At 36.5% G+C, this 144,179-nt stretch overlaps 4 protein-coding genes across 7 annotated transcripts; 3 read left to right on the top strand and 1 right to left on the bottom strand.

The window, feature by feature from the left end:
* Positions 1–75,167: 75,167 nt before the first annotated feature.
* On the top strand, positions 75,168–79,488 carry LOC114256112 (tubulin alpha-5 chain). The gene is made up of 5 exons (XM_028195689.2): positions 75,168–75,591; positions 76,599–76,813; positions 76,900–77,099; positions 77,979–78,487; positions 78,958–79,488. Exons 1-5 carry the CDS (start codon positions 75,479–75,481, stop codon positions 79,268–79,270), a joined length of 1,350 nt encoding a protein of 449 aa, XP_028051490.2. The 5' UTR covers positions 75,168–75,478; the 3' UTR covers positions 79,271–79,488.
* Positions 79,489–83,833: 4,345 nt separating this feature from the next.
* LOC145814302 (uncharacterized) lies at positions 83,834–121,233 on the top strand. 2 transcript variants are annotated; one of them, XM_082910973.1, is made up of 8 exons: positions 83,834–84,302; positions 94,055–94,147; positions 111,834–112,045; positions 116,772–116,916; positions 117,004–117,076; positions 120,077–120,223; positions 120,325–120,450; positions 120,753–121,233. In XM_082910973.1, the coding sequence occupies exons 1-8, from the start codon at positions 84,037–84,039 to the stop codon at positions 120,843–120,845; spliced, it is 1,155 nt and encodes a 384-aa protein (XP_082767099.1). In that variant the 5' UTR covers positions 83,834–84,036; the 3' UTR covers positions 120,846–121,233. The 2 variants fall into 2 exon arrangements, with proteins under 2 accessions (XP_082767099.1, XP_082767100.1); XM_082910974.1 differs by lacking the exon at positions 94,055–94,147 and having other exon boundaries at positions 83,840–84,302.
* Positions 121,234–128,944: 7,711 nt separating this feature from the next.
* Positions 128,945–132,346, bottom strand: LOC114256114 (uncharacterized). 3 transcript variants are annotated; one of them, XR_003627059.2, is made up of 3 exons: positions 130,349–132,324; positions 129,505–129,650; positions 128,945–129,404 (listed from the first exon to the last, which is right to left on the bottom strand). XR_003627059.2 is itself a non-coding variant. In XM_028195692.2 (2 exons), exon 1 carries the CDS (start codon positions 132,015–132,017, stop codon positions 130,353–130,355), a length of 1,665 nt encoding a protein of 554 aa, XP_028051493.2. In that variant the 5' UTR covers positions 132,018–132,346; the 3' UTR covers positions 128,945–129,404; positions 130,349–130,352. The 3 variants fall into 3 exon arrangements, 2 of the variants coding, with proteins under 2 accessions (XP_028051493.2, XP_082766658.1); XM_028195692.2 differs by lacking the exon at positions 129,505–129,650 and having other exon boundaries at positions 130,349–132,346; XM_082910532.1 differs by lacking the exon at positions 128,945–129,404 and having other exon boundaries at positions 130,349–132,340.
* A 1,836-nt stretch (positions 132,347–134,182) lies between these two features.
* On the top strand, positions 134,183–136,225 carry LOC114256084 (uncharacterized). Its single transcript, XM_082910677.1, has 5 exons — positions 134,183–134,197; positions 134,480–134,695; positions 135,125–135,333; positions 135,749–135,857; positions 135,920–136,225. Exons 1-5 carry the CDS (start codon positions 134,183–134,185, stop codon positions 136,223–136,225), a joined length of 855 nt encoding a protein of 284 aa, XP_082766803.1.
* Positions 136,226–144,179: the final 7,954 nt, after the last annotated feature.

The raw sequence follows: 144,179 nt of genomic DNA, 5'->3' as shown, positions 1-144,179 counted from the left end.
CGTTTTGGTTTAAAGCGTGGATACCAACCACGCTTTTATTATTTTCTTTACAAACATGTTTTCAAATCGCGCTTTCACTTAAAAATGAAAATCTTAATAGGAATAACGTTTTTTTAATTAAAAGCGTGGTTTGTAATTATGTTTTTACGATTTTATCAATTTTCCGCAGCTGGGCCACAAAAAGGATGAAAACGTGATTTGTAATAGCGTTTCAACTTATTTTGAGAATTCTGTTCAAACTAAACCTAATTTAAAAAATAAATTGATATTTTAACTTATTTTGGAAAAAATCCCCGATCGGTTTTCTTCATGGGGCCACATCACTCATGGAATCTAGGTGATGGAATCTTGAATCTAGGTGATGGAATCTAGCCGAAATCTAAAGGAGATGAGTCAATTCGCAATCTTACATACTTTCCGAGAGGGCAACCAGGCTACTCACTAGCCGTATTTGGCAAGTGGGTTTTTAGTTTTTTTTTTTTTGGTTAAAATTTACAAAAAAAAATAAAATAGTTAATAAGATAAAATATCACTATAATTATTTCATTTTTTCTCTCACAAATATCATATCCAACTACAAAAAAAAATTAAATTATCTTTTCAAATATAAAATTTTAACCTAATAAAATTACTTATTAAATTAGCCAACTTTCTAAACAAGAACACCATCTTGCTCGCCTAGCAGGAGAGGAACCGGAGCTTCGAGTATATGGATGGAGACTGTTCCCCTGTCACTTTTGGGCTTAATTACTCGGAGGCTTGTGGAATTGGTTGAGTGTTCAATGCTGCGTTTCGCTTCTTTACCGTAATGAAAATTTCAGCATTTACCCCTCTTTAAAAAAAATCATGAAATTTTTTAGTGTATACAATCTAAAAGGCTAAATTCTATCAAAATTCTCAATGTATGAGACAATACTTATGTTTTTGTTTATGAAAATTTATTTACTTTTAACAATTATAAATATTTTTATTATAAAATTTAAAATATATTAAAATTATTTATAAAAATTTTTGTTCATATTTTAATGAGAAAGATAAAATTAAAAAAATATACTATTATGAATAATTAAAATTTTTCATAACAATTTTTAAAATAAAAAGAAAATATGACTTATTTGTTAATATTAAAATTTGATATAATTCAATAGTAATTTTTAAAACAAAATAAAACTAATTGATATTTTTTTTCGTTGTGATTTATGATTTTTTTAGTACAATATCATAATTTTTACAATATAGAAGATAAGTTGAGAGATAATAGATTGAGATAATTTAGTCATATATAACATAGGCAATAGTGAAAATATGTGATATAGGTCTCATTTGGAAAGTTGACTATTTTAATTTTTTACTATGGCTAAAATAATTGTGTTTGGAAAAAGTGTTGAATTTTTTTTGTAGTTGGATGTAATATTTGTGAAAGAGAAAGTGAAATGATTATGAATTTGATGTGATATTTTGTTTTATTGGCTATTTTAACCAATTTTGCCTTTTTTGTGGATTTTAGCCTCTCACACACACACACACACACACACAAACACAAAAAACCAACTTGCCAAACACCCCCATAGCGATGGTACATAGAAGTGTTAGTGGAAAGGACAGACCTAGAGTGACGTGAGTTAGTATAATAAATAGAAATATGAATTTTCTTAGTTTAACTAACCAAATGGCCGTTGATAGAGTCGAGTGGAAAAGAAAGATTTATGTAGTTGACTTCATTTGATGGGACTTAAGGCTTAATTTAGTTTAGTTTGGTTATCATAATTTTTATAATAAAAAATATAATTTTACTTAGATTAAAAAATTTATGAAATTGTTATTCATATTAAATGAGTTTTCGTTTGGCATGCCAGACTTTTTGATTTTTTGACTATTTTAGCCACAAAAAGACAAAATGCCTTTTTAGCCCAATAAGACAGAACATCATCACATCCAACCTATAATCATTTTATTTTTTCTCTCACAAAAGTTAAAAAAACCAAAAAACTATATCCTAAACAAAGCTTTTTAGCCCCAGGCTAAAATAGCCAAGAAGCCAACCTACATCCTAAATGAACCCGTTAAAATTGGGATAACATATATCATTATGGAGTAATGAATTTTTTGAGAACATTTTATGAAAAATAGGATTTAATTGTCCATATTGAAATTTCATAGGACTCAAAAGTAATCTTAATAGCAAAACAAGACATATTAATAATTTTTCATAGAATTTAGAAAAATGCTATATGTCTCAAATTTTTTATTAAATAAATGATCAAATGTCTTACATACATTTGATCATTTATTTAGTAGAAAATTTGATATCCTTAATACTACCCTAGAGTTATGTTTGTATAACATTACCCTAATTAATGACATAATTATATTTTTATTTGTTAGGAATTAACTCTTCCTAACTAAGATAGGTGAGATACGAAATAACAAACAAAAAAGATAAAACGAATCAAATAAATCTCACACATAAGAACACAAGAATTTATGTGTCTCACCCTAAAATAGGATTATGTCCATAGTTGCTGTAGTTTTCACTGTGATTAAAAAAACAATACAACTTTCTTAACCTAAAAGAAGCAGTCAAATAATGAAAAATAAAGAAACAAGATAAGAAAAACCCACCATTCTCATCATGAAATAAACATGAGAAGATGGTGCTTCTTCGATCATTAAAGATATAAAAGAATCAGGTGATGATCAATAGAAGCAAAATAAATAAGTACACTAAAACAAGAAGCAAATTAAAGAAATAAGTAAGAATCTATATCATCTCTCATGAAAAAAGAAAAAAAGAAAAAAAAGAAAAGCAAATAGATGCTCAAATCTATGTTAAGATTGAATGGAATGAGTAGATTGCAAACTATTTCTAAGTGGAAGTCAAGCTTGGCTTCCAAGAAAGTAGAGAAGAAAATGAGAGAAAATAAAAGAAGACAAAAGAAAATGAAAGTAGAAACTCTTCAATCACCCAATTAACCCTACAAAACAATCACAATAGTTCATCAAAGCATGAACAATGATTGAATCATGAAAATTAAATGTGTTTGGAATATGAGAAAATTGGTGAGAAAATTAGAGAAAATAAGAAGAAAATGAAGAAAAATAAGACAATCACGGAAACAAAACATAGGGTGAGACTAGTACCCTTTATAGTCCATAAGTAATCTAAATAAGCTAAGAAACCTAGAAAATAGAGTGTTTGGGACGTGAGTGTGGGACAATCTTCACTGTAAATAAATTAATTAATTATGTTTCGGTACTAAACGACAAACAAAATATAAAATAGGAAAGGAGAGAGAAAGTTTGATTACAAAAATCAAACCAGAAAACGAATTAAATAAATAAAAATAGATTTTATCTTGTTACAAAAATAAAAATAAAATTTGATTTAAATAAATAATAAAACAGAAAATAAATAAATAACTTACTTGGTTAATATCATGAATATTATTATGATCAAGTCCAATGTTCGACACTGTCTCCTTAAGATAGATTCGTCCTCTCCACGGTGCTATCAGAATATGGGCGTCTATCTCCCAGGATGAAATGATCAATAACAAATATGTAACGCCCTCAAAATAATAAATAAAACCCATCTCATTAGACATGTATTGATACAAAGAAACCAACCACCTTTCCATTAAATCAGAATAGTTCTTACAAAAGTATTATATGTTAACAACAAAAGCAAATGCCCTACGGACTTACAGCTTTCCAAGTTAACACTTGGTTACAAAAAAGAAGAGTGCTAACTCAATACACATTAAGCCCTTGGCTTGAATTTACATGTAATACATCAAAAGAAAGCAAATAACAAGCAGTCAGTCTGCCTCTAGCCTCCCAAGCTATGTCCTTGGAGGTGGCATGCTACCTGTACCTGAAAATGATGTCCCATAAAGGGTGAGCCACAGCCCAGTAGAAATACACTAAACCAGCCATGAACAATGACTAAAAGATTAGCAGTTGATAGATGGTCAACACAGATACATCCACATATATCACATTTCGATTTCATAACATTAAGTCCATATCTTTCCAACTTTGAGTTTGAAAACAAGGCTCAACACTTAGCCAAATAACTTAATGAGATTTAGACTCATCTTTAAAACACTTTCAAAATTCATGAGGGATACACATTTTAATGCTGTATCAATAACACATAAACCATTCCCACACTTCGCGAAAGATACACATTTCGGTGCTGTATCCACATAACATAGAATCACTTCTATACTTTACAATTGATAACGATATACATTTTAGTGCTATATCAAATCAATTCAAATACTTCCATAATCAACACTTGATACACATTGTAGTGCTGTATCAATGTCACACAAAATCCAGTTTAGAGGTCTATCCCCTATCTTCTCCTAAACCGTGGAGTACATCCTCCATCTCCTCCCACACAACACATGTATATAAACATAGATCATATACAATTAATCAATACGTAGAATTAATGTATTATTCCAATTGCTATATTTAATAGTATACTCAATCGATTAGTTTTAGTTTGCCTAATCATCATGCAATGTCTACAACAATCAAAACTATCCTCCACCGATAGCCCAAAGCAGTTATTTATAGATTGAAAATAAATGCACCAAATGGATATATAATCAACATTTCAACTAGGTGAGCGATGAACGAATCAAACTACACCCTTTAATCCCACACACATCCAATTCCAACATTCTCAATTTAATTCTTCTTTTCTTCAAATTAATTATACCAATTAATTTATCAATGTAATTAGAGCATTTCCCATAATTAACATCACAACCCTAAGGTTCCATTTTCACCAATAAACCAATATTGATCTCATTTCTCTATACCAAACATGCATATAAGTTTATATAAACAAAACCCTAACTTTTATAAAATTACACAAAGGTCCAAATTTTCTCAAAATTACCCAACAACCCCCAACTCATCAAAATACTAAAATTCAAAGACAAAACTCATGAGAAGGAGTAGGATATCCCTACCTCAAAGTTAGAGCTCAAATGGGGAAGTTGAAGAAAACCAAAATGCTCCAAACTCAAAGATCCACGGATCAAAATGGAGCCCTCGACGATCCACACACTTTTTACAAAGGTCGGAGGATAGTGAGACACTCTAACTAGATCAAACCCTAGAGAGAAGGGAGTTTCTAGAGAGAGGAGCTCTCAAAACAACTTTTTAGAAAGTAAGAGAGAGAGAGAGAAAATGTAAAAAAAATGATTTTAAAATGCCCAGCTGCCGACTGATATACGACATTCTCGCTTGAGCGGAGAACACAACGCTCGAGCGTCAAGAACAAAAAACTAGGTACGCTCGAGCGCCAAGACACAAGAATAAAGTACATCCGCTCGAGCGCGAAAACCAGTCTGCTCGAGCGTAGATTTCCCCTTCCCAGAACTTACACCAAAAAGTACTATCCGCTCGAGCGCCAGAGTACCCGCTCGAGTGCGACCGCTTGAGCGTAAAGAAACCTGCTAGAGCGTAAAAATCACACCTGCAGAAGTTTTGCAGGGACACGAAATACTGGGAGTGTGCAATCTCCGCTCGAGCGCAACAAGACCCGCTCGAGCGGAACGACAAAAAACATGGCAACAAGATTTCAGACCAAGGTTTGACCCACCTGTTCGAAACATGCCCAACACATCCTAAAACTCAAACAAATGGAATTAAAGGACGACAACAAGATAGATACAACTACCAACTCCACAGAACCGAGTCCAGAATACAACAGAACAGTAAAGGGACAACCGGGATCGCTATAACCTCCCTCCCTTAAAGAATTTCGTTCCCGAAATTAAATACAAGTTTCTTAAAAATAAGATTTTCTCAATTTCCAACATTATCACAATGCGAATTTTAACAACTCGACCCATTACCAGTTATCTCATCTCTTTTCAAGAGGCAGTTTACAACATTTTTCACAACATGCATTATAGTTATGCATTCCCTGAAATTTCACAAATTTCAATACTACATTCCACAATTCTATATCATATTCAGTATGCATGATATATTTCCATTTCTACAATACATCCAACATATGTAATGTTACATTAAACTTCCATTTTGAGGCAAGTTTCAAAATACTTTCATTAAATCAAAACATAAACCATGTTTTACAACCTAAGATATACTCAATACTCTTAAGGTTCAACAATACAACAAAATATACAATACATGCTCAAACATCCATAAATAGATCTGGATATCTCTCTCAGACCTCTAACTCACGTTCCCAAGTGGCTTCCTCCACTCCGTGATGTTTCCACAAGACTTTTACCAATGGAATGGTCTTGCCTCGCAAGACTTGATCCCGCCTATCCAAGACCCGAACTGGTCTCTCCTCATACGAGGCATCCTCATTTACCTCTAAGTCGGTCCAATCTAACACATGGGACGGATCCGGCTCATACTTCCGAAGCATACTCACATGAAACACGTCATGCACTCTGGACAACTGCGGTGGTAAAGCTAAACGATAAGCGACCTCCCCAATCCTCTCAAGGATCTCAAAGGGACCGATAAACCGAGGGGATAACTTTCCACTCTTCCCAAACCTCATCAAACCTCGCCTAGGTGATATTTTCAAGAAGACATAATCACCTACCTCAAGCGCCAAAGGCCTCCTCCTACGATCGGTATAACTTTTTTGGCGACTCTGGGTTGTAACAAGCCTCCTACGGATAAGCTCAACTTTCTCCGTCGTCTCCCTGACCAATTCCGGACCCAACAAAGGTGCATCACCCACCTCAGCCCAACACACTGGAGACTTACACGGTCGGCCATACAAGGCCTCAAACGGTGCCATACCGATGCTAGACTGAAAACTGTTGTTGTAGGCAAACTCCACCAAGGGCAAGTGCCTCTCCCACGTCCCACTAAAGTCAAGGACACAACCTCGAAGCATATCCTCAAGGATCTGAATAGTACGCTCGGACTGCCCGTCAGTCTGAGGATGATAAGCCGTACTAAAGGTCAACTTAGTGCCCAATGCACTCTGCAAACTTTGCCACAACCTAGTAGTAAAACGAGGATCTTTATCTGAGACGATCGTCACTGGGACCCCGTGCAATCTCACTATGTCCCGAACATACAAGTCGGCGAGATGATCTACCGAATCTCTCACGCGCATAAGAATGAAATGCGCCGACTTAGTCAACCGGTCTACAACCACCCAAATGGAATCACTACCCTGTTGAGTCCTCCGAAGACCTACAACGAAGTCCATAATGACATGCTCCCACTTCCACTCGGAAATAGGCAAAGGTTGCAACAAACCTGCTGGCCTCTGATGCTCGGCCTTCACTTGTTGGCAAGTAAGGCACTTCGATACGAAAACAGCCACATCTCTCTTCATACCCCGCCACCAAAACTGGCGACCCAAATCCTGATACATCTTAGTGCCTCTTGGATGCATCGTAAGGTGTGAATGATGGAACTCTCGGAGTACTTCCTCTCGCAAGACTCCGGCACAAACAAACGGTATCGGTATCTCACACTCTGGTCGGGATACACCGTCAAACCCTTCTCAACTTTCCCACTGGAGATCTTCTCTCGGAAGGACTCTACCTCAAGGTCACCTCTTTGTGCCTCTAATACTCGGGTCACAAGTGTAGGCTGTGCAACAACAGAAAATAAGGCCGCAGCCTCAACAGATTCGCCCAGTAGCAAATCGAACTCGCCAAGTGCACCCAACATCTCCCATTCCTAGATGGCTATACAAGCTACATCACTAATGGATTTCCTACGAAGGGCATCGGCCATAACATTGGCCTTTCCCAGGTGATAGTGCAACTCAAAATCATAGTCCTCAATGAACTCCATCCATCTCCTTTGCCTCAAATTCAAGTCTCTCTGTGTAAACAGATATTTCAAACTCTTGTGGTCCGAGAACACCTCGAACCTCTCACCATAAAGGTAATGCCTCCAAATCTTCAAGGCAAAGATCACTGCTGCTAACTGTAGGTCATGTGTAGGGTAATTCTTCTTGTGTATTTTTAACTGACGTGAGCCATAAGCTACCACTTTCCCCTCTTGCATCAACACACAACCCAAACCCTCTCGTGAGGCATCACAATAAACTGCATAACCCAACTCTCTCTCCGGAATAATCAAGACCGGGGCGGTGGTCAATCTAACCTTCAACTCTTGGAACGACTTTTTGCAAGTCTCACTCCACACAAATTTGACCTCTTTTCGCGTCAATCTAGTCAACGGCGAAACTAGCCTGGAGAAATCTTTCACAAACCAACGGTAATACCCAGCTAATCCCAGAAAACTACGGATCTCAAACACACTCTTAGGCTGTGCCCAATCTTGCACTGCCTCTACCTTGGATGTATCAACAGACACCCCTTTCCCGGATACCACATGGCCTAAGAATTTGACCTCTCCTAGCCAGAACTCACACTTCCCAAACTTGGCATAAAGCCTATGGGCTCTAAGCAACTCAAGCACCACTCTCAAGTGTTTCTCGTGCTCTTCCTCTGAAGGCGAATAAATCAGAATGTCGTCCACGAAAATGACTACAAAACGGTCTAAGAATTCCCGGAAGATCCGGTTCATTAATCCATAAAGACTGCCGGTGCATTGGTGAGCCCAAACGGCATCACCAGAAACTCATAATGGCCATACCGCGTACGGAATGCCGTCTTAGGAATATCTTCCTCCCTGTCCCTCAACTGGTGGTAACCCGATCTCAAGTCTATCTTAGAGAAACAACGGGAACCCTTCAACTGGTTAAACAGATCATCTATACGGGGCATAGGGTACTTATTCTTGACCGTAGCCCGATTTAACTTCCGGTAGTCTATACACAGTCTCAAGGCACCATCTTTCATTTTAGAAAAGAGGGCCGGTGCTCCCCACAGCGAAACACTAGGGCGAACAAAACCCTTATCTACCAATTCCTGGAGCTGAATCTTCAACTCACTCAACTTGGCTGGGGCAAAACGATAAGGTGCCATAGAAATCGGCGCTGTGCCGAGCACTAAATCAATAGAGAACTCTATCTCTCGGTGAGGTGGCAAACTAACGAGATCCTAGGAAAAAACATCCGAATACTCACAAACCACCCTCGACAATACAATTTGGGTCTCATCACACTCACCACTCATAAAGCTAGCAAGTAGACCACTAAGCTTATTCCGTCCTCGCGGAACATACATCGGTGGCAACACACTACCAACCCGATCCCCAAGAAATGGAAACACTCCCCGTTCAAGGTACAAACTGTGACCCTCTGGCGGTAGCAATCAATAACAGCCCGGTATGACGATAGCCAGTCCATACCCAAAATGACATCAAAACCCTTCATGGGCATGACAACGAAAGGAAAAGGAAGCTTATGGTCGGCGACCTCTATATCACAACCTCTAACACCTTGTTTCAGGATCAACTCACCACTAACAGGCGATACTACACATATAGGAGATGCTAACTGTGCCAACTCCAATTCCAAAACAGATTCAAATGCAGCAGATACAAAAGAATGAGATGCACCCATATCAGTCAATACACTAGCAACCGAGTTGCAAAACAGAAAGGTACCTCTCACTACTGATGGGGCTGGTAGTAGGTCCTGTGCGGTAACAGCATACACGAGCCCTGTAGGCCCCTGATCCAACTGTTCACCCCTCGGAGCAAACGACTGCTGCACTGACTAGGACGATGAAGCTCCCGGATTGGCCCTCGAAGCCTGCACAGACTGAGCTGGCTGAAAACCCTGCGTTTGCCTAGAACCAGACGCGCCCGAAGTGGCACTAAACTGTGGGCAAAACCTCTTCAGGTGCCCAGGCTGACCACACTGATAACAAGACAAGGGCTGGCTCCTGCCCTGACTCTGGTTCTGCGGTCTAGCTGAAGATGAAGCAGCTCTCTGACCTCCTCCCCTCTGTGGGCAAACTGAAGCCTTGTGGCCCAACTGACCACACTTGTAACAGGTGAATTCCCCCTGATTACCTCTCCCCGAGCCTGCACTCGGCATTGGAAAGGTCGACCTAGTAACACCACCCTAAGACTGCTGAGGGTTAGCGCGGCGTTCCTCGGACGCCACAAGTTCAGGTGCGAACCTGGACAAGCTAGTGAAAGCAGCCTCATACTCGGCTACTGAAGAACTCAACTGCAAAAGCTGACAGAACTGGTCTCTCAGCTTCTCCCTGACTGCTGGAGACAAATATTTCTCCTGAAAAGCCTCCACAAAAGCCTCCCACGTGCCAGCAATACGGCCCCTCATGTATTTCTACCACTGACCCGCACCCCCTTTAAGCTGGAAGGATGCCAAGGTTACTTTCAACGCTCCGTCCTCGATGCCAAGCATCTCAAACGTCTTACTCATTTGCTTTAACCACTCGTCAGCCTTCAGTGGCTCCTTCAGATCCGCAATAAACTCGTCCGGGTTAGACCGAAAGAACTCCCTTTTCAAGAAGGAAGGCCCTGCCTCAACAACTTGGGCCTGAACTGGAGCCTGAACCGGATTCTCAGCTCAAAAAATACCCACAGACTCCCTCAAAGCATCGGCTATCCCTCGGGCTAAAGCGCCCATAGCCTTCTGACCTGCTGACTCGGCCACATTGGCCTGGCCAACCCCCTCCTGCAGTGCTGGAATATCATCCGGTAAAGGCATCTCCTGCCTACCACGTCTGCCACGTCTACCACGTCCTCGTCCTGACATCCTAATAAAAGTAACGAAGAACGTCAGCACATTCATAAGTGTGCCAAAACTAAACACTTGCGTCTTAATACATGGACAACTATAATTCACTCCACGTAAGCACATAAACACATAAGCACTTACGAATTTCATTTCCGGATAATGATAGTCCCGAGGCGTTACTAGAGTTTCGGTTAGAAACAGCATTGATCAAGTGCTTTTCCAACAAGACTCACAGAAACCCAAGGATCCAATCAACATCCTAGAAACTAAATCCCATACCCAAGTAGTCATATAAACATGTTATCAAATAAACACATAATGTCACACATAAGTCTCTAACAAGCGAGACAAACCCATTGTGATACTAATCACTTCCCATGTACCCAAAGTATTCGAACCCGGTACGCTCTGATACCAAGTTGTAATGCCCTCAAAATAATAAATAAAACCCATCTCATTAGACATGCATTGATACAAAGAAACCAACCACCTTTCCATTAAATCAGAATAGTTCTTACAAAAGTATTACATGTTAACAACAAAAGCAAATGCCCTACGGACTTATAGCTTTCCAAGTTAACACTTGGTTACAAAAAGAAGAGTGCTAACTCAATACACATTAAGCCCTTGGCTTGAATTTACATGTAATACATCAAAAGAAAGCAAATAATAAGCAGTCAGTCTGCCTCTAGCCTCCCAAGCTATGTCGTTGGAGGTGGCATGCTACCTGTACCTGAAAATGATGTCCCATAAAGGATGAGCCACAGTCCAGTAGAAATACACTAAACCAGCCATGAACAATGACTAAAAGATTAGCAGTTGATAGATGGTCAACACAGATACATCCACATATATCACATTTCGATTTCATGACATTAAGTCCATGTTTTTCCAACTTTGAGTTTAAAAACAAGGCTCAACACTTAACCAAATAACTTAATGAGATTTACACTCATCTTTAAAACACTTTCAAAATTCATGAGGGATACACATTTTAATGCTGTATCAATAACACATAAACCATTCCCACACTTCGGGAAAGATACACATTTCAGTGTTGTATCCACATAACATAGAATCACTTCTATACTTTACAATTGATAACGATATACATTTTAGTGCTATATCAAATCAATTCAAATACTTCCATAGTCAACACTTGATACACATTGTAGTGCTGTATCAATGTCACACAAAATCCGGTTTAGAAGTCCATCCCCTATCTTCCCCTAAACCATGGAGTACATCCCCCATCTCCTCCCATACAACACATGTATATAAACATAGTTCATATACAATTAATCAATACATAGAATTAATGTATTATTCCAGTTGCTATATTCAATAGCATACTCAATCGATTAGTTTTAGTTTGCCTAATCATCATGCAATGTCTACAACAATCAAGACTATCCTCCACCGATAGCCCAAAACAGTTATTTCTATATTGAAAATAAATGCACCAAATGGATATATAATCAACATTTCAACTAGGTGAGCGATGAACAAATCAAACTACACCCTTTAATCCCACACACATCCAATTCCAACATTCTCAATTTAATTCTTCTTTTCTTCAAATTAATTATACAAATTAATTTATCAATGTAATTAGAGCATTTCCCATAATTAACATCACAACCCTAAGGTTCCATTTTCACCAATAAACCAATATTGATCTCATTTCTCTATGCCAAACATGCATATAAGTTTATATAAACAAAACCCTAACTTTTGTAAAATTACACAAAGGCCCAAGCTTTCTCAAAATTACCCAACAACCCCCAACTCATCAAAATACTAAAATTCAAAGACAAAACTCATGAGAAGGAGTAGGATATCCCTACCTCGAAGTTAGAGCTCAAATGGGGAAGTTAAAGAAAACCAAAATGCTCCAAACTCAAAGATCCACGGATCAAAATGGAGCCCTCGACGATCCACACACTTTTTACAAATGCCGGAGGATAGTGAGACACTCTAACTAGATCAAACCCTAGAGAGAAGAGAGTTTCTAGAGAGAGGAGCTCTCAAAACAACTTTTTAGAAAGTAAAAGGGAGAGAGAGAATGTAAAAAAAGTGATTTTAAAATGCCCAGCTGCCGACTGATATACGACATTTCCGTTCGAGCGGAGAACACAACGCTCGAGCGTCAAGAACAAAAAACTAGGTACGCTCAAGCGCAAGAAGGTCCGCTCGAGCGCCAAGACACAAGAATAAAGTACATCCACTCGAGTGCGAAAACCAGTCCGCTCGAGCGTAGATTTCCCTCTCCCAGAACTTACACCAAAAAGTACTACCCGCTCGAGCGCCAGAGTATCCGCTCGAGCGCGACCGCTTGAGCGTAAAGAAACCCGCTCGAGCGTAAAAATCACACCTGCAGAAGTTTTGCAGGGACACGAAATACTGGGAGTGTGCAATCTCCGCTCGAGCGCAACAAGACCCGCTCGAGCGCAACGACCAAAAACACGGCAGCAAGATTTCAGACCAAGGTTCGACCCACCTGTTCGAAACATGCCCAACACATCCTAAAACTCAAACAAATAGAATTAAAAGGACGACAACAAGATAGATACAACTACCAACTCCACGGAACCGAGTCCGGAATACAACAGAACAGTAAAGGACAACCGGGATCGCTATAAAATAAATGCAGCACTACAATTTATTTGTTCAACGAACACACTAAGTGTTTACACTCTTTCTCACAAAAATTAAATGCAGCAAAATGAAGAATAAATTTGCAGAGGAGAAGTACGAAATTTCTGAATGGAAAACATCAAATGAGGGCTGCCTATTTATAGATGCAGTGGTGGCTATTGATTTTGAATTAAACAGGTGCAAACCTATTTTGAACAGGTATGAAACCTGTTTGGTTTTGAATTAAACAGATTTAAATCTGTTGGGTTTAAAATTCAAACAGATAAAAAAAGGAAGGGACCTGCTTGGGTGTAGAGAAAAATCGGAACAGATTAATTCCGAAATTAATTTGAATTCTAGACAGTTGGACATATTTTATTTCAAAAAATAAAATTAAATCCAAATATTTTTGTCCCAAAAAGATTAGTATTGGGCTGAACAAGCCCAACCCAACCACACACCCACGCCCAAGCCAGCTTGCCCAACCGGACAAACGGCGGCGGCGCGCGCATTTGTGGCGATTTTTTTAGGTCCAATGGGTCTAGCCCATTTTGCCCATAACCTCTTTCTCTACAAAACTTGGATACCCCTTGGGGCACACCCCAAGGTCCAATCTCATGTCTTATAAACCCACTCAAAACTTCCCACCAAATCAATGTAGGACAAGCCATTTTCCAACCTTAAGGAATTTCCACCAAAACTCCATTTCCATGGAGCTCACTTTAGCTTCAATTTTCTATCCACCTGATAATGGTTTTGAGTAACCAAATATATCACGTGAATCACAACGCGGCATAGAACGCGTTACCACTTAGACTTACCAAAATTAACGCACGGGTCCCACCTTAATAATAAACCAAAGTTAGGAAAAAATTCTGTTTTTACCCAGAATTTTTCTACTATTTTCAACAGTGAGAAAATAAGAAAGAAAGTGTAAGAAAACAAGAATTCAAGTAATCCAATCAATTCCTCTAGAGGGGTGGCAAATTCCCTAATTTATCCACATGCCCAATCATATCTTAAACAATAGAATTCAGAAGTATAAAGTGTTTGACAGGAGAGAAAAGAAAAGAAAATAGAAAAGAAATTGATGAGAAAGTTCAAAAGTTTACCTCAAGCAAAGGAGGAAGAGCTCTTTGATTAGCAATCCTTACTTTAGGCACCCTCGGCCTTTTGAAATCTTCCTTGAATCTCCAACATGAAAAGCTTCAATCCCAAGCTTCAATGGAGGTGTATGTAGAGAGAGAGAGAGAGAGAGAGAGAAATTTGATGATTCAAGAGCTTTGAGATCAAGTGGGTGTCTCTATGCTCCTGTAAATCTTTCAAGCCCTAATCCTTTGAAAAGAGAAGTGTATTTATAGGCCAAGAGGTTACTTCATCTGCAATTCTCTCAAAAATTGCGGAGGTGGCAAAAGAAAATGAGAGAATAAAATGAGAGAAAATAAGAGAAGACAAAAGAAAATGAAAGTAGAAACTCTTCAATCACTCAATTAACCCTACAAAATAATCACAATAGTTCATCAAAGCATGAACAATGAGTGAATCATGAAAATTAAATGTGTTTGGAAGATGAGAAAATTGGTGAGAAAATAAGAAGAAAATGAAGGAAAATAAGACAATCACGGAAACAAAACATAGGGTGAGACTAGTACCCTCTATAGTCCATAAGTAATCTTTTTTTTTTTTTTTTTTTTGTTACAGGAAAATCCTCCTACTCTCCCGCAGGTCCAAGGCAGCGCCCCTTTGAGGAGATCACCAGGGTGTCCTGTTGTCCGTTTCGAGTAAGAGACTATAACCTGGAAGCTTGTCCCGACCTCCCAAGGCAAGCTCCGCTTATGTCAGGACTCGCACAGCGGAGGAGAATTAAACCCACACCAAGTAGCTGATAAGGCATCCTTGAGGTCAACCTCCTAACCAACTGTGCTACGCCCAAGAGATTGGCTCAGAGGGGAGTTGAACCCAGGACCTAGGGGCTTAAACCCCAAGCCCTTACCAGGTTGCCACTCACCCCTGGGTTAATCCATAAGTAATCTAAATAAGCTAAGAAACCCAGAAAATAGTGTTTGGGACGTGAGTATGGGACAATCTTCACTGTAAATAAATTAATTAATTCTGTTTCGGTACTAAACGACAAACAAAATATAAAATAGGAAATGAGAGAGAAAGTTTGATTACAAAAATCAAACCAGAAAACGAATTAAATAAATAAAAACAGATTTTATTTTGTTACAAAAACAAAATTAAAATCTGATTTAAATAAATAATAAAACAGAAAATAAATAAATAACTTATTTGATTAATATCATGAATATTATTCTGATCAAGTCCAATGTTCGACATTGTCTCCTTCAGACAGATTCGTCCTTTCCACGGTGCTATCAGAATGTGGACGTCTATCTCCCAGGATGAAATAATCAATAACAAATAAATGTAGCACTACAATTTATTTGTTCAACGAACACACTAAGTGTTTACACTCTTTCTCACAAAAATTAAATGCAGCAAAATGAAGAATAAATTTGCAGAGGAGAAGTACGAAATTTCTGAATGGAAAACATCAAATGAGGGCTGCCTATTTATAGATATAGTGGTGGCTATTGATTTTGAATTAAACAGGTGCAAACCTGTTTTGAACAGGTATGAAACCTGTTTGGTTTTGAATTAAACAGATTTAAATCTGTTGGGTTCAAAATTCAAACAGATAAAAAACGGAAGGGACCTGTTTGGGTGTAGAGAAAAATTGAAGCAGATTAATTCCGGAATTAATTTGAATTCTGGACAGTTGGACATATTTTATTTCAAAAAATAAATTAAATCCAAATGTTTTTGTCCCAAAAAGATTAGTATTGGGCCGAATAAGCCCAACCCAACCACACACTCGCGCTCAAGCCCAGGCCAGCCTGCCCGACCGGACAAATGGCAGCGGCGCACGTGTGTGTGGTGGTTTTTTTGGATCCAATGGGTCTAGCCCATTTTGCCCATAACCTCTCTCTCTACAAAACTTGGGTACCCCTTGGGGCACACCCCAAGGTCCAATCCCATGTCTTATAAACCCACTCAAAACTTCCCATCAAATCAATGTGGGACAAGCCATTTTCCAACCTTAAGGAATTTCCACCAAAACTCCATTTCCATGGAGCTCACTTTGGCTTCAATTTTCTATTCACCCGATAATGGTTTTGAGCAACCAAATATACCACGTAAATCACAACGCGGCATAGAACGGGTTACCACTTAGACCCGCCAAAATTGACGCACGAGTCCCACCTTAATAATAGGCCAAAGTTAGGAAAAAATTCTGTTTTTACCTAGAATTTTTCTACCATTTCCAACAGTGAGAAAATAAGAAAGAAAGTGCAAGAAAATAAGAATTCAAGTAATCCAATCAATTCCTCTAAAGGGGTGGCAAATCCCCTAATCTATCCACATGTCCAATCATATCTTAAACAATAGAATTCAGAAGTATAAAGTGTTTGACAGGAGAGAAAAGAAAAGAAAATAGAAAAGAAATTGATGAGAAAGTTCAAGAGTTTACCTCAGGCGAAGGAGGAAGAACTCTTTGATTAGCAATCCTTACTCTAGGCACCCTCGGACTTCTGAAATCTTCCTTGAATCTCCAACATGAAAAGCTTCAATCCCAAGCTTCAATGGAGGTGTATATATATATATATAGAGAGAGAGAGAGAGAGAGAGAGAGAGAAATTTGATGATTCAAGAGCTTTGAGATCAAGTGGGTGTCTCTATGCTCCTGTAAATCTTTCAAGCCCTAATCCTTTGAAAAGAGAAGTGTATTTATAGACCAAGAGGTTACTTCATCTGCAATTCTCTCAAAAATTGCGGAGGTGGCACCTCCACATGCATGGAGAACCATCTTCTAGAAACTGCTCTATTTATTGACCAAGTTGTTCGGCTAAACAAAACATGTCTGGCCAATACAAAGTTGTACTGCCATACATAAAAGTTGTTCGGCTGGGCTCATTTTGTATAGCTAGGCCAAAAATAAAGTAAAAATAGGGTTTTTTTTTTTTGAAGGATTCTCCTGCTTTCCATTCATTTCTACTTTGTCTTTGCTCGGTTACTGAAAAATACAATATTTTGATTGAAAAGTGAGCTTAAACATCATAGAAATAATTGGATTCTACACGACCAAAAATATTTTGAAAATAGTTTTAATGGTTTAAAATAGTTGGTCAAAATAGGTGTAAGATTTGAATCCGCTTTTAGATGTAGCTTTTTTGCTAGAGAAATCGAAGTCTTGCGCATTCTAATTTTCATCATTGAGTGCCTAAAACGAGGCGTCCAAGTCTTAAAATAAATTAAAATAGGACAATTAAATTGTTTCCTCTTACGATTATTAATTAGTTTAGTTCTAAAAATGACCTTCGATAATCATTATTATTGATTTGTTACAATGTCTAACCTCTAAATACCAGATTCAAATCATGAGAAAAGATGACCGTATTGTATCCAAAATTTTAAAATACTCAACATGAAAATAATTATCTGACTTACCAACTTCACACATTTCTAGAGCAATGAACGAATCTCATCATGTGAAGGCAAACATTTCATAATTGTTAGTTGTAACTAACTACCTTGTTAGTCTAACACCAGCCAACGTAATCATTGAGTACAAAGCATACATGGCCCTACATGGAGTTGGCATATTATTGTTTCATAAACCTTATCTTTTCTCTCTCTCTCTCTCTCTCTCAATGCTACATTTATTTTGTTTGTATTTGCATGTGACATAATGTGGTGAACTTAACAACAGCCTAGCTGCATGAGGGGAATTTAATTGTATATAACATTATTTTGTCAATAATAATAAGAAAGCATACATAGTTAAGGTTGTAAAAAGAAAAGAAAAAAATAATCACAATAATTAACCACTTGCGCATGTGGGGAAGAAATTACAAGTGGACTGATCTTAACATTAAAACAGAAATATAATTTCTAAAGTGAGAGAGAAGATCAGTTGGATTTGATAGTTATTTTTTAGAATTTTATTTATTTATTTTTTGGGTCTCTAGTAAATTTTTTAAAAATGATTTTTCTTTTCAAATCTTTTTACTTTTAGGTCCTACTTTAAGGTCAAACTAGAGTAAATTTCAATTGGGATTAAGAAAAACAGAAGCGTTTTTTATTTATTTATTTATTTAATCTGATGCTAATTCTTGAAAATAAATTTATTGATAAACTTTTTTTAGTGTGTAAACAAAGCATAAGGTATGATTGGTCGAAAATGTGAATTTCATGTTCAAATAATTTATTGACCCTACTTACAATTGTAGACTGTCCCATTTTATATAAATAAAAACATAATATTATTTGAACACAATGAAACTCGTATTTTTCAAATTTAAATAGTTATGAAGCTATTTTTGTAAATTTATTTTGTGATGTCATACTTTGAATGTAGCCGCATTTTTAAAATACTATTCAATTAATTTATTATAAAATATTTAAAATAATGTTTTTAAAAATTTAAATTTAGTTTGAAGTTATTCAGCTACAAAATAAATAAACAAATTAAAAAAAACTTGCTTGGAAAAAACTTTTTTAGAAAAAATCTGGATTTGACAAATAATTCATCATCAAAGAAGCATGATATTCATATCCAGTCCAGTGTTGGTGGTGCAACTCCTTGCAAGTACGCATGTTCCAAGCACATGGACGAGGTTGTCCTTCTTATCAAATTTCCTATTTTACCCTGAATATTTAAATAAAAGGTAAAATTATACTTTGCCTCTTTATGTTGCATAATTTTCTCACTTTAATTCTTAATTAATTAATTATTATTATTTTTTTTTTTGTCATTTTGGCTTCTAACCTTTGTAATTTTTTTAATTTACTCTCACAATTAACTTCCGTCCAATTTTGAATAAAAAATGTCAAGTGGAACTACGTGGCAAAATAAATAAATTACACTTTAACCCTTTAAGTTTTATAAGATTTCCACTTTGACTCTTAAACTCTTTTTTTTTTTTCTTTTTTTAAACTTTGGTCCGTAATGTTTGTAATTTATAATTTTTCTCAATTTACACCCAAAACAAATTTCTATCCAGCTTTTAAATCTAAAACCCAAAACCTAAGCCCCAAAATCCAATCTCAAATTATAACCCCATTTCTTTCTCCTCTTCAAATTTAATTCCAAACTTCCACTGTTCCTTCCCCTCTGCCCCAACCTTCACCACCCCCACTTGTCCCATTCCAAACGCCACTCTATTTCGTTAAGGTTTTATAATTTATTTTCTAAAAAAATTTAAAAATTAGTATGTTAAAAAAAATTTAATTTTTTTTTTTAAAAAAAACACTATATTTTCATATAATTTTCTCTTTTTGGGGTGGCAATATTTTTACAAAATTCAAATATATATTTTTTGTTATGCTGTGTTTGGTTGGGGGATTTGGAGAGGGATTTGGAAAGGGAAAGGGAAAAGGTATGTGAAACTATGTGAAATATAGGTATGATTTATTCACATTTCACCTACCTTTTCCATTTCCCTTTCCAAATCCCTTCCCAAATCCACCAACCAAACACAGCATTAAAGAATATTTTATGTTGACAATTTTTGTAGACAAAATCAGTTTGTAATGGAGTGTTAAAATGTTTTAGAAGTGTGAGGATTTTTTGATAAAAATTTATGTTGACAATTTTTGTAGACAAAATCAGTTTGTAATGGAGTGTTAAAATGTTTTAGAAGTGTGAGGATTTTTTGATAAAAAAAAGTCATACTCAGTTAGCCTAATACACAAGAAATTAATCTTCGCTCTGTTACACTCTCAAGTAAGGTTTGCATATGTTTGTATTGCATTGAAAAAGGTTTTTCTAAACATAGAGTTTAAATGGTGGGAAAAAATATTTTTATGTTGACTTTAATGTAAAATTAAAGTAGATGCCAACCATTGGTTGAGGTGGGATTAAATGAGTTTAGACTTTTTGTGACAAGATCTTTATACCACAAAAAGAATGACAAAAAACCATTGAGAATTGAATGCGAAATTGTCTCATAAAGATGGCCTCATGAATGAGGTATTGAGAATTGTGTATACCAATCCTACATTGATTGTAGAGGAAAGCTTTGATGGATATTTAAACCTCAAGATTTTGATAAGGGTATGAGCCCTTTGGGGCAGTCAAATTTTTCGAAGGAAGGGAGTTATGGATCTTTCAAGGATAGACTTGGGCTAAGACTATGATCCAAGTTGACTATGGAAAAATTGCCACGTGTGCTTCACCGGCTCGGATCGGACCGGGCCAGGTCGGGTCCTGATCCGTGGATCTTGGGCTTGAGGCTTGGGTTAGGTTTGGACTGAGCCGGGTTGATGATCCACCAACCTAAATTTTTCGGGCCAAGTCTGCTGTAGATATATACACTTGTGTATACAAAATATATATATCTCTGTTAGATTAAGTGTGACCACACCATAATGTGGTGTGTCTCTGCATACTTGATTAAATCCAATGGCTGGTGTATTCCTTCCCGCAAGGTAATGGAACAATCTGGTAAGTTAAGTATTTGAATTTGAACACAATGGACACATTGTTTCATGACAATTGTGACTATTAGTTTTTGAATCCAAAGGTTGTGACCTTTGGCAATGGTTGCCATTGTGTTTATAAAAGCAATGGCAGGATGTGTTCTTTATATACAAGTTTTTAGAACCATTGAATAACCTTTGCTTTCGGATTATTGATTCCATCTTGCGTGATAAATACTCTCACGGGAATTCCGATCATTTAGCCATTGTTAAGTTAATCTTACAGTGGTATCAGAGCAAGGTTACACATTATCGCAGATGTCGAAATATAGTCCGGAAGAACAAAAATTTTCCAAACTCTTTTTACCAAAAATTCAGAAAATCATTGATCGTCAATCTTCAGCGTTGGTTAATTCGGTTTGTTTATTTAATCATCACCAACGTGTTGTATTTCCAGAAAACTATCCGAAGAAAATAACTGTTGGTGGTGCTATTGTTCTAAACCTTGCCGAAAGTGAGTCCGAATTACACTGTTGGAAGCAATTTTATAAAATATTTTTCGATTCAAATTGCGTCTCCAAATTGGCACCATCTTGTTCTTCTCAAAATTTTGATCATAACAGAGAAATTCGTTGTGAAAAACGGAGAAAATTTGATCCATAAGATCCAACTTATAGTGTTTGGTCTCCTACTCCCACCGGAGAAGACGATCGGAAAATACAGTGCCAAGAAGAAGACTTTGTTTTGCAAACTAAGAGGTTTGGGTTGAATTCAAAATTAAAAAAAAGGGCCCAAAATAAAGTTTACTGCAAGGAAATCAATTCCTTTGGGCCTAAAAATTAAAAAGAAATTTTTTGGGCCAATCCAGTAATCGGCCCAAGTCTGCCAGGCGGAGCCCAGCAACCCAAAACCTCAAGGATCGCCCAGCCCAGCAGCCCAAAGTCGTGGCCCAGCGTCTCGCGCCCAGACCCGCGCGTTGACCCTTCGCGCTCGGACCCGCGTCCGTCTGCTCCGCATGACCCGCGCACTGATTCGCGCGTTGACCCGTGCATTGACCAGCAGTTCAAGCCAATTCCACCCAAGTTGGCCCAAACCGGTTCAGCCCAGTCCTTGGACTGGTAGCAGTCTAGTCCAAACGGTTTTTTGACTCGTTCTCGCTCATTTCAAGGCCGTTTTCAATCATTCAAAAGCCAGAATTTTTCTGTGGGTACTTGTACTAGATTTTCAAAAGAAAAAATTCATGGAGGTGGCTATCCAAGGGTGTTACCAAGGAAAACATCCACAGAAACATTGTTTAAAAGGCACCATTGTGTTCCTTGGGCTCGTAACTATTATTACAATACTCATAAGCAAAGTGTTGGGTTTAAAAGGCCATTGGGTTTTCATCATTCTTCTTACCCAAGACAACATAACCGTTCGATTCCTTCACATCATCATTACGGGGGCCGATTCAACAACTACAAGGCTTATCCTTATTAAGACCTGTTGTTGTCTTTAATTTTGCTTATTTTTATTTTTTATTTTAGTATTGTAATATTCACATTTGAATTTTCATATTCACATTTGAATTTTCACAGTAACACATTTTGTTTTTAATATGGCTATTAAAAATACCATGGATTCTTCAAGAATCGAGATGCTTAATGGAAAAAATTTTCGAGCATGGAAACGCCATATTTCTTATCTTCTTACACATGAGAAAACATTGCATACTTTATCCACTTCTAAACCAGATGATGATTCTAGTTGGTTCCAAAATAAATAGATAGAAGATGATGCAATGGCAAAGGCAACTATGTTACATAATATGAAAGATAACATTATTCCGCTTTTTGAAGAACATGAAACTGCAAGACAACTAATGGAAGCACTAGAAAGTAAGTATGGAGTTTGATCGGATACTCAAATTCAATTGCTCTTGGACAAATATAATAACACTCGTATGAGTGATAATGATAGTGTTGGTGATCATGTTAATCAAATGGAATTAATTACTAAAGAATTATCCAATGTTGGTCACTCTTTGTCGGACAAGATGCAAGTAACTACCATACTTAATAGTCTTCCATTGTCTTGGGATCATGTTATTACATCTCTAACTCATAGCGGACGAGAGATTTCAATAGTAACATTGCTTGTACTCTTAGTTTTGGAAGAAGAAAGAATGAAGCATAGGCGTAAAAAAGGATTGTCTTTTAACTTGTTGATGGCACAATCTTCACCACAACCACAGAATAATACCCACACACCATTCAACAAGAAAAAGACGACTTCTTTTAAGAAAAAATGGAGGAAGGGTTTTCAGAAAGGATGGAAGAAACTGCAAGAATGGCAAAAACAACAACATCACAAGCATCAGATAGGCCCATGTTACAAGTGCGGTCAAAAAGATCATATCAAAGCCAATTGTCCTTAGAAGAAGCAGAAAAATGATCATAACCCTATTGCCATGACAGTTTCTGAAGCAATGGTGTTTGAACCTTCATCAAATTCATGGTGGATTGATTCTACTGCAACTAGGCATATTGTGCAAAATAAAGACATGTTCGTGGAGTTTACTGAAAAGAAGGTTGGTGAACACAGAATCTACATGGGCAACAACTCCTATAGTGATGTTTTGGGCATCGGCAATTGTTAATTCTCTATTAATGGAACTTCTATTGTGCTTCATGATGTGTTTTATGTACTCAACATTCGGCGAAATTTAATTTCAGTTCCGGTGTTAAGTCAAAAAGGTTTTGAGATTACTTTTAGGTTTAACACAGTATTGATTGAGAAACGAAGTGTATTAGTGAAAGGTGTAAGAGGGAATGACATGTACTCTCTTCCTATTGATAATAAAGTATGTATTTCTGATTATTTGCATGTTTCTACTAGTAATAGTTCTTATTTGTGGCATTTAAGGTTAGGTCACATTAATAAAAATAAAATGTCTCGAATGTTTAAAAATGGTTTATTGCCTAAAGTATGTTCTGATGATTTTGATATATGTGAACCATGTATCAAAGGCAAAATGACTAGCAAGCCATTTTTTAAACATTGGAAATCATCGGAATTACTCGAAATAATTTATTCGGACATTTGTGGCCCTTTAAGAACTAAAACTCATCGAGGCATGGAGTACTTTATTACTTTCACTGATGACTATTCAAGATATGGACATTTCTACCTTCTTAAACACAAATCAGAAGCAATTGACAGTTTAAGGAATATAAATTAGAGGTAGAAAAGCAACTTGGTTGATCCATTAAACACTTGAATAATGATAGAGGTAGCGAATATGAAGCTATGGATTCTTTTTGCAAGGACAATGGCATAAAACATTTGTTTGCAATGCCATACACACCACAACAAAATAGGGTCGCAGAAAGACGAAATTGTACTCTCATGAAAATGACAAGGTCTATGATGGCTCATGCTGATCTTCCTATTCATTTTTTGGAGGAAGCCTTGTCCACCGCTGCGTACATCTTAAATAGAGTCGAAACAAAAGCCAAACCTCTAACTCCTTATGAATGCTGGCATGGAACTAAACCTAATGTTCAGAATCTCAAAGTTTGGGGATGTAAGGCACATGTACTTATTCCCAAACCTTTAAGGGATAAATTGGGAAGCAAAACTTGGGAATGCAAGTTTATTGGTTACGTCAAAAATGGGAGTGGTTATCGTTTTTACCATCCCGAACGTGGATTAATAGAAAGTTAAGATGCTATTTTTCTTAAATCCACTGATCTTGTTACTCCTATTGACCAAATTGAATTGCTCTCTGAAGTATCTCCGGATTCTTCTCTTCCTTCTTTGTCATACAGTCCACATATTCTCCCTAAACCATCGAATAGTGGGAGCAAACGCAAATTACATGACGTTGTTTTACCTACTTCGAATTCTGAGATAAGTGGGAATAAGAAAGCAAGACGTCCATCTACGTTTTTGAAAGATCATTATGTTTTTCAAGTTGAAGAACTTAATTACTTAGTAGATGATCCTACTAGTTATAAAGAAGCAATGAGTAGCAATGATGCTACACAATGGCTTGAGGCAATGAACGAAGAACTTGACTCGATCAAGAAAAATGATGTTTGGGAATTAACTGATCTCCCAAATAGAAGAAAAGCCATTGGTTGCAAATGGGTTCTTAGAAAGAAATTCAAAGTAGATGGAAGTTTGGAGAAATATAAGGCCAGGTTAGTAGCCAAGGGTTTCATTCAACAACCTGGAATAGACTTTGTAGACACATATTCTTCTGTTGCAAAATTTGCCTCAATAAGAATTCTAATGGCGGTGGTTGCCAGGATGGATTTGGAATTGCATCAATTAGATGTTGAAACAGCTTTTTTCAATGGAGAATTAAAAAAGGAAATTTATATGATGCAACCTGATGGTTTCAAGAACCAAGGCAATGAGGATAAAGTCTATAAGTTGAAGAAATCTCTTATGGACTTAAACAATCTTCAAGACAATGGTACTTGAAATTCCACCAAACTATTTTAGAAATGGGCTATGTTGTGAGTCTGTTAGATCACTGTGTTTATATCTGGAAAAATGATGACAAGTTAACAATATTGTCTTTATATGTGGATGACATATTATTAGCAGGAAATTGTCTTGATATGATTATAAAAACCAAAACTTTCTTGGCATCTAGATTTGAAATGAAAGACATGGGTCTTGCAACCTATATTCTAGGAATTAGAATTTCAAGAGATAGAAATTCAAAATTATTATATCTAGATCAAGAGAAATATCTAGATAAGGTGCTCAAAAGATTTAATATGGATAACTGTAATTCTTTAAGCACGCCTGTTTGCAAGGGACAAAGTCTTAGTAAAAATACGAGTCCTCAAACTAAGTCTGACGTTGAGGAAATGAAAAATATTTCGTATGCTCAGGCAGTAGGTAGCCTAATGCATGCTAGGACAAGCACAAGACCTGACATCTATCATGCAGTCGAATTGGTAAGTCGATTTCAATCCAATCCAGGTAAGGAACATTGGCAAGCAGTTAAAAGAATATTCAGATATTTAAAGGGCACTAAAAATTTGAAATTTTGTTTTGGTTTGTGTGATTTAGACATAAAAGGATACACTGAAGCAGATTTTGCAGGAGATATAGATGATAGAAAATCTACTATGGTCATGTGTTCTTGTTTGGTGGAACAATAGTTTCTGGTTAAGTAAGAAACAGAGTTGTGTTGCCAAATACACTATGGAAGCTGAATACATAGCTTGCAGCACAGCCGTTAGTAATGCGGTCAGGATAAAATGATTTGTTGACAGTTTACAATTAGGTATACCGGCCAGACCTGTCAATATGTTTTGTGACAATCGGTCCGCCATCTCATTACTAAAAAGTGGAGCAAATAACTCTAAGGGAAAACATATTGATGTAAGTTAGCATTATATTCAGGACATAGTGGAGAGAGGTGAAATTAAAGTCAGTTATATACCCTCAGAAGAGATAGTGGCTAACCCTATAACCAAAGGGTTGTCTCTGGAAAAATTCAGAGAACATGTAGCTAATATGGGATTGAAAAATGCCTAGCTAAGTGGTTTAGCTACTTATATAAGAGCATAGTCGGATGACTTTGGGGATGCCTAGATAACCGATGTTTTGCGACTCTATCTTGCATGGAAACATGTGTTTGGTCAAGTAACAAGATAGAGGAACTGACAAGTTACGGATATCATAATTAGCAAGAGGTGTAAAGTCCATAATATGCAACGTGCAAACTAGATGATATTGTCTGCTTGATCAGCAAAAAGTCATTGATAAGGTGTGTTAAGGAAAACCTTCAGGAATGGGTCTTAAAGGAAGTACTTAACAATAATTTCAGTGCAGGTTGACACATGAAAATGTATGCGGCTGAAGTCATCAATGGTGATTGGGTATGGACTATGAACCCAACACTGAAAATTGATGTCGTTCATTTGAAATATAGTGAATTGAAGTCATCTGGAATGTGTTGTCAGTGGGAGAACACATTCGTACGAGTGCGGTCAGATTGGTGGCAAAAACGTGCGCATGTATGGCCAAGTCACGATCAAACATCGATCTATGAGGTAATTTCATAGATGAAAGATTGGCATGAGGCAAAATTTTGGTACCAAGGTAAATATGCCAAACTTAGGTTTATCACCTCATTATGATGTGATGAAGTGGGAGATGTTAGATTAAGTGTGACCACACCATAATGTGGTGTGTCTCTGCATACTTGATTAAATCCAATGGCTGGTGTATTCCTTCCCGCAAGGTAATGGAACAATTTGGTAAGTTAAGTATTTGAATTTGAACACAATGGACACATTGTTTCATGACAATTGTGACTGCTAGTTTTTGAATCCAAAGGTTGTGACCTTTGGCAATGGTTGCCTTTGTGTTTATAAAAGCAATGGCAGGATGTGTTCTTTATATACAAGTTTTTAGAACCATTGAATAACCTTTGCTTCTGGATTATTGATTCCATCTTGTGTGATAAATACCCTCATGGGAATTCCGATCATTTAACTATGAAAACACGGTACTTTTTCTTAAAATTATATATTTGATCTTCTTGTATATATATATATATATATTGGCACATGGAAGAGTGGCACCCAAATTTAATTGGAGGGAAAGGAAAGTAAAAGAAAAGAAAAGAAAAGAAAATAATAATAAATTCTTCCTAAATTCCTTGATTTAAGGGTGGATGTCTTTTTGTCTATAAATAAAAAGAAGAAAGAAAGAGGGAGAAAAGGAAAAAGAAAGAATGAGGGGGAAAAAATGGTGTATTTTTGTAGGTGTGAGGTGTGTTAAACTAGTAGATCATATGACGAATTATTGGCGGATTGTTATGAAATTTTGTTATGGCGTTGATAATAATGAGATCTAATCATCTTGTGGTCATGATCCTGATTGAGGCAATTCGGTAGTATACAATATGCTTTTTGTACGAGTACGAAATTATTCTCCTCGTATAATCCTGTTGATCAAGTGTGCGCTCCTCTAAACGTCGTCGCTTTACTCCCTGAAAACACAAACATGAGCTAGCCGGTGAGTGTGTGCCGGATACCTCTCCGATGCCTAAGTCAGCAAAATAGACAAAAGCTCTATGTATTCAGGAATCAAAGTTGTGTTACTTGTACATAGGTTATGTTGTGAGCTTTTATAGTTTCTTTGTGGCACAATCCTAGTAGGACTCTTATTCCTCCCTGTAGAGTCCTCTTAGGAATTACACTCCTGAAAGATAATGCTTATCCTTCAACACCCCCCTCACTGCTTAAACCAAGTGAGATGGTTTTACCACGGTTGGATGACAGTATGACCGAGCTAACACTAGCCTTTTGTCATACTTAGTCCAGTGCCTTCCCAACTATATGACGTAGCTCGGCTCTCCTCACATTTGCACCTCGGATTGGTCTGTTGAGACCGAGCTAACCGCAGTAAGCTTTGACCAAGCTAATGTGAGCACGGTCCACCATAAGAAGCCCAAATACCTCGGTTCTGAATACCATGACTGAGCTAATTATCACCATACCGACCGTGGTAACCACAACCACAATTGGACCGAGCTAACTACAAGGTCCTTTCACTCAGCCCTTTTTACCGCGGCCCACAGAACGGCCCATTACCACGCCTTGGTCTAGCTCGGCCCTAATGCACATAAAAACTCCCTCTCACTTTTTATAAGTTTCTTTGTAAAAAGTTTTATTTTAATTAATTCCAATTTGTATTTCGTATACTGGTTATTTGATCAATTCTCTGAAATTATTATGTATTGATACGTTTGATTACTCTGGTCATTTGATAAATTCAACGAAGTTATTCAGTATTGGTAGTGCTGATTTGTCTAAGTATCATGAAATTGCTTCGTACATGGATCAAGTGGACCCTGCCAATATTGTTTGTACCAATAAGTCCGGATAAGTGGTTGTGTTTGGGTGAGGTGGGTGAGGTCGGTAAGTAGTCATGCACCGAGGAGAATCGGGTATTTGGTTCTGTGCAAATTATCATATGTTAAGTTGATTTTTATTTGTGCAGTTTGATAAATTGCTTGATAACCTCGAATCGAATTGCTTGTGTAATGTCGTAAATTGTTGGATCACTGTTGATTTATTCTCTATTTAAGCCTTATTATTCCTTTCATATTGTATACTTCCTGAGTTAATTTATTTTTCATATGCAGAGCAAATTTAATGGCGATTGAAGTTGAAGCATAAGGAATTAATTGAGTTAGAGAGGTTGTGCACACCATTGTGATATTATTTTTGGAGACATTTGTATATATTATTTTTTTTAGACGATTTGTCTATTTGAAATTATTAGGTATTTGAAATTATAAATTTGAGATTTATTTAATTTATTACCGGTCCAGAAATTGAGGCATTAAAAATTAGGTGATGAATCTAAACTTTTAATTGATTAGCCTATTTACCTGCCTCTAGGTACATAATATTCAAACTCCAATATTTCATTTTTTTATATTTATTGTTATCAAACTTGTTTCTGATTATTCACAAAAGATAAAATAAAATAAATTATGAAAATTCAACCAAATTTTAATATAATTTATTTGGATAAATTATACTTACCTTTCTTGAGGTTTGAGAAAAATATGATCAGCCCCTCACTTTTAACATAATTATACTGATTTCCCTTTTAGTAAGGCTAAAGTGATCAAATCTAATATAGATGATAAACAATTACTAAAATATCAAAGATAAATATATATTTTAGTAAGAAAAAAAGATAACATAATTTTTTGGGTAAATTATAATTTAACCCCCTATGGTTTGTCTCAAAAACACGGAGCCCCTCTATAGTTTCATTTGTAACACTTAAACCCCATATACTTCATACCAGAGTGCAAAATCCAACGGACGTAACAGAAGTTGTAAAAAGTCATAAATACCCCTAAATATTTTACATCCCTCAGTCGTTTCGTTTCAGTTGACTAACACCAGTATTCGCATCTCTATCTTCTATTTCTTTCTCTCTCTCTCTCTCTCTCTATCTATCTTCTCTCTCACCGTGGTTGATTAGATTGAACTAGGGTTTCATCATCAATTTCACCATCATATTGCGAACGCCATTGCTAGTTGAGGTGTGTGTTGTTTATCCTAATTTATTTTGATCGTTAGATGTTGATTTTCCCTAATTTTGATTCATAACTGAGTGTGTGTTGACTTCGATTTACAAAATTTGTAATGTTTTAGGCATGGTATGCCCGTATTGCTTTAATTTTGGGGATTGTGGTTAAAGTGGGGCGGGGTGGGGTATAGAGCTTCATAAATAATGGGGATTTTTTTTCATGATGTTAGCTTTGAGTATTTTTTATTCATAGATTTGTTTTTGTATACTTTAGTATTCATGCCTTTTATTACTTTATTTTTTTGGGATGTTGGTTAAAGTGGGGCGGGGTGGAGTGGAGTGGAGTGGAGCAGGGTGGGGTGGGGTGGGGTATAGAGGTTCATAAACAACAAGTATTTTTTTATGATATTAACTTTGGGTTTTTTTTTTTTTTTTTTATGATGTTGACTTTTTAGATGGGGTATTCTATAGTTGTATTTATATATTCCATTTATATATTCTGATATGTGGTCCAAGGATTATGATTGTTATTATGTGGTCCTAATGAGTTTGAGTTTTGTAATGTAATATTGTGAAGTTTTGTTGTTTTTTGCAGTGAGGTAAAAAAAAAAGATTTTTTAGATCAATTATAATGGGTACTTCAGTAAGCCTCATAATATTGGTTATAAACAAGGGAAAGTGGAATATATATATATATATATAATGTTGATCCTGACAAACTGTCTTTTATTGAGATTCATACTATCTTGAGGGAGATGAAAATAGATGTCTATAGTACTTCTGCTTTGTGGTATAGGAAATCTGGAAAAACTTTGGATGATGAGTTGACAATAATTGAAGAAGATGTTGATGTATATACCATGATATGTGATTATGAAGATTTAGATGTGATTCAATTATATGTGGAGAAGGGTCAGGAGCCATTAAAAGTGGTAAGTCCAAAATGAAAACATTTGGTACCCCTAAGAGTACCAGTTAGTGCTAAGCAGGCACTAACTTGGCATGACATGGAAAATATAAGTGAAGAAGAGATGGATTGTAAAGATGGAATACAAGATGTAGGTGATGAGGAAATGCATAATGGAGATGAGGATGAAGGAGCAATAGATGAAGATGTCAGAGATGAGGAAATGGCTAATAGAGCTTGGGATGAAGAAGATAGTGATGATCCTGATTACATGGATGATGGGAATGTTGATAGTGGTTTAGAAGATGAAGACTATGAAAGTGATGAACCTGGTTGGTTGAATGAGAGTTTAGAGGGGCCAGAAGATGATGATATTTTCTCATTAAGGGAGACTGTAAAGAAAAGAAAGAGGTAACCTCCTTCATGTGATCAAGAGGCAGATAAAGGATAGTATTCTGATCCTGAGGATGAAGATTTACATAGTGTACATAACTCATTAGATGAGGAATGTGAAGATAAATATCCTGAGTTCATTGAGGAAGTAGATATAAAGAAGCCACAACTCAAACTTGGAATGAAGTTTGCCACCCCTCAAATTTTTAGAAAGGCAGTGAAAGAGTGGAATATCTAGCATGGTTATGACATAAAGTACATAAGGAATGACAACTCTAGGATTACTGTAGCGTGCAAGCATAGATGTGGATGGAGATTGCATGCTTTTCCCATGCAAGGTGAGAGATCTTTTCAAATAAAATCATTCCAGCCAAAGCATGCATGTGGAAGGTCATAAAATAATCACTTGGTGAACTCAACTTGGCACACAAGTATATGGACAAGTTAAGGGATGACCCTAACATCAAAGTTGGGCCTATACAGAAGACAGTTTGGAGGGAGTTAATGGTTGATGTTAGTAGGCCTCAATTGTATAGGGCTAAAAAAAAAAGCAAGAGAAGTTATTGAAGGGGATCAAAGGGACCAATATGCAAAGGTGTATGATTACTGTGAAACAGTGTAATGCAAGTAGTGGTGGATAGGCCCAATAAAGACATGCTTAGGCCCAACTTAGAATTGCCCCCAGTTTTCCAGAGGTTATATGTTGGGTTTGCAGCCCTTAGAACAGGATTTGTTGGAGGATGCAGGCCCATTATAGGATTGGATGGGTGTCATTTGAAAGGAATCTATGGTGGACAATTATTATGTGCACTTGGAAGGGATGAGAACAACAACTATTTTCCAATTTCATGGGCAATTGTTGAGGCAGAAAGTAAAGATTCTTGGGTGTGGTTTTTAAGGCAACTCATGGATGATATTGGTAGTGCTGATAACATGTGATGGGTCTTCATTTCTGACAGACAGAAGGGGTTTGTACTTTCACTTGAAGAGATAATGCCAAGTGTGGAACATAGGTTCTGTATGAGGCATATTTACTCCAATTTCAGAACAAAGTTCAAAGGGATTGAATTGAGGGACCTATTGTGGAAGGCAGCTATAGCTGGGATTGTGAGGGAATTTGAATTTCACATGAACAAGTTGAAGGAGATGGATCCAGAAGAGAAAGCATACAAGTGGCTAAGGAAGATAGATCCTACTTTATGGACTAGGTCCCATTTCAGCTCAAGAAGTAGGTATGATACATTGGTCAACAACATGTGTGATTCATTTAATAACAACATCTTGGAAGCTAGGGACAAACCCATAATCAACATGTTTGAATGGATTAGAAAGAGGGTAATGCACAGGATCCAAATCAAGAAGGAAGGGATGGAAAAATACACTTGTGAAATTGTCCCAACATTGTCAAAGATTTGGAAGCACTGAAAGTGAAAACTAGGAATTGTTTTGCAACCTATTGTGGTGATAGAAAATTTGAAGTAGATTGTGGTGATACCACACATATTGTTGATTTGGAGGAAAAGAAATGTAGTTATAGGATGTGGGACTTGACTGGAATACCTTGTAAATATGCAATAAGTTCCATATTTGTTCAAAGAGAGAAGCCATAGGACTATGTGCATCCTTATTACAGTAAGCAACATTATCTTGTAGCCTATAACTCAATGATGCACCCTGTTCCAGGCCAACATGATTAGGTTGAAACAGGACTGCAAGTAGTGGTTCCTCCATTGTATAGAAAGCAGCCTGGAAGACCACCAAAAATGAGAAAGAAGGGTATAGATGAGCCAAGAAACCCTGTCAGAGTGTCAAGGTAGAATAGGTTCATTGTTTGTGCTAGATGCCTTCAGAAAGGTCACAACCAGAGGTCTTGTAAGGGTCCTGTCCATTCCAAGTCCAAGCTTTTTAAGCCAACAAGAAGTAACCGGAAACAACCACTTTCAGCAGCAACAACAACAACAACAACTACTTCATCAACACCAGCAATAGCAACAGTAACAGTAACAACAACAACATATCAAGTAACCTGAACCTCTAATTTCATTTCATTTTGCAATACATTCCACAACAATGACTTAATATAGATATAAATCATTGCAGCCCAAAAGGAAGCTCCTTAGTAGGAGGGCCAACACATCCTTATCTCAAGCAAGATATGTCCACTTTGCATACTTGTTACATCATTGTAGCCCAGTTCTATTGTTGATTTGCATACTTGTTACATCATTGCAGCCCACTAGAGTTGGCCACACATTTGAAGAATTTCCAAGTATGACAGGCAACACATCAGCATCTCAGGTAAGCTTTCTCTCCTATGGGTGTCATTAGGTTTTTGACATAGTTGACAACATATAATTGCTTACTTGGACCATTATCATTGCAGCCCAGTAGAGTTCAATACAGTTCTCTAGAATTTGATTACTCATCATCTCAGGTATACTCAAATTTCATTTGCAAGTTCATTTGCTTTTTACATAACTCACAACTTTATTTGCTCTTATAGTATTTCACAAAATGTAATTAGATACATGTGCGTGTTACAGCCCACTAGTAATGGCAGAGGAAGGGGTGAACCAGTTAGAGGTGGCAGGGTTATGTCCAGATCTGCATTGGGAGGTAGCTTCATTACAAGAGGTAGAGAAGGAGGTGGGTCTGCAAAAGCTACAACTCAGAGGCAAACTGACAAAGGCAAAGGAAAAGCATGATGGACTAGGCATCTATTTTTCTATTTTCAGTCAGCTTTTGTTGTGTTTTGAGTACTTTTTAACTTGTTAAACCATTAAGTGGCTTGAACCAATTTGTTTTTGAATTTGAAACTGGCTAGTAAACAATAGTATCTTAGGTTACTATGTTTTGAGAAGCCCAATGGGTTGAATTATGGCTTGTATTAAAGTAATGTGAATTGAATTATACAATTCTAAGTTGATATTTATACATTGTTTGTGTTGTTTGTCCACAGGTTTACTTGTTTAAATAGTATTGTGTACCTTATTGTTTGTTGTTTGTGTACCTTATTGTTTGTTTTGTGTACCTTTATTAATACACAGGTTTACTTGTTGAAATTGTTTTGTATGAAGCAAATGAAGCATGTTTCAAATAGGGGAACAATGGGAACCAATATGTTTTAATTCTTTAATGTTCTTGAAAGATGTAATGAACAAAACATTCTTTCATTACAATTTCTTTGGTTCATCAGATGCATACATTTCATGACCAAAACATTCTTTCATTACAATTGCTTCACAGACCATTGTACACCTTCATTTTCTACCTTGACTATATTTTTCATCTCTCAAACTTTATGGCCCAATAACAACCCATTTTTCTTCACTCCAGCAAACTTCACCCAGAACATTGTCATGATAAAAAAAAAAACCCATGTCCTAAACAGAGCTTTGCAAAACATTTTCTCCCTTCTACGACTTCTTGCTAGTTCCTTCTCTAACTGGTTCATCTTTGCAACCATCTTTGGCAACACCTCCTGTGACAACCCTCATCACTGATTAGTGCTAATCTATGATTAAGCATGCTAAGTGACTAATTGACTGGAATTCAGAACTAATTGATTGCAAATCTATCTATTTGACTACGAAATGATCTGTTCATGTTTTATGTTTTAAACTGCAAATTGAAGGCCTTATCGGCGGCCGAATCTGACATTGATTAGTGTTTTATGCTAATTAGAATTTATGTGATTTTATGGCATGTTTAATTGAAATTTGATTTGGTATGATTAAAATTGGATTAAATAGTGTTGAATTACAATAGTTGGACTTATTTACCTTAGTGCCATGGTAGTGGGCCACTTATCCATTCATGTTTGAAGCCTATTACATATTTGATGCATCAATTGTTCTCTATTTTCTGAGCCTAAACTGACTAGAGAGAGAGAGAGAGAGTTAGAAGAAAACTTGAGTTCATCAAATTGCTTGGAGACTTAAGAGAAATTGAAGGAGTCTTGCATAATTGAGCTTCTACACTTAAAATTCAAGGTCTAAGGTAGGAGAACCATCTTCTTGAGCTTGTATTTGAGTTATATCTTGCATGATTCATGGAAGTTTAGTAAGTTGAGTCTAGAATTGGCTTAATGAGTTGAATTGAGGCTTAAATCATGCATGCATGTGCATATCTTGAAGTTTAGAGCTGTTTTCATGGAAATTATTGCATGTATGTCCATATTATTGTTATAATCCGTGAATTCACCATGTTTTTGGAAGGATTGGCTCATTTGATCTTGTGTTTGAAGCTTTAAGTTCATATAAGCTCATGCATGTTACATTTGAGTCTTGTTCTTGAAGTTTATTGAAATTGTGTTCAAATGGAACTACATTTGGGCTTTGATTTCTCAAATTGATCTTTGAAACATGTCAAATTATGAGTTTACAAGTGTTTTCCAGAAAATTAGCCCAAAAGGATCGAATTTGGTATATTTAAAGTTGATTTTGAGTTTGAAGGTTCAATCTGAAATTTCCAGAATTTGGACTCACGCTCGAGCGAGGAACTCCACGCTCGAGCGTACACTCTGGGTTCATGCAGTCCACTCGAGCGAGTAAAGTGACGCTTGAGCATGAAATGCGTGTAACCAGTACTTTGCATGTGTTTACAGCCCGCTTGAGCGAGGGAATGCACGCTCGAGCGAGGACTTGTGTCTCACGCTCGAGCAGGGGTCGAGCGCCCGTCGAGTGTGAATTTCACCCATCCAGTACTTTTGCAGTCCGCTCGAGCGAGGAAAGTCACGCTCGAGCGGAGCTCCTTTGTCTACATGTCCGCTCGAGCGTAGAAAGCCACGCTCGAGCGAGACCCCTGTTTTCTGAAAATTTTGAAAAGTATTTTTACATGCATCTTTGCATCCTCATTTCATCCTAGGTATTCTTAGGCCTAGTTTAAGGCATCTTAATGAGGATATTGATGTAAAACCACACCAAGGCAAATTAGGGATTAAGTTATTATTTCCCAACTGTGTAGTTTAGTGTGTGTTCGTTCTGTAATTGTGTAGGGTTGGCATCCGAGGACGCTCTAGCTGCTTATAGCCCAGTGCTCTGTGAGTAACAATGTTGTAAAGATATGTTCAATCATGAATATTTTCTGAATGAACAACTGTACTACTTTCTGAAATGATATTTCTTACTGAATGAATGTTTGTCCTATTTGTGAACTGTATTCGTGGCATCCATAGCAATTTACTGTTACTGTACTGTACTGCTACTGTCACAGAGATCTCTGTCGGTTCTATGTTTGGAACCGCTACTGTTTACTGATATGATGGCCATCAACTGACTGTTCAGTCTATTAAGACCTACTGTACTGTTTTGCTATTGGATGTACCACATATGACTATTATAGTTTCTGAATGACTGTTATGGCATGAAATATGAGCCTCAAACTGAATGACTGATATACTGATAAATGACTATTTTTAATACTGAAAGGACATTCATTCTTAACCTCTTTACGTATATGTTATTCACTGGGCTTTAGCTCACTGCTCATATATATATGTAGGTGCAGGCACTGGATCGTTGGTAGGAGCATCAGGCTAAGCTTTTGTTTTGTCAAGCCAACCTCTGTGCCTCACTGAGAGGTTCCAAGTCCTTCAAGCTAAGGCTGCTTTTGGGGTGTCTCAGATTCACTCTATCTATCTCTGTTATGTATAGACTGAATGATATTTGTACTGTACTATTATGGTGGGGATTTGGTCCCTAACCTGAATGTCTGTAAATGATGTATGTATATACTGTTTTTGTTCTGAATGTGAATATGTTATGAAAAGTCTTTTTGCATACAGACTGTCACAGCTCATTGGACATCTTTTGTTTACTGTTTTGGCTTCCGCCAGCCCCTGTACTATGTATTACTGTTTTACTGTTAAGTAGGCCTTCGGTAATCTCGGATTACTGGCCGGTTACGGTGCTAAACCCATAGGGGCAGGTTTGGGTCGTGACAGAGTGGTATTAAAGTGATATTAAACCACGAGTTATACCGCACACACGTGTCCAAATGAGCTATAGGATGTCCTAAAAAAGTAATTAAGACATTACATGAGCATGAAAAGTGTGTGTGGCCATGACATGAATATACGTGTCAACGTGTTTAAGTATGCAACTGCCTATGTTTATTATTGTCATAATTGCCTATAGTGAAATGGATAACGCAAGAACTACTGATGAAACTGAATCATCTGACACCAGAATGGAGAGATTGGAAAGAACAGTTGAAATGTTGACTAAGGCCTTAAGACTACAACAGAACCAACAACCCTCACCTCCTCCGGTACAGCCGGAACCGAATATGAATGATGATATAATTGCTCTAACGCAGAAGTTCAGTAAGATGAAATCACCATCCTTTCAAGGAGGCCTTGAACCGTTAAAAGCCGAAGCATGGGTGCTAGAAACAGAGAAATTGTTCGAGGTATTTCCGTGTTCTGAAGCACATAAGGTGCTATTGGCTATCTTTACTTTGTAAGAGGAAGCTAGACGGTGGTAGATGCTTGTCCGTGACACTGACACTATCATGACTTGGGCTCAATTTAAGAGAGCCTTCTTTGAGAAATACTTCCCTCAGTGTGTCAGGAATCGAAAGGTAACTGAATTTGAACAGTTAAAACAAGGCACTATGTCCGTAGCTGAGTACGAATCGAAGTTCACTGAACTTGCCCGACATGCACCACACATGGTGGACACTGACTACAAGAAGGCTAGGAAGTTTGAAGGGGCCTTAATGTTGAAATACTTGACAGGATCAATGTTCTGAAACTACTGAAGTATGTGGATGTTCTTGACCGAGCAATCATGGCTGAGTCGAACATCGAGGCACTGAAACAGACTGAAACACCAGCGTCTGAATGGCGTGGTAAGAGACGGGGTTTTAAATTTAAGAAAGGCCGGAACAGTTCGTTGAACAAAAAACAAAATACAGGATCAACAACCAGTTCCAATCAGGGAAGTGGTTCCATACCGCCATGTTCTGAATGTGGTAAGAAACATAAAGGGGTTTGCTATAAAATTTCAGGTGCTTGTTACAGGTGTGGCAAGGTGGGCCACATGGTCAAAGATTGCCCTTTTGCTCCTCAGGGCAATAGTAAAGCTGCACCAAGCGCAGCAGCATCAGCTGTCGCACCGAAACCCAATCCCAAAGCTACCGTAAAAGAGCCTATGAGGCAAGGCCGAGTGTTCGCACTTGTACTGGGAGACGTACAGAATACCGAGACCGTTGTGTCAGGTACACTCTTAATTTGTGCTCAAAATGCGTATGTTTTGAATGATTCGAGGTCTACACATTCATATGTATCGCATGCTTTTTCGCGAAAATTGAATAGACCATTGGAACCCATGAACTATCTGTTAGCTATATCTTCACCTGTTGGGGGATCCATAACTTGTGCTTATATATACCTTGCATGTGAAATTATTGTTGAGGATGTTCATTTGTACATTGATTTACTGCCATTGAATATTGATCATTTTGATGTGATATTGGGAATGGATTGGTTAACGAAATATCATGCTACCATAGACTGTGTAACAAAACAAGTTGTTTTCCATCCACCCGGACTGCCTGAATTTGTGTTTAACGGAGTTGGAGTAGTACCTCCCCCGTATCTGATTTCATCCATGAGAGCTTTCAAACTGATTAGAAAGGGGTGTAAAGGGTATCTATGTTCTGTATTGACTGTACCTACTGATGATAAAACTAATGTGGACAGTATTCCTATAGTCAGAGAATTCCCAGATGTTTTTCCAAGTGATCTGTCAGGGGATTTGATTGATAGGGAGATTGAGTTCACCATTGATGTGATTTCGGGTACACAACCTGTATCTAAAGCTCCGTACAGAATGACACCTACCGAATTGAAAGAGTTGAAAGTTCAGCTGCAAGAACTGTTAGATAAGAAGTTCATCAGGCCCAGTACTTCACCGTGGGGCGCTCTAGTTTTATTTGTAAAGAAGAAAGACGGCTCACTGAGACTCTGCATTGACTACCGTGAATTGAACAAGGTAACAGTGAAAAATAAATATCCATTACCTCGTATTGATGATTTATTTGACTAGTTACAGGGTGCCCAAGTGTTCTCCAAAATTGACCTTAGATCTGGATGCCACCAGTTGAGAGTCAAGACAGGGGACATTGGAAAGACTACCTTTTGAACGAGGTACGGACATTATGAATTCTTAGTTATGCCTTTCGGAGTTACCAATGCACCTGCTGCATTTATGGACCTTATAAACAGAATTTTCAAACCATACCTTGATGAATTTATAGTTGTTTTCATAGATGACATTTTGATTTATTTCAAAAGCACGGAAGAACACGAACATCATTTGAGAATTGCCCTACAGACCCTAAGAGAACAGAAACTATATGCTAAACTGACAAAATGTGAATTTTGGCTAGACAGTGTGATGTTTTTGGGACATGTGATCAGTAAGGATGGTATTACAGTTGACCCACAGAAAATTAAAGCAGTAGTGAACTGGCCTAGACTGACAAATGTTACCGAAGTCTGAAGTTTTCTAGGCTTAGCTGGGTATTACAGAAGGTTTATCAAAGATTTCTCCAAAATTGCCCTACCACTGACACAGCTGACTCAAAAGGGGATATCATTTGACTGGACCGATCAGAGGGAATCAGCTTTTCAAGAGTTGAAAACTCGACTAGTGACTGCACCGATTCTCACCTTACCCTCCGGTACGGATGGTTATACTGTATATAGTGATGCTTCTTATAAGGGTTTGGGATGTGTTTTAATGCAGAATGGTAAAGTTATTGCATATGTTTCCCGACAACTGAGACCGCATGAAAAGAACTACCCGACCCATGATTTAGAACTTGCTGTAGTAGTGTTTGCACTGAAAATTTAGCGTCACTACCTTTATGGGGCAACATGTGAGATGTATACAGACCACAAGAGTTTGAAATACTTCTTCACACAGAAAGAACTGAACATGAGGCAGCGGAGATGGTTAGAACTGATAAAAGACTATGACCTGCAAATTTTGTACCATCCAGGAAAAGCTAACACCGTTGCTGATGCACTGAGTCAGAAATCGATTGGAAATTTAGCCTGTTTACTCACTAGCCAGAAAGAATTGCTATGTGACCTTGAAAGACTTAAAATTGAGATTGTTTTGCGTGAAGAAGGTGGAACAATAGCCGTTATTTCTGTTCAACCGGCGATGATTGAAGAGATTAAAGAGAAACAGCAACATGATGACTTCTTGAGGAAGATCATCGAAGAACGGGAATCCAAACCGAGACCGGATTTCAAATTTGAGAATAATGTGTTGAAATTTTAGGGAAGATTATGTGTACCGAGTGATTCTGAACTGAAAAGAAGAATTTTGCAAGAAGGCCACAATTCAAAATTGTCTATCCATCCAGGAAATACAAAAATGTACCAAGACTTGAAACTGAATTTTTGGTGGCCGGGAATGAAGAAAGAGATTGCTGATTTTGTGTCGAAATGTCTTCATTGCCAACAAGTTAAAGCCAAACATCAACGACCCGTAGGTTTACTGCAACCCTTACCGATATCGGAGTGGAAATGGGAACTTATCGCTATGGATTTCATTGTTGGTTTACCTCGCTTCAGTAAAGGTATGGACTCAATTTGGGTTATTGTTGATAGACTGACTAAATCTGCTCACTTCTTACCTGTTAAAACAATTTATAATGCGGACAAATTGGCAATAATCTATATTGATGAGATTGTTAGATTGCATGGAGTGCCTGTGTCCATTGTTTCTGATAGGGACTCGAAGTTTACATCGAGATTTTGGCAAAGCCTACAAACAGCATTGGGTACTGAACTGAGACTGAGTAGTGCATACCATCCTTAGACAAATGGCCAGTCAGAAAGAACCATCTAGACTCTGGAGGATTTACTAAGAATGTGTGTCCTTGATTTTCAGGGAAATTAGGAAAGCCACTTACCGTTGGCTGAATTCGCCTATAACAACAGTTTTCATTCGAGCATTGGTATGGCGCCTTTCAAGGCTTTGTATGGCAGAAAATGTCGATCTCTGATTTGCTGGGCAGAAGTTGGAGATGGGCCTTTGCTTGGGCCCAAGATTGTACAAGAAACTACCAAAAAAGTGAAACTGATCCAACAGAGACTGAAAACAGCACAAAGCCGACAGAAAAGTTATACGGATGTCCGAAGGCGAGACAGAGAGTATGAAATGGGTGATCATGTTTTTGTTAAAGTGACACCGATGAAAAGCCAGACTCGTTTTGGAGTCAAGGGTAAACTAGCGCCGAGATATGTCGGACCGTATGAGATTATTGAAAAGACTAATCTGGTGGCGTATCAAGTAGCGCTTCCTCCTGAAATGGAGCATATACATAACGTGTTCCACATTTCGATGTTGAGGGATTACCTTCGGGATCCCTTCCATGTGATTGAGCCTACCCGTGTAGTGCTAAGTGATGACTACACTTACGAAGAACAGCCTATTCAGATTGTGAACAGACGGAACAAGAAGTTAAGGAATAAAGAAATTCCGTTAGTGAAAGTTGACTGGCAAAACCATGGTGGCGTGTATGCCACTTGGGAAAGGGAAGACAATATGATCAAGAGATATCCTGAACTGTTCCCACTGAATCCTATTTTCTTCCAGAATGAAGGTAACTCGATGTAGACGTCCCCGAACGCCCCGGGAGGATGAGTCCCGTTCTGTTCATATTGGGCTCACTACAGTTCAGGACTCTCAAATTGTCATGGTTCTTAATCTGAACCAAAGAGTCCAAATCCGGCAAATTGTTTTGGAAAACAGATTTTTAGAAAAGAAGTGCTAAACATGGACTGTTTTTCCAGATACAAAGTCGCCACCTAAATATTTTATTTTGGGAAATTTAGGAAACCCTGACTCGGTGCCAAAGGCCACGTGTCCGTCATCACCAAAGTTGCCTCGGCTCGGGAACTTGGGTACGATTGGGGAAGGTCAGCTATGAGCACCCCCTCTCGCCCGATCGAAGATCGGTCTCTACTAACCGTGATTCTTGTTTTGAAAGCATTATGTGTTCCTATTCCGGTTATTAGCCTAGAATTACTATGTTATGCGCACAGCAAACAAGTATAGATCAAATCGCCTAATTTGGAACAAAACATTGCATGCTTGTTTTGAAAATGGTTTGCTACTCGTAAGTAGGCTAAAATGCAGGTTTTGCCACCCTCGGGTGGGCTTAGAAAACATGGTTTTGCCACCATCTAGTGGGCTTAAAACTCACAGTTTTAATGAATTATTCCAATTTAGGTAATTTAACCTCCATCCACAAGCATTCAAGCAGTTATATCACACAAGCAAATAGCCTCATGGTAAGCATGCTGTCATGGCAACACTCACACGCATGCAAAGATGCTAAAGCATAAGAACTTACCGAGTACTTCGAGCCAAAACAGAAACTAGTTAGTAATCACATGCATGATCCTAGTTCATGTTAAGATGGCTAATGCAACACATGCGAAATGCAACTAAGATAGGCTCGGCTAATCTACAATGACATGTGAAATGCTACAATTAGCACGTATTCAATTTGGATTTGAAATACAAATGCAGTTAGAATGATGGGCCGAGCCTGGTGTATGCAAAACGAATGAATAGATGCAAACATGCTATCATACTGTACGCTAATTGAAACATGCCCTAGACTAACCAACGAAAGTTAGTAAATAAAAGGGAAGGAAGACGTGGGGTTGGGAGACATACACCCACTCACGCATACTTATTACACAATTACCCTCACTCGGAGGGTCTGAATAAATATTACACAACCAAATGAATACCGCTAAATTAATTATTACAGAATTCTTAACTAATTAACAAATTACATGCAGAAGAAGGGTGGCCGCAGCCCTGCCTCGGAATGTGTGAATGATGCATGCTTGACTCGTCTCGTCCGGAAACTCGCTACCATAGCACTGCTGCCTCTATTTTCACTGCCTTGCTCTTTTGAAAATTCTGAAAGTCTCTAGACCCCTTTTGGATCATCCTCTGAGTGCTCTGGGATGTCACCGGCTAGAACTAAAGTTCACCGGCCATGGTAATGGGATTATCAGCCAACTTTTGTACCACCGGCCAGCCACTGATGGTCGGTCGGCACTGTAGGTGGGCCGGCCATTGCTTCCTGCAGAATCCTGCAGTTGACAACAGCAGAGGGCAAGCAGTGTATGGCATGGAATTTTCAAGCAAATGTGAGCATGGCCACACTCCCTATCATACAATGGACTCAAGGGAGCATGGCCCTCGACCCTCGAGCCATCAACTACGCAATTCGAGGCATGATGGCCTAAGAAGCCAAGTTAGCAACTTAATGTAGATGCGTGCAACAAACAAATGAGTGCTAACACCCTATCATGTTGAGATCAAGGGTATTGGCGACCGAGAGTTGAGACGTGTTTCGCCACTTTGGGTACGAACACACCTCTCCCCTCATGCTTGGTTTGACACCCCAAACTAAGCGATGCAATGCATGTATGCCATATACAATGCAAATTGATGCAACTCATGCAAGGCTACACTAATGCAATATGAACATGTCAAGCATACAACAAGACTATTTAATGCAATTCAGTTAAGTAACGTGCAAACATGCGAACATGATGCAATGTAAGCATGCAACCAATGCAATGTAACATGTCAAACATGCAAAGTGTGCAAGGATGGGCTCATACTGAAATCAGAAGGCCTCAACCCACCTTAAAACAGTGGCCAAAAGAGTCAAAAAAAAGGCACAACTTATGCATGCAAGCATACACACACCAAGGCCTATCATCTAAGCATGAAAGGGGATAACTCTAAGCATACTTAAGGGCAATATGTTTGGACATTAAACACTCATGTTAAACTCTGAGAAGTATGCAAAAGATGACACCAAGATATGCTAGGGAATGGATGCAAAATAAAAGGTATTCAAGGCCACAAAAGAAAGCATTGCTCAACACCTACCCCAAGCAAACATGGTATGAGCTAAGCAACCCAAAACAGAGTTTTTATGCATCAAAATATGCCCCAAAACACATTGATATGGCAGCCCAAATGACTTAAACAAAGAGGCATGCGCACAAGCCCAAACATGGAGCATAAGACCACAACTCTTCAAGGCATTAAAAGGGTAACAAATGCAAGCATGTAGGCATAAAACATAAACTGAAATGGCATGACAGATGATTCCAAATCACTGAAATAGACCAAATGAGGCATGCTAGCAACTCACACACCCGAAGCCAACAAGTTAGAATACAAAGAGGCTATATAAAGCATGGCAAGCATGGCTCCAAAGACTCAAGACAGACCTTAAGCATGTTAGAACATGACCAAGAACTTCACAAAGCTAAGCCATAGCATGCAAACATGATGGTCCAAAGTCAATATGTATTTCTAGGCAAAATGGAGGAATACAAGGCAAGTGTATTATGCATGTAAGAGGTCAACAAACTGACATAGGACAAAGGTAAAACATGCTAAATAAATACCAAATAACCTCTGAAATGAAGCCAAACAAAGTTAGGTATACATGCTACCCTTATGAGCCAAAGATGCAAACAAAAGAGAGACAAAGGGAGAGGGGTGTCCCTCCCCTATGCAAGACCTCAAACCCTCTTCATCACCACTGAAAATCCACTAGATTTCAGTGGTGAGAAGGCCAAAACATGATAGTATTCAAAGCTTAACAAAGAGAGCACAAAAAGAGCCAAACAAGACCTAAGAGGGGGAGGTCGTCCCCAAACAACAAAACAACCTTAATGAAGTATCTTAAGAATGAAAATACAAGACTTTTTTTAGTTATACACAAAGTCTAAATCAATAAGAAAGATAGGTCAAAAGCTAATGCAAGATTGGGGAATCTAAAGCAAAAGTGTTACCCTTGAAGAACACCTCAAGAACAGCAAGTCCAGCCACCCTCTTCTGATCAAAACCAGCTCAAAACCTCAAGAATAAACCCTCAAGACCTCCCAAGTCGAAGTATGGTGTAATGGTGTGTGTCTTAGTGCAAAACTAAGAAGAAAACACACCTTTAGGCTCTCAAACCCACACAAATGAGGAGAGAGAGGGAGATATAGAGAGAGAAAGTGTATATCAGATATATATATGTATTTTTCTCTGGTTTTTGCTGAACCTCACAAAGGAGAGGGTTGGGGCTCTTTTATAGACAATGCAAAGACTAAGCTTCCAAGGGAAGCTATTCAAAAAGTGTCAAGTCTTCCTAAAGAAGCCAAGGCAAAGCGGCCAAGGCTTCCTTAGGAAGCTGGGACAGGTAAGCTAAGACAAAGGTCCAAGCTTCCTCAAGAAGCTAGACCAAAAAGGTGCAAAAAGGGCAAAACAGCCACACTCGTGCATGGGGAGGAGGGTCCGTGCATTCCAGCTGGCACAGCTGGCATGCATTATGCCTGTAAAAGGCAAAAAGGTGGTACCGGCCAGAAAAGGAGGCCATCGGCCAAACAGGTGGTCGGCCGGCCACATAAAATGCCGACCGGTCAATGAACTATTTCACCAATGGCCGGTAGCCTCAAAACATGGCCGGTGGCCTCAAGCCATGGCTGGTGGGTATCGGGGGTAGCTAGCAAGCTACTCTCTACCCTCAGGTGCAAAACAAACAAGTCCTTAGGGTAAAACCAAGCATAGAACAAGCAAGTTGAGAGATTCTGAGGCAAGGCGCGTAGCCAAGACCTCCGGGAACTCAAAACAAACACGAACATGGATGATCACCGAGTGTTCAAGCGGTGACGTCCTAGTCTTGAGGACGGCCAAAAATGGGGTGTCTACAGTTGCCCCTTTTTGACAGAACTCGAAAGCCATAACAATGACGGGAGTGAGTGTCAAAGCCCAGAGACGACCCATTTTTGACAAGGCCGAAGACTTAGACAAACATACAAGCTACAGATAAGATATGCGCCCGAAGGCGGGGGCAAAATGCAACTGACAATGCAAGAAGCCGAACATAACTTATGATCATGCAAACAAAGTTATAACAAAGCATAACATGCACTAGTTTTAAGCAATCAACACAAATCCAACTACATTACAATACAGAAAGGATGTAAGAGAATCATGTAATTCTCGCTACGTTTCACGCGGAGAATACAATACTTGTGCGGTTCGTCTGGTTGCACCAGCTTCAAATGAACCGTACATACAATATCGCGCCTGAAAGAGAAAGAAAACTTAACAGGTACAATATTGTTAGCAGTATGCAATCAATGCAATTGAAAGTGCGTGACAACGCAAGTCGAGTAGGACGCATAACAATGCAATTTGGGGCAAGCATAACAATGCTATGAAGGCACAAACACATATAAGTAAAGAACACGTGACAACGTGTACAATGTGTATAAAAAGGAACTTGAATACATGTAAGTAAAGCATAATGCGACAACGCATGCAGTGTGTATAGAAAGAAACTTGAACACATGTAAGTAAAGCATAACGCGACAACGTATACAATGTGTATAGAAAGAAACTTGAACACATGTAAGTAAAGCATAACGTGACAATGTATGCAATGTGTATAGAAAGAAACTTGAACATATGTAAGTAAAGCATAACGCGACAACGCATGCAATGTGTATAGAAAGAAACTTGAACACATGTAAGTAAAGTATAACGCGACAACGCATGCAATGTGTATAGAAAGAAACTTGAACACATGTAAGTAAAGCATAACGTGACAACGCATGCAATGTGTATAGAAAGAAACTTGAACACATGTAAGTAAAGCATAACGCGACAACGCATGCAATGTGTAACCACCTGAGAATACGTATACATATGTAAGTAAAGCATGCAATAATACAGACAATGTGTATGGCAGGAATGAACACGTTTTCAGCATAAGTATAGTAAAGGCATGCTACTCGCATTTGTTGAGATGCAACCAAATCAAGACGAGGCATTTGTTGAAAGCAAGGCGCGTAACGAGTGTGGGGAAAGGATGCTCCTTGCATGCACCGAACATCGCACATAGAAGACATGGCTCAAGGTCAACCACGAAGACCAGTTAACATTCCAAAGCGCACTTTCTTGCACTATCTCGAGTAATGAAGGTGCCAAACCGTATAATTGACCTGAACAAGGGCGCAGGAGGTGCATCGACCGCAAGAGGAGGTTACCGGTATCAATCCCGATACTCTGCTGCCCTGCTCTCCTTTTGCTTTACTTTCCTTTTCTACTGTTAGTTTGTAGCATATTGCACTGCCTCAGGCAGGTTTTACCTTTTTCAAAAGGCATGATGGAAATGAAACAGCTATTTTGTTCAAAAATGAGTTACATTTGTTGTTCTATGCATCACATCGCGCGGTATCACATAACAATGTGAATGAAATTGAAATTTGTTTGAAAATTAAACACTTGCATCGTAATAATCAGGTAGTGAACCGACCTACAACTCGATAAGCAAAACAAAGAAACTCGATTAGCTAGCCAAGAGCGAGTACAACTCGATAAGCAACACAAAGACTTAAGGAATGTGAAATACAACTCGATCAGCAAATTTACAACAACTCGATAAGCAAATGGGCGTGACGCCGCAAAAGTCATCATCGGAGGGCATTGGAAGTGGTGGTATTCTGCAAACCCTCAGCATGTTCAATATGTAAACAGCTCAGAGAGCGAGAAGGAATACCACCGGCCACAAGGGAAAACCATCGGCCTCAAAAAGTGGCCATCGGCCAGCATCTTTGATAATCGGCCAAAAGTTGTGGTCGGTCGGCACTATACTTGGCTGGCCGGCCATAAATGGTAGAGACCAGCAGAATGCTGACATCTGTCCTCCACTCAACCTTATCCCCTACAAAAGGCTTCAGCTTCGTAGTTTTTCTTAATTCCACACTAATTTGCTCCAAATGGAAGAGTTTCTTGTCCAAAATCTCACAGCTTGGATTGCCAACTTGGACGGCTCGGAAAAGCTGACCTTCTGGGGTTTCGGCATGAATGCACTATTCACGCTAAGTCGCACTCCGCTGCACTTTCCGTTTCTCCATGCCGCGGCAAGGTTTTGGAATCCGGTAACACATGTCTTTAGCTTTGGCAGGCAAGAGGTGTGTTCTACCTTCGAAGACTTTCAAGCTTTGATGGAATCCGAGCGCGATGAGGAAATCTTGCCTCAGCTTCGCTTTGGCCACGACCAAGCCTTAGGGCGAATGTGTGGACTTACTATGCACGACGTTCGATCTTTGATTTGTGACAGAATGTTGGATATTCCGAGTTTGATTTGTCGGTTTTCTGATGCCGGCGATCGTAGTGACCATCATTGGCAAGGCTTTCGGTGACATGCCCTTTGTTTGTGCATGTTATCTCATTTCCTGTTTGTCTCGGGCTTGGGAGGATCTAATGTCCGGTTGATCGAGATTGCCCAAGGCTTGAAGGAGGGCAAGAGCTGCGTTGCCATGACTCTAGCTGAGACATTGATGGGCTTAGACGCCTTCTATCGCCGAGAGACGACCAGATTTGCGGGGAGTCCACTACTGTTGCAGGTAATGTTTCCCACCCAATCTCATATATGTGTTGCTCACATCACTCGGCCCTCAGGCTCGGTTTTTCTCACAAAACCCTTTTCTCACTTTTCTCTCATCGTACGTCTCTCTATTCTTTATTCTCTCATTTTTCATCCCTTCCCAGGTATAGTTGATGGATAAGCTGCAGGTCGTGGACTCTTGCTCAGCATACTCAGCTCGCGGTTACTTCTTCCGACAACGTCTAGTCGATGCCCTTGATGAAGGCTGGTGGTTCGACTGGATGTGCAGTTTGTCTGCAGATCGCATTGCTTGGCGGTGCCCTTGGCTTAACCTACCGGCGATGGGTTACAGCATGTCCCGACAGACTGGGATTTAGTTGATTGGCTTAACTCACTGCGTGTTCTACTTTCCGTTCCGGTTCCAGCACCAGTTCGGCCATGATCAGATTTGCCCGTCGGAGGGAATAGAGTACCCAGCTGCGTTCCTAGCCCGAGGTGCGCAGCTTGCTCGGCAGGCCGCAGCATGGAGGACTAGAAAGCTCCTGGCCCCGCTCTCACTTTCAGTTGCACTTTGTCTGACGAGTGCGTAGATTGGCTCAATGAAGAGGCACAGATTGGGCCCAGCTTGGCATCGGAGGCTTCAACCAGCTCTGGAAGGAGGCGCAGGAATACCTGACTTATCTATGCCCCGGATTTATTGCTTTATTAGTACTTTCAAGTTTTCTTTATGATTGTAATAAAAAGCAACTTCACTTTGTATGCAAGAGCAGGAGAACTCTGTATTGAAATCAAAGAAATTAAAGGTTGTGAGTACTGAAAATTTTCCACTTTCGTCCAAAAATGGTCTAAGTTGTAAAAAGATTAATTTGAACAAAGTCAACTTTTATCAAAACTTTTCAAAACCATTTTTGATATGGATCAGAACTGGACACGCCTAAGATTTGTCACTGAGATGCACAACCTTGGATCCTAGCAACTGGAAAGTTGTCCCTAGTCTGAATAGTACCGCGGCACTGCATGGCAACGGAAAGTTGCCCCTAGTCTGAAAAGCACTTTACCAGAGATCATAACCGAACTCTTGAATGCTGAATGGACAAAGATGGCCGAGATGATCAAATGGAATAAGTTGATCGGGGAAAAGTTTATGGCTGAACTTCAGGATGAAGTTGCCTACGTATCCCAAAGATGGGAATCAAGCCTTATGTAGTTCAGGCTTGGGTTCACTCGAGTATTTTTACTCTCCTTTTACGCTCTAACTTTTGCCAAGGCCGTCCTTTGCGGGTTTTCAACCTTGCGAGCTCAGTTTTTATATTTTCCAATTTTCTATGCTCTAACTTTTGCCTAGGTCGCCCTTTTGGGTTTTCGGCCTAGCGAGCCTCTCAGGGGTAATATTTCTTCAACTTGTCCATGTTGATCGGTTGTGAGAACTCTAGGCTATCTAGATCCATCAGAACCACAGCCCCACCTGACCAGATCGACTTAATGATGTAAGGACCAGTCCAATTGGGCCTGAACTTGCACCTTAGGTCATGGATGGGAGCTCGGTTGTCCTTGAGCACCAAATCTCCTTCTTTTAGATTCCTGGACTTAACTTTCTTGTTGAAAGCCCGGGCAATTCTACACTGATAACCTTAAACATGGTACAGTGCTTTCAGTCTTCTCTCATCAAAGAGCATGAGTTCTTCAAATCTGTTCTGCTGCCAATCTACCTCGGCTATCTGGCATTCAGCCAGCACTCTCAAAGATAGAACCTCAATTTCAATGGGTAGAACGGCCTCCATCCTATAAACCAATGAATACGGAGTCGCCCCAGTAGAAGTTCTGATTGAAGTCCGGTAACCCCACAGAGCAAACGACAGCTTATCTGGCCAGTCCCGGTAGGTTTCCACCATCTTCTGCAGTATGTGTTTGATATTTTTGTTGGCGGCCTCAACCGCTCCATTGGCTTGTGGCCGGCATGTGGATGACTTATGAAAAGCCACGTTGTATTTTTCCAACAAGTCAATCACTTCCTTCTTGAAGTGGGAACCATTGTCTGAAATGATCTCGTTCGGGACCCTGTAGCGACAGATGATGTTATTTCTGATGAACTTTGCAACATGCGACGCCTTCAACACCGCATAAGATTGGGCCTTAACCCACTTTGTGAAATAATCTATCGCAACCAGGATGAACTCATGCCCATTTGCCCCCTTCGGAGTAACAGCTTCGATCACATCAATTCCCCAAATCGAAAATGGCCATGGCGAAGTCATATTGTACAGCTTCAACGGCAGAATGTTCATGCGGTTTGCATGGATCTGACATTTGTGGCATTGCCGAACAAAGCCGATACAATCCTCCTCCATGGTGGACAAGTAGTAACCCTGTCTGAGGATCTTCCTGGCTAGCATTACCCCGTTCATATGTGCACCACATTCCCCTCCATAGATGGCCTCCATCAGGCGTTTTGATTCTTCAACTTCAAAGCACAGCTTATGCATTCCAAGATGACCTCTTTTATACAATTTACCTCCGCAAATGATGAATTGAACGGCTATTCTTCTGATTGCTCTTTTATCCTTAGCATTCGCCACTGGTGGATACGCCTCTTTCTCCAAGAAATACCAAATATCGTAATACCAGGGTTCTCGTCCTAAACCTTATCTATGGCAGCAATTGATTCATATGCCGGCGTAAATTTTTGGTCAATGATGATCGAATGCATCCGTACTCCAAACGGGATGTCTATCATGGAAGAGAGAGTTACTAGTGAATCTGCGAACCTATTGTTCTCTCTTACTAGATGAGCAAAGTTTAACTTCTTAAACCGAGGAATCAACAAGTCCAAGGTCTGGTGGTACATTATCATCTTTTTTTCTTTGACTTTCCAATCTCTTTTTGCTTGAGACACAACAAGGTTCAAGTCCCCGATGACGTCCAACCGTTTTGCCCCTAGTTCCAGGGCTGCTTCTAAACCGACAATGCACGCCTCATATTCTGCTTTGTTGTTTGAGACTTTGAATCGGAGTTTGAAGGCTAAAGGGATACGGGAATTGTCGGGTGCTATTAGCAACACCCCTATCCCATACCCGTACTGATTTGACGCTCTGTCAAAGTACATCGTCCAAGTTTCATCTTCGATATGTAAAATGGTCTCATCTGGGAATAAGTACTCGACTGCTTCACCCCCTTCCACCGGATGATCAGCTAAAAATTCTGCCACTGCTCTTCCCTTGACTGACTTGCGCGTCACATATTTCAGATCGAATTCGGAGAGTAACAGCAACCAATGAGTCAGCCTACCCGTAAGCGCCGGTTTCTCGAAAAGATATTTGATGGGATCCAGTCGTGAAACCAACATTACGGAGTGAGCTAACAGGTAGTGCTGCAGCTTCCTGGTAGCCCATACCAAAGCTAGGCAAGCTTTCTCCAATGGCGTGTAACGAGTCTCATACTCTAGCATCTTCTTGCTCAGATAGTAGATGGCTCTTTCCACTTTCTCCTCTGATTCTTGCGCGAGCATACAACCCATTGTAGCTTTAGTTACTGAAAGATATAGAATCAACGGCTTCTCCGGCTCAAGCGGTGACAGCACAGGTGGGTTCTGTAAGTATTCCTTGATCTGTTCAAAAGCAGCTTGGCATCGACCGTCCCACTAGAATTTCTTTCCTTTCTTCAGGAGGCCAAAAATTGGATCACAAGGCAAGGTTAATTTCGAGATAAACCGTCTTATGAATTGCACTTTACCCAGAAATCCTCGCACCTCCTTTTCAGTCCTTGGTGGTGGCATTTCTAAGATGGCCTTGATTTTGGAAGGGTCGACTTCGATACCTCTCTGTGTAATCAGAAACCCCAGCATCTTTTCTGTTGTAACACCAAACGTATACTTCTGAGTATTTAGCCGCAACTGAAATTCTCTGATCCTTTGAAAGAACTTTTACAAGGCGGTGTAGTGGCCCTCTCTTTCTTTGGATTTGACGATCATGTCGTCCACGTACACCTCAACCTCTTTGTGGATCATGCCATGCAATATTGTGGTCGCAGCCCGTTGATATGTAGCTCCAGCATTCTTCAACCCAAACGGCATTACTCTGTAGCAGTATCTCCCCCACGGGGTGGTGAATGCAGTCTTTTCCCGGTCTTCAGGTGCCATCACTATCTGATTATAGCCTGAGAAGCCATCCATGAACGAAAACAAAGCATGCCCTGCTGTGAAGTCTACCAACTCATCAATATGGGACAAGGGAAAGTCGTCCTTCAGACTGGCTCTGTTCAAGTCCCTGAAATCCACGCATACCCGGATCCTGCCATCCTTCTTCGGCACTGGAACAATGTTGGCCAACTAAGTCGGATATTCGGACACCAGCAGGAAGCCTGCGTCAATTTTCTTGGTGACCTCTTCCTTAATCTTGATGGCCCAGTCGGGGCGGATCCTTCTGAGTTTTTGCTTGACGGGTCGGGCCTCGGGGTCAAGAGGGATCCGGTGCTGTACAATCTCAGGATCGATTCCAGGAATATCTTCGTAGGACCACGCAAAAACATCTTTGAAATCTTTTAATAAAGCGACTAAGCGTTTGCGTTCCTCTGAAGACAATGTGGACCCGATCTGGACCAGTCGTGGGTCCTTCTTAGTACCAATATTCACAGTAGTGATTTCATCAACTAGAGGTTTAACAAACCTTTCCTGCTCTTGATCAATTAATCGTTGCAAAATCGGAGGAATTTCTTCCTCATCGTTTTTGTCAAAATTTTGAAAGTCCTGATTCAAGCAATAAATCAAAGGCACAGAAAAGTACTCAGAAACCACATCCACATTATTCTCATTAAGTACTTCCAAACCGTCCGATCCTTCTGTTACATCAGACTCAAAAGAGAAAGAAAAAGACGACCTGGATAGGACTGTGGCATCCGGGTTGTCACCCCCAGGAATACCGAACTCAGACTCAGTCGAGCTGGAACCTGATTCCGACTCACAAGACTCGGTAGAAAGCCACACTCGAGCAAGACCCCTGTTTTTTGAAAATTTTGAAAAGTGTTTTTACATGCATCTTTGTATCCTCATTCCATCCTAGGTATTCTTAGGCCTAGTTTAAGGCATGTTAATGAGGATATTGATGTAGAACCACATCGAGGCAAATTAGGGATTAAGTTATTATTTCCCAACTGTGTAGCTTAGTGTGTGTTCGTTCTGTAACTGTGTAGGGTTGGCATCTGAGGACGCTCTAGCTGCTTATAGCCCAGTGCTCTGTGAGTAACAATGTTGTAAAGATATGTTCAATCATGAATATTTTCTGAATAAACAACTGTACTGCTTTCTGAAATGATATTTCTTACTGAATGAATGTTTGTCCTATTTGTGAACTGTGTTCGTGGCATCCATAGCAATTTACTGTTACTGTATTGTACTGCTACTATCACAGAGATCTCTGTCGGTTTCCATGTTTGGAACCACTACTGTTTACTGATATGATGGCCATCAACTGACTGTTCGGTCTGTTAAGACCTACTGTACTATTTTGCTATTGGACGTACCACATATGACTATTATAGTTTTTGAATGACTATTATGGCATGAAATATGAGCCTCAAACTGAATGACTGATATACTGATAAATGACTGTTTTCAATACTGAAAGGACATTCATTCTTAACCTCTTTACGCATATGTTATTCACTGGGCTTTAGCTCACTGCTCATATATATATGTAGGTGCAGGCACCGGACCGTTGCTAGAAGCGTCAGGCTAAGCTTTTGTTTTGTCAAGCCAACCTCTGTACCTCACTGAGAGGTTCCAAGTCCTTCAAGCTAAGGTTGCTTTTGGGGTGTCTCAGATTCACCCTATCTGTCTCTGTTTTGTATAAACCGAATGATATTTGTACTATACTGTTATGGTGGGGATTTGGTCCCTAACTTGAATGCCTGTAAATAATGTATGTATATACTGTTTTTGTTCTGAATGTAAATATGTTATGAAAAGTCTTTTTGCATATAAACTGTCACAGCTCATTGGACATCTTTTATTTACTGTTTTGGCTTCCGCCAGCCCTTGTACTCTGTATTACTGTTTTACTGTTAAGCAGGCCTTCGGTAATCTCGGATTACTGGCCGGTTACGGTGCTAAACCCATAGGGGTAGGTTTGGGTCGTGACACCTCCCTCTTACGTATGGGTGGATTAACCCATTCAAAATAGCCAGAAGTTGCATCAACCTATAATAAAAAAATATGAATCCACAAATTCCTTTTCAAACAAAATTCTATCTTTTTTTCCAAAAAAAAAAAAAAATGTTTTGCTTACCATAAAACCTTCTACCCATATTTCTAGATGTCATTGAAGTCTTCACAGGGGATCTCTCTCCACAATAGCATAGTCTTGGGGCATTTGTCCTTGACTGTCCACTTTCGGAAGCAAATAAAAAAGCCATCCAACAATAATCTTCAACTTTGGGAAAATCTGGGCAGCTTTCGGACAATTTGGGAAAATTTCAATTTAGGGTTCTATGTTGTTTGGGTCTTGATTTGTGTATATATATGGCAATAAGGGTGTTTTGGTCATTTGTCATATGTTTTTGGGTGGGAAAATGTGCTCCACTCACCAGTTATGGTCGTGCAATACACGCACTGTTTAAACAAACAATTTCGTTGGATTTTGCACTCTGGTATGAAGTATAGGGGGTTTATGTGTTACAAATGAAACTATAGGGGGGCTCCGTGTTTTTTAGGCAAACCACAAGGGGTTAAATTATAACTTACCATAATTTTTTATTTATACGACTAATGAATTATTGATGAAAAATGACCTAATTATTATGTGAATTAAAATCTCAAAGGAGACTAATATAATTATGTCAAAAGTATGAATTGAGGGAGGTGATTATAATTTACCCAATATAGTTAGTGCAACAGAACTATCTTTTTTTTATACTTCAGAATGAAAATTACAACTAAGATATTACACTACACCCTTTTTATATCATATCAGCCACCAACAAGCTTCATAGCTTAGCTGGTGGCTCATTTACTACAAGAAGTTCATTTGTGGCTTTGCCCCGAGTTTTGCAAGTGCATCTACACATGCATTGCCTTCGTGAAGAATGTGCTGGATTGAATAATCACAGCCCCGAAGAATAAATTCTTGCATCTTCGATTAGCTTGACAACTTGCGCTGCATCAATCTTAATCGTAACCTTGGACATTCCACGTTGGAGAATTATTGTCAGGCCTTTATATACTGCCTGCACCTGTGTTTCCAAACTAGAGCAATTTTCTATTCTTCTGTAAAAGCCACTTATCCAATTGCCTGCTTCATCACGAAAGAGACCCCATATCCTCCAAATCCAAAACACTACACAATTTAGACTTTTGGCGACCAAGATTGGCTACAAAAAAAAATTTAGTCGCCAAAAGTCATACAATAGGCAACTAAAACTTAAATTAGTCGACGTTGTCTCAAGTTTTAGCTACTAAATTTTTTTAGTCACCGTATATTATTTATTGGTAACTATCAAATAATTTAGTCGCTAAATATGGCACAATAGGTGACTAAATTTTTTTTTAGTCGGCATTAGTTCATGTTTTAGGCTACTAAAGTTTGTTTTAGTCGTGGTATACCAGTTTTTATCTACTAAAATAAATTTAGTCGCCAAATAGGTAACATAATGTTTGCTATTAATCTTTGGCGACCAAATTTTTGGTCGGCAAATATTCATTTTCAGTGATCAAAATGATTTTAGTCACTGTATAGTAATTTTTGCCTACTAAAATAATTTAGTCACTAAATGAAAAGCATAAATTTTAGTTTTTATCTTTGGTGACCAAAAATTTGGTAGGTGCATATTTTTTTTCAGTGACCAAAATATCTTTAGTCACTACAAGTTCTATAATAGACGACTAAATTTACCCTCGTCAACAATGGTATCAAATGTTTTGGTGGGAACTTTTTCAAATATGGAGGCAATTATATTTTGTCAATTTTTTTTTTCCATACAGTATTTGTTTTTATCAGTCTCTAGAACAAGATGACTCTTGCTCTTCCTTTCTCTCTCACGGACTCACCGTTGATCTTCCATCATCGCGAATCATTGATCTTCTACCGTTTCACATCGCCACCGCCACCGCCACCGCTCGCTCGCTCACCTCGTAGCTCCTTGCCTCACCTCGTCTCGCATCACATCGCTTCCACATTGAGGTTTTTCTCTTTCTCTCTCTTTTCTCTTCCTCTCTTTATCTCTCTCCTGATTTTCTATCTCCCTTTCTCTATTTCCCCATCATTTTAGCTCTAGGGTTTTCTTTTTTATGGTGTAGGGTTTTGATTTATATAAAATCAATGAACCAATGATTGAAATGGGTTTCTATAAAATGATTGAAGGAACATGTAATTTATTGGGGTTTTTTATAGCCAGAATCAAGATTTCCCCATTTCTCCATTTCACTATAGTTTCAAATTCAAGATTTAGCCAGATTTGAGATCCCATTTGCAAATGCAGCTAGAGAGTCAGTCTCCCTCGTTGTCCACTAACCCAAATTGTGGATCTTCACATTTGCCCTTCTACATTGGCTTCGTTGTCCACTAAACTAGTGTCCTACATTGGCCTCGTCATAATCTCCATTGTCTCCCTCGTTGGCTTCCTCATGGCAATGCTCTAATGGAGAATTTGCAAAGAATGCTAAATTTAATGGATATATAATTTAATGGTTTTGTAGTTTAATGAGTTAACTCATGAAGTTCACTGCAAGGAATTAGTGAATTAGAGACTAATATTTAGGGACCAATTGAATTTGGTCTCTAAAAATCATCATTTAGGGACAAAAATAAACTTTCATGGTTCCAATGCAGATTTGAGTTCTTTCGCTTCAATCCAAAGTTAAATCAATAACTTTCATGGTTGTTGAGTTTTTCATCTTCACGCACACACATTCTTATATATATATATATATATAGTAGATATCTACAAATTTTCTAAGATCTTCTATCATTTTTTCTGAGCTTCACACACACACACCTGATAATTACTGGCATGGTATATATATTATCTTTTGTCGTGGTACAGATTACGATGGTAATTTGTATCACGACAGATGGCCATTTGGCATGGTAGTACATATATTTTTTGTAGATAGAAGGCTTGATATTTGTAACTTGTTATGTTTTGTATGGAATTATTATTTTAGTTTGGACTATGGTTTGTATAGAATTTTACATTTAAAGTTATTCATTTTTGGATGGTTGGAAGTAAAATGGATGTAGATCTATTGTGGAATGATTGATAATATATGTATTATTTTGTTCATATACATAGTATAGGTTGCACGAAATACATACAAGTTATGGACAAATTAGAATTGAAGAAAAAAAACAAAACATCATGTTTTTGGCGACTGCACAATTCGTAGGCAAAAATGAAGTATATATTTTAGCGACTAAATAGTTAGTAGCTAAAAAAAATTGGAAAAAAAAAAAAATAATTTGGCAACTAAAAGTTTAGTAGCCAAAAAACAATAAGACTTTAGGTAACTAAAATGTTTAGTAGCTAAAACATTGCAAAAAAACAAACAAAAATATTTTGGTGACTAAAGGTTTAGTAGGCAAAAACAAGTCAGACTTTAGGCTACTAAAAGTTTAGTAGCCGAAAAAAAATCAAACATTAAGTGACTACAATATTTAGTAGCTAAACAAAAATAAGATGAAAAATAAAACATTTTTGGCGACTAAAGGGCAAAAATAAATCAGACTTTAGGCAACTAAAAGCTTAGTAGCAAAAAAAAAAAAATCAAACTTTAGGCAACTAAAATATTTAGTAGCTAAAAAAAAAAAGGTGAAATTAAAAAATTATTTGACGACTAAAATTTTAGTCGTTAAAAACAATTGAAAGTTTTCGTGACAACAAGTTTTAGTCGCTGAAAATGTTATATTTAATTTTACTTTAATGCTTTTGGTGACTTAAAAAAATGGTCGCCAATAACCTGGCAACCAAAACTTTTAGTCGCTAAAAACCTTCGGCGACTAAAACTTGACTTTTGGCAACCAAAAATTTAGTCTCCAAAAATACCATTTGTTGTAGTGAAATCTGCTGCCAGTGCTTCCATCAGTGTTCAATTTGATGTTACCCGCAATAGGAGGATGCCACTTAATTAAATGATGTAAAGGAATTAAGTTGGAAATAGATATGTTAAACGCTTGTTAGATTTCTCTAGCATTATCGAAAATGAATTTCAAACTCTTATGCACATTAACATCTTTGTTTTCAAAGCATTTTAAGTTGCATTTTTTCCAAATTTTCCAAAGTGTGACTGAAAAGGTTGTGCAACAAGATTTTCTTTTTTAATTTTTCTTTGGTCCAATCTAACAAGGGTTTCTTAAGCTTATCCAGATACCAATTTGTATTAAAGACCGAAGTCCAAATAACTTCAGCAGAGGTGCATTCTCTAAGAATATGATTAATATCTTCTATTCCTAGGCAGCTAGGACAACCACGATCATGTGTGAGCCCTCTCTTAACCCTCATGCAATTGGTAAGGAGTTTTTCATGCTGGAAAATGGCTTTGCAAAATCCTTATTTTTTGCTAACTTTGAGCATTAATTAAGGTGGGACCCAAGCGTTATTTTAAACGTTTTTCATTGGGTTTATGTTTAATGCCGCGTAGTGAAAAAAATCGTGTATTTGGTCGCTCAAAACCATTTCCGGATGAATGAGAATTCAACGCACGTTTTCAGATTCGTGGAATGGCTTTAGGTGGATTTCCTACACATTTGTGAAATGTGCTTGTCCCATATTAGAAAGGCTTATGGATTTGTGTTGGTTTATATACTCTAGCTTGAGATACTTGGGATGGGCCCCAAGGGGTACCCAAGTTTGTGGAAATGGGAGGTTATGGCTAAAGTGGGCTAGACCCATTGGACCTAAAACAAAAACCATGTGCGCTGCCGTCCATCCAGTCGGGCGGGCTGGGCCTGGGCGAAAGTGCGTGCTGTGAGGTCGGATTGGGCTTGTCCGGCCTAATACTTATCTTTTTGGGCCAAAAACATTTGTAATTTATTTATTTATTTTTAATTTTGGTTTCAAAATTCAAAATAAATTGGTCTAGATTTTTTCTTCACCCAAACAGATCCCTAACGGGTTCAGACCCACCTGAACAGGTTCGTTCAAAATAGGTTCACACCTATTGAATTCAAACTGAATTTGTCCGAACAGTTGCCTATCTATTGACACTTGTTCGAATAGCCACCATTCCTCCTATAAATAGTCGGCGATCCAGCATTCATTTCCATCGAATTTTTTGGAGAGCTTTTTTTCTTTCTTCTTCTCTCTTCATCCTCCTGTTTCTGCATCTATTCTACATTTTAGTTTAGGAAGAAAAAGAAAGAGTCACAACATAGTTTTGGTTCTCCAAGCTTGATTTTGTAGTGCTACAAATTTAAGTGTTAGTCGTTGCATCCTAGGAAGAAGACGCTGGTTAAAACTCGAAGCACCAGAGCGAGGACGAAATCTACTTTAAGGAGATTGTGTCCAACACAAGCCTCAACTTAAAATTTCTGTAAGTATTTAATTCAACATTTAATTTATTAAATTATTTTCTGAATTATTCATTTATATCCTTGTTGTTTATTTTAGTTATACATTTAATTTACACACATACACCGCTGGGTGTAACAATCTTAAAGTAGATTTCCGTTTTTATTTATTTCTGTGTTAGACAGACGAATATTTTGTTTCAAAAAATTAAATAGTAGTCATATACTGTTTAATGATTTCTTTGATAACATAGTAGTGATATACTGTTTATCATTAGAATTTTGTTACAAAATATTATTCTATATATTTTGTGTGTAAATTCTTTTCTGTATAAATTTGTGATTGGTGTATTATTATTTCGTCAGAATGATGACAACTGAAATAAACAGTACTAAGACTATTATCACTCAAACCCCCACACCTGTTGTATTAGTGATGACTCTGGCAGTACCGGTAAATCATGGGAAGAGGCCAAAAAAATTTAATGGAAATGATTTTAAAAGATGGTAACAAAAGATGATATTTTATCTTACCACATTGAATTTGGCTCGCTTCACTCATGAAAAAGCTCTGGCACTACACAAAGGAGAAACTGACTGGCAAGTGGTTGCCCTAGTCAATGCATGGAAACATTGTGATTTTCTGTGTCGGAATTATATCCTCAATGGGTTGGACAACACATTGTACAATGTGTATAATGTCAAAAGCATTACTAAAGAACTGTGGGAATCTCTAGATCATAAATATAAGATAGAGGATGTCGGTACAAAGAAATTTGTTGTCGGCCATTTTTCAAATTTTAAAATGATAAATTCTGAGACAGCTATTAGCCAGGTTCAAGATATCCAATTAATTCTCCATGACATACATGTGAAAGGGATGGTTCTCAATGAATCTTTCCAAGTAGTGGCAATCATTGAAAATTTTCCATAATCCTAGAAAGAATTCAAGAATTATCTGAAGCATAAGCGCAAGGAGATGAAATTGGAGGAACTGATAGTGCAGCTCAGAATTGAGGAGGACAACCGTGGTTTTGATAAGAAGTCAAGAAACCATGTCATGTAGGCTAAAACAAATGTTGTGGAACATGGATAAGGGTCAAAGTTCAATAACAAAAAGCGGAAGCATGATGACAATGGTCCCAAACAAGGATCCACTAGTAAGATCAACAACGGATTCAACAAGAGGTTCAAAGGCAAGTGTTTTATGTGCGGCAAAGATGGACATCGTGCTAAGGAGTGTCACATTCGCAAGGACGAAGGGAGTTCAAGCAAAAAGCTAGCACAAGCTAACATAGCCGAAGATTTTTATCTTTCCGATGGAGTGGCAGACATCAATCTTGCTACAGTAGTCTTTGAAGCAAATTTGGTAGGCAATCCCAATGAGTGATAGGTGGATACTGAAACAACTTGCCATATCTGTGTAGATAAGAAAATGTTCACAACCTACAAAGTGGTGGAAAGTGGGGAATAACTTTTTATGGGAAACTCCTCCACTTCAACTGTGGAAGGATAAGGAAAGATCGTGCTGAAAATGACCATGGGGAAAGAACTCATGCTCAACAATGTACTCTATGTGCCAAGAATACGCAAAAATTTTATTTTTGGGTCATTGTTGATCAAGAATGGGTTTAAATTAGTCTTTGAATCTAACAAGGATGTACTCTCAAAGAGTGGCATGTATGTGGTGCGAGGTTATATGAGTGATGGGCTTTTTCAGCTCAACGTAAATACTGTTGTACCAAATTTGGTTATTAATAATAAGAACACATCTTCTGTTTATATTACTGAATCTTCTTTTTTATGGCATGGTAGATTAGGACATGTTAATTTTAATTCTTTGTGTAGACTTGTTGCTTTAGAATGTTTACCAAACTTAGAGTTTGATCCTAATCATAAATGTGAGATTTATGTTGAGGCAAAACTCACTAAGGCATCATTTGATAAAGTAGAAAGAAGTACTGAACCTCTAAGTTTAATTCACATAGATATCTGTGATTTAAAATTTGTTCAAACTAGAGGAGGTAAGAAGTATTTTATTACTTTTATTGATGATTGTACTCGATATTGTTATGTTTACTTATTAAGAAGTAAAGATAAAGCCTTAGAAGCTTTTAAGCAATATAAACTTGAGGTTGAAAATCAACTTGGCAAAACTATTAAGATAGTGAGGAGTGACAGAGGTAGTGAGTATAATGCACTATTTGAGGAATTTTATTCTGAACATGGTATTATTCACCAAACCACTACACCATATTCTCCTCAGTTAAATAGAGTTACTGAGTGAAATAATCGAACTCTTAAAGAGATGATGAATGCCATGTTGATTAGTTTAGGGTTACCTCAGAACTTGTGTGAGGGGAGACGATTTTATCTGCTAACTTTATCCTTAACAGGGTACCTCACAAGAAAATTAATCAAATACCTTATGAATTATGAAAAGGTCGATGACCTACCTACAATTATCTCAAAGTGTGGGGGTGTTTGTCCAAGGTGGCAGTCCCTAGTCCCAAAACGACTAAGATAAGACCAAAAACCGTTGATTGTGTGTTCATTGGTTGTGCAAATAATAGTAGTGCATACAGATTTTTAGTTCATAGATCTGAAAATCTTGATATGCATGTAAACATGATTATTGAGTCAAGGAATGCGTCATTTTTTGAACACATTTTTCCATGCAAGGAAACTAAAGAGAAAAGTTCAAATAAAAGAACTTTTGATACTGCTATGGATAGCAGTGAAAACCACAATGATAATGAAACAGAAGAACCTAGACGTAGCAAGAAGGCTAGGATCTCTAAATCATTTGGTCTAGATTTTTTGATATACCTATTAGAAAATGAACCTCAAAACTTCAAGGAAGCAATGTCAAGTCCTAAAACTCCATTGTGGAGAGAGGCTGTGAATAGTGAAATTGAATCAATTTTACAAAATCATACTTAGGAACTAGTGGATCTTCCGCCAAGGTGTAAACCTTTTGGATATAAGTGGATATTCAAGAGAAAAATGAAAGCAGATGGTTCAATAGATAAATACAACACTAGACTTGTTGTTAAGGGATTCAGGCAGAAGGAAGACCTTGATTATTTTGACACCTATTCACCAGTGACAAGAATAACATCTATTCGCATGTTGATTGCGATAGCAACTTTGTATAATCTGAAAATACATCAAATGGATGTTAAAACAGCTTTTTTGAATGGTGAGTTAGATGAAGAAATCTATATGGAACGACCGGAAGGGTTTCAAGTTCCCGGCCAAGAGAAAAAGGTTTATAAACTTGTCAAATCCCTTTATGGATTAAAACAAGCTCCGAAACAATAGCATGAAAAATTTGATCACGCTATGCTTTCGGATGGTTTTAAAACAAACGAATGTGACAAATGCATCTATGTTAAAAGCACAGAAAAAGGCTATGTCATAAATTGTCTTTATGTGGATGACATGCTCATTATTGGAAGCAATAATGACATGATTAAATCCACAAAAAAATTGTTGAACAAAAAGTTTGACATGAAATATTTAGGAGTAGCATATGTAATTCAAGGAACAAAAATTACTAGAACATCTGAAGGATATGCTTTATCTCAGTCTCACTATGTTGAGAAAATTCTAGAGAAATTTGGAAAGCATGATGACCGTCCTGCTAAAACACCTATTGACATTAGTCTTCATTTGTCAAAAAATACAAGTGCAAGCATATCACAATTAGAGTACTCTCGGATAATCGGAAGCTTGATGTACTTAACGAATTGTACTAGGCTAGATATAGCCTATGTTGTAAGCAAATAGAGTAGGTACACAAGTAATCCAGAGTCGGATTATTGGAAAACAATAATTAGGGTCCTTAGGTATCTAAGACATACCCAAAATTATGACTTACATTATACCAAATATCCAGCAGTACTCGAGGGGTACAGTGATACAAATTGGATATCGAATACTAAAGACTCAAAATCTACTAGTGGATACGTCTTTACCCTGGGAGGTGCTGTAGTGTCTTGGAAATCCTCTAAGCAGACATGTATAGCAAGGTCGACAATGGAATCTAAGTTTATCGCATTAGATAAAACAGGAGAAGAAACAGAATGGCTTCGTAATTTCTTAGAAGACATTCCAATGTGGCCTAAACCTGTGCCAGCTATATACATTCACTGTGATAGTGAAGCAGCAATAAGACGGGCGCATAATCATATGTATAACGGTAAGTCTCGACACATTGGTTGAAGACATAATATCGTTAGGCATTTGCTCTCACATGGAATAATTTTCATAGAATATGTAAAGTCAAAGGAGAATATTGCAGATCCATTAACTAAAGGTTAGCCAGAGAGCAAGTGTACCATTTATCGAGGGGAATGGGATTAAACCCTATTACTTACAAAGTCACCATAATGACAACTCAACCTAATTGACTGGAGATCCCAAGATCTAGGTTTAAAGGGACAACCGAATTATAGATGACTTTACATATCACTAACGATTTACTCTTACCCATTTTTATGATAAGAAGAGTGATACCTACAGCGTTAGTAGGATAAGCTTTGCTTTTAATAATTCTTATAGCTTGGACATCCAAGTGGGGTATAGCATGATACTCTTAATAAGAAGTCACCTATATGAGTGTGAACTGGGCCAGTTTTGTGAGAATTGAAAATGTTAAATTCTCTAGAGCAATCATAAATTACCAAGTGTTGTTCAGTGCCAAAATGAACACAAGCGTAAGAACCAAACTATGTCTGCGGATACACTATGCGTAGTTTATTGTCTTGGCTTACACAAATAGCTGAACAGTTCAAGACATCACGTCCACTGGCTAGCCAGTTAGTCCGATAGGCTTTCACTAGAGGAGGTTCAAAGCCAAAAGCTATTTATCTCAATGTGGTGTATCTTCTTAATGTACTCTTTCTTTGTCTGCATCTTGTTATATGTCCGTTATTGTGAATTCCATTCATGTGGGGGATTATTGGAAAATGGCTTTGCAAAATCCTTATTTTTTGCTAACTTAGAGCATTAATTAAGGTGGGACCCAAGCGTTATTTTAAAATTTTTTCATTGGGTTCATGTTTAATGCCGCGTAGTGAATAAAATCGTGTATTTGGTCGATCAAAATCATTTCCGGATGAATGAGAATTTAATATGCATTTTCGGGTTCGTAGAATGGCTTTAGGTGGGTTTCCTACACATTTGTGAAATGTGTTTGTCCCACATTGGAAAGGCTTATGGATTTGTGTGGGTTTATATACTCTAGCTTGGGATACTTTGGATGGGCCCCAAGAGATAACTAAGTTTGTGGAAGGGTGAGGTTATTGGTAAAGTATGCTAGACCCATTGGACTCAAAACAAAAACCACATGGGCACGCCGCCGCCCATCCGTCCGATCGGGCGAGCTGGGCTGGGCCTAGGCTTAGGTGCGGGTGCATAGTGTGAGGTTAGATTGGGTTTGTCCAGCCCAATACTTATCTTTTAGGCCAAAAACATTTGTAATTTATTTATTTATTTTAATTTTGGTTTCAAAATTTAAAAGAAATTGGTCCAGATTTTTCCTTCACCCAAACAGATCCCTAACGGGTTTAGACCCACACAAACAGGTTCAAAGGGTTCAAAAGCAGTTCATACCTGTTGAATTCAAACTGAATCTGTCCAAATTGTTATTGAATCTGTCTGAACAGTTGCCTATCTGTTGGCACTTGTTTGAATAGCCATCATTCCTCCTATAAATAGTCGGCCATCCAGCATTCATTTCCATCAAATTTTTTGGAGAGCTTTTCTTCTTTCTTCTTCCTCTCTTCGTCCTCTTGTTTCTGCATCTGTTCTGTATTTTAGTTTAGGAAGAAAAAGAAAGAGTTACAACAGAGTTTTGGTTCGCCAAACTTGATTTTGTAGTGCTGCAAATTTAAGTGTTAGTCGTTACATTCTAGGAAGTAGACGCTGGTTAAAACTCGAAGCACCGGAGCGAGGGTAAAATCTACTTTAAGGAAATTGTATCCAATACAAGCCTCGACTTAAAATTTCTATAAACATTTAATTTAGAATTTAATTTATTAAATTATTTTCTGAATTATTCATTTATATCTTTGTTGTTTATTTTAATTATATATTTAATTTACACACACACCGCTGAGTGTAACATGCATGACAATCCACAAAAATCCTTTTAATTTTTGAGGGATTTTCATTTTCCACATCCATTGCCAATTAATATCTTGGTTGTGGATACCAGTAAGCTGCAGCCGATGAGAATTCTCTCTTTGGACTGCCTTTCCACACTGGTTGGTCAAGTGTGGAAGGAAATTTTGGAAGAGTGATTCTCAAAACCCAGTAACAATATTAGGAGGAAAAAAGTATTCAACTCTGTTCGAGGCAATAAAGCTCCCAACATGAATTCATGCTCGAGGCAATAAAGCTCCCAACATGGATTCCCTACCTGAATACCTCCCTCACAATCAAAGAAATGATTCACAGTGGTATCATAAAAGGATGGTGGGATTGACTTCCCATTTCAAGGGGTTTGTTTCTACGCCACTAATCTTTTCATAATCTCACTTTATTTCCAGTTCCAATTTTCCAGAAAGTTCCCTTAGCCAGAGTCTTTCTAGTACTCATTATACTCCTCTACACATGAGAGGCTTTCCTTCTATTTTTCTATTGGTGTATGCCATTTTTCTTTAAGTGTTTAGCTTTTAGAACCTCAGTATCAAAGTGGCATTTTTCTTCCAAAATTGAATGACAGTTTGTTTTACAAGTAAATTGAGAAAAATTACAAACATTAAGGCGACGTTTGGTAACGTTTACATTTTCATTTATAAAAAAATTGTAAACTAGTTTTTGTTTATTTTTAGAAAAATAAAAACTAAAAATACGTTTGATTTGAATAAAATATTTGAAAATTTTTATAAATTGAGAAGTTAGGGGTATGGACCTGGCATTGCAAGATGACCACACCTAAATGAAATATCTAAGGCGTATCCTAGAAATACCAGTTTCCCTGGATAAGTCTGTTCTCAAGGTCAGAACTTCCTTGCTTTGAGAGGAAGCTTTCATAAAAAAAGCTTTTGTGGTTCAAAATGTTGGAACAATCTTCTGTGTAAATAAAATAACTTGAAATAAATTCAAACAAAATAGATAAATAACATACCAGATTTATTTATCGAACCGAAATAAAATTAAGGCCAAGTCGAGTGTGTGACACTCTGTCCTTAAGACAGATTCGCCCCGCTACGGTACTTACGATTGAGTGGCGTCTATCTCCCAGGATACAATGCTCTACACAGATAGACGCCACTCAACCGTAAGTACCGTAGCGGGGCGAATCTGTCTTAAGGACAGAGTGTCACACACTCGACTTGGTCTTAATTTTATTTCGGTTCGATAAATAAATCTGGTATGTTATTTGTCTATTTTGTTTGAATTTATTTCAAGTTATTTTATTTACACAGAAGATTGTTCCAACAATCTTAAGACAGATTCGAATTATTCTGTTTACAGAATTTTTCGTTTGTTTTCCTTTTTCGTTCTTCGTAAATAATTTCGGAAGAAAATTATTTTCTGTGGATTTACAAAATAATATTCTGGTTGGAAAAACAAATAGTGATTATATGCTATTTGACAGATAGTAGTAATAAACTGTCTCTTTTCTTTGACAACTACTAGTAGTACGATACTGGTGTCATTAACAATTCAGAATATATTTTTGTGGAATTTTTTCAGAAATTAATTTTGGGTTTTAGAAATTATTTTCTGAGTTTTCATTAATTAAAATTCTGTTTCAGTATTTTAATTATTGAAGTGTTACTGAAATTAATTTTCTTGTGTGGAATTAATTTGGTTAAATAAAATTTTATTTTATTTCCAAATTAATTGAAAAATAAAAGTTTTAGTTTTATTTCTTTTATTTTACAGAATTTAATTTTCTGTGTGAAATTAATTTGTTTAAATAAAATTTTATTTTATTTTCAAGTTAATTGGAAAATAAAAGTTACATTCTTGTTTCTTTTATTTTTTACAGAATTTAATTATGTGAATTTGGTTTAATTTTCTGTGTAGTGTAAATTCTAATTATAATTTTGTTTTATATATTAGAATTGATGGCTACTGAAACTAATGCCCAAACAAGTACTACTGTGGTGGCTGCAATGACGCTAACCCCCTCTCCTGTTGTAACAGTACCGGTAAATCACGGTGAAAAGCCAGAGAAGTTCTTAGGAACTAGGGGTGGGCAACGGTTTATCCGAACCGCTCGAACCGCCCAATCCGCCCAACCCGCATATAAATGGGCGGTTTCGCAAACATAATGCGGGCGGATGCGGTTTGAAATATGACAAATTTGCGGGTTGCGGGCGGGTCGCGGTTTAAACCCGCAACCCGCAAAAACCGCCCGCACTTTAATTATTATTATTATTATTATTATTATTATTATTATTATTATTCTTTATATACCAACTTATACTTTGTAGCTTTTACAAGAGTACTATTATATTCTCTATGACACTAGGATCCTTATTTTTAAGTATTTCTCAACTTTCTTAATGCCGTAGAATTATAAAGTCCTAAACTTGGTTTCTTATATGATTTTCATTGGTGATTCATTCACTTTTTTCTAATAAAATTTTCCTTCTAATGGTCGATGGAACTTATAGTTTGATTATTGATTACTAAACTGGCAATTCTAATTGAGTACAACCTTTAATGCATTGGTATACATTTTTTTCATGGCAAAAATGCTAGTGTAGGGTCTCTTTGTTTTGGGTACTTTCATTTAATGCATTGATATTCAATTTTTATTTGTAAACTCATCAAAAAATTGTTATCACAAATATATAAAATGAATCTGATACCTAAATCCGCTGAGAAAAAAAAACTCGAAAATTAACTTTTAAAGAAAAAGGTGTAAACCGCAAACCGCCCGCAACCGCCCGCACATTTGCAAACCCTATCCGCACAAACCGCAAACCGCACTGCGGGCGGTTGCGGGTTGACTTTTTCCCAAACCGCATAGATGCGGGCGGGTCAAAACCGAACCACAAACCGCACAAAACCGATCCGCGAACACCCCTATTAGGAACTGACTTTAAAAGATGGTAACAGAAAATGTTTTTCTATCTTACAACTCTGAACCTGGCTCGTTTCCTCCGTGAAGATGCTCCTATCCTGAAAGAGGATGAAACCGACCGGCAAGTGGTTGCTGCGGTTGATGCCTAGAAACATGCCGATTTCCTTTGCCGGAATTACGTCTTGAACGGACTTGACAACACATTATACAACGTCTACAGTCCAATCAAGACAGCAAAGGAACTTTGGGAATCGTTGGAGAAAAAGTACAAAACGGAAGATGCCGGCTCAAAGAAATTTGTGGTTGGCAGATTCTTGGATTTTGTAATGGTTAATTCAAAAACTGTGATCAGCCAAGCTCAAGATTTCCAACTCATTCTGCATGACATTCACGCAGAAAGTATGTCTCTCAGTGAATCCTTTCAAGTTGCAGCCTTAATTGAAAAATTACCAAAAGGCTGGAAGGAATTCAAGAACTACCTCAAACACAAGCGCAAAGAAATTTCTATGGATAAGTTAATTGTGCGTTTGAGGATTGAGGAGGACAACCGCAATTCTGAAAAGCGGGCTCGTAAGCTTCCTATGGAGTCTAAGGCAAATGTGGTGGAACATGCTTCAAAAACCAAGAAACGAAAGTCTTCTGGAGAAAGTTCATCACAAGGCTCTAAAGGGAGAGAAAATAAAAAGTACAAGTTTAATGGCAAATGTTACATCTGTGACAAAGAGGGACATCGGGCCAAAGATTGCCGTAGCAAAGGCAAAAGCAAAAGAAGAACAAGCAAGAAGCCTGCTCAAGCCCACATGACTGAAGTGGACAATATTTCCAATGGTGTCAATGACATCAATCTTTCTGCAATGGTTTCCGAGGCAAATCTTGTCGGAAATCCTAAAGAATGGTGGGTGGACACTGGTGTTACTCGTCATATTTGTGCCGATAAAAAGATGTTCACATCTTATTCTTCAGTGGACAATGGTGAACAACTTTTTATGGGCAACTCCTCAACTTCCAAAGTTGAAGGACAAGGAAAGATTGTACTCAAGATGACATCTGGAAAGGAACTCACTCTCAACAATGTGCTGCATGTACCGGACATTCGCAAGAATCTTGTTTCCGGATCTTTGTTGAGTAAGAATGGATTTAGGCTAGTTTTTGAAAGTGACAAGTTTGTACTTATCAAAAACGGGATGTATGTAGGAAAAGGTTACATGTCTGATGGCCTTTTCAAATTAAATGTAATGACCGTTGTACCCTCAGTTATTAATAATACATCTTCTTCTTACTTGCTTGAGCCTTCAAATTTATGGCATGGTAGACTAGGACATGTTAATTATGGATCTTTGCGTAGATTAATTAATATGGAATGTTTACCTAAATTTAGCATTGATTCAAATCATAAATGTGAAATTTGTGTTGAGGCAAAATTATCTAAAAACTCCTTTTCATTCAATTGAAAGAAGTACGGAACCACTTGAATTAATTCATAGTGACATTTGTGATTTTAAATCAATTCAAACCAGAGGTGGGAAAAAGTATGTAATCACTTTTATAGATGACTATACTAGATATAGTTATATTTATTTAATTCGAACCAAGGATGAAGCTTTGGAAACTTTCATTCAATATAAGAATGAAGTTGAAAATCAACTTGGTAAGAAAATCAAGAAACTTAGAAGTGATAGAGGTGGTGAATATGAATCACCTTTTGGTGAGTTTTGTAAAGAACATGGAATAATTCATCAAACCACCGCTCCTTACTCACCTTAGCAAAATGGAATTGCTGAAACGAAAAATAGGACTTTAAAAGAAATGATGAATGCCATGTTAATCAGTTCTGGATTTCCTCAGAACTTGTGGGGGGAAGCAATACTTTCTGTTAATTATATTTTACATAAAGTACCCCGAAAGAAAGTGAATCAAACACCTTATGAAATGTGGCATGGTAGAGTACCATCCTACAAATACTTAAAAGTATGGGGGTGTTTGGCTAAAGTGGCTATTCCTAGTCCTAAAAAGACTAAGATAGGTCCTAAGGCCATTGATTGCATTTTCATTGGTTATGCCAAGAATAGTACTGCATATCGGTTTTTGATTCATAAATCAGAACATTCCGAAATGCATGTAAATACTATTATTGAATCTCGGAATGCATCTTTCTTTGAACATGTATTTCCGAATAAGATTGGACAAGAGACTAGTAATAAGAAAAGATCTTTTGATGCTATTACTAGTAATGATCAAGAACATGATCAAGAACAAGAGTTAGATCAAAATGAAGAAGAGGAACCTAGGCGTAGTAAACGTGCTAGAACCTCAAAATCTTTTGGTCCAGATTTTCTAACATATATGGTAGAAAATGAGCCTTTAACTTTTAAAGAGGCTATGTCCAGTCCTGAAGCTCCTTTATGGAAAGAAGCTGTCAACAGTGAAGTTGAATCCATCTTGCAAAATCACACTTGGGAATTAGTGGACTTGCCACCAGGTTGTAAACCTCTTGGGTACAAATGGATTTTCAAAAGAAAATTGAAAGCGGATGGATCAAAAGATAAATACAAGGCAAGACTTGAAGTCAAAGGATTTAGACAAAAAGAAGGTCTTGATTATTTTGACACGTACTCACCGGTTACTAGAATAACATCCATTAGAATGCTAATTGCCATTGCATCTCTATACAATCTAGAAATTCATCAAATGGATGTTAAAACCGCTTTCTTAAATGGTGAGTTAAATGAAGAAATTTACATGGAACAACCAGAAGGGTTTTCTGTTCTAGGGAAAGAAAAGAAAGTGTGTAAATTGGTTAAATCATTATATGGTTTAAAACAAGCACCAAAGCAATGGCATGAGAAATTTGACAAGGCAATGATGTCAAATGGATTTAAAATTAATGAGTGTGACAAATGTGTTTATATTAAAAACACAGATAAAGGTTATGTCATTGTATGTCTTTATATAGATGATATGCTCATCATAGGTAATAATAATGATATGATTAAAACTACCAAGAAAATGTTGAATAAACATTTTGACATGAAGGACATGGGCATTGCTGATGTAATTCTTGGTATGAAAATTACCAAAACATCAGAAGGATATACTTTGTCACAATCTCATTACATTGAGAAAATACTTGACAAATTCAGCAAAGATGATGATCATCTAGCTAGAACACCTGTAGATGTTAATTTGTATTTTTCTAAAAATGTACAGGAAAGTATTTCTCAATTAGAGTATGCCCAAATTATTGGAAGCTTAATGTACTTGATGAACTGCACTCGCCCAAATATAGCTTATGCAGTAAGTAAATTAAGTAGATATACGAGTAATCCGGGAGTAGAACACTGGAAAACAATTATAAGGGTTCTAAGATATCTCCGATTTACTCGTAACATTGGGCTGAATTATACTAGATATCCAGCAGTACTTGAAGGATACTGTGATGCAAATTGGATATCGGATACTAGAGACTCGAAGTCCACCAGTGGGTATGTCTTTACTCTTGGTGGGGCGGCTGTATCTTGGAAATCTTCCAAACAGACTTGTATTGCTAGGTCTACTATGGAATCTGAATTCATAGCTTTAGACAAAGCAGGGGAAGAGGCAGAATGGCTTCGCCACTTCCTTGAAGATATTCCAATATGGCCAAAATCGGTGCCTGCTATATGCATACATTGCGATAGTCAATCAGCTATAGGTAGAGCACAGAGTCATATGTATAACGGTAAGTCACGACATATTCGTCGTCGACATAACACCGTGAGACAACTACTCTCTAATGGAATTATTTCCATAGAATATGTTAAATCTAAAGATAACATAGCGGATCCACTAACCAAAGGGTTAGCAAGAGAGTTAGTTGAGAATTCATCGAGGGGAATGGGACTTAAGCCTATTAAATAAGAGTTACCACAACGGCAACCCAACCTAGTTGACTGGAGATCCCAAGATCTAGGTTCAAAGGGACAACCGAGTTGTGAATGACTCAGAAGGATCACTGTGGAGTCCAACTCCTACCCATTTCTATGATAAAATAAGTGATGTCTGCAGCGTTTGAGGTTAAGTAAAATTTTAATGATTCTTATATCTAGGTAAACCTAGTGGAGTATGGCAGGATACTTTTCATAAGAATCACCTATGTGAGTGTGAACTGGGCCGGTTTTATAAGATTTGTGAAGGGCTACAAGTCTTTAGAGCACTCATGAAAGACCAGGTTGTTCAGGGCCAAAATGAACACAATAGTGAGAACTAAACTGTGTCTGGGAATATACTGTGTGAGTTCTATTGTCTTGGTTTACACAAACGGCTGAACAGTTCAAGACATCATGTTCACTAGTTAGCTAGTAAATCCGATAGTGTCTCACAAGGGAAGGTTCAAAGCCAAAAGCTACCTATCCTTTGCAGAATATTTCTAATTTCTATACTCTCTGATTAGATCATGTTGTTGCATTTTCTCTCCGTCAAATTCCATTCATGTGGGGGATTGTTGGAAAAATGGTTTAAATAGGCATATTTTTTAGCCCAAAAACTGAGTGGGTCCGAAGAGGTGACGTGTTCCTTGCCGCGTGGCAAGTCACACGGTGAAGACGGAACATCAAAACCATTTATGAGTGAATGGGAAGTTGATGTCGTTTTCAGGTTTAACATTAATTTCTTTGATAAAAAATTCTTTTGAATTTTTTCAATAAAAAATTATTGTGGGAATTTAATTTAATTCTAAATTCAAATTTTGGGTTCCTGAGTGGTTTCCTAAAGTTTGTAATTGTGGAAATTTAATTTAATTCTAAATTCAAATTTTGGGTTCCTAAGTGGTTTCTTAAAATTTATACCTCTTACTTTATTTATTAAACTATTCAATTTGTTTAATATATATTTATATTCAATAGTTTAATTAATATAAGTTACAAACAGTTTGAAACAGTTCCTAACGGTCAACTTTTCAAATTGTTTGACCATTGGTTTTCTTTGTGCCAACGGTCTGACAAATGGCTTGAAATAATTAGTGCATCTGTTCACTTGGGATTGCACCTTTTCGAGGCTAAGGATTTTTGCCTATATCTACTGCCATGATTCCAGCAATCAAGGGTCGGGAAAAAAATCAGTCTAAGAAAATTTCTTTTGTTGTTCGGTTTTTTTTTTAGTGCATTATTCTTCATTTATATTTTTAGGACTAATAAAAGAGAGTATTAGAACACAAGGTTTGGTTCGCCGAACAAATTGTTTGGAGTACTACTACAATTTGTGTAGATCATTGTATCCCGGGAGATAGACGCCACTCAACCGTAAGTACCGTAGCGGAGCGAATCTGTCTTAAGGACAGAGTGTCACACACTTGACTTGGTTTTAATTTTATTTCGGTTCGATAAATAACTCTGGTATGTTATTTTTCTATTTTGTTTGAATTTATTTCAAGTTATTTTATTTACACAGAAGATTGTTCCAACACAAAAAATGTTGCTCTCATGATTCGAATAACTGATCTTGTGCAACACAACACAACACAACACAAGGTCCTCCGCGTTCCTCCTGCATTGCTTCCATGTTGCTTATGTATTTTTCTTTAGTTTTTAAAACTTTTGTAAACACGTTTTTTCAATTTATGTTTTTAACTTAGTTTTTAATTTAAGAGAACTGTTTATAAACTCAAAAAAATTTACTAAATAAGTTTATATGACATTTTTTAAATTTTATAAATATAAATAGAAAATTGAAAACAAAATAGTTACCAAACAAGAATTAATGAGAAGAAAAAATATTTTAAAAGCTAAAATGAAAAAAAAATATGAAACTTACAGGAAGCAAAATGTAATTAATTAATTTTTATGTTTATGTTACATCTCTGTTAACTAGTATTTTTTCATTCAAAATTAAACATAAATTAATTTTGGAAGTATATAAGAAAAAAATTTCAAACGGCATTAAAAGGGTAAAACTAAAAGAAAAAATTATGGAGTAAAGTGAAAAATATCTGAAATTTAAAGGGGACAAAATGTGAATAATCTTTTTAAGTAAATCCTGTTTACAATGTGCAATGTGATTGATAACAAAGAAGAGAACGGGGTAGGATGGTAAATAGAATGAAGCCAACATAGGAAGAGGATTGCGGTTGGGCGGGCCCGGGGAAAGGCTGGCGCCAAATGGCGGGCCTCTTTTCGGATTCCAAACATCTTTTTAATGGCATTAATTTTTAAGTCTGTTTTTTGCTTCAAAATAGAGAGAGCCAGTAGGTAGCTTAATTACCTACATATAGAAAGAAAGAAATACAGAAAGATCGAGCGAGAGAGTGGGAGATCTGAGTTGTGTCTGGTGGATTTGTGTGGTATTTGAGATCAGAGAGAAGAGGGATGAGAGAAATCATAAGCATACACATAGGGCAAGCAGGTATTCAGGTAGGGAATTCATGTTGGGAGCTTTATTGCCTCGAACATGAAATTCAGCCCGATGGTATGATGCCCAGGTATTATTTTTGTTGATTTTATTGTAATTTTGTGCTTTCAATTCATATATTTTACTTTATCATGGAAATTCGTATTCTCAATTTATAATCCTTTTTTTTCCTTGTATTTCTGCTTGATCTCCCAACTGTTTGATTTATTTCTCATTTTTTCTTTCTTGAATAATTTTTCTGTTTATTTTATTCATTTTTCTGTTTTCTTTTCTCGTGGTTTGGTTGTGTTGGATGTTATTGAAATGAATTGGATTGAAATTATTTGTGACGGTTTTCATGCATCTGGAATTGGTGTTATAGTGTTTATTCTAGAAAGAGTTAGTTTTGTCTTAGTCTCTCTCTCTCTCTCTCTGCTTGATTCTTTCTCATTAATTTGCTTGTTGGATCATCAATGAATTATTGTTTGTTTGTCATATTAACGAGAGAATCAATCTCATTAACTAAAAAATAAATAAATAACTAAATAAAAATAAAATTAATGGTAGGTAGACTAAAATCTTCTTAAAACGAAACTTAAAAGTGAAGTAAAGAGCCCCATGGTTCTAGTACATTTAACTAGAATTTGTAGCATAGCCCTTGAAATAATAGGACAGTAAATGTAGGTTTTTGTTTGTTTTTCCTCTTAAGAGGTCACCCAATTAAAGAGACTCAAGCTTAGGTTATTCAAATAATGGAGCAAAGTACGAGGCATCATTATTCAGGTTGCCTCATCCAAAAGGGAAAAAAAAAAAAATAAATAGTGGTTTTTGTTTTAAATCAAAAGGATAAGTGTTGTGCCACATGATTCTAAATCAGTATTTATGCATTGCTCAACTTAAACATAATTTGGTGATGTGTAAATTTAGCTGGTACCTTCCATTTTCTGCATTCAGATCTCATTCATTCAGGATTTATTTGTTTTCTGTTTGGTATTGCTGGTTTGCATATGCTTTTGTATATTTGTTCATTATTTTAGAGTCTTTGTTTAGGTCTAGATTTTTTATGAGTTCCTTACAAACTTTATGATGTTTTTGTAGTGACACATCAGTGGGCGTTGCGCACGATGCTTTTAATACCTTCTTTAGCGAGACCGGTGCAGGCAAACATGTGCCCAGAGCTATATTTGTTGACTTGGAACCTACCGTTATCGACGAGGTCCGGACAGGGACTTACCGCCAGCTTTTCCATCCTGAACAGCTTATTTCTGGGAAGGAAGATGCTGCTAACAATTTTGCAAGAGGGCATTATACTGGTAAACTTCATTGTTCACAAAATTGGGTAACCTTCACTTGGACATGTCTTTTTGTGGACTGAACATGATTTTGTGATGTTTTGCAGTGGGGAAGGAGATTGTTGATCTATGCCTTGATCGAGTGAGGAAGTTAGCTGATAACTGCACTGGTTTGCAAGGGTTTTTGGTTTTTAATGCCGTTGGTGGTGGCACTGGTTCTGGTTTGGGGTCCTTGTTGTTGGAACGCTTGTCCTTAGATTATGGAAAGAAGTCTAAGCTTGGATTTACCATCTATCCTTCTCCTCAGGTACCTATAGTTGTTAACTTATTAATGATAGATCCTCAATCTCCGAGACAAGCTATGAAGTACCAACCCTGCAAAATAAGTGTCGTAACCATGTTGGACATAGACATGTGGGAACACTTATGGTACACGCCATATGGTTTGTCCATTTTTTAAAATTTTTTCATGGGACACGGCAAGGACACAGTGAAGTCTTATTTTAGTTTGCCAAAGCTAATTTTGGGGCTCATTATAATATCTGGAAATATAAGGGTTGGATTTAAAATATATAATATATATATTTATACATAACTCATATCAAACTATCAACAAAGCAAAACAAATCTAACCATAGTTATGAAGTTGAGAGACTGGGTTCTAATGATGTGTGGAGCGTAATGCAACATAGATTTAATATCTGGCTAATTTAAATTTAGTTTTTTAGTTATTTTTTATAATGTGAAGATAGTGTTAGTTTTCATTATATTAATTGTTTATGGATGTAATATTTAAATACATAGAAAATTAAAATATATAAAAAATATATTTTTTTTGCGGTATCCCAGTTGTGTCCATCTCCTTGTCCATGCTTCCTAGTATACAAATCTCACATGGAATTATTGGTTTTAGTAATGGTGTATTAGCATTATTTTTTTTTAAGCAACAAGGTTTAGAGCATTAATCAATGAACCAACATAAAAATGTAATAATACTGGTTAACATAAGGTCAAAAATATCGGTTATCTTTAATTGAATTTATTAGTAAAAATCCAAACATGTATCCTATCTGTTAAAAGATGGCATATATTTGTCCAATATACATCAAAATTTGTGACTAAATGCATATTCATCCTATTTGTGGTTCAGTTGATATGTGTTCAGCTAATTTCTTGTTTATTGCAGGTCTCAACTGCAGTTGTGGAGCCTTATAACAGTGTTCTTTCTACACACTCCCTCCTTGAGCATACAGATGTGGCTGTGCTTTTGGACAATGAAGCTATTTATGACATCTGCCGCAGATCCCTAGATATTGAGAGGCCAACTTATACCAATTTGAATCGATTGATTTCCCAGATAATATCATCTTTGACCACTTCCTTAAGGTTTGATGGGGCCATTAATGTGGATGTTACTGAGTTTCAGACTAACCTTGTGCCATATCCCCGTATACATTTCATGCTTTCCTCATATGCCCCTGTAATTTCAGCTGAGAAAGCATACCATGAGCAGCTGTCTGTACCTGAGATCACAAATGCAGTGTTTGATCCCTCAAGCATGATGGCAAAATGTGATCCAAGGCACGGCAAATATATGGCCTGCTGCTTGATGTACCGTGGTGATGTTGTCCCAAAGGATGTTAATGCTGCCGTTGCCACTATCAAGACAAAACGCACTGTGCAGTTTGTTGACTGGTGAGAAAAATGCATATCAATGAACGAATAATTGTAGTTAATTTGAGTATGACGGATAGAATATGCTACTATGTTTCATATAGTTCATGAAACATCTTCTGAGATGTTTTCAAAGTTGGAAAATTTAAACATCATCTTCAAGATAATTAGTTAACTGTTAGGAATTTAAAGTAAAAGCTCTCTAGATTAGCTATAGGTAAAGTACTTCCTTGCTACATGCTGAGTTCAATTATCAGAAGTTTGTCGTTGAAAATTTATTTAGGGACACTCTTTTGAAGGTTCTATTGAAACATATTGCTACTATTATCTATGAAGTTTGTAGTCAAACAAGTTCTCATTGTTTGGCTTGTTCTTCTGGGTGGGAAGCAGATATTATGACCCTTATTTATACTCCCAGATTCCTGATCTTTAGTGTAGAATTTGTCCCTAACTGAAATATTGCTTTTTTTTCTTTTTTGGTTTTTGGACAGGTGCCCGACTGGATTCAAATGTGGTATCAATTACCAGCCTCCAACAGTTGTACCAGGAGGTGATCTTGCCAAGGTGCAGCGAGCTGTGTGCATGATCAGCAACAACACAGCAGTGGCAGAGGTGTTTTCTCGCATTGATCACAAATTCGATCTTATGTATGCCAAGAGGGCATTTGTTCACTGGTATGTTGGTGAAGGCATGGAAGAAGGGGAGTTCTCTGAGGCCCGTGAAGATTTGGCTGCTCTCGAGAGAGATTATGAAGAAGTTGGTGCTGAAGCTGTGGAGGATGAAGACGAGGGTGAAGATTATTGAGGTAGTTGTGTGAGGGATATGTTTCGGTGATTGATTAATTTGAGCATTGCTCATCTCCATGTCGTTGTCTCTATCTCTATCTCTATCTCTATCTCTCTGCTGTTCCATTTCTCATGTATTATCATTCTCTCTTCATGTTATGAAATTGTTAGAAAGTTGTGTTTGCATTGTTTCTGATCAAGTGTTTTGTATGCTATGAAAGAAATTATTTTCTAGAATCATGAGTTGCTCTCACATATCAATTTTATGATGATTTTCTTTGTTTTCTTCGTATCTTTTTCTTCTCACTACCCTTGTAAGCTCCAAGCGTTTTAATTTTAGAGTTAAGTTGGGTGGGATTGTTAGTGTGATGAGTGTTAGTATAGAAATTTGTAGTGAGGTAACTAAAAAAAATTGTTTGTTTAATGACCACCGGATTATTAAAAATTCATATTTGTTTTGTTAACCTATGATGGAATTAATTATATGAAATTTTATAAATACTCTTGGTGTTTTGATATATTTTAATACTAGCGGCATACTCGTGTTATGCACAGTATAAAATATATATTTATTAAGAATAAATTTTTCTTAGAATTGCCTTTTGGAAGTCGAAATGTAATTTTAAATTAAAAATGTTAGAAAATCACATCCATGTGAATATTATGTAGAAAATTTGATAATTTTTTTGAAGTCTCTAGTATTGCTCTTTTATATTTTACACTTAAAAATGACTTACTCTAAGGTGGTGTTTGATAATCTAATTTAGCATTTAAAATTGAATATAATAAGTGATAATCAATTAAGTCTGTTTGATAATTACAATTGATATCCCTTAAAACTTAAGTAGCTCTTAAAATGTAACCCAAAAGTTAATAAAATTTTAAGTGATATAAAACTTATTTAATTATAACTGAATTTATAAATATTAAACATAAAGTAGCGACATATTCAAATATATATATATATATATCGATATATACTATTATAAATTCACTACAACCGTCACTGCCGCCATTATTGCTATCACTACATTCATTACCAATGTCATTGTTGTCATAAGTACCACTATCATTTCACTACAACTATCATATCATCACCACAATCGCCACTGCCATTACTATCACCACTATAACAACCACTACAACTCTTCACTTACACAATTATTGTCACTGTTGTCACAACCACTACCATCATTCTGACATCGTCGCTAACCTTTTTTTTTTTTTTTTTTTCTCTCTCTTTCTATAATATATACCCTTTTACCACCACCACAATCATTATCCATTAATTTCTACTACTATTGACATTAGCGTCATATCTAATGCCGTAATTGCGTCATATCTAATTTTGAAAACTAGCATATCTAATTCGCCATCTAATGCCGTTATTGCGTCATTTCTACTACTATTCTGCTATCTAATGCCGTCATTGCGTCATATCTAATTTTGAAAACTAACATGGATAGGTATATGTATTGCATGTATTGACATCATGTTTGCCATTATAGTAAACAAATAAAATTTGAAGAAATTTGTTTTTCATATCAATGCTATGAAAGGAGAATAATTATTGAATTTGAAAGGTAGTAATTAAGGAATTTGATATATATTATTACAATAATGAAAGATTCAATAATTATAATTAAAATGAAAGGGCCAATGATTTCATGACACATGTAAATTTGTATTTTTTTTCATTCAAAAATCCAAAAAAAATAAGTTAGGAGTGTTGAGTTCATAGACCTAAAACGTTGCTGCTTATATTATATACTTAAAAAATTATATTTTTGTGTTATATTATTTTATGTTGATATATTTATATTTTTTGTATTAATATATTATTATACTATTTCATTTTAATATTAAATTACTTTTGTAAAATGAGAGACAAAATAATCATTTCAACTCTAATCTCATAGGATTGGATTTAATTACCACCTTCCTATGGGATTGTTATGAGATATTTGAAATGTTCTAAATAAGTGTATTTTTTAATTTTTTTTATAAAAAATTATGTAAAAAAATAGTAAAAGTAGATGGAAAAATAGAAAATAGATGCTGATAGATATTAATTAATGTAACTCAAATATATATATATATATATCTATACAAAAAAATATTTTTTTTTAATACATGCCAAACAAACACTTAGGCCTCGTTTGGAAACAGGCTAATTCAGTAACTTTTTGCCTATTTGGCTAAAATATGAGCTAAAAAAAACTAGTATGTTTGGGATGACTTTTTGACTTTTTACGAAAAATTATGCAAAAAGTAATGAGAAAAGAGAATCTTTAACTTTTTTGTATGAATTATTGACTTTTTAACTAATTTAATAACTTTTTAACTGTTTAATTAAAAAATTCGATTACCAAACGAGGCCTTAGTCTTCTCATTAGAGGGGTTTCATAGCTATTAATCCTCATTGTAAATTTTCAAAATAAACATGACATTTGTTGGTCTCTCCCAACTGTTAGTCAAATCTTACGTTCCATCTCTGAAACAAGCAGATCCTTAAATGTAAGTTAATTTTGACTAGACCCTACACTTGGGTCAAGTTGTAGTTAATTTTTTTTGTAAGCTGTTATTCGATTGGTTGATGAAAAATGTCCACGTCACAGGAGAGTATCATATGGAAAAATTATATTGTAATTCAAGTGCAATACGTGGCTTTGTTCCTAATTAATCGCAATTCATCAATTTTTTTTGGAAAAATTATTGAAATATGTGTACATTATTTAATTCAATAACTTTTTGAGTAGACCTAAAAGTCCTACTTTTCCTCTCTCTCTCTCTCTGTTTTTTGCTTCACTCTTTACGTTTCCCCCTCTCTTTTTTTTTTCTGTATTTTTCTCTCATTTTTTTTGTCATGGATGACGACCGATGACCAACGACCACCATTGATGGGGGTTCACCGGTAACCACCAACCATCGAAATAAACTCGTGACTTCACCCTCAACGACGGCGAAGAAGATATATTTCCGACGAAGAAGATGAGTAGATCTACTTAGATCTAATGTAAATCTACATCAGATCTGAGTAGATCTATATCAGATTTGGCTAGATCTAAACAAAAAATAGTTGTCGAAGTACAATCCTCTCTCTATATCCGCCTTTCTCATTCGATCTCTTATTTTTTTTCTATATTTTCTTTGGTACACACTTCTCTTTTTCTGTTCTAATGAATAAAATTTTCAAGTTCTGAACAAGTAGTTTTCGAGTTTTAGTTACAGGCGGTGAAAATTGTAAAATTTTACAGTTTCAAATTTTTTTGGTGCTTGAATGAATCATGGTATAAAACTGTAAAAATTTGTAGTTTCATAACATTATTTAGAATTATAAAATTTTACAATTTCATAACATGTTTTTCAGTTTGATTAATAAGGATAAATACTTAATAAATTTTTGCTTTGAAACTATAACATTTTACAGTCTCAAATTGGAGCTTATTTGCTTAAACCTTACAAAAATTAAAAAATAGCATATGTTTTTCCCACTGCTGCTGTTTTTTGTCGTGTCATTTTTTTTTTCTTTTAGTTTATTAATATTTAGCACATTTTGCTATCTTTTTGCTCCAATTTCTCCATTTAGTCTTTTTTTTTTTTTTTTTTTTTTTTTTTTTTTTTCCGGCAATATTCTAGACATTCCAGTAAGTCTCCAGTGATGTTCTTAACGTCCAGTGAACGTTCTGAACATTCCGGCGACTTCTATTAACGTTCTTAACACTTCGGTGAACTTCCGGCGACTTCCCGGCAATACTCTGACGACTTCTGATGATGTTGAACATTCCGACGAGTCTCCAGTGATTGTTTGACGGAAGTTCAACAGTAGTAAGATATAACAGTGTCTGTAAATAAAAAAAAAAAATTAGAATTTTTTGGTAACAATTAAAAATATATAGTACTAATTGGTGCAAGTGTTTTGTTTGAAAATTAAATGGGTCTTGAACTTTGTATATGAAACTTATTGGTAAGTTCCTCCTTTTTTTTTTTTTTGCGTCTCAATCATCCCACATACTCTCAAATCTGATTATGGATAAAATGATTGGAGATAATTTTTGAGTTCTTTTTCATTAAATTAAAATAAAATTGAAGCTCAAAAATTGAATTTTTGATAATTGTGCTATTTCAAAAATTAAATTTACTTTTCAAATTAAATGACATGACAATGTATTAAAAAATTTAAATAAAATATTTCTCTCATATCTTCTCTAAATCCACCAATAATTTTATTTACATATAATTGGATCTAAGAAATGTTAGAGGAGTGGACTCATTTCAACGCTTCAAATGAACAGAACTTATTATGAATAGATTGAAATTCAGCTCGATAAAGGTATTTTTTGGTAATGATTGGGCTAAAGCCAAAAATGAAAGATTATAACTTAATAATCTTAAAGGAATTAAACGTTTCTTAATTTATTAAATTTTTATTAAAAATATTAAGAATTTTAAAAAATTTATTAAAATTTTTATTAAATACCTTAAATGAGTGTGAGACACACGAACTTACATGTGGATCCCACGTCATTTAGTAAAGGTAAATTACTCAATTTTTATTGAATTTTAAATACCCAAAAATCTATATTAAGGACGAGTTCGATTCGGTTGCACCCCAGACTCATCGTTTGATAGAGGAGGAATAGTGAGCGACGTGGCAAAATCTTTCACTCTAATTGCATCTGCCACTAAACCAACAACAGCAACAAACAATAATGCCCCCAAATACTCTCTCTGTGGGACTCCATTTCAGGCTTGAGTCGAGTCTCCACCACCTCTTGAGTGGAAATGCAAATGGCGGCGAGCGCAAGTTGTTGTTCTACCTTCCGATTCGACTTCCCCTCTGCTTTCTACTCACAAACAATAAGAAAGAAGCCTTCTGCTCCATTCCATCTTTCTACTTCTTATTCCTTTCTTTCTCACTCAACTTGTAAAATTTCTTCTATTTTTCGTTCCCATCATGTGTATCCTCCTATTGTTTCTCGTTTGAATGACCCTGTAATTGATGATCCAACCAAACACAACAACATCCCTCAACTTCAAATTAAAACCTGGTAATTCGTCTTTGCTCAAAATCTTTTTAATTTATTTTCATTCCCTTTTTGGGTTTTCTTGTCATAACATAGTGATTTCAATCAATACTCTTGTAATTCATTTACTTTTGAATTGTCTTGTTAGAATTAACAAAACCAAAACTACAAGCATGATTTTACTCTTTTATTTTATTTTCTTCAATTTCTTTACTGTGTTTGGGATTATAGGGAGAAAAGAAAAGAAATGATTACTCAAGTAATAAGAGAAAAAAAAAGAAAAGAAAAGAAAAGAAAAAAAAATGATTGTGATTTCTCTAATTTTTGTTTGGATAAGAAAGAAAGAAATAAAAGAAAGAAATAATTATGATTTCTCTCATTTTTGTTTGGTTAGATTTTATTAAGAGAAAAGAAAAGAAATTATTTTATGTTATATTACCAAAATAATTTTTTTATATTTTCAATCATTTTATTTCTTTTATTTTTATAGGGACAAAATTGGTATTATGAAAATAGTGGTTTCCTTTCTCTCCCAATCTCTCTACTCTTGGAAAGATTAAAAATGAGACTTATAAGAGAAATGAGTTTCTCTCCATTTCTCTCAATTTCTTTTTATTTCTCTTCACTTAGGTTATCTAAATAAGTACATATCTCTCCATTTCTTTTCTTTTCTCTCCAAATCACTCAATCCAAACATGGTGTTATAGGGGTGAAATTTTATGTGTGTTATTTAAAAAAGAAAAAAATGTATTTTATTTGATTCTTTGTTAAATATTTTAGTGGTGCAGGTACCTTGTAGGATCATGGTTTAGTAGGTTGTGGTCTTTTTGTATAGAAACAATATCTATTAATAAGGGAGGAAAAAATATTGTCAGATCAGAACTCTTCAATTGTGAAGAACATGAGTCCCGGTTCTCGTCAATGTGAATCAATTGGAGGTCTTCCCAGTTTGTAAATCAATCACACTGTCTACACATTCATTAACCCTCGTTGAATTTGATCCGACACCTACCTAGTTTTTGATTGTTTACATTCCATCATTGCACAATTGCTAGCCGGGTTCTCTAGGATGAAACTTTAAACCAATAAAATGAATGTTAGCAAAACATACTTTCCATGGATCTTGTATTGAGTGTTGCAATGATTATTGTGGTATTAAACTTATAATCATACAAACAAGGATGAATTTATGTAAGGTCTGGGGGGTCATGTGCCCCCCTCACTTTTTGATATATATATATGATTTTTTTTTTTTGCAATTAACTAGATTTGTTAGAGAGTAAGCATTGGTTCATTGATTAAAACTTTGGTCGACTAATCTTTAGATTATGGGTTCAAATCTAAGAATAGTCAGTTTGTATATTTATGCCAAAGGTTATTTTTTTAATTTACTTGATTTGTGTTAAAACTAGAGATTTGATTTATTGTGATTTGTGCTAAAATTAAGAATTTTGATTACAAATTTTAATTTTTTAAGTTTTACGCAATCATAGATAATTATTTTATTTTATTTTTAACAATGAATATTATGAATGATTAGTTGTTGAGTCGAATGAATGATAACTTAGTTGTATATATATAGAAATAGACATTTTTTATGGCATTGATAAAAATACTATTATGCAAAACTTTCAAACATGAAAACTCACTGGGGTTAATTGTAAAAGTTTACATTAAAAAATTTTGTAATTAATATTGAAGTTTTTGTGCGTACCGAATACTGCACTAGATGATTGTAGATCGGAGCTCCGCACCTGATTGAACTATTCAGAAGCTGAGACCCTGCAACAATGAGCACCGTTAGAGCTTCCCGGCCAAAGTTGGCCGGATAGCCCCTCCTGTGTGGGAGTAAGTGATCGGAGAAGATGGAAGATGCTCGCTAAGTGTAGAGAGTTGTGTTTAAGTGAGTGTGGTTCAACTCAACTTAGTTACCTTCAATGTGAAGTGAGTGTAGTTTATATAGAACTCCTTGCTTGTTGCCCAAGATGGTTTCATTGAGTTTTGGTGCTGCTAAGTTCCCTTTAGCATTGCTCAAGGTAGGGGACCATCAGGTAGTTGACAAGGGATGTATATACTTATTGTTGTCATGCTGATAACAAACCACATTCCCTTGATTAACCATTTTCGTAATTCTAGGTGAATGAGACCAGCTGAGGTGGCAGCTTGCACATGCATGCATTCACAGTTTCCATGTTTCCCTGAGAGGTTCCTTCAGCTTGGTACCGTGGCTCGGCCCTCCGCGAGATTGCTTGTAGAGATGGGCTAGCCCAGTAGGATATTTTTGTATAGGCTCAGCCCATTTTGGTTTGGTCCAAGGATCAGGTCCTGCAGCTTGGCCCAGCCCAACATCATGGCTGGACTAACCTTTCCACTGTGGGTTGGGCCTAAGTGCTTGAGGACTTGGGTGGATTTGTTGATCATGGAACTGGGCTGAATTGGCTCACCGAAATGTTCACCTGACTCATTTGGTCTTGGGTTTAGTGGATTGGGCCGGCCTAAGGCTTGGATCCGACCCGTTTCATATTTAGTCCTTTCATTTGCCCCTTAGCTTGCGCTAAGGTTCTCCTTGGGGGGAGTTACTGCTCAATACCCGAAGCGTCTCGTTTCTTCGGATTTGCTTCAGTTCAGCCTTGGTGATGGTTCAATCTTGACACACGCCTTCTGCATGTGTCTTCCCATGGTGACACGTGGTGGCACGGTACTAGTGCACAGAGATAGTGCGCTGATTCCATACAGACGGGCATGATTTGTGTACCTTCGCGCCGGTTGGGTGCAATAAATGTTCTAGGGTTGTCAATTCAAACCCCTTCGTCTTTCTTCAAACTTCAGAGAGTCCAAAACCCTTTCCGTTCCTCTGTTTTGGTTCCGACTAAGCTCTGCCCAGACGCTTCGCTGCCATTGCTGCTGCCATTCTCATTCCTGTCCCAAGGCTCTCCGCTTGTCGTTGCTGTTTAATCTCTATAAGTTCCCCTGAAATCTATCTTTTCTTCTAGTTTTCTATCTTGATCGCCCTCTTTGGCCCTCGCGCCATTGTTTCCAGCGACTAATTCCATTTCTTGCTTAGTTAAGTTTTGTCTTTGCCCTGCTTAGGTCTAGATAATGGGCAAATTTCGGGCGTTGGTGGATACTCCCGAGGCAATGGCCTTGTTTCGCCGTGACTACGATATTTCCGATGATGTGACCTTTTCGCTGGCGAGAGTCGACGCTAAGCGCATGGGTACCAAAAACATTGTTGCCTTCCCCATCGCTGCCATTGTCGAAGGAGGGGTCCGGTTTCCCCTCGATCCCTTAGTACGCCGTTTTCTGCACCAAGTTCAACTTACCCCTATGCAAGTGTCAGTAAATCTGTTCCGAGTTGTCTGTGGCGGTTGAGTCTGAACATGGACATCTGGGATATTCTGGGTTGTTATACTCTGTCGCACAATAAGGATCATAGCACCTATTATCTCCGTGTCTGCTTGGCTGACTGTCATCTTGTAACCGGCTTACCCAATTTGGATAAACACAACGATGATTTTTTGCAAGTCGGTGGTAATTGGGAATTTCATGCTAGGGCTGAGTTCCAATTCGAACGGATGCCCCAAAAGGATGGCTATCCAAGTCTGAGTTTTGTACCCTAGTACTTCTGTACTTCTGCTTGTTTGCTTGAATGTTATGCTAATGTTGTTCCCCCTTTCTTTGCAGAGGCTTCCCGTTATCAATGTAGATCGAACCACAAGAATACTGAGGCGATTAAAGCCGTTTTGAGATATAAGAAGAGATCCGCCCCCGAACTATTGGATTATTGAGCAACCTACCGTACCACAATCCAGAAAAAAGGCAAGGCTAGCTGCATCTCTCCTTGACCCTGATACTGAAACCGACTCTCCACCTGCTCCTCTGGTTACGAACCGCCGGCCTGGTCGAAGCTTATCTGTTGAGAGGACCCCTTATCCTACCCCTAGCTTCACAGGGGGAGGATCCATGGCAAAGAGATGGGTACTAGTGGACCTTGAGGCGGAAGCTTTTGGCTTCTCTTCAGCTCTGGAGACTTCTTTGGTCAAGGCCGAACCGAAGAGTCTTATGGGTGTGAAGCTTGAGATAGGAGCCTCTGGTTCTTCTGCTGCGACTGCTAATCCTGCTACTTCAATTGCTGAGAGGGCGAAGAAGAGAATAAGGGAGATTGGCAAGGCCATTGTTGGTGAGGTTTTTGGGGATCCCGTTAAGGATGAGTCATTTGAGAAGTGGGAACCGCCTATGCTGCATCAAGGCAGACCCATTTCTATCTCTGATTCGGTTGTTGCTTCTGGGGACTTTGCTTTCGATTTGACTAAAACCCTGTTGATGCTAGTAGATATGGCAGATCATAACGGACCTCGGGACATTCCAATCTTGAAGGGAACCCTTCAAATGATGATTGCTGTAAGTGCTACTCCATTTCTTTTTTGTGTTCTTTACTGATTTGTATTGTTTCCTTTCCTTTAGTACCTGTTTGTTTGCTGCAGTGTATCCAGAGGATGCATTTGTTCATCACCTGAGTTGAGGAACTAGAAAAGGCCATACTGGAGGCCGCCATGACTGCTGAGAGGTTGACAACAAGTGTGGAAGCTGAGAAGGAGGGGCGCAGGACTGCTGAGAGGGAGGTATTTTCGTTTGAGCAAGGTTATCACCTCGACTGAGAAGTCCAAGGAAGCTGTTATTGGGGTCCAGGCCCAACTTGAGGGGAAAATGGCCGAGCTGGAGGCAATTATTGCGGTGATGGCCATTGAACGTTCGGCTTTGGAAGCTAAGCACTGGCAGCAAGGTTGGGGCGAGGCTGGAGCCGCTTACAAAGAAGAGGTGCTGGTATTGTGAGACAAGCTTTTTCTGAAGGGTTGGACAAGTGCTCTGACCGTTGCTCAAATTCCTGAAGGGTCTCCTTTGTTTCTAGATATTCCTATTCCCTCAATGCCCTTGGGTCTGAAGGCTACTGCTACCCCTGCTACTACTCCAGCTAAGATTTCTTCAAGAACTGATTCTGCAAACAAGACTTTGGAGAGCGATACTGCCAATGAAACGGTGAATGTTGAAGGGGGTGGAAACTGAAGCTGTGGGAGATGTGGTTAAGGAGGCTTCTGCTTTCCAGGAAGTTGGAGCTATCTCTACTTTTCCTCCCCAGGATGGCCCGGATAAGATTGTGGATGCTACTCCTGAAATTCCTCCTGCTGATGAAAGTTGAAGTGACCTTTGGAACGATTTGAAGTTTTTCTTTTTACATTTTACTTTTTCTCATTTTTTACTTTTCTGCTGTATTAGAGCTCGGTCTTTCTGACGAGTTGCCCCCTTAAGTTGGTCAAGACAATTTTCTTTCTTCTTGCTGCTGTTTTGCGAGGCTAGCTATGCCTTTGGTAGAATTTTCCTTCTGATATTGCAATCTGATATGTTTTGCTTTCATACCTGCGTTGTTCAGACTATTTGGCCCCGGTCGAGCACTGTTGAGACCACAGGGTCGAATAGATGCTCGGTCTGCATGGTTGTATTGATCTTTTTAATTGAATGAGAGTAACTTACTCAGGTCCAGGTTGATTTTAAGAAAAACAATTGTTTGGCCCCTCCTGGAGCTAAGTAAGATTGGTATTGAAGAACTAGCTCTCTGGGAGAGTTGCTTAAGTTGATGTTGATTTTGATAGCATAAGTGCCATTGAATGGGACAAAAGATTCAAAGGGTAGATGTCATACTCAGGTTCAGGTTGGTTCCGAGAAACAGTTGTTTGTCCCCGCCTGGTGCTGAGTAAGATTGCTGTTGAAAGTTTGGTCTTGAAAGAATTGTCCAAGTCTGTTCCAACTTTGTTTGGATGCAACAGTACTGAAGTGTTGATGTGATGATCCTTAAGAAATTCTGTGATTTCCAAGAAAATGAATTGGGCATCAAAAAATTCGTTAGGGCGGTTTCCACCAAGCAGTTCCACTTGGCTAAAATCCATTTTGGTGGCCAAACATAACTCCACCAAGCAATCCCACTTGGCATGTTTGAGTGCAGACCAAAACTAAATTCCGTTCGGTCGTTCTGAAACTTTTTCCGTTTAGTTAAAACCAAAGCTAAATCTGGTTAGTAAACACTAAAGCTAATTCCGCTTGGTAAACACCAAAGCTAATTCCGTTTGGTAAACACCAAAGCTAATTCCGTTTGGTAAACATCAAAGCTAAGTATGTTTATTTTGAAATATGCCCCTAGGGCTTGGATTATAAAGTTCAAGTTAAGCAATAATCTGCTCTAACCACAAAGCTGTATAGGTGCTTGGAAACAAAAGTTCAAAGAAATAGGGAGGCATTTTCATTAAGCAAAAGATAAATGCTTTTATACTTGATAGATAATTGTCGAGCCGAGGTATGGCCTTACCCTTGATATCCTCCAAGTAGTATGCTCCATTTCCAGCAACGACTGTAACCTTGTATGAACCTTCCCAATTAGGTCCTAATTTTCCTTCACCAGGCACTCTTTTCTGATCCATGACTTTCCTCAAAACCAATTCCCCAGGTGTGAATTGCCTTGGGAAAACTTTTTGGTTGAAACCCTTGATGAGCTGCTGCTGATAGGTTACAAGTCTGATCAGTGTTGCTTCTCTTCGGCCCTCTGCCATATCCAGTGCTTGTGCAATAGCTTCCTTATTACTTGCATCTTTAAACAGTTCCGATCGGAGGGTTGGGAGACCAACTTCAAGTGGAATAACAGCCTCCATTCTGTAAGTTAGGGAGTAGGGTGTTTCCCCCGTTGAGCGCTGTGCCGTGGTTCAGTAGGCCCATAACACGTGGGGTAACTCTTCAACCCATTTCCTTTTTGCACTTTCGAGCCACTTCTTTACTTCGTTGATGATGGTTTTGTTTGACGCCTCTGCCTGCCTATTACTCTGTGGGTAGCCCAGAGAGGAGTTCCGATATTCGATCCTGAGGTCGGCACAAAATTTCCTGAAGATCTTTCTGTCAAACTGTGTTCCATTGTCTGCAATCAGTACCCGCGGGATGCCGAAATGGACCATGACATTCTTCATGACAAATCGCTTTATGTCTGCTTCTTTGATGCTTGCCAGTGCTTCAACTTCAACCCACTTGGTGAAATAGTCGGTTGTAGCGATGAAGAATCGTCTATTCCCAGTGCCCCATGCCAAAGGTCCAACGATATCCAGACCCTACTGGGCAAAAGGCCACGGGCTAATAAGTGGAGTAAGAGTTTTGACTGGTTGATGAATTAGTGGAGCGAACCTCAGACACTTGTCACACTTTTGAACATATTGCTGTGCATCCTGTTGCTTCCGTGGCCACCAGTACCCATGAGTGAGGGTTCGGTGTGCTAATGACCTTCCACCAACGTGGCATCCACAAATCCCGTCGTGAATTTCGTAAAGACCATTTTCGACCAGATTTGGATGCAAACATAACAGATAAGGACCGAGATAAGAGCGTCGGTATAGCTTCCCAGATGGTGAGATCCAAAACCGAGCTGATTTGTGTCGAACTTTGTTGGCTTCCTTCTTGTCTTCAGGGAGAGTGCTGGATTTTAGAAAAACAAGTATTGGATTCATCCAGCTCGGCTCTAGGTTAGTGCAGAGGACTGGAGATGTAATGCTTGGTTCTGGCACAAACTTAACCCACACTTTTCTAGCATCATTGGCATCTACTGATGAGCCGAGGTAGGCCAAAGCATCAGCGTGACTGTTTCTGTCCCGATTGATTCGTTCCACTCGTATGGATTGGAATTTTTTAAGTAAATCCCTTGCCTTGTCTGCATATATGGCCATTCTTTTATCTTGTGCTTCATAGACCCCAGTGAGTTGGTTGACAACCAACTGAGAATCGCTGAAAACCAGGAGTTGTTTTTCACTGAAGTGTTCGGCACTGCGTAAACCAGTTAACAGTGCTTCATATTCTGCTTCATTGTTAGAGGCCTTCCAACCAAGCCTAAGAGCATGCTCCCAGATAAATCCTTTTGGGGATATAAGTACTACCCTTGCCCCCGAGCCTTAGTTATTGGATGATCCGCCAACGTAGAGCTGCCAGATGTCACCAATGAAGAGTTTCGATGCTTCTGAAGCGCATTACTTTCCCAATTCGGTGGTGCGCGACACCTATATCGAGCTGGAGTTTTGATGTTCGGTGCTCTGGGTGGGAGCGAATTTAGCGACGAAATCCGCCAAGACCTAGGCCTTGATTGTTGTCCTGGGTTGATACTGAATGTCAAACTCACCAAGCTCAACCGCCCATTTCGCTGTTCGGCCGGAGAAATCGGCTCGGCTGAAGACAGATCTGAGGGGGAATTTAGTGAGGACATTGATGGTGTGACCTTGAAAGTAATGTTGTAGCTTCCTTGAGGCAATAAGTAGTGCGTAAGCCAGCTTCTCCAAGGGTAGGTACCGTGTCTCGGCATCTAGGAGAGTCTTGCTAACGTATTACACCGGCCTCTATTCCTTTTCAACTTCGCGAATCAGTACTACGCTTACGGCGTGATCTGAAACTGCCAGATACAGTTACAGTTACAGTTCTTCCCCCGGTTTTGGAGTGGACAGGAGAGGTGGTGTACTGAGATACTTCTTGAGGCCTTGCAGTGCTTTAGTACATTCAGGACCCCATTCGAATGTAACCTTTTTCCTTAGTAGCTGAAAGAAAGGCTTCATTCGATCTGAAGACTTGCTAATGAACCGATTTAGGGCGGTTGCCATTCCGGCCAGCATCTGTAGTTCCTTAGGCCTCGTTTGGGGACTTACTTTTTTAGCCAATTAGCTAAAAAGTTACTAAATTAGCCAAAAAGCCAACAACTCATACCAAAAAGTCAAAGATTCTCTTTTCTCTCTACTTTTTGCACATCTTTTTGTAATTAGCCAAAAAGTCATCCCAAACATACAAGTTTTTTTTACCTACCTTTTTAGCCAAATAGCCAAAAAGTTACTAAATTAGCCTGTTCTCAAACGAGGCCTTACCCTTGTTGGTATTTCGAGCTCTTGTATTGCTTTGATTTGATTCGGATTTGCCTCGATTTCTCTGTGAGTCACCATGTACCCTAAGAATTTCCCTGTTCCTACCCCGAAAGCGCATTTCGAGGCATTGAGGCAAAGCTTATGGTTTTTCAGGATATTGAAAACTTCTCTCAGTCGTGTTGGACATTGACAACTTCGGACAGTCCTAAATGCATGTCCAACACTTTTTCAACGTGTCTTAATTAAAAAATCAAATGCATAATATCTGGCTCTTTATCGACCCATCGTGGATACTTTGATTACTTCTTGAACTCTTTGAATACGTCCTATGTGATGAATACCTTTATAATAACAATGGTTTGCATTCTTTTATGCACTCTAAATATGTTTTGAAATATCATTAAAATGAATACATCTTGCGTATTTCAATGTTGTGTAAGAATATAATTGTTACGTGAATGATATCTTAATGTTTAAGTTCTGAAATATATAGCTTTTTAATGTAATTAGTGTTGCCCTATATATTTTTCATTATATTTGAATAAATTATTCATATATAAGACATAATAAATTTGTAAAAATATAAAAATTTAACGTGTCCCTAGTATGTCATGTCTTGCATTTTTTGACAATTGACATGTCGGCGTTTCAGTTTCGTGTCCGTGTCTGTGCTACTTAGCTTGGGAGAGCTACTGTATATTCGATTCTTCATTTATTTTTATAGTTTTTGAAAATCAATTTGTATTTATGCTTGGCCATTCAAGGATGATTTTGAGTATTTTCAAAATAGATTGTAATATTTTGGCTTTCTGATTATTTCATGCAACAATTTTTTTGTGTGTCTTGCAGTAGTTGGAACTGGAGGGGCTATTCCATTCGCTATCAGTATTCTGGGAACAATGGCCCTGTATTAGTTTTAGTTCACGGCTTTGGAGCAAACAGGTCCTCATCGTTCATATTTTGCTTGTCATCTACTAATTGATATAGGTATTAAACTGGACAAACTGCTCGGCACAAAAAATTATCTATCTTCATGCTTTTTGTTGCTTCTATGATTTGAAATGTCAAAATTGGTTTATACGAGGATTTTATGTGAATGGTTTGAGTTCTCAAAGGTTAGGCTAAACTTACACACACAGTTTATGGAGCTTTAAAAATGTACTGGTATAATCTAGTTGTAATAATGAGATAAGGGAGGTCTTTCCTATCAGCTAGAGCTATTTTTGGTCTTGTAATGTTTACAAATTAACCTATCATGAGCGACACTTTCCTTTCTTTCATCTCAAGATTCACAACACCTTAATAAAGATGGGCACATTTTATATTGTGAAATTAAAAGAAAAAAAAACAAAAAAACACAAAGTTCATTCTCGTCATGGGTAAAAAGCTCAAGAAAAATTAAAATTAAAGAACTTGCAAAAATTGGAATTGACAAATAAATTCAAGGTGGGGCAAATTGAAACCATGTGCAATCAAGTTTTCAGCCTTAATAGTGTCTTATTTTATGATTATTTATGTTAGATTTAAACCTAGTTTGGCTTTTGTCTGTTTTCTAATGGTTTTACAGAGGGTATTTTGCCAATTTCAATATTTTTTGGACATGATCACATGTGTTGTAAGGTTGCCTATGGTTCTGCTTTTGAGTGAAATATGCTATTGGTCATAACACATGATTTTAGTAGGATTAAATAGGTTTTGGAAGGCGAGGCCTTATTTTATAAATTTAGGAGTCAGGTCTTATTAGAATTAGGAGTTCTTAGAAGGCTATTTAAAGTTATGGAATGTTTCAAATTCAATTGAGAATATGTTTTAGAGAATTTTTGGAGCTTTTTGGAGCTTCTTTTGGATCGTGTGATGTATCCCATACCTAGATGTGATGCCTAGATTTTCCTCTTCCTTCCTTATTCTTTTTCCTTGTGTTGTTGCAATTTTAATAATTTCAATCTCAAACTGGATTTGTTTAGCCACCCTTCTCGTACCATTAAACCTTATTTCACAAGCCTATGTGTCATGGGGCGAGGTTTCAAACACAAGCACACCTCGTGTGGCGCTTACCAAGTCCCATTAGGTAAGCCAAGCAAGCTCAAATCTTCGATGGAAGCAAATTACAAGCAAGCAACCAAAGCAGATACAAGCAAAAGTATGACAAATGGAAGCAACAAACTAGGAGCGAAATAACAATAATTCCATTAACAAAAGAGTGAAATTACAATGCCACTACAATGCACAAATGTGCTGCAAAATTGCCCTAGCCCTTGCCTGAGTTGGGGTACATTAAAGGCACAAGTGGTCTGGTTCATCACGTGGGTACCCCCTCCTTATAATAGCTTCTTAGGCCTTTTCAGAGTGGCAGGAGGAAACATTGGGTATGCTTGAGGAGTCATAATGACTATTACAAAATTAATAATAATTACAAAAAAAGGAAATAGGCAACATGCCTTGTATTACATCAAAGTATATATTCTATATTAGTCACACACCCTTGGATGTGCAGCAAAAAGTGGCTAGATTATCCCATATGTGCGAAGGTGGTTGCTGTGGGCCAAAGGTTGGCTCTAGGCTTGCTTGGTATGTGGCTTGCCATGGGGCTGCTTGGGCAACGCTTGACCCATGTCTTGGGCATCTCTTGGGCAATGTTTGGCTCTTTGCTTGGGCACCTCTTGGCACTCGTGGGACATCAAAGGGCTCTTTGGGGCAGCCCGTGGCACGATGTCACGAGTTAACAATTTGACTTGAGCTCGCAATGCTTGCAAGTGGCGTGTTGGCCCCAAGTAGTCCAATGCATGCCCAATGACTTTGCACACCAGCCTGCCCATGGATGCACGCTGGTGGGTGTCAAGCAAGTCTTGATGGCAAATGGGCAACCTTTAGGTGACCAAAGGGCGGGCCTCTGACATACTATTGAGAGTTGTCATTGGTCTCCATGTAGGTATGGAAACCCCATGGATAGTGTCATCGAGGGGCATGAGTGCCGACACTACTTGTCATATCCTAGCAGGAGGTTTACATACGCACTCGCTGTTCCGCGCATTGTAGTATTTTGTGGTGTCATCTTAGATTGAGCGGATTGGCTTATTGAGGCGCTATCATTAAGACCTCGTGTGCTAACTCGTGAACATTGGCTTGGGTTCAACCGTGAACGTGAGGGTCCTGTAGCCTAGCTAGCGATTTGGTGACAATGCTATGCTTGTGATCATTTGAATGGCATGAAGCATTGCCATCATGCAAGGCACATTGTGCAAACTTGTGGGAAGGCGGAATGCTAATTGAGGGCTATGGACATACGTTGTCCTGCTCATGCTACAGGCTAGTGCAATGCCTCGAGTGCGCAATGGCCCTTGGTGGATGGTTTAGCATGTGAGTGTGTGTATCATCAATTCTTGACAATGGAGAGTTGTCAATAGTCAATGCATAACCTCAAGGTTCCATCTTTCTTCTTGGCGAACAATGCTAGTGCTCCTGATGGAAATGTACTAGGTTTGATGAACTTTTTATCTAGTAATTCCTATAACAGCGTCTTCAATTCTTGAAGGTTTGCTATCGATATTGGTGAAGTCCCATATTGCAGTTCAATCGTAAAATCTAACTCATGCTTTGGAGGTAATCCTGGTAGTTCATCAGGAAACACATCTGCGTACTCGCCTACCACACGAGGGAGTCCCATATCCTTTCGATCTTCGTCCTCCAAAATCAGGCTCGCTAGCTCCTTTAAATCGGAAACGAGTCGTCACTGTTTTACAGTGACAATCTATCTCCCTTCTAGTTCACAAGATTTACATACTAGATTCACTTGGATTTGACAGCCTAAGGGTGAAGCAACACTCATAGTTGTTTCTAATGTTTCCAGTTCTAAACCCCAGCTATTACACTTGAATTTTAATTTTTAATAGTTATTGGGAAAAATCTGAGGCTCCGTTTGGTGGAGCTCTCAAACTTTAGTTCTATGCTTTATTTTGAACGTGATGTTTGTTTACAACTTTCAAAAATTAATTCTACACTTATTTTTGAAAACTCTGTCGAAGGCGGGAAAATTTGGGTTAATTGGTTGTCCCCCGGACATCCGATCGGTTGACTGGAACAATGCACATTTTTTTTTTAAACAATCGTCACCTTTTATTTTTTATATTTTAAATAAAAAAAATTCGGAATATTTTAATTTTTTTTATGAGCTTTGAATAGAATTTTAAGTTGTGTATTTGGTTATGAGTTGTAAGTTTTTGTATCAAATATCATATGTCACATCAAAAATTCTCCACTCAATTCAAAACTCTTTTCAAAACTCATTTACCAAACAAATTTTCCATACTCAAATCATAATTCCAAAACTCACAAACTCAAAATACAACTTTATTCTCAAATCATATTTAGAAAACTCTACCAAACGCTACCTGAGTTTTTAATAGCGATGATGGAAATATTGTTTAATTTTATTGCTTTATCCAGACCCTTGAAAGATTTGCTTGGAGTCGCCACCTAAGATAGAGTTTGTGTGTGTTAGGGCATTTGGAAAATAGATTTCTAATGAGCCAATACGTCTATATTTTATGATTGTTAATGTGGGGTCTGTTGTGTTTTAATGACTTTCATTAATGGTATGTTTTCCCTATATATACTGAAACCTGTTGGGAGTGCATGAACTTTGGTTTTTGCAATGATTGGTATACCAATTTGTTAATTTTGTTGCTTATGGAGATGAAAATGTGTTGATTGTGAAGTTTATTAGTCTGCTCGTGGGCTTGGTGGTGAGTGGATGGTTATTGGTATTAATATACTACTGCTTGGATTTTTGACAAACTAACTACTAACTTATATATATGATAATATGATTATACTTAATTACCCATACGTAAAACTGGACAAGCATGCAGTGGATATAAAAGCATGCAAAGCCCCAGAGTCAAACAATACTCTGAAGCTTGGGTAACCAGCTTAGGGTATGATGAGATATCACCCCTTATTTATAAATGAAGATTTAGGGTTTACAAAGAAGACAATTACAAGATGATCCCTGAGTGCGTAAAAATGATTACAGATCTTAGAGACTTTCGGCTAATATAATATGCTAAGTGCCTTTCGGTGATTATAATATGTCAACACTCCCCCTCAAGCTGGTGCGAAGATATCTTTCATGCCCAGCTTGCCTAATATGTCATGAAACGGTTTATTCCCAATTCCCTTGGTGAGAATGTCAGCAAGTTGTTCACCAGACTGAACAAAAGGAGTACAAATGGTACCACTAGTGAGTTTCTCCTTAATGAAGTGGCGATCAATCTCAACATGTTTTGTCCTGTCATGTTGAACGGGATTGTGAGCAATGTTGATGGCGGCCTTATTATCACAGTATAACCGCATGGAGTCCGTCTGAGCAATTCCTAGATCACTCAACCATAATTTGATCCATAAAAGTTCACACACACCTTGTGCCATAGCTCTAAACTCAGCTTCTGCACTTGACCTGGCAACCACATTCTGTTTTTTACTCCTCCAAGTAACTAGGTTGCCGCCGACAAATGTGCAATACCCTGAAGTTGATCTCCTATCAGTTACTGACCCAGCCCAGTCAGCATCTGTATAGGCTTCTACACGAAGATGATCATACTTTGAAAAAAATAGACCCTTACCAGGAGCAGACTTCAAATACCTCAAGATTCTCATGACAGCCTCAAAGTGAATCTGATGAGGAGCATGCATAAACTGACTAACTACACTGACAGCAACAGCAATATCAGGACGAGAGTGAGATAGGTAAATGAGCTTACCAACTAAACGTTGATAGCTCCCCCTATCCACAACTTCTCCTCCTTCATCATCCCCCAATTTCTGATTGGGTTCCAGTGGGGTGGCACATGCCTTGCAGCCAAGCATCCCAGTTTCCTTCAACAGGTCAAGCACATATTTTCTCTGTGAGATAAATATCCCATCCTTAGAGCGAGCAACTTCAATTCCCAAAAAATACTTCAAGCTTCCCAAGTCTTTGATTTCAAACTCTTTGGCTAAATATTTCTTCAACAGAGGTATTTCCCCATTATCATTGCCTGTAAGAACTATGTCATCTACATAAACAATAAGTGCTGTAGTCTTACCGCATGAGGAATGTTTCACAAATAATGTGTGATCTGCCTGACTTTGTTTGAAGCCATATTTAAACATAGCCTGAGTGAATCTCTCAAACCAAGCCCTTGGAGACTGTTTGAGACCATATAATGACTTCCGAAGTTTGCATACTTTCCCTTCTGTTTGATGATTCTCAAAACCCGGAGGAATGTCCATATATACTTCTTCTTCGAGGTCACCATGGAGAAAAGCATTCTTGACATCAAACTGATAAAGCGGCCAATCTAGATTAGCTGTTAGAGAAAGAAGTACTCTGACTGAATTCATTTTAGCCACGGGTGCGAAGGTCTCCTGATAATCGATGCCATATGTCTGGGTGAATCCTTTTGCCACAAGTCTTGCCTTGTAACGCTCAATAGACCCATCTGCTTTGTGTTTCACAGTATATACCCATTTACAGCCCACAGGTCGTTTGCCCGTAGGTAACTCAGTCAATTCCTAAGTGCCATTCTTCCTAAGTGCTTTCATTTCCTCAATCATGGCTAGTTTCCACTCAGAGATAGCAAGAGCATCCTGAAAATGGTTAGGAATGCTAACAGAGGAAATATTGGACACAAATGCTCTATATGAGGATGACAAATGAGAGTATGATACAAACTGTGAGATAGGATGTTGAGTACAAGATCTCACACCCTTTCTTTTGGCAATAGGAACATCAAGATCAATGGACTCACGAGATTCAAAATTACCTAGACTCTCATCAGAAGCAGGAGATGGCAGTGGAGTAGCAGAAACGGTCCCGTGTATCCAGTTAACTTGTTTTCTATCGATGTCCCGGATATAAACATGTCCATCCTTATTCTTGGTGACAGTGGGTTCTATAGTTCCAGTAGAAGAGGGTGGTGCAAGAACAACTGGTTCTATCATAGGAGGCACAGGACTCACTTCTACCATAGGAGGCACAGGACTCACTTCTACCATAGGAGGCACAGGACTCACTTCATACCAAGGCTCCCCCGGAAGTGAGGACGGGGACACCGGAGAGGACAAGTGTAAAAATTTATGTATTTATTGATTGTTGTTCTTTATTACAATTACAAGGATTCCTATTATATAGGAGTGTGTTTGGGAGTAGGTGGAGAGTAGGTGAAGTGGAGGTGGTAGTGGTGTAGTGGGTTAGGTTTAGTGGAGTAGGTGAGGTGGTAGTGGTGGTAGGTTTATGGTAAATTCTAACAGCCCCCCGCAAACTCAAGGAGGATAGAAACTAACCAACTTGAGTTTGAAGAGAGGAACAAAACAAGAACAATACATAAAAATAAAAAAAAGGATAGGAGACACTGTATGGTCGTGTCAGACCGTTGGTGAAGACACTGAAAGGTGGTGCCATAACGTTGTAGAGGACACTGGATGGTGGTGTCATAACGTTGTAGAGGACACTGTATGGGGGTGTCATAACGGTGTAGAAGACAGTTTATGGGGTCATGTCGGACCGTTGTAGAAGACAGTTTATGGGGTCATGTCGGACCGTTGTAGCAGACAATGTTGTGACAGTTGTTGTGACAGTTTACGGAGTCTTGCTGGACCCTTGTAGAAACTAACCGGAATCAATGTCGGGACAGTTTACAGAGTCTTGTCGGACCCTTGTAGAAACTAACCGGAATCAATGTCGGGACAGTTTACAGAGTCTTGTCGGACCCATAAAGGAGCTAACCGGAATCAATGTCGGGACAGTTTACAGAGTCTTGTCGGACCCTTGAAGGAGCTAACCGGAATCAATGTCGGGACAGTTTACAGAGTCTTGTCGGACCCTTGAAGGAGCTAACTGGAATCAATGTCGGGACAGTTTACAGAGTCTTGTCGGACCCATAAAGGAACTAACCGAAATTAATGTCGGGACAGTTTACAGAGTCTTGTCGGACCCATAAAGGAGCTAACCGGAATCAATGTCGGGACAGTTTACAGAGTCTTGTCGGACCCATAAAGGAACTAACCGAAATTAATGTCGGGACAGTTTACAGAGTCTTGTCGGACCCATAAAGGAGCTAACCGGAATCAATGTCGGGACAGTTTACAGAGTCTTGTCGGACCCTTGTAAAAGCTAACCGGAATCAAATGTCGGGACAGTTTATGGGGTCTTGTCGGACCGTTGTAGAAGTTGCACCCTCAAAAGGTGTGCCCAATTTTTCAAAAGGCGTGCCATCAAAAGGTGAGCCGGACATGATGGCGAGGCACGTGAGCGCCTTGGCTTGCGCGCCCGTTTTGTCGGCTAGTGGTAAGAGGCGTGCGATGCGCGTGGCTGCCTCGGCTATTTAACGGAGGCTGAGGCCGAGGCAAAAGGCTGAGACAAAAACTTGCGAGAGATATTCTGAGAGAGATTTCTGAGAGAGATAGTCTGTAACACTCTGTTGTCTGAGAGAGATTTCTGAGAGAGATACTCTGTAATACTCTGTGGCCCAGAAAATGGCGTCATCTTCCCGGAGTCTGCTCACTCTCTTTCCCGACCTCAACGAGTCAACAAGAGAGACAACTGGTGCGGTGGCACTGGAACCTCAACCAAGCGCCCTGGAGTTTACTCCGTTGAACTTTCCGATGCGGTCTGTGGAGCAAAGAATGGCAGTGCAGTCGGATGTGGAGGCCAATCAGTATACTTTGAAGGCATGTGTGGAAAGCATGACGGCGGTTACAAACTTGTCGAACCGGCTGCAGAGTAGGACAAATGAGGTGCAGCATTTAAACGCCCAACTGGCTCTGCTCCAACGCATGTATAAGGATGCGCGAGCAGAGATAAGTGTGCTGAAAGCAGAAAACAAGGAGCTGAAGCGGAAGGCCACCGTCATGTTTCGATTTGGAGGTCCGCCATATGCTGCAGTGGAGGAGTATGGGGGAGTGAACGTGCTCGGTAGACAAGGAAACACGGAGGCAACACCGTCAAGGGCCGTCCAGGACGGAGGCAAGAAGAAGAGACCTGCAGCAGAGTAGAGAAGAAAAACCCCGCCTGTGGATGAGGTTGTTTGTTTTGTTTTGTTTTGTTTGTTTTGTTTTTTTTTTTTTTTTTTTTTTTTTTTATGTAAAAAATGTGATCGGGGTTGATCCCTGAGATGAATAAAATATGGTTTGTTGTGCAAATTTGTAAATTATTTGTTTTTTTTTTTTTTTTTTTTTTTAATTGGAAAAATTATGTGTCAAAATAATATATTATAACAAACATATATATATAGTAAAATAAAAGAAAGTGCGCTGGATTATGGCTCCAGGCCTCTTTTTGGTGAAAAGAATCAGAATATATATATATATATATATATGATTATGTTTGTATGAAAAAAAAATAAAATAAGGAAAAGGCTGAAAATGTTAAAAAAAAATTGTGGGTGTGCTGGAGTGGGTTCAAAAGTGGACTGATAATGAGTACGAAATAAAAAAGAAAAGGAAAGTGGGGAACAAGCACCAATAAGCTTTATAATAAAAAAATTTTGGGCGGTGCGTGCATGTGGACTGTGAATGATGATTTTGGGGTGGAGCTCTAGGTGACACTGATGGCTCCTCTCCGCAATAGTCCAGCTCAGTCTGCAGGTAGGTGAGTATGTCAACAGTGTTTACTCTGGATCCTCCCTCTTGTTGTCTCAAAATCCACTGATAGAGTTTTTTCAGTCCATGGCGTTCACCAGTTTGAAAGCTGAGTTTTTGCTGGTTCATGGCCTGGGTGTAGAGCTGAGAGAGCGAGTTCGCAGCGCTACAAAACGTCGAATACATCGTTCGATCAACCTCGTCGAGGCTCGTCGCCACAGACTTCCTCTTCTTCCCCATCAAGAATCTACAAACCCCCCTTACTTTTCGATTCGATCTCCGCCAAAATCACAAAATCAAATACATGAAATTCAATTCGATAAAATCACGATTCGAATACAGATTTTGCTCTGGCAATCGGTGGGGCTGAAATCGAACTACCTAGAGGGAAACGTTTTGGAGGACAAGGAATTGGAATCCCGGTTCTGTTGTTGCACAAAGTTGGGTTCGTTGTTCCTAAATCCTTGTGCAATATGATAGTTCTGGAGGCTCCTACGAACGGGACTTGATAGAGAACGATGAGGAAGAGAACGATGCTGCTGCGGCTGCCGTTGCCGACTTGGACGACGCCGATGGAGGTGATGATTTACAGAGTGAGGTTGCAGAGACCAAGGTGAAAGGAGAGGAGGTATGTGTTGGGGTCCGGCGGGCGGTGAAGGCAAGGTTGCCGCCCGCCGGAAGGTGAAGATCACCTAGAGCTAACCTATTGCTCTGATACCATGTAAAAATTTATGTATTTATTGATTGTTGTTCTTTATTACAATTACAAGGATTCCTATTATATAGGAGTGTGTTTGGGAGTAGGTGGAGAGTAGGTGAAGTGGAGGTGGTAGTGGTGTAGTGGGTTAGGTTTAGTGGAGTAGGTGAGGTGGTAGTGGTGGTAGGTTTATGGTAAATTCTAACAACAAGAAATAGGACTGGGACTCAAAGAAAGTGACATCCATGGACACAAACCACTTACGAGAAGAAGGGTGGTAACATTTATACCCCTTTTGAGTAGGAGAATAACCAAGGAAAACACACTTGAGGGAGCGAGGGTCCAACTTACCACGAGAGGGAGAGTGATTATGAACAAAACAGACACAACCAAATATTTTGGGAGGAATAGAAAACAAGGACTGAGAACCGAGGAGGACGTGAAGCGGAGCCTGTTTGTCCAAAACCTGGGTAGGGAGACGATTAATAAGATAGGCAGCGGTGAGAACGGCGTCGCCCCAATAGGGTCGAGGTACGTTCATAAAAAAACACATGCACCGAGCCATGTCAAGAAGATGCCGATTCTTGCGTTCGGCCACCCCATTTTGTTGAGGGGTATTGGTACAAGAGGTCTGATGGATAATGCCATGAGTAGAGAAATATTGTCCTAACCCAGAATCTATGTATTCCCCGCCATTATCAGAACGAAATATTTTGATAGTGGCCCCAAACTGAGTACAAATCATCTTATGAAAAGTGCGAAACACAGAGAAAACTTCACTCTTATCTTTCATGAGATACACCCAAGTAGCACGAGAAAAATCATCAATAAATGTAACAAACCAGCGATGACCTTTTACAGACAGAACACGAGAGGGACCCCAAACATCAGAGTTTATTAATGAAAAAGGAACTAAACTTTTATTCAAACTGGGAGCAAAAGAAGCTCTATGTTGTTTTCCAAGTTGACAAGACTCACAAAGAAAGTCAGACACATGATGACTCGCGAAACTAGAAGGAAATAAATGCTTAAGTAAATGAAAGGAGGGATGCCCAAGACGCCGATGCCACAGCCAGACATCAGCGGGTGTAGGAGAAGACGGGGTGGAAGAATAAGCAAGTTTGTCCGGTTGATCTAGGAAGTAGAGACCATTTTCTGCACTACCACTGCCAATCGTCCTCCCCGTGACAAGGTCCTGAAAAAGACAATGATCAGGAAAAAACGTCACACAACAATTCAAATCCTGGGTAAGACGACTTAAGGATAACAGATTAACAGAAAACTTGGGAACATGGAGAACAGAAGATAGATGCATGGTAGGAGTGACTTGGACTAAACCTTTTCCAGAAATAGAAGAAACAGTTCCATCGGCAATCCTAACTTTGTCCTGACCTGAAGAAGGCTTATAGGCAGAGAAAAGATCAGAGGAGCCAGACATATGATCTGAGGCACCAGAATCAATAATCCAAGGCAAAGATGTATGACACAGGAAAGCACAAGGAGAAGGTACGAAGTTACCTGAGCGGGCAAAGGACGAGGAAGCGGGACTGAGAGCAGTAGAAGATCTGCGGTCCAACAATTGGCGCAAAGCATCCTCCAGCTCAGTATCAGAAGCGTGGGTAGCAGAAGTGGAATTAGAATCAAGAGTATCAACGGCACTAGACTGATGAGCCCGGGAATAGGAACCACGTCCTCGAGAGTGGCCTGACCGACCTCCTCGAGAACCCGACCGATCACTTCGACCCCCAGATGGAGTCCCATGAAGCTTCCAACATGTCTCACGAGTATGCCGCGGCTTTTTGCAATAATCACAGAATACAGACTCCTTAGCAGCAGACGGAGGAGGCAGGCTGAGGCTATCTCGAGGAGTAGACAGTAATGCGGAACGGTCAGTAGAGACAGGGGACATCATAGCAGACCGACGACTCTCCTCATTTTGGACATAGGCAAATGCCTCTTGCAGTGAAGGAAGAGTGTCCATACTCAGAACTCGACCCCTAACTGGATCATACTCCATATTTAGGCCAGCCAAAAATTTAAAGACCCGTTCCCGTGCGATGAACTTCTTGTACCCGATAGAATCAGTAGGGCAAACGGGCTTATAGTCTTCCAGGTGGTCAAGGCGTTTCCAGCCGTTGGTGAGGAAAGTGAAGTACTGAAGAACAGTCTGCTCCCCCTGAAGTGTGCTCTCAATAGAGCGACGCAACTCAAATGCCTGTGAAAAATTTCCTTTGCGGGAATAGGTAACAGCCACAGCCTCCCAAATGTCCTGGGCAGTCTCCATAGACAAGTAGCCCTCACCAAGTTCTGGAACCATCGAATGGATAAGCCAACTCATAATCAAAGAGTTGGTAATCTCCCATTGGTCATAACCTGAGTCAGTGGTACTAGGTGCCTGTATCCTGCCATCAACATACCCCATCTTCCCTCTGCTCTTTAAAAACAAAGTCAAACTTTGAGACCATGCTAGGTAGTTCTGACCATTAAATAGAGAGGTGGTGATTTTCAGACTAGGGTTGGGGTTCTCAGTCATGGTAGTAGGTAGAATGAGACTCTCACTTTTTGGTGTTTGAGACGAAGGGGACACACTAGTGGAATTTGTCATGGATACAATACTACCAAACCCGCAACAAATTAGTGGAAATCACAAACCCGGAAGGCGGTAGTGAGATAACAGGCACAATGATCACTATAAAGACATACAAAATACAAAATTAAGAAACCATTTTTTTTTTTTTTTTTTTTTTTTTTTTTTTTTTTTTTTGTTTTGTTTTGTTTTTTTTTGTTTTTTTTTGTTTTTTTATGTTGAGTTATTTATATATACATGTATTTATATATAAATATATATATCAGGCTATAGTTATATATATATCAGGATATATATATATATATTATATGTACCTTGGTTGAGATCTGAGGACGACGAGGACGAGGGCTGAGACGAGCGACGAACTGCGGGAGAAGATTGACGAGCGACGAACTGCGATGAAGATCGACGAACTGCGATTGATGAAGACGAGCGACGAACTGCGGGAGAAGATCGACGGGCTGAGACGAAGACGAAGCAGATGAAGACGAGGGCTGAAGAAGCGGAATGATGATGATGGCAGAGACGAAGAAGAAGCGGAATGATGATGATGGCAGAAGATCGATTCAGCAGATGATCCAACTAGGTATGCGTTGAACCCTAGCCTTGGAGGTGATGCTCTGATACCATGAAGCTTGGGTAACCAGCTTAGGGTATGATGAGATATCACCCCTTATTTATAAATGAAGATTTAGGGTTTACAAAGAAGACAATTACAAGATGATCCGTGAGTGCGTAAAAATGATTACAGATCTTAGAGACTTTCGGCTAATATAATATGCTAAGTGCCTTTCGGTGATTATAATATATCAACATACTCGAACCCAAGAATTCATGAGGATCAACATACCTTGAATCACTAATGGGTTACCAACATCTTCCTAAGAGCGTACATCCTTCTTGTTGCATGTTGGTTAGATCTACATGGCTTCTTTCCATCTCCAGTTCCTTGTGGTTGTGTCCTTGGTTGGCCTACATTCCTGGAGGTTTGTGGCTGTCCCTTTTTGGTTTGAACATTCTGGGTAGGCTTGGAATCTTGTCCTAGTTGGCATTTGTTATATTGTTGTGCCCCTCGTTGATACATAAAATACTCTTTGCCTTGACGACACTCATTTCGATGATGTCCTGGTTGACCACATCTAAAGCACCTTCCCTGAAATTCATTTGCAGGATTTCCTCCTTGTTGGTTTCCTCGGTTTTGTCTGTGCTGTGGTTGCAATCCTCCAAGCATAAGGCGCAAGTGCGAATTGATTCCTATTGTTCTGTACTAGGGCTCCTCTTTGTGGGTGGTTGTTATTTTTTGATCGAGAGTGGTTGTTATTTCTTGATCGCTGATCTCGAATGTGCTCGGCATCTGCCAATTCATGTTCTACAATCAAAGTTCGATCCACCATCTAGCCATAGGTGGAAAGTTGTACTGCGATCAACTGTCCCCTAATATCCATAGCCAAACGATAAACATAAAATACTTAAGTAGCTAGGACACTAATATGGTAAAAACTATGCGGCTCTAGTCAAGACTTCAAGTCAACCAAGACTCCACAATATCATTAACTTTGTTTTCAGCTTCCATCTCTTCCTTGGCAAAACTTGGCATCAAACGCCATGAGCTGCAAAGCCCAGAAAGAAAACACCACAAACCTACCTTTCTTCTCAATAAAATGATAGATCTATGAACATAATAATCATAACTTAATAGTATACATGCAACATAAAGTTACAAGGATTTATTACAATTTCTAGTTTAATTTACCAAGTGACACTTATAACCTTGCTGTGGAGACTCACTTAACCAACTGCTAAGCCATGTCCATGGATGATTTGAAACCCCACTTGATCAAATATTTAGATGTACAAACTATAACTACCAAGGATGCCTACGTCCAGGGTTACGTACCCAAGTATCGGTATCTGTAGTCTATCCCAAGGGAACGGTTTGCTAAGAGTATTCTCCCTGTTGTGCCACCCGTACATCCACCCTTATTACAAAAGCGAAATACCGATAAGGGTTCGAATACATCTCGCGCCATCTTAGCGTTTCGCGACACGACCTGCTTAAGACATCTCAAAACTAAGGTTTACCCAGAACAACTAGTAATAAACCGTCAATCGCTAATTTCATAAAGCCGTTTTTCCATTTAATCAGTTACTATGATAATCACTATCGTTTACATATTTAAGTCATAACCTGCACTGTACCATTTTTATTGCAATTTATTACAAGAATTACTAATACATGCGCTCTAAAATTTTGAATTGAAGATAACTATTATCGTGGACCATTATATATTAATAAATTAAATCAAGTCTTAACATTACGTAAAAATTTAAGTAATTACATTATGCATGCATATACTAACATGGCACAATTTAGATAATAATACTAGCACAAACACTGATGTAGGGATTAATTTCCATAAATAACTAAAGTTTGCACTTTTGGACCCTTTTTCTTTTATTTTCCAGAATTCCAGATTCAGTGTTCTAGAAATAAAATTACAAATATAATGTTTAGAAAACTCTAAAATTCATGAGATTTTTAACAGTGGTCAATAAATATGTTATAGTTATTTTACAAAAAGAATTTCCGGAAAACAATTTATGCAAAATTCTAAAAAATTGCAAGAAGACACAGAACACAGATCTGACACATTTTCTTAAAATAATTCCACACTAAATTCTACAAGTCGAAACCATGATCCAAAAATTATTGGTGAAACTAGACTTCTCAAACTTCATTTTTCACTTAGAAAACACTAGATTTGGTTCAGAATAGAATATTTGGTGACTTTTGAAGACAAGGAAGAAATTGTCCCCAAACACAGGTTTAGAATATTTTGAATATAAATTTGTATGAAACTTTAAAAATTATACCAAAATTTATGGGTGTTCTAGACATCATTATTTACAACTTCTTAGAAGAAAGAAACCATCTCAAAAATTTGATTTTTAAAATGTCTAAAAATTCGTGCAAGAGTTTGGACATATTTAAGAAATGTAAGACCAAATCAAGGATAAGTCTTCAAACATCTAGTACATGCCATAAATCACACATGCAACCTTCAAAATAGTACTATATCATGATTTAAATACTATCAACACATAAATATTTTGATGTTTAAAGGGAAGAATGAGAAGGTTTGAGGGTTTTCTTAATAGCCATAAAAGAAAGGAATGAGATAGTGAATGAGTGATGAACTCTAGCCTTCTCTTCTTCTCCTCTCCTTCTTCCTTACTCTATTTCTCTGTACTACAAACTTTCAGCTGAGCAAATAAAAGAGGGCCCCTCATACATATATATAGGCATAATATAACTACACTTAAACACTAAATTTCTACTGAACTAACCTAATTAATTTCCTACTCTAATTAAAGTTTGCATGGGAGACATCCCATCAAATCTACACTACAAATATTTTCCATCATTCTCCTGTAGAAGATCCCTCTAGACTTCCATGCAAAGCAACAAGTGGTGGGTGTGACTTCCCCCATCCGGCCACCTATTTTCTCTCTCTCTTTTTTTTTTGGAAGAATAAGAACTTATGTTTGTGTATAAATATGTATGTGTGTGGGTTCCTTAGAAATCAATTGAACAAGGTTTTTAACCAAAATAAGTAGGAAAGGTGATTTTTAAGTTGAATCTCTATCAGAAATAGTTACAAACAGAAATATTAAATATTCACAAAATAATTAATTTTAGTAATTTTTTTATTAGTGGCTAAATTTGAATAGTTTTCAACTAATTTATATAATAAAATATTTATTAAAATAGTCTTCACATAAAGAAATTTTATTAGACATAATTTATAATGCACTTCAAATTGCTTGTTCAATACTAGTGGCTCAAAAATGCTTTGCCTTCCATGTTGTAAAAATGGCCCATCTAGTGGCCTGAAAGTACTTTTTCTTTTCATGGCTTAAAAATAACCCATCCAATTAAAATTGTATGCCTATCATGGTGTAAAAATTCAGGTTTCTTAAGGCTCAAGTTAAAGCCTTCAGGTCCAAAATTTTTTTACCAAATTCTAATTTCTACAAAAACTTGATTCTGGTCGAAGTTGTTTCCGATTCCATTTGGACTTGTTGACGTGGATACATGGGCAACTGATTCCATTGGGTGCAATAACAAACTTGATTCTTGTTGAACTCGTTTCTGATTCCATTCGGACTTGTTGACCAAATACATAGGCAACCATTCTGTTGGGTGCAGTCACAAAACCAAATAATTTTCAAATCAAATTTCAAAACAAGAATCATGGTTGAGTTGATTCTGGTCGAATTTGTTTTTAGTTCCATTTGGATTTGCTGACACGGATACATAGGCAACCCATTCTATTGGGTGCAGTCACAAAATCATATAATTTTCAAAAGAAATTTTAAAATAATAACTACGGTTGACTTGATTATGGTCAAACTTGTTTACGGTTCTATTCGGACTTGTTGACACACATATGTAAGCAAACAAATCTATTGGAAACAGTCACAAAACCAAATAAATAAAATCAAATGAAAACTTAAATTTTAATTCTGTGAACTATGTTTGCCTTGATTCCGATTCAAACTTATTCCCCAGTTTGGATTCTTGGGCAAACTACATAAATAATCTGGGTTCAGTCCCTAAATTTTTTTTAAAAAAAACAAATAATTTACCCTGCTCTTTGTCTAGATGGGAGTTTTGATATTAAGAAGTTGGAATAAAAGGTATTTTTCTTGAAACAAGGGATTGTATTTAAGGGATACGACATATCCTGAATAGGTCCGACCTACATAATTAAAGCTCATTTGACATATTGTCATGTGAGTAAAATTGTGTTGAGTAAAATAAATTCAAAATTTTGATTAACATGATGGATGGTGTTAGGGGTTTTATTCATACTAATAACCATAAGGACAACAGTTTTATATGAAGTACTATGGAATGTAAGTTTAAGTTTAAACTCTATGCCTTTGGATGCTTCTTAATCGGATCAATCATTGTGAAGTTCATTCCAAAAAGAAGTAGCAAAGTGATGGCAGACAAATATTTTTTTTTTACCATTCAAATGGCAAGTTCCTCTTGTTCATTTGATGGTAATGGTGGAGATTATTGTAACGTATGGTTTGGAGGTAGTAGTAGTAGTGTAGGAGCCGAGAAGGTTGCCACGAGAGTGTATGGTGATTTGTTTTGGGAAGGCAAAATAGAGAAACCAAAATTTGACTTGATATCATTTTTTACTAGGAAATTCATGAATTTCTTTGAGTAAGTGGCACAAGATATTTCTTTTACAATTGTGGACTTTTCCGTTATTAACAAAAAGTGAGTCTCCTTTACTGTATGCTTAAGAATGGCATCAACATTGTGGATGATGAAATATTTTCAAGTATACAAGAAACACATGATTGCAGTCGTGTATAATGTGATTAAATATTTGTCGGCAATCAACATTATCACGTTGTTGAAGGTTTTCCCAAGCCTGAGGGACACTCGCAGAACCAGCTTCTTGCTTTCCTTCTTTCTTTCTTTTTATTGGGTTTTGTTGGGACTTGGAAGCTTGAACTTTTTGACCTTTCCTATTGCTTTCACATCTTGTTCTTTCAAGTATGCATGCTAAATGTGTAAGTTGGATATATTGTTTCACAATATATTAGCAATTAATTATCAAAAGGTTTTTTCCCTTGACATTTTTAAATTGGTTTACCTATTGTGTATTGGTCAGTAATTATGACTCACTTGTCTCTTTTAACAGTGACCATTGGAGGAAAAATATTCCAGTGCTTGCATGTTCCCATAGGGTGTTCTCAATCGATCTTATTGGTTATGGTTATTCAGACAAACCAAATCCTAGTGACTTTGAAGCTAACTCCTTCTATACATTTGAGACATGGGCTGCCCAGTTAAATGATTTCTGTATTGATGTGGTCAAAGACAAAGCATTTTTTATATGCAATTCTATTGGAGGTGACCATCTTTTACTTATCTGATTTCTCTGAGTTTAATCCCTGGTCATCCATATTGATGCTTAATTGATCTTCTCCTTGATTATTTGATTGCAAATAATTGATTGAAGGTACAATATTTATGTATTTTATTTCCTCATCGAGGATACACACTTGCTTATTTTTTGGAAAGAATTTAGGAAAATGTTTTTTTTGATTGGAATCGGGGTGTTTGGATCAAAGCCCGACTAATCCCCAAGGTGCATAGGCCCTTGGTAACGAGTTTCCCACAAGTGTACCACAGTTAATTCAAGGGTTTTCTCCCTGTCCGATGGCTCCAAGGAATTGTTAGCACCTAAGAAGTTTCGTTCTCTGAACCTTGGAGGGAGCACACTGCCAAGACCCAAGGCCTTACCACCAAGTCAACCCTTGGGGTTATGAAGAATCTAGGCAATTTAATGTTATGGTCTTCCATTTTTGTTGTTACTGTGGAAATTATCCTAGTACATCATGGAAATGACTTCATTTTTCAAACTATTCCACTCATTTTAAATAGTGCGATGAAGTTTTTATTTTATTTTATTTAGTATTTGGGTAAATTATAGTTATCTCCCTTGAGGTTTTGCATAATTGCAAGGACCTCCCAATGATTTTTGAAATTGCATTGACCTCCCTTACTTTTTTTGACATTGTCAAGGTTCCCCCATCTCGTTAATTTGGCCCAACCAATGTTAACTTCGCTGTGTAAATAACCATAATACCCTTTAAACACTATTCATAGCCTCATGGGATATAGTGTAATTTTCCCTATTATATATATATATATGAAATTATCATTTTATTTCTTTCAAAAATTTAAAAATGTAATTGTAAATCCCTAACTATGCATTATTTTTTTCCGCTATAAGTTTTTCAACTTTTATAAATAAAAAATAAATAAAAAATCAACCATTAAAAAAGGTGAAAGAATATCCATGTTTCTTGTTTGAACTAATTTTAAGATTTAATTAAATAAAAAATAGTTTAAATGCGAGAAATAAAGATGGAGATATAGATTTAAGGTGCAACAAATGACAAATTATTTGAGTATTTTATTATTCTCAAATAATTTCTTCGTTCAAGTAAAGTTCAATTTTAATTTTAGGTGTAGAAAATGATAAATTGTTTGATTGGTTTATTATTCTCAAATAAGTTCTTGATCCTTTATTCCCTATCAAATAATTTTAATTTATTGTAATAGGATTAGATTTTTTTTTTTATACTTTATATTTATTTTTAAAAATTTTGTTAATTAGGTGAGAAATATTGACCTGCATTTTTTTAATATGCATCAACTAGAAATTGAAGGACTTAGATAAAAATTAAAATTTGAGAATAATATAGGATTGTGATAATATAAAAATGATATTTTTTCTATATATGTATAAATAAGTAGTGCAAATTGTTGAAAAAAGAAGTTTAAAAAAAGCAACACGATATTTATGAGGTAGTATTTGGTAATATTTATGGGTTCGTTTTTATATAAATATGAAATGTTATTATGTTTATTTTTCTTAAAAAATATTTAATACACATATATGTTTACAAGACAAAAGAATATACATGTTTCGTACGTTGGTGTGGTATTGGGTGATACAGGCTAGCAGTGATGAAGGAGAAAAAAAGAAAGAAAATGGAGGAAGGAGCATGAGGGAAGATCACCAATTTTTTTTTTTTTTTTTTTATGTGGCACTACTATTGGTTGCAGTAGCACCATAAAAAAAAATGAAGGAGAGAATAAATAGAAAGAAGAGTGAAAAAAACAGAGGAAAGAAAATGGATAAAGAGGGATGTAGTGCAAATTGATTTTTTTTTTTTTATAGAGACGGAGATGGTGAACTTTTTTTTTTTTTGTAGAGATAGAAAGTGGGTCATGATTGCACAAAAAGGGAAAAAAAAAAGAAAATGATTAAAAAAATGTGAGAAAAATAAAGAAAAATGAATTAGAAACAATATAGAGATAAAGTTAGTTTATGAGAGGAAGAAGATGATATGGATTGAGATTTTATGTTGTTGAACCTTTTGGTATAATACATAAGGGAGGTCTCTGCAATTATATAAAACTTGAAGGGAGGTTAGTGTAATTTACCCTTTAATCTTTGCATTCCTAGAAAGAGATGAACAGGGGCAATTTTGACATTCTAATAGTTAAAGTTGCTGACATCACCTCATTACGTCAGACATTTTAACATATAGATAATAGAAGGGGGAATCTTGACATCACCTCATTATGTTAGTTTATTTTTCTTGGTGTGATTTATTCTCTTCTTCATTCTCTCGTGTCCTACATCAACCACCTTAGTGTTTAGGGGAACTTTTTAGTGTTAAGATCAATCCTAAATTAGTATCCAAAAGTCATCTCATCCATACTTACGATCCCCACCCTTTTATATCCCCAGCACAATGATGATGTGCATGGAAAGTGTAACTGTATATTTTGACTTGACAATTTTTATGTATAAAACTGGGTTGTAATGGAGTGTTTTAATTGTGAGGACTCTTTGGTCATTTGTCATACCAAGCCTGTCACACCGAAATTGAAAGCTTCGTTCTGTTACCCTTTTAGATAAGGTTTACATATATGGTTCAATTGTATTGAAAAAGGTTTTTCAGAAAAAGAGTTCGAAAAATATACAAAAACCTTCCTTGAAAAACAAGTGCAAAATAACCCTAGTTAAGTAGGGGATCACCTGAAATGATTTTCAAATAGTATCGATCGGTTCAAAAATATTTTTGGTCTAGTAGCTAGCGATTGACAGGCAATTGACCGCATTTTGGGCGCTATCGATCGTAGCTTTGGTTTTCATTTAGCCTTTTCCAATTTCGTTTTTGATACTTTCTATCTAAACACCTCCAGAACTCATATTTCAGGATCTTAACCATTGTGTTTTCACAGCCAAAACACCTTAATCTCTAGAAAAGTTCCGAGCATATATTCTGATCATTGTGAGAGAATTTTTATGAGTTATTTTCAAAATTCCTCAAAACCTTGCATATCTTTGCATTGTTTTTTATACACCTAGGGCCGGTTGGGTAATTAGAGTCGTTCAAGAACGGAAAACGAGACTGCTGCTCCGTGGTGTCTAGAAGATCAAGAAGGCTGATTGTGCTCATGGAGTAATTACTAGTCATCGGGGTTAGGTAAACCTAGGTCTACAGTTGTAAGTCCTCTTGACTGTGTTTTCTATTCTTTGATCTCATAGTGGATTTCTATTTGGTGTTGGGACCGTGATTTTTCCCTCTTGGTTTTTTCACTTAATATTTGGGTGTTATTGTGTTATTTCTTTTCAGTGTGTTAATTGGATTAAAGGCCAAAATTGAGTAAATAACTATAAATTTTAATTGATTAGCCTATTCACTCCTCAATATTTTAGACTCGAATATTTCAGAACGGAAAACGACAAATATGGAATTTCACAAGGAGCACATCTAGGGTTTTACATAAATAATGTTTAGGGTTAGTTCGAGTCTTATTTAATATTGTTTATAGATTAGAATGCTACTAGACAGATTTAATGTATTATTTAGTTTTAGTAGTTAGGGATACTCAGCTTATAAGTATGCATGTAATCTTTCTTTTCAAATAGAGAGTTGGGTTACGAGAATTTGAGATTGTTTTTATATGAATCTTGCTAATTGTTGCGAGGGTGAAGCATCTATTTCCTTCTCTTCTAAGACTTAATCTTCTCCTCCTTTGCACAAATTACTTGAGTCTTGTTATTAGGTTACTATTTATTCGTAATCCTCAAAAAGTGCACTTTTAAATCCCAAAATCCTATAATGATGCCCCAAACCCTTTCGTACATATTGGCCATCAAGTTAACCATTAGGTTCTCAAATAGTCTTTGCTTTGGAAATCCAACAATCTGCCATTTTTGAAAATGAAACCAAATCAAAAATTTTTCCATCTAGAATTCTTAAAAGCCATCTTCTACTTCTTTGAACCTTAACCCTAGCAAATTTTCATGCCAAAATCTCACATTTTTCATCTAGAATTCTTGAAAGCCTTCTTCTACCGCTTTGAACTTTAACCCTAGCAAAATTTAATTCCAAAATTTACTGTAATTCCAATTGTGTAGGCAATCTTGGGCTAAGTGTCCCTATAGTTTTCATACATGACACAAACTCTAATAACCATATATTTTTCATAATCTTTTATAAGGTAATTATGACATCACGGTTTTATTCCGGTTGAACCAGTGACCCTTGACCAGGTCGTTTTCCTGGTTTGATCAATGGTCTGGGTTTTAGAACATTGCCTAAGATGTAACTTTGATACCATGTTAGAAATTTTGGAAGCATCCAACCCGAAACCAAATTTCTTATTGTTTTTATTTTAGGAGTGGCTTGTTTTTATATTTTGTCTAAAACTTTGGGGGACCCTTGGGAGAAGGGCTGCACCCTCCATACTGTCCTGTGCCTTGCTCAACTTTTTCAAAGATATTGTCTTAATATACAAGGCATCTTCCCTTGGGAGAAAATGGCAAATACATACTCCAGTTTCATTTTATGTTTGATTTGTGATATGACTCTTCTTATCACACTACATATCTCATTCAACAGAATTGATGCATTCTTTTGCTGCCTTTATTTTTTATTGATTATTGAAACAAACAGTGCCATAGATTATTTGCATTCCTTTGAATTTTGCAAAGATAAGATTAACATGATGCGTGCCTAAGAAAAGAGTCATCATTGCCTTGCCGTAGGAGTTGTTGGTCTTCAGGCAGCAGTCAGGGAGCCTGAAGTCTGCACGGGCATTATCCTTTTAAATCTATCTCTTCGTATGCTTCATATTAAGAAGCAACCATGGTATGGAAGACCTCTAATCAGATCATTTCAGAGTTTGTTGAGGTAATTGGATATAAAATTGTTTTTCTTACATATTCTAGAGTATTAAACTTGGCAATTAGGGTTTAAAATAATTGCACTTCTTGTCAGGAATACTGCACTTGGCAAATTTTTTTATAAATCTGTTGCCACACCAGAGTCAGTGAGGAGTATTCTTTGTCAGGTATTCCTATATGACACCATGGATATATAGTCACACCATTGTTTGGTAATAATGCTTATAATGTCAAGGGCTACGGATAGAAGAAGCATAGAGAATGTTATGATCAAGGTTTTAAAAAGCGGCCGCAACCGTTACGTAACGGTTGTGGTGGTTATCACCACCTGTTACAGCCACTATAGCGGTGTGACGGAAATTCACATGTGTACGGCTGTTTCGGTGTTACGTAATGGCCATAGTGGTACCGTAACGGTCCGTTAGACACTGTTACACTCTTTTATAATATTCTGAATAGCTTCATTTTCCAAAAAAAAAGAAGCAAAAAGTTACAAAAAAAGAACAAATACTCAAGTGATCCAAACCCAAAGAAAAAATCTTATATGAATTTTTCTTCTTTATAATTTTTAAAAAAAAATTTATGGCATAATTTTTATTTTATAATCCTTTCATTTAATAATTGTGAATATTTTTTATTTAGTTAGTTCAGGTATTGGTAAAAAATTATTTGTAGACATTTAAATCAATTATTCTTAAAATAATTAACTATTGAAATAAAATGTAAAAAGCTCATTTTATAGTGATTTAAAAATATGAAATATATTGGATCATACTTAAAATTAATAAAAATTGATCAAAATTTATTTTAAACCCCAATAAATGTGATTTTGAAAAAAATAATAATATGCGTATCAGTAAGTTTTCTTCAAATTGTGCGGAAAAAAAAAAAAAAATCACGGTTCCAATTATCGCAACCGCAACGCTACGGCCTTTACACCCCGCAACTGCTACCATGTCACCGCATCGTTCCGGCGACCGCAACCACTTTTCAAAACCTTGGTTATGATTGAATATGGAAATTATGACTGACATGGATCCATATGAGTAGCTATCAACATTATTATGTAAAAATTCCCCAAAATTTTGAAGCTTAAGAATATGGTTTTGCTATGTTGTACTATATTGCATAATTTGTGCACAACTATCACTAGCATTATGCTTGATGTGATGGATCCATTCCTCTGAAGGTGCACTAATGGTGATCTATTTAGTGAGAGTTTAATTCACTAATTGGGGCCATAGGGGGACATACTTTGAGAAAAGGTACAAGATTATTATAGTCTATGAAGCATGGGTATTTCAACAAAATGTCGCACTAGTACTGGATACTTACCTGGTATTGGTACTTTGTACCGTACTTCTGCATACATATCTAGATGCACTGAACACGTACCATTCATTTTCTTCTTAATTTTTATTGTACCCTAAAAGTATCTAGTATATACTCGAGCTACACCTCAACTAGAATAATGTTTTGTCCGATGTAGAGGTGAAGTTAGTTTTATTGGACTTTTTCTTTAGGCTTAGCATGATTTTGAAATTAAGTTTTGGTTTATAAGTTATTTAATATAATGACATTTCATTTTGGTTCATAAATTTTTTTTTAAACGTTAAATGTGAAACCAAAAAAACCATTTAACTAACTTTTGTATTACTCTAAATTAAAAATAAATATTTTTTTTACAAACATATCCAGCTGTACTTGTACTTTACTTTTTTTAGATTTTACTGTATCAACGTACGTGTACCTGTTCCCGTACCCGTACCCGTACCCGTACCGTACCCGTGCTTCATAGGATACAATCATCAACTCCCTGTGGGGTATTTACAGACTTGTTACATTTTGTTCTCTCTCAAGATTCTCCCATGTAGCTTTTATAAGAAAAACACCTTATATCCTTGTGTCATTACTTTCTGTAGAAATATAAGATATTTGTTTGTACATTATATGAGGAATAAAACCTAGCATTTCTAGATATTTCTACTTGCTTTTCGTAATCGTCAAGATTTATTTGCTTTCCAAAAACTTCTAATGAAGTGTATTACCATTACATCTTCCTTCATGCACTTTTTCAGTACTATTAGCATGTTAGTACTTGAAATTGTTCCCTGAGTAGTCCCTTTGGGGTGATGTTTATTATATGCTCCTTGTACTTGCAAGTTGCAACAGTTGAATTCCATTGTTGAACAAGTTGCTACCTCTCATTGGTAGTGTTACTTGATTGTAATATGAATTACGTCTTTTGCTGTTCGTTGTGTCATTGAGTATTCTTCTTAGCCATATAGGTTGACATGCTGAACCAGTTGCAGCAGCATACTCAAAGCTCCTCCTAGATCCCTGATTTTGAAATTGCCTACTAGTTTCTCAATTTTGAAGTAGAAGCATTTCTGAACTTTAGATGCCCATAAATCTGAAATCTTGTTAGTGATTTCTAATGATGTGTAGGGCTTCCAAAACATCTTCACGCATATCTGTATCGTGGTAGGACAAAACATATAGCAATCAAGCATCACTTAATAGGAGAAAGAGCAACCAATGGAGACATCGAGTTTTAAGTATTGCAAGTTTAAGGAGCAAATAGAAAACATTTCCACAAAAGTGTTACCAAGACGAAATTTTCAACTATTTTGTAGACTGCTAGGATTTTCAGAAAAGTTTGCACTTTCATCTGTAAAGTTTTATCTAAAACAACTGTTGGAAAATTTTAGATTACCTCATGTTATTCCTAGGATAATGAACAAACAGATATCTGGTACTTCTAGAGGAAAGAATCTACAGAATGACACTACAGTGTTAGTTTAAACAAACTTAGAAGGCAATTTCAATATATCTATAGGTGCCATGATTCGCTCTGAAATTACTTGGCAAAATTTAGTAGATCAGCTACCAATCAGTAGCTCTTTAACCCCAAACTTCTTGGGTTTTAATGTCTGATATTGAGTGACTGTAAAATTTTGAATTGGAAGCAACAGTTTCAAGATTATTTTCAAAAAAATTATAAGGGATGATGGTGATAAGACCTGCCATAGATACCATTTGCACCAGATCTTAATTTTGGAGGTATACTGGAACTTTTCCCTTGCCAAGTAATTTTGACTAGAAGACCCAGTCCAGTTATGTCCTTGTCTTCGTGGAATAATTCTAATGAACTGCGCTTCTTTCAGTGTTACCATGACACATCCCAGGTGACAGATGAATTAGTTGAGGCTATCCTTCTTCCAGGACTTGAGCCTGGTGCTGCTGATGTGTTTCTGGAGTTCATTTGTTATTCGGGAGGTCCTCTTCCAGAGGAATTACTGCCTCAAGTCAAGGTCATATTTTTAAACTGATCCCTACGATTACATGTTGCTGATTATATTTTGGTTTTGATGATACAAATTTGTCACTCTCCCTTTCTTCCTCTTCTTCGCAGTGCCCTGTTTTGATAGCATGGGGTGACAAGGATCCATGGGAACCCATTGAGCTTGGAAGAGCTTATGACAAATTTGATTCTGTAGAGGATTTTATTGTCCTCCCTAACGTCGGCCATTGCCCTCAGGTTCTCTCTCTCTCTCTTTCTCTCTCTCGTGCGCATGCACAAGCACACAGAGAGCATGTACAGGGATTGTGATTTGTAGTTTAATCTGGTTTACTTTCTCATATAAAATTTGCTTTGAAAGGCTATTTTTTATATCAGAATGGGACCCTTGACTTCTGGTCAGCTTGAAATGCAAACTTTGCAGTCAAAACATCATTTGGCAAAAATGGCTGATCTAAGTGATTCCTTTTAAATTTTTATGAATATTTTGGGATGATGATAACTTCCGAATTCTAACTGCATCATTGTTGATATGTACTAAGGATGAGGCACCTCATCTCGTCAACCCAATTGTTGAGTCATTTGTGGCACGACATGCAACACCTCAAGTTAGTCTGTCCACAAAAGCTACGTAATCCATTTCCAGGTTAGTTTGTTGCTGCTGCTTGGTGCACTGAGGATATCTTCAAACACTACCTTTTCTGTAGAGAGCACATGGGATTGCAACTGTTTACTTCATGAGGAATGCTGCCTATAGTTCAAGCTGAGTTCTTTCTGAACCTTAAAAAGTCTGGGAGCCACACTGAAACAGTTATGTATGAGACATGATTTGGTAATCTGTAAAAAGGGTTTATTACACCTGTTCATCTAGAGAAGATTTTTATCGATTCTTTCCTTGCTCACTTAAAATTATGTACAGAGCTTCATTTCAAAATTAAAGTAATTAACATGTATAAAAACCAATGCTTTGTTTGATTCATTGCAATAAAGTGGAATATAATGATCATTTCATTGGGAGGTTAAGGAATAGTTATTCTATTATATTCTATTTCATTCTAGTGATTCAAATATTACACAATTACCATGTGAAGATACTATATGTTTTTATTCCCATTGTTTTGTGGTAGTCAAAATTTTTTTGGGTGAGTTTGGTTTTGGGTGAGGTGGTTTTTTTTTTTGGTAAATTACATTGACCACCTTTGAGATTTGGAGAAAATACAATAGGTTCCTTGAAGGTTTTAATTCATGTAATATTTGATGAAAACTTTATTAGAATTTCGTTGTCGTATGAATAAAAAAAAATGACATTATCTACTTTTTTACATTGAAATGTACATTTTTAAGTTGTGTATTGTTGTGTCTTCATGGCATCTATATTAGTTTTGGTCTCTTTAATCTTACTAAAAAACGGTTCGCGTAATTATATCAAAATTGTGGTTTTTTTTGTATTTTTTGTGAACTTCAAGGGAGGTCATTGTAATTTATCTCTTTTTGGAACTAGTTTTGGATGAGGTTAGTTAGGATGACAGAGAAGCAAAGTGCAAGAGGGGGGAAAAAAATTACAGGTTTATTACACTTTGTCAAATTGTCTACTTAGTCATTAAATTATTGATTGAGTTTACTAAGTCCCTAAAGTATATATAAATCAAAATCTATCTAGTTCTTAAACTATTGATTTAATCAATTAAGTACCTAAGGTATTGAACTCAAACATATTTAGTTCTTGAAAAAATTATAAAAATAAAATATAAGTATATAAGCATTATAAATTAGTAACAATATCCTACTTTGTTAAAATTTTATTTTAAAAAAAATTAATTTTTATTTTATTTTTAAAAAATAAGTGTCAGTTCTTCCGTTGAATTTCTTTATATAAAGGTAAGCGTAATTATTTATAACTTTTGTCTTACTTATCATTTAATATAGCTACTTATTTATTTTTATCTAGTATTATATATTGGATTTCATTAGAAATTTTCTAATTGATTGTCTTTAAGTTTTTTCGTTAAGTTCTTTTTATAACTTAATTATTGTATTATTTCGTTTTATTATTACTTGTAATGAAGTGTTATTATTTAAATTATACTTCTTCAATATATTTAATGCTTATATCATTTTATTGGCAATGTTAAGAAATCAGGTTCTGATATTAATTTAAACACACAATGAAACTAAATATTTTTTAAAGACATAATAGAAATTTAAGCATTTTTAGAATGAAATCTTAACTATGCAGTATTTTTAACTGATTTATATACTCATGAGCGTATATTTAATTTTTGTAATTGTTTTAGGAATTAAATAGGTTTAAGTTAAATATTTTAGAGATTTAATTGATTCAATCAATAGTTCAAAAATTAAATACATTTTGATTTATATATTTAGAGATTTAGTAGACATAATTAATAATTTAGGAACTAAATAAATAATTTAACAATAGTTTAGTTTAACACAATTTTTTCTATGTTTGTATGAGAGGTGAAAAGTGGAACAGAGTTCAAGTTTTCTTTTTTTTTTTTTTTTTTTTTTTTTTTTTTTTTTTTTTTTTTTTTTCAACTTTGTCTAAAAAATTCATGTCAACCAAAAACATATATAAGAAGATAAATTTAATTCTATTTTATTATCTGTCAATTTAACTTCTCATGATATTTCTGCGCTCTAATAAAAATATACTCTTTTATGTGATTTACCTGTATAATTGCAAAAAATGAATTAGTGCAAAGGTGCTTAGCCTAGCTTACTTTTTACTTCCATTGTTGTATTGCCCATGTTGACCTTCTGATCTTAGAAAGACCTAAAAATGAATTGAGCCTCTTTGATGGTGTGTGTCTATTATTATGTTTTGGAATTGAGTAGTGTGGCTTTGTAAACAAACATTCCCTTAATATTTTACACAAATTAGAGCATGATATATGGGTGCCTCTATTTATACATCACTTTTTCTCTCAAGGTACACTGTTAATTGGTTTAATTTTTATTACAATATTAATCTTATGTAAATGACTACAAAGAACAAAGGGTTATGATATACACTTTTTGTAAAATATCATAAAGGACAATAATGAATACCACACACATCAAGTATCTCACATGTTACTTACGTATCTTCTTCTCTCTCAAGAATTCAAAAATCTCGAGACAAAAACCAAAAACCCTCATCACCCTGACCTCTACCCTGACCTCGACCCTGACCCCAATCCCGATCCTGACCTCGACCTTGACCTTGAACTTGGCCACGAGCAGGATTTGTTAATGCACGACGTCGTCTCTCTGAGACAGTGGTTGGAATATGCAAATGGTCATCTATTTCTAAAAATAAAACAGAAAACAGTGAAAGATAAACCTGTTCGAAAGTACAGAGCTAGACTATTCAATTTTGTTCGACACTCAATTTTCGAACATATTGAACTTGTTCGGCAGACTAAGTTCAAATAGTTTACTTAAGTTCGACACTAAAATGTCGAACATATTGAATTTGTTCAACAAAAACATTCCGGACAAAAGGTTAATGTTCGACAGACTAGTGTTGAACGGTTCGCAAAATCAAACTTTCATATACCATGCCACTAGTTCACAAAACCAAACATTCATATACAATACTCATGGCAATGGAAAAGCGTACATAAAACCCTCAAATCTAAGCAAAATGAGAATTCTCACCTACTGTATCTCCAACGTGGAGTTGTTTCCACCGGCATTTTTGATGAAACAGAGAATGGAGGAGAATAGGTCTTCACCACTGGCGTTGTTGATGAAATAGAGAATTGAGGGAGAGATGGAAGATCATGGGTGGGGTGTGTGAGTAAGGGTAAAGATGGAAGATGTGGGTGGGGTGTGTGAATAAGGGTGAAGATGGAAGATGTGGATGAGGTGTGTGAGTAAGAGTAAAGATGGAAGATTGTGGTGTGTATTGAGCAAATTTTATATTTTTCAAATTACTAAAGGTATGCCTTAAATAGTGGTGTGCCTTGAGATAAAAGGTGGTGTGTAAATAGAGACACCCCATGATATATATCTATCTATATAAGAAGTGAAATTCTATTTACACAACATATTTATCTCTTTATATCCTCAATTTGTGATGGTTTTTTTCCCCTAATTTTACTCATGTATGAAATTAGCTTTAAGGATAAAAGATAAAAATTAAATAGATTTGATTATCTCTTTACACCCATTACACTTCAATCCCTACATCTTTTCTTCCTTTCTCATTTCTTCTTCTCTACTATACATCTACTTTCAAAAAGTGAGAATCATAGTGTTTTGATCTTAAAAGAAAGCAATGGACGAAGAATTGGTGGTGATAGACCAACAAAAAAGTGAAATTGAGAGTTTTTTTTTCTCTGTTTTTACGTTTTTATTTCGTGTTTTAAGAGGGTTGTTTGACTTTTATTTAGTGTAGTAAAATCGAACAAAATCAAATAGCTTGAAATCACACTATCAAATAAAAAATATATATCCAGTAACCTACTGTCGAACAAAAAATATATGTCTGGTAATTCATTGCCAAACATTTTTAGTTTATTTTTCTGACGTTTTTATTTTTTTCGCTTTGAAGAATTATTCTTTTACTCATCGCAGCGAGGCAAGTAATGTATTGTTAATGGACTACAATTATAAATTCATTACAGGCAAGGTTTGTTAGATTTATTTGCTTCCTGATCATCTACTACCTCAGATAACAAGTAATTGGGTTCGCTTTCATCACCCGTGTGCTAATAGATGGAGAAAGTATATACTATCCGTATTGATCAATTCTGTATGCTTGTCAGTCTTGATGTAGTAACTATCGACATAGATGAATTGTGATAACATCTCAGTGTGATTTTCCCTAAATCGTAACTGATTTTTTGGCATTTCATTTTTGTTTTTGTTGTTTGTAGTTTGTTTGGCATGGTCTTGTTTTTATTTTCATTTGTATGTTGTTTGTTTTATTTAAATATAATTGCTTTTCATGTTCCTAAAAAAAAAAAAGATTTGAAGATATTTGTATTGACAGATGTTTTAAGAAAAGTGAATATGTAAATGTGCGGCAATAGATAGTTAGACAAATCTATTTTATCAGCAACATGGCACCGGAACAATCCAAATTGTTTGACAATGTATAACCAAACAAGTCCATCATAATTTATTTATTTTTTTAAAAATGATGTTTTATGAAAAATGAATCTATAAACGTCCAGTAACAGATGAGTAGACAAGTATAGTTTGTTCGGTAACATGATATCAGAGTAATTCAAAAAGAATATGTGTCATAAGAAAAATCAGTAAGGCTTTTGAAAAGGGTTTAATTGAGGATTAGTTTTGATATTATAAAAGGCGCAATGAAAATTTCAATTTTTTTTAATGGTATAATGAGAAAATATGTGCAAAGAGGTAAAATTATGATGTAAATAGAATTTTTCATATAAGAATTGCTCCACTAATTGCCAAAAGGGTTGTTCTTTTTTATTTCCTATTTTGTCCTTGGTTTGTTCTTTAATTATCTATTTTGCCGTTTTTTGGTTTCTTTCTTTTTTGTTTTTTCATTTATCATTTTTTCATTTTTTTGTTTTGTTTTGTTTTTTGTTTTGTTTTTGGGTGAAATTTTGAGGGTTATTTTAGAAAAATCAACTTTTACAAATGTATTATTTTTGGGTAATTTTATTTGCATACCGTACAAACTCTCAGTACAAACCCCAAATAGTGTTCGGGTATAAATATTCGAACAAAAGTCAAATATTCAAATATAAAATTATGAAAATAAAACAATTGTTTGGATATAAATAATTAAATGAAATATATATTTGAACAATTTATTTTTATTCATAACTTTAAATCCGAATATTTGACATTTGTTTAAAAATTTATATACGAACACCATTTGTGGTGTGTACTGAGAGTTTGTATGGTATGTAAATAGAATTTCTAACAATTTTTTCTTGTTTTTATAAAAGGTATTTTTTTCCCCTTGTTTTCTCCAATTGTTGGATAAAAAGGCTTCTTAGTTTTGAAAAATTGCATGAAATTCTTTGCACAATTCAAAACATATTTGATAATTTTGTATTTTTTATTTTTTTTTAATGAATAATATGCTTGACAAACCCTACAATCTGAACAATTTGATTTGTTTAATCTTCTACTTTATTCAATTCTGAGAAGAAAAATCTTATTTTAAGACAATGCTCTCAAATAATACTTTATTAATTGAAATAAAGGGCGAATGCCATTAAATTTAGTGAAATAGAATGAAATTATTAGGGACTTTTTCCAAATTAAGCCAAATTAGCAACTTAATTCCTAAACTAGGCCTAGTTTGGACAGAATTCTCAAACTAGGCTAAAGCGCTATTACAAACCACGCTTTCATTGTTTCTAGGACCCTCACGCGGAAAATTTGTGAATTAGTAAAAGCGTGGTTACAAACCACGCTTTTAAGAAAATTTCATTTATACATAAAACGTGGTTAGAAAGCATGCTTTTAAGCAAAATTTGTTTTCTTCAAAAAACGTGGTTTTAAACCACGCTTTTACTGTGCTTATAATTAAATTTTATTTTCTGAAGAAAACGTGATTCCAAATCACGCTTTCACTGTACATATTTGTTTTCTTAAGAAAACGTGATTCACAATCACGCTTTCACTGTGCATATTTGTTTTCTAACCACGCTTTTAAAATACATTAAAATGTGATCAAAATAAAACTTGAGTTCTTTGTAGCTCAAATGGTAGTGCATTTGTTTTGCCTGGTAGAGGCACAGGTTCAATCCACGACATCTCCAAACAATTGCTACTTTTCAAATTAAATTCAACTCTTTTTTTTCTTTTTTTTCCTTCCACTCACTCTATATCTTATATATTTATTATGTAATTTTTTTATCAAAAAAAAGTAAAACGTTTGTTTGGTTAACTAAATTTTTTTTCTATAAAATACAATTTTTTTCAAAATGTCAACATAATTGTTTAAAAAGTATTCAATGTGTTTGGTTTGAGTTTTTTGAATTTAGTTATTTGAAAACTGAGTTTTTTGATTTTCTTATTTTTTTGTTTTTAGTGAATATTTTAAACATGTTTTTTTATTTTTTTAGATGCACCTTAGTTAGATGTATCTAAAAAGTAAAAAATTTGTGAAAAAATATAAAGTCAAAAATTAATGAATACATAAAAATACAAAAAATGTATTTTGAAAAAAAATACATTTTAAAAATATTCACTAAAAATATTTTTTCAGTACATTTTTTGTATTTTTATATATTTATTAATTTTTTAAAATATTTTTTCACAAATTTTTTACTTTTTAGATACATTTAACTAAGGTGCATCTAAAAAAATAAAAAAAAAATTTTAAATTTTAAAAATATTCACTAAAAATAAAAAAATACAAAAATTAAAAAAATTAAAAAGTACGTTTGAAAATAATAAAAAAAACGTATAAAGTATAGAGTGAAACGAAAATATTTTCGTATTTTTGAAACCAAATACGAAAAGTACGTTTGAAAATAAGAAATATATGTTTGAAACCAAATTTTTTAGATACATCTGGAAAACAAAAATATTTTTTCAATACATTTTTTTTGTATTTTTCTGTATGTATTAATTTTTTAAAATATTTTTTTCACAAATTTTTTACTTTTTAGATACATCTAACTAAGGTGAATTTAAAAAAGTAAAAAAAAAATATTTAAAATTTTAAAAATATTCACTAAAAACAAAAAAATACAAAAAATAAAAAAACTCAATTTTCAAATAACTAAATCCAAAAAACTCAAACAAAAAACACTGAATACTTTTTAAATTATGTTGACATTTTGAAAAAAATTGTATTTTATAAAAAAAAAATTTAGTTAACCAAACAAACGTTTTACTTTTTTTTGATAAAAAAATTACATAATAAATATATAAAGTATAGAGTGAGCAGAAGGAAAAAAAGAAAAAAAAAAAAGAGTTGAATTTAATTTGAAAAGTAGCAGCCGTTTGGAGATGTCGTGGATTGAACCCGCGGAGATGTCGTGGATTGAACCCGCGCCTATGCCAGGCAAAACAAATGCACTACCATTTGAGCTACAGAGAACCCAAGTTTTATTTTGATCACATTTTAATATATTTTAAAAGTGTGGTTAGAAAACAAATATGCACAGTAAAAGCGTGATTGTGAATCACTTTTTCTTAAGAAAACAAATATGCACAGTGAAAGCGTGATTTGGAACTACGTTTTCTTCAAAAAACAAAATTTAATTTATAAGCACAGTAAAAGCGTGGTTTGAAACCACGTTTCTGAAGAAAACAAATTTTGCTTAAAAGCGTGCTTTCTACTCACGTTTTATGTATAAATGGAATTTCCTTAGAAGCGTGGTTTGTAACCACGCTTTCTTAATTAAAAGCGTGGTTTGTAACCACGCTTTTACTATTTCACAAATTTTCTGCGAGAGGGTCTTAAAAACAGTGAAAGCGTGGTTTGTAATAGCACTTTAGCTTAGTTTGGGAATTCCATCCAAACTAGGCTTAGTTTGGAAATTAAGTTGTTAATTTGACTTAATTTGGGAAAAGTCCCAAATTATTAAGGAACAAAAATGTTATTTGCTGGTGGGGGTGGTGGCTGTCTCATTCAGCATGCATGACTTCTGAACTGATGGTTCTCACACTAGTTGATTGAAGAAATCACATGGCTGATACAATGAAATTGTATTATGCTTTCGTGTATGCGTATAAGAAAGCATAATGCAAATGTCCTACATCCATCCCAGCAACCAATGTAACAGACAAAAACAACAGGGAATAGATAGCAGAACCAGCCCTTTGCCGGCCTAAAACCACAATTTTATGAGAGTTGATTGCAGTTTCAATCCTTTTATTCCAGTGCAAGGGTTTTTCATACATTCCTTACAAAGTTCAGAGACCAAGAGTGTGCAAAATAAGAATACCCTACCCATTTAAGAAGGTAGAAACTGATTTTGTTGGCTGCTAATATGACTTCTGACATATCAATAATAAAAAAAAGAAGTATGACATCTGAATTAGAAGATAACATTGAACCTAACTGTGAATGGATGCCAGACACAAGTCACTTCATAGGATCTGGGGGAGAAATATACAAACAGAACAGAGGTGTTGCATCTTATATGAAGAGAAGGCAAATGTTGATAGTCTCCTAGTGAAGGGACAGAAGCAGCACTTCCTTCTTGATGATTTTTCCATCTCATTTTATCTCAATGAGTACACTACAAGGAATAAAAAGCTTCATTACGAATTCTCACAAATTTATTTGGTAAAATATGACTACATCTAATGAACAACAGAAGGATAATAGAATGGGCCTACTATTATCATGTAGATCCATCAACCAGGTCAAAAGTTTTGTTGGACCAACAAAAAGCTGCCCTGATGACAAGCACAGAGGAATTTGACAAAATGGGAGACAAGACTTGGTTCATGGAAATCCAGTGTAAACTTCCGGAAAATAATGCCTAAACGAAAGCATATTGGACATAAATTAGTGTATGATACAGCAAAGAGATATGTCATCCCTATAGTTTCCCCTTCTTGGTTTCATCTCTTACAGATTAGTGGCAATTATAAACATAGGCAAAGCCTGGTGTAAATTAAAAATCAGTAGCAAAACAATAACAAAGGAAAAGAAATGTAACTACTGAGAAAGAGTGCACATAATATCTGTGACAGGGAAAAAAAAAAGGGGGTTTATTTTCCTATGATTTATGCAAAAGATTTGAAGGAAACTTCATGAGTAGCATATTACTTGTAGGTTTTTAGGAAGATACGAAGTGTAAAATGTTTTACATCACGAATCCCACCCTCTTTAATTCTTTGTAGCTATTGAGTGAATTGCAAGAATACATCATAGATGGACGAAATAAGATGAGAAAATGAAATAATAGGTGTCCTATCTCATGAGGAAGTCACAAACAGCAAAGAGGCACAAAGAAGCAAAGGCAGTAAAAAGTGAATCTATTGTATAGATACAGATTTCACATGACAAATAGAAGTGTTACAATATAATCAAATACAATAACAGGATAAACAAGTACAAAGAAATGACACAAGTTAAACGTTATCATTTTGAAACTGAACAATAATTGGACCCAAAGGAAAAAAAAGAAGAGATAATTCACAAAATATAATGTAAGCAATAAAAGGTATCTCCAACCTGGTCAGCACGTACTAATCCCATCTTTGCAATCATCGGTCAAGTTATAGAATGTCTCCACCTGTGTCTTTGCCCTGTAAAGAACCTCAGTGTCTACTTCAACTCTCATATATCCATCAAAATCAACAGGGCGACCACCATTCAAAAGCCTCATCTCATTGTACCACTCACTTGTATTTCCCCACAATTCCTTGTAATCATCAAGCAAATGAACGTTGTAATGAGACCTCAATTTATCAAAGTAATTATAGAATGGTTCATTGGTGGCAACATACAAATTCCTATGAGGTTGAATCATCCCTTGAAGCTTTGTAACGAGGGCATCCGGGGATGTATCATCATCTAAATGGGGCCACAGCTCCTTATTCTGTGCTTTATCTCCTCTAACTACATGAACTGCATCAAAATCCCAGTCCATATGACCACTAATGTCAGAAACTATATTCATCAGTCTCTTTGATTTCCACAGTGCGTGCCATGGTCTCTGAACGTACTTTGCAGCTTGGCCTTCACAAACTCTGTACCAATAGTTTTCTGGCTCGGGAGCATCAAATTGCCTCCAAATAATCGTGCTTTTATCTTTCCTAAGCTGCATTGGTGTGACCTTATAGCTAGCAACCTTTTTGACAGGAATTTTCTTTTTGTGCGTCTTATCCCAATTTTTCCAATCTCTATGGAATTCACCCTCCTCCACAATTGAGCCCACCTCTTTCAAATGCTCAAAATCAAAATAAAACCTAAAATCCTTTCCTTCCTCATCCTTATTACCAGCAGTATATGCTGCCGACAAGCAAATACTCAAATCCACCACAAATGTTCTATTCAAATACTGAGCCTCCCCAAGGGCACACAAGAAGCTCCAAAGGTAATGATTCATGCCTTTACAATAATCCCCTCCGCGTGAATAGTACAAATACTTCCCCTGCCTAAAGGCCATATCTGAACCCAGCACAGGGATTGTGTCATTGATCTCATCGTCATGAAATGGAGGAGCGACTTTAGCATTCTCACCACTCCTATTTGCATTATTAACTGTAGTCCTTGGCCTGCGGGCATTTGTACCCGAGTGCCAACCCTTCGCATTAAGCACCTTATAAGTACAATTTTCACGATACCCAATCCTAAACCTCCGAAAATCCCTGTACTTCCTCCAAGACTTTTCCTTTTTGTTCCTAAATCTCCACGCCACATCGCACTCATCAAGTCTCAACCCACTGACCGGTGTTTGATACTCCAGAAACACAATTGACTTCAAAGCCTTCAAATTAAACCTTTCAATGGCAATCAAAACCTGAGGATCGGAACAATTCACTGCAGAGATATCCTCACAACCTGATTTCAACATCAGATTAGTCAATTGGGCCTCGGATTTCTCAATGATCGATTCGGTAACAGCGTTAGGGTTGGCGTTGGCAGGTGGGGCGGCGGAAGTAGCAAGGTCTTCACCAGTTTTAAGGAGAGTAGTGTCGGTTTGGAAGGTGGCGTTTTCGAATTGGGTAAAAACTCTAGTGAGGGCTCTAGAAGATTCCCATGGATCGGGAGGTTGGTATGTGATGGCAATTACTGTAAATATGAGCACCGAGAATACAAAGACTGAGAAACACACATTCGTAATCAGCTTTATTAGGTTTTGCCCAATTGGATCCATTGTTGAATTCAACTCTTTCATTGATACAAACCAAACACACCTTAATTTCAATGAAATTGGATTACCCACAGATTTTTTTCAAGTGTAATTTTGGTGATCAAATGAAAAGTAGCAGCGTCTCCAAGCAAATCATGAAAAAAGATTAGGGTTTACTGACCTCTGATATGGAAAGAGCCTTAATTTACATAGAGCATTGATGGTGTTGGATGAAGAGAAGATGAGAGTTGGAGGGTGGTAAGAGGAGAAGGAGAGAAACCAGTGAACTCAGGTTAGAAAGAGAAAGCCAGGGCTTAGTGACGGACACTGTTTGTTTTTCTTTAAACCCTCGATCTCAACTTCTCGGAAGACTTTATGTTCACGTTGTCGAGCGAAAGATTATTACCATGACGATATTAAGGTTATGTTTGGCATATTTTAAATAATTTATCTTTTTATTTTTTTTTATCATATTATTTTTTTAGTTTTTTGTATATCTTTTTATAAAAAGAAAAAAAATATATTTATTTAAGTTATTCCAAACAACTCCTAAATTAGAGATGTAAAATAAAAGTATTTGTTTGTACGTAATTAGATTAATGATATTATAAACAGTATTAATATATAAAATTAATATTTTTTAATATTATAATTATTTTTTTAATACTTTTAAGTACGAAGACTTTGTTTGTCATTCTCTGAAAAAATCAAAAAATTACTATCCTATTTAAGTCGTATCATTTATTTAAGTCACATCACTTCTCTACCACAACACTTCAAACTCAACCCATATTTCATAAAAAGTCAAAAAGTACACTTATTTAGAACGTCTTAAACAACCCCTCAATTTAGAAACACTTAAAAAATATAAATTTTACTTCTAAATTATTTAAAAATTCATTAAATATAATATTTTTTTATTAAAAAAAATCATATACTTAACCTGCGGTAATAATTTTTTTTTTAAATATTTATTTCACAAATAAATTATTTGAGAAAAATAAAATTAAAATATTTTAATCCAAGGGAATTGGATTACCAATCCCAACTTTCTAATGAGTTCAGATCCTCTTCGTATACTCTCTCGTTGCTTCCCTACTTGGGACGGCACAGATGCACTCAAACAGATCCAATGGTCCAGATATTCCTATTAAAAAAAGATCAAAACAAATTGAAAATCATATTTTCCCACGCAAAGTTACACATACAGGTTATACACATTTGACATCACTCTCACTCACTCTCACCCTCACCCTCACCCTCACGATCTTCTTCTCCATCGAACCCAACCTCACCAGCAACTCACTCTCGACGGCGACCCACTCCCAACGATGGCGACCTAACCCATCGAGGTGGATTGATTCTCTCTACTTCGCAAACTAGAGCCCTCACGCTCTTCTCTTACTTACCGAACCTATTGCGCCGGCGACCTTCTCGACAGCGACCCACTCCCCAAACATAACCCATTACTTTGCCCTCATTCTCTCTGCCCTCACTTCGCGAACCAAAGTTCCCCTGCGAGCAAACCAGTCTCTGTAGCTTCAAACACCCGACGTTTAAGTCTGAGGTCAAACATCCATCGGTTAATCTTCATTGTCTTTGTAATTGATTGTTTCAGCTTCATTTGTTTGATACATGAAATCAATCATGTGATATAATTTGGAAAAAGATCGGGACCCCTACAACCCCCATTGGCCTCTGATTGGCCAGTTTTTTTTTTTCTTCTCCTCCAATCACTAACCCCCACGTGTGTGTGTAGGTGGTGGAGGTGGAGGCTTGAGGAGGTCTCAATCACTTCCGATATAATCTTTGCTTGTTGGTAATGGTTGTTGATATCCTTGGTCTTTACATACATAATTTTTGCCTGTTGGTAATGGTTCTCCCCAGTCTTGACATATATAAGTTCAAGAAATTCATGTTTGTATGTCAAGAACTTAACTGATGCACTAAAAATTTATGTTTGTATGTCAGTTTCATTATCATAGTAAACCATGAACTAACCAATATAAACACTTAAAAGATATTTCAATAACTTAACTGATGCACTGAGAATTTTGTTGGATACACATAATAATAGTTCAAAAATTAGGGGAATTTTCAAAATTTGTTTTTATATTTTGTTAGTTTGACAAATATAAACACTTAAAAGATATTTTCAATTTTTTCAAAAATTATTTCTACCATCTAAAAGATAAAATCATGTGAAAAAGATGTTGTTCATCCTGGTAAATATAATGAAGGCTTGTTGAATTAGGTTGGGCATTTGTTTGTAATTGGCTTTATGCAAAGCCATAGTTTCAGTCAGCATCCAAGTAATCTTCACTTTTTTCATGACCTCATCCCATGTTTGTTTTGACCTACCTCTTCACTTTTCTCACAATGATTAAGGATGAAATTGTTATTTTTTTATTTTTAAATTGTGTAGAAGATATAACATTTTTTTTTATAGCAGATATAATTTATATGACTTATTCTGTAGCTAACATTTGATTTATATGGTTTTCCAGTTGCATTTTGATATGGATATGGAACTTGAGAATGATTATGCCTGGAAGCCAAAAGAGGGAATGACATTTGATTCAGAACAATGTGCGTATGATTTTTATAATACATATAGAGGAAGAGTGGGATTTAGCATAAGAAAGGATTATTGTAGCAAGAACAAGTTCACTAACCAACTTATTTGTAGAATTTTGGTTTGCAACAAGAAGGGATTTCAGAAGGTTGCAAGTGAGACCTATTGACAAAAACCCTAGAGCTAAAACTAGGAGTGGTTGTGAGGCTCGATTTTATGTTAAATTAGATGCGGGTATTGGGAAATTTATTGTGACTGATTTCAAAGAAAAACACAACCATGAACTTGTATCACCTGAGTGTGCCCACATGTTACTGTCATAAAGAAAGATATCGACTACCCAAACAATTGAGTTGGATTTGGCCGCACAATCTGGTTTTCGTTTAGTCCAATCTTTCAAACTCATGGGTAGGAAAGCTGGTGGGAGGCAATGTCTTGGGTTTACAAAATTAGACCAAAAAAATTATTTAAGAACTAAAAGACAACAAAGTTTAGCATATGGAGAAGTAGGCAATGTGTTGCAATACTTTAAAAAAAAATCTTTGCAAAATCCTTCTCTTTTTTTTATGCTTTCTAGTTGGATAATGAGGAGCAAATAACGATTAGGTTTTGGGTAGATGCACAAATGATCATGGATTATGCCCCATTTGGTGATGTAGTTACATTTGATACGACTTACAAGTTAAACAAAGAATATAGACTCTTTGCATCTTTTGTGGGATTCAACCATTATAGGGAAACAGTTATATTTGATGCAGCCTTGTTGTATGATGAGACCGCCAAATTGTTTGTATGCTTGTTTCAAACTTTTTTAGAGGCCATGTCAAGAAAGGCACCAAAAAATTTGTTCATCGATCAAGATGTTGCAATGGCTAAAGCCATACCCATTGTTATGCCTGACACGAGTCACCGATTGTGTACTTAGCATTTGATGCAAAATGCATTAAAACATGTTAATTGTCTCTTACAAGATAAAGTGGTAAAGAGTGTACTAAATAAATTCATGTTTGACATTGAAAATGAAAATGAATGGAAGTTAGAGTGGGTTGAAAAGCTTGATAAATATGATGCTCATGATAACCATTGGTTGAAATTGACTTTTACGGTGAAAGAAAAATGGGGCTGGCCATATATTAGATCGACATGGGCTGCGGGAATGAGTACCACACAATTTAGTGAATCTTTTAATGTTTTTTTGAAGGATTACATTTGTTTTAAATGAATTCTTCATGCATTTTGAAAAGATACTTTATGAGAATCGATACAAGGAGTTAGAAGTAGGATATGCTTTGTGCCAAAGATTGCCAAAGGTAAAAGCGACAAGAAGAATGTTAATTCAAATGGGTAATGGGTTACAAAAAATATTTTTGAGGAATTTCAAAATGAGTACTTTCATTCCATTGAATTGGACATAAAAGTAATTGAATATGGCGAGGCTTGTACCATATACACAGTTGTTGTTGTTGCTAGGAAACATGCAAAGAAAGTCAAGATGAAGAGGGATGACTCTTTGGGTTGTAATCGTACAAAGTTTGAAAGGAAAGGAATTTTGTGTTGCCACTCTTTGAAGGTTATTAGAGACGTATTGAAGATGAAAGAGGTTCCTTCACAATACATTCTGAAGAGGTGGACCAAACAAGCAAGAGCTAAAATTGTGAGGGACATTAATCGGAAATGACATTCAAGTAGATGTCAAATTCTAACAAGCCTCATGGTGTAAGACATTGATGACTGTATTTAGAGCAATAGCATGTAGAGCTGCTGAAATTGAAGAAACCTATGATTTTTCAATTGCACAAGTCACTACATTAGGTGCAAATGTTGAAAGCAAGTTAAGTGCTCATTTTGCTGTTGAAAATGAAGTACGTAATGATGATGAAACCCAAAGCTTTGAAGTGGATTGCGAATATGACAATCATGTTGTGCAACCAAAAGGATTAAAGAAAAACGATACAACTAGTAAGGGTAAAAGGAGGGTCAAAAGTGGATTTGAAGCAGCGTTGGTAGTGAACTTAAAAAAAAAAAAAAAATCCCATACTAATAGCTTGGCTTTTTCAAAATCTATTACAGGTCCAACAGTTAGACATTCTTCATTATCTGTTGGAAGAGATGCCCATATTCGTCAACACATTCCTCCTCTTCATCCTCTTCCTCCAGCTTTTGCCATGGGTGGTAATTCAATTCTTCCTCCATTGATGTATCCCACATATCATGTGAGTGTTAGTTTAACATCGTATTTTTTGTGTGTGTATAATATGAAACTCAAACCATTATTGTCAAGCCTAATATAATATGACATTGTTGTAGGCAAACAATTTGCATAGGATGTATGTAGTGCCAAATTCAATGCCTTAGCGCTATTATGCTCAGCCTTTAACACCCTGAAGTAAATGCAATATACCATCCAAAACGATAAGTAAATAACAATATAAATAAGAGTATAATGTCCTTATATTATATGAGATTCGATTGTACAAAATGGTGACACATGCGATATACATTCATAAATAATGCATCCTAAATCTACAACATGTGTTACGAATCAATAAAAAAAGATAAAGCTAAACAGATAATCATATGCCTTAAAAGCTTACATCTTTCTAAGTTAAGGCTTGGGTACATCAAAAGTGAGTCCTGAGCTTAATATGAATAATGCCTTAAGCTTGTACAAAAGTGAATACAAAATAACAAAACTGAGCCTTCAGCTCTACAGTCCTCCTAAGCTAAGTCCTTGGTTGAGACATATCATCAGCACCTGAAAATGGTTTTTCCCAAATAGGGTGAGCCAAAGCCCAATAGAAATAATGTAACACAATATATGAATCTTGACAAAGATATAAGGGTGAAATGCATATGCAATGCCCATGTCAAAATGGTTTACATTTCTTTCTCAAAATCGTGCCATGCTTAATTTATATCACAATTCTTAAATCATGTCAACCTTTCACGAATATTTCATCCGCAGGAAATTGTCAAACGGCACCCGTGTAAACGTAGTCTATACAAGCACTACTATTGCCATTTTACTGATATTTCATCCGCGGGAATCGACACCCATGTATATGTGCGTTTTTCGGGACTTTCACTCTAGACACATAGACCAACTTAGTTTGGTAGTACACACCTCTGTTCAACTTTCACGCATTTTCTCAAAATCACATACATTTGCAATGTATTTAATGAGCAACAATATTCAACGCACATGGATGAGAAATTAGTTTCAATTCACCTAATCCTCATGCAATTTCTACAACAATCATAGCTATCTTATCGATAGCCCCAAAATAGATATTTCTAAACGGATATAAAATCTCCAATATAGATGAACTTTCCAAATTTCGAGGTGAGTGACAATACATATCAAACTCCACCATCTATATCAATATTCATCCAATTTCACATTCCTAACTTCAATTCCATTTATTTATACAAAATAAATATTTGAGACATTTAAGACAAACCCTATTTCTTCCAAAAATCCAATTTCAAGTATGAAATCAATACTTTAGCCACTACTCACCCTTATTTCCACTCCCATAACCATTTTCCATACATCCATTTGAAAACCCCCCCTTTTAAAAAAAAAAAAATTTAAACCATAATCATAGGTTTGTTCAAAATCCTCCAAAATCACAATATTGTTTATGAAAAACAAATAGCTAAATTAAAAATCATAAAAGAGTGTAGAATATCCCTACCTCGAAGCTAGAAGATCAAGGAGAGAGTGGAGAAACCTTAAGGAAGTCGAAATCCAACTCTATTCGGATGAAAACAAAGCTCTAGATGAGCTCTACCTTTTTAACAAAGAGAGTAGGGTGGAGAGATGGGTAGATCTTGGTGTATTTGTAGAGAGAGAGTGAGTCCTAGAGAGAGAAGGTCTCAACTTTAGGTTTTTGAAATGTTTAAAGAGAGAAAGAGATGAAAAAGTGATATAAAAAGTGACTTTTACGAACTGATATACGCACAGTCTGCTCGAGCATAAGAAGTGACGCTCGAGCATCCAGACACAATAAGTTGTTTCGCTTAAGCGCAGAATACACACTCCCAGTAGTTTTACAGACAGCAGATCAACACTCAAGCGCAAGAACGGCCGTTCGGGCGCAGGAAGCACCGCTCGAGCGTAGAATACACTCTCTTAAAGTTTTGCAGACCGGAAAAAGTACTAAGAATTCACAAATCCCACTCGAGCGCAAGAAGTGACGCTCGAGCGGGGGAGTAAAATTTTGGGCAGCCAAAGTTTGAAAACCAAGCTACCAACCTGTTTCCAACGCAACCAATACAACCCAATAGCCAAACTCAAGGAGGCATAAAGGAAATAAGACAAGAACAACAAAATGAAACCACGAAACCCGAGTCCACAATTACAAATGGGTCGGGCCAAATCAGAATCATTGTATAACCAACATTCTAGTCAATACTTGAAGGTTTATGTGGATATGACATTAGGTTTCGATATTCTGAAGAATCAAATAGTCCAATGTGTAGCTAGGTTCTTTCATTAACTTTGACAATTGTTATTACATTTTATGTACATTAAGTTTGCCTCTTTGCTTAAATTCATTGTGTCTTTATAATATATTTTTTTTTGGGAAACTCAATTTGCCTTATTAATTTAGTTGTTGAATTTGTTGCTGTGTTTTTAATTTTTTTTTTGTTTTTGTTTTAGGCTATCGACAGGCACAAAGACGTGGAACGCATTGGAAATTTCAGTCATAGCAGCTCATAAATGAAAGTCTCTTCCGTAATGTTACTGAAAATGTTGCTAATTGAAATATATATATATATATATATATATTTTAATGTTGCTAAAAATGTCCATGTAAAATTGGCCAGATTTATATATTGGCTTGTATTTACAATTTAGAGAAACCTCATTCTTTCTTCTGTTGATCTTTGAATGGAAGAGTTTTATGTGCACTTATACCATGTCTATATATTCTTGCATTAGTGTTGTGGGTAGATTTCATGTTAAATTTAGTGGTTGATGTAATGCCCCGTATTTTATTACTCGGATAACCTTACCAATATTCATTAATTAAGTTCATTTACAAATAACATTTTATCCTTGGATGAAATGATGAATAATTAAATATACATATTCCCTCTCGTTATACAACAACGACATTTACATATAAATAAAAGAAATGCCCTGAGGCTTACAATAAAAGAGAGGACACTACTCTTTACAAAAAAATAGCACTCAGCCAAACAACAAATGAAGTAGTACAATCCATCACTACATTACACTTACGAAATGGTAAAAATTATTGTTTGATCTTCAAATCCGAAAAGCATTCCCTATACACATGTACAGGTAGGGGGTGAGCAACCACTAGCTCACCAAGCAATCTCATATTAAAACATTAGAAGATATGCGGGTACCAAAATACTCGCACATATACGTGAAATCATAGCATGTCAAAACCATATGATTTTATTACATAATTTCTTAAATCCAATTTATTTAATTAACCACAACAAGTTAACTTAAATAAATAAACATGTTTCAATAGCAACAGGACATCTTTTTCAATTCATTCAATTATCTCATTATCAATTGAGTCAAATAATTAAACAATTTATCAAATCCATTTTATACAGTCTTATGAGATGAATGCATATGCCATGTCATGCTCAAAATATTTTTCTCATCTTTTGAAAATCTTACGCAAAATGCCATTTCGAAAACACATTAATCCAACAATTTCAATAAAATTTCAAGATAGTAAATACGACTCAGGTAATCCCTAGGCTGGTGTCTGCAAATAGACTATACAAGTACTACCAATTTGTCATTTTTACCAGTATTAACTAGAAGGCTCGACACCTATCATCTATACCATGTTTCAATCCCTAGACTGGTGTCTGCAAATAGACTATACAGGTACTACCAATTTGTCATTTTTATCAGTATTAACTGGAAGGCTCGACACCTATCATCTATACCACCTTTCAAGACTTACAGCTGTATTTATCCCAAAATCATTTCATGAAAACTTGTTTTACAACATTCTTTTCTCAATGCAAAATTTTCAAATCAAATTTCAAAGCTCATCATTATCAAATGAATTGATATGCCAATACAATGATTAATAATACAATGCAATATTTCTTCCACTTTCAATACTTCCATACAATATTCTCATTATGATCGAAATTCTCATTTCTCATTTCAATATAATTTCTCAAGATGAATATAAATACTTTTATTCTAATTCATCCATGGGACAACAAAATTCCTACACTTAGAGTAATCTCAACCATTTAGTCACTTCAACACTATATCAACATTTTGAACAACAATTTTAAAAACTTCAACAATACTCATATTCCATGAAAACCATCATTTATATGTAAACAAATAAATATTTTTTCAAACAACATTAATTTTGGCACACAAAATAAATATAACATCTTCAAAGATTGTCAACATTTTTCTTAAAAACTCTCAATTTCTAGATTTTCTCACCAAAACCACTCATCTTCATTTATTGAAAGAAAGTCACCAAAAACATCTCTCTTCAATCCTCATAGTTCCAAATCCTCAATTTCTATTTTAAAAGGAACAAGAAAGTAAACCCACTTTAAAAAAAAAAAAAAAAATCTCATCTTCTTGAATCAGCCATCAATTTTCAAAACAAATTAAAGGATGATTTTAAAAATCATCTAGATCTTGCAAAAACATATATATAACTCAAAGGAAGTCCCTACTTATCAAATGTTACCATTTCCATCCTACTATGTCAAAAGTTATGGTATAATCTTAATAACATACTTTTAACCAAAACTAATTTAATCCACTAAATTAATAAGTTTATTATATTCAAAAAATTGCAAATTAATAATACTAAACCTAACTTCACATGCCTCATCCCTCAAACATAACTATATTTCAACATAACCATTTTTCATGCCAAGCTATTTAAAGAGGTAATATTTTTACCAAATTCTCCACCAATAACAATTTCACAATTTTTTTTTTTTTTAAAATTACTTAACCGACATGATATTTACATCAAAAATTATGAAATATGCCAAATAGTAACATTTTCAAGGTTATGAGTTTAAAAGTCCAGATTTCATATTTTTATTTTTATAAAAATGAACACAACTTAATTATCAATATATCATCTTTTATAAAATATCATGAATATGACACTTTTAGAGTTTTTAATCCCAAAGCAACACTATAATTCCTACTTAAGCATTTACTCCATATTCCTCAATATTAATTTATTTTTCTCAAAAATAAATTCCAAATCAAAGATAAAAAAAAAAATTCAACTTTATATTTCTCAAAATAAATCATCTAATCATAATATGATGTAAATACAATCATACAACTATTAAATTTTATTTTCAGATTTCTTTGCCAAATTATCAACACAAAATGATTTTTTTCAAATCAATCTCAAAATGTCAACATTCTTAACATTTCAACATAATTTTTCTTCTAAAAATTACCAAACAAAAATCTGAAGAAAAATATATATATATATATATATATATGCAATACCTCTTATAATGATACATTTTCTCAAAATAATCATAACATAGCTTTAATGTAAAAACATGAAAAAAGTACCTACCTCAAATATGAAGAAAAACAAATCTGAAAATACAAACATCGCCCGATCGTGAATATGAGATCACCATTGCGAAGATCATGACGAGCATTCCGACTTTCATTTACAAAACTTTTGCAAAATCTCACTCTAAAGACTTCCACTCTAAACTCAAAGCTTGAGCAAAAATGGAGAAAAGAGAAAGGGAGAGAGAGATGGAGAGAGAGAGAGGGGGTGAGGTGAAAGAGAGCAGAGCTCTCTGCTCAAAATAAAAAAAGAAAAGAAAAGTAAAAGTAGAAGAAATGAATAGCAAGCAAGCAAGGGCCAACCATACATGGGTTGTCACCCACCACACAGTTGTATTATTTAAAATTTGTAATAATACCTCAAAATTTTATAATATAAAATATAAAATGATATAATTTTTTTCACCACAAATATAATATTTTTGCACATCATACAATATAATCTTTTGCTCACTACGAAATATACACATTTTCATTCTTTATAAAATATATAATTTTTCACCATATGGTACACACTATAAAATCAACTATCAAATATTTATTATAACCCCTATATAATAAATAATAACAACTCCCAAGGTAGTTACTACTAATTACATAATTAAAAAGGACCAAACAATTAAACACGAGTCACTAAACAAACTCAAATTAAATTAAATCTAAATCATGGGTCTCACCCATAAGTCAAACATGGTCAAATTATATACCAAAATAGTCCCAATAAATTTATCTTAAATCCTGGTCCGAACACCCAAAACTCAATTTCAAATTCTGTTATAAATTAAACTGAACACCAATCAGTCTGTGAATTTTCATAAAATAAATACTCATCATTTAATACTGAAATTTTTATCTAACGTGATAGACTCATATGGGAACAACATATAAAAATTTCATAATTTTCTGAGATCGGAAACTATTTTTAAAAAATACAAAACAGAACTGTTTTTGCACAGAATTTAAACAGCAATTAAATTTGAAAATTTACTCAATTAAATTATGCATTGACTATTTTACAAAAAAAATTCTGGGTCATTACAGTTGATTTCCTATTACTTTGGGCAGATTGGTGTTCATGTATCACCTTCACAGATGTTGATTGAGATCTGGGCCAAGTAACATTGACCCAAATAGCATGGAGACACCTTCCAACATGTGTGCATATAACCTTTTTCATAGGCATTTCCTAGATCAATTGATAAGCATTATCGTAATAGCATCAATCAATACACTGACCATCATACATTACAAGTTCTATAATCATATAATCATAAAATCCATAACTACATTCATCAAATTTCTATTGATCAAAACCATCTAAAATCATTCCATCCATTCATCAAACCCAAAATGCGACAAACTTTAAAAATCATTCCATAAAGATAAAGAAAAAATGCTACAAATGCCAACAATACATCCGTTAAGTTTTATAAAATCCATAATAACATTTGTAAAATTTTTCCAAAGCCAACCAGTCAATAAGTTACATCATAAAGTATAAAATGATAGAAAATACAATGACATACACCATTGCCTTCAAATTATTTTCCATCATTTCAAGCCTTTGACCATAGTCATCATTTTCGTTTTCCATCTCATGAAGCCTCGCCCTTAGATCGTTAAAGTCTTCTACTATTATAGCATCACGAGCTCTAGTATTGGAACGGATTATGGAGGTAACGTCTTCATCATCTTCATCTATGAACTTGAAGTAATTGCAATGTTCCTTATTACTTTACAATGCATGACACTCAGTTAGTCAAATAAGACAAATTAATTTATAACTACTAAAGGATTAATTTCTACAATAGATATGTACATATTTGATGGGTAAACAAAGAACAAACACCATTGATTTCCATTCTCATTGGTTCTTACAATATATATGGTTGTTGTTCTTCCACAATTGCGCAGTCTTGATTTTAATATAATGTTGTTGTTGTTAGTAGAAGAATAAGTCATTTTTTAATCTACATAAACAATACAAAAAATCCCACAACTAAGGATCACAACCACATTTTTCGAAAATTGATAAAGACAT

Source organism: Camellia sinensis, unplaced genomic scaffold, assembly GCF_055761805.1.
Source record: "Camellia sinensis isolate YWXY unplaced genomic scaffold, ASM5576180v1 Unanchor1, whole genome shotgun sequence".
Classification (NCBI taxonomy): domain Eukaryota; kingdom Viridiplantae; phylum Streptophyta; class Magnoliopsida; order Ericales; family Theaceae; genus Camellia; species Camellia sinensis.
Note: the sequence above shows the minus strand (reverse complement) of the source record. Positions and strands in the feature narration are given on the sequence as shown.

Bases quoted from the DNA above. Each gene is read 5' to 3' on its own strand.
- LOC114256112 (XM_028195689.2), top strand. From the start codon at position 75,479: ATGAGAGAAATCATAAGCATACACATAGGGCAAGCAGGTATTCAGGTA. The intron at 75,592-76,598 runs GTATTATTTTTG...ATGTTTTTGTAG, and splicing joins CCCGATGGTATGATGCCCAG to TGACACATCAGTGGGCGTTG. The intron at 76,814-76,899 runs GTAAACTTCATT...GATGTTTTGCAG, and splicing joins TGCAAGAGGGCATTATACTG to TGGGGAAGGAGATTGTTGAT.
- LOC145814302 (XM_082910973.1), top strand. From the start codon at position 84,037: ATGCAAATGGCGGCGAGCGCAAGTTGTTGTTCTACCTTCCGATTCGAC. The intron at 117,077-120,076 runs GTATTCCTATAT...CGCTTCTTTCAG, and splicing joins TGAGGAGTATTCTTTGTCAG to TGTTACCATGACACATCCCA. The intron at 120,224-120,324 runs GTCATATTTTTA...TCTTCTTCGCAG, and splicing joins AATTACTGCCTCAAGTCAAG to TGCCCTGTTTTGATAGCATG.
- LOC114256114 (XM_028195692.2), bottom strand. From the start codon at position 132,017: ATGAAAGAGTTGAATTCAACAATGGATCCAATTGGGCAAAACCTAATA.
- LOC114256084 (XM_082910677.1), top strand. The intron at 135,334-135,748 runs GTTTGTATGCTT...GTTTTTTTGAAG, and splicing joins TATGATGAGACCGCCAAATT to GATTACATTTGTTTTAAATG. The intron at 135,858-135,919 runs GTAAAAGCGACA...AATATTTTTGAG, and splicing joins TGTGCCAAAGATTGCCAAAG to GAATTTCAAAATGAGTACTT.